Consider the following 144,179-nt stretch of genomic DNA (forward strand, 5'->3'; position numbering starts at 1 on the left):
CAGGGCGCCGCCTGCTCTTGCTCTCGGCTCTCTTGCTCTCTCTGGCCCAGAGCAGACCGCTCTGTCCTGGTTGGCGGCGTTATGGAGCAGCAACGTGTGTCACTCGGAGAGCTGAGCGCCGTGGGCTCTTTTCCTTCGCCGGCAGTTCTCAGCCACCCCTCCCTCACCATCCCCTAGACCCGCGCTTCACCTTCACGGCTTGCGGCTTGTGTTCTGCCCGAGAGGCCGCCATCCCGCCTCCCTTCCCCCTCCCTTCGTCTTTAGTAGACACCCCTGCAGACATGCAACCAGCCCGGGACTGTGTGAGGCGCCAGAAATTAATGAAAGATAGAAGGTAATAATCGAGCACAATCCTTACCTCCAGGAAGCTTCGTGTTCTCACAGAGGGGAAAAAAATTCCCTCAGGGGAAACAAAAATTTGTGGATTTTTCTGGATTGTGTAAGAGGAGAGAAAGAAAAAGGAGACCGAGAGCTGGGCTCTGCAGCCCCCGTGTTCCAGGCAGCTGTGTCTCCAGCTGTTGGTAAAAGCGAATGAGCAAAATACCCTAAAGAACAACACTGGTCTCCCGCCTTAGCCTGGGGAGAAGCTCAAATTCCCAGCAGTAGAGAGAGCCCCGAGGGCAGCGTGGAAGGTGAGGGCACAGGGTTTCTATTTTGTAGTGCAAAGAAATGTTGTGGGACGTGAGTAAATTCCTTTGAACCATTTTTTTAAAGACACACATTACAACCTCAGTGTTTCTCTCTCGCTCTCTCCCTGCAGGAGTAATGATTTTAAAATATTAATAGCACTTGTGCCAAAATGTCTCCCATCTGAATTCCAGGTATACCTAGAATTCGATCTCCTGGGTATTTGCTCCTGAAAGCCTGCAGATCCCAGGAGAAGCTGGAGGCTCGCAAACGGGGCATTGCCTGCATCGCCCACAGCCTGGGGCCGAGAGGAAAGGGTAGAACATTGGCAGGAAGGTCCCATGAGGAGAGTCTGCGCGGGGGGAATGTCATCACCACAGCGTGCTGACATGAGGGAATAACAGTTTGCTGTGTGATGACGCAAGGGCGATAGTTCAGTGTTCACCTAGGCCGGGGCTTCTCGAACCCGAGTGACCGTGTCCCCGGGGGGATGTTAGGCAGCCCAGCAGCATGTTTGGCTGCCCCAGTTGTGTTCTTGCAACAGGTCTCGAGTGGGTAGAGGCCAGAACAACCGTCGGCAACAAGGAATTGTCCCGTGCCAAATGGCCAAAGTACCCAGGCGCTGAGGTGGGCACAGTCGGAGAAAAGACTGGGAAAATGGGCTTCAGAAGCTCTGTCCACAGAACACGCGAAGTTGGGGGAGTGTTTCTGGGAAATGTATTCGCCAGGTACCGGCTTTCCTGTCCTGAGGGCTCGGGAGGGCGCTGGACTGTACGCGGCCATCTCATTAGACCCCCAAATACATCAGCAGAGCCTTCCTGTCCTTCCTGCGTTGAAAGGGAAAACGTGACACCCCGCCGGTCATTAGCAAGGATGGACAACTTCCTGCCTGTCGCCCAGCCCGGGCCAGGGGGACGGCGGGCGCGCGCCTCGCCCGGGTGTCGTGACAGCGGCCCCCCTGCAGGGGGCGCCTCCTGCCCCCCGCGGCTGGCCGGGCCCCCGGGGACGTGTCTGACGGCATTGAGGGAACCGGTTTACTTTGCGTCTGCGCCGCTGTCCCGAGTGTGTGGGTTTCCGTCCAGCCGGAGCGGGCCCGGAGGGGCCCCCGACTTTAAGGGCACAAGCTCAGGAGAAGGCGCAGCCTCCGCGCGTCGCCACAACGCCCTCCGTGCCGGGGCTGCCCGCGTGCACATCGGTGTGCACACTTGTGCTCTCCCCCCTTCCTCACCCAGCGTGCGTCTCTCGAACAGTCCCTCCGAGGGAGGCTGGACGGACTTGGCAGTTCATTAAAAACACCTGTCGGGGCCTGGCAACGGAGCCCGGGACGGGCAGGCGGCCTGACGCGTTCTCTGCGGCCCAGCCGCCGCCCGATGAGAACCGGCTGTCCCGCGGGAGCAAGGGCTGGGCCCCGCGGGCCGTGGGCCCTGTGAACTCTGGGGTTGAGGGTTCACGCCCTGGCTCCTCGGCTGGCTCGCAGTCAGTCATTCACAGGTTTCAAAACACACCCCCAACCGCAGCCGTCTCCATTTCAGGACGTCCCGAGTGCCAGGTCTGCGGAGCGGGAGGGAGCGCGAGGCTACCGGTAACCCAGGCGGCCCCGGCCCCGGCCCCCCCCCGCCCCCCCCGCCCCCCCCGCCCCCCCCGCCCCCCCCTCGCCCCCCGCCCCCCCCCCCCGTGGCCAGCCTCCCACCCCACCCCACCCCCACCCCCGGGGCCGGAGGTCAGGCGCCTTGATTGGGCTCCTTGTTCCACTGACACTGGACATTTATTCTTGTCTGTGTGTCTTTGCTGCTTCTGAACCTGGCCTCACTCACACGGACTCACCCCAAGGCCTGACACGGGGATTTAAACCAAGACTGTTCATCTCTGTCATCATCCGCTGTAGCTTGTTTATTGGGTGCTGACAATAGACTCCAAAAAGCAGAAAACCCCACCGAAAGGCTGCGTGGCCAAGTCCACTGGCTAGGCCGGGCCCATGTTTTCCAACTCCAGCCCTGTTGTCCTTAGTGGACCCTGTCTTAGCTCGCATGCTCGTTCTTTTGGGGGTGAAAGAAAATGGGAAGAGGAGGAAATTGTGCTTCATCTGCAGTGTGAATGGAGTGCTCCTTATTTGGAAGCCTGCTTTGCCTACTGTTCCTCAAACTGCTCCAGCTTTCTTTGGATTAGCGCGTCAGGCAGTAGCTGCTGCCCTCCTGTCACATTGCCCCCCTCGACGTCTTTATTAGCGGAAGTGATTTTCTTAGAGAGTGAACATGTCCGCTGTAGAGCGAGGGATGTGGAAGCTTGGCCCTGGAAGCTGTGTGCAGAGATGGATAGGAGAAGGTCAAGTAAAGAAATATTGCAAAGAGAAAATCAACAGGATTTGTTGATGAATTGATTGGACACGGCAGGTAAGGGAGACACCAAACACGAACCTTTGGTTTTTGATTCATGAGACTGGCTGGGCAGGGCAAGATCTGGGGAGAGACCACGAGTACGACCCTGGACATGTTGAAATGCAGTGGCCTTTAGGCGTTCAAAGAGATTACAAAGTAGGCGGGTCCGTCTGCGAGGCTGGACTTAGCAGAGGAATCGGATGTAGAGATTTAAATTTGGGAGGTATTTGCACAAAATAGTGAAGGAGGTGATACTGTGGTTGGCATTGCCTCGGGCGCGATTAAAAAAGAACAGAAGTGGTCAACCTCTCGTACATGACAACATGTAGGCCAAGGCGAAGTCAACCAACGTCTGCAGGAATATGCTTTGGGGGGACGCCATGGTGGACGCCAGGGAGGCTGCTCAGGGGCGCGAAGGCGCTGAATGTGTAATGGAGCTTAAGGAGGTGCAAGGAGAGGGGAGGAAGCAGAAGCAGAACGTCTGAATGGCCTTCTGAGAAGATTAACAGAAAAGAGGAGGCAAGAAAGGGCAGAAGCAGAAGGCAGGAGAGACAGGGCAAGGGGTGAGGTGAGCTTTATTATCTGAGATACTTGACTGACATTGAACAGGTTTTAATGACCGTAATCAAAAATTGAGCTTTGAGAATTGACTGTGCAAAAGAACCAGTGTTCATTAAATCATCTCTCTCTCCCCCTCCTAGTTGGTAATTGGTTTTTGGCCATGACATATTTGCTTGTTAATTGCTATACTTCCTACTTAATCATGCTTTTATAATTCTCTTAGGAGAACATGGCTGGAAAAGACCCAAAGGGGACCTGAATTCCTTTCCATAAATCGCCCACATTAAGACAGGGCCACTGCAAGAAAGGTTTCTCCAGATGTCCTTGACCCCGTTTTTATTTTACATTCTTGACTGTGCATCCCACACTGAAAATGATACTCGAGGGAAAAGGGCTTTGCAAATTCCACGTCTCCCTTCTTATGCTCACTTTACAATCTCTAGCTAACCTTCTCCAGCACATTTCACTTGTATGTTTTTAAAAATAATTATAAAAAAGAGGGGGTTGTGGACTATTACTCAGAGTCTATGAGACATGCCCTTCAGGTTGATTTAGAAAGGCGATTAATTAGAGCAGTGTCTGGTCAGTTTCAAAAGTTGAACTTAAACGTATTTCAAAACTTGTATCAAAGGGGATATATTTTACACACCTGCCACTTGTGAGAAGGGCTGCGTTAGGTCAAAATGATGAAGGAGGTAGAGCTAATCATTAGAATTGGCATATCCTACTCTGTGGAATGAAAGAAACTTCTAGTAGCCCTTGAGTGCTCCCATCTTAAGCACTCCATGACTAAATCTCCTTGGTTTCTGTGATTTCACACAGGTGATGTCATTCAAAGTTGGAAAGGACTTGAGAGCTCAGTGATGTCCAGAGTCCTGAGGGGACACGGCTGAATCCTCAGCAAGTGAGGGTAGTTGGAGAATGCCCCGGGGTGTCAGCCACCAGGCCAGCACTGTATCCACTGAGCAGGAAATTACAGTACCGAGCAAATTACAGTACAGGCTGACTGCAGCCCTTTCATGTTTGTAAATAAAGTTTTATTGGCACACAACCTCACCCACACACATCTCCTCCATGATTGCTTCCACCCCATAGCCACAGGGTGGCGCTAGCAGTTGCCTCAGAGGCCATTTGGCCTGCAAGCCCCCAAATAGTCACTTTTATAGAAAAGGTGTGTAGCCCTGTGACTATAGCCTTGCCTGTCAATCCCGGCTGCCTTAGAATCACTTCTCCAAAAAGTCTAGGATGCTGCGCCACCCTCTAGACCTTCTGATCCCCAATCTTTCAGGTTGATTTTCATGCTCAGACAAGTCAAGAATCACTGCATCACATCCTACTGCCTTTAAAGCCCGTTGCCTTGAAAACACATTTCAGGCTGTGCTTGCATTTCTGTATGGGCTGTGAGACTGGATAAAGCCCCCCTCCTGCCGCCCCCCCCCCCCCCAGCGCGGGACTTCACAGGCTTTCACTACTATCAGAATCCCCTGGAGGGCTTGTTTGAACTCTGCCAGGGGGGTCTGACCCCTGAGGTCCTGACAAGCAGGCCGGGCGTGGGGCTGGTGAGCTGGCATGTCTAACAAGTGCAGGTGCTGTTGACGTTGCCTCTCTGCGAGCTTACTAGGCAGGGCGCTGTCCTGCACGGAAAGGGCTTGTGTCTCCAACGAGAGAAAGTCAAGGCCTGGGAGTCATGGGATGGGCTTGGGGACAGATTTATGGTCCGACTGCTGGGATTGTTCCAGACCACACTGTAAAATCTCACCCTTCTGCTCACCCACCTGCGTCCCCCCCTCCTTGCACCCCATCTGTAAGACTCGTCACCAAGCCATTCTTGTTCCCCATCGCCACTCCTGTGCAGGCTTTCTTTGATGGTGTTTTTTAAATCCCCTGGGGAATATTTTGAGGCCATAAAATTACTATGAGGAACGGGAGGGGCGGGAAGGTGGATGGGAGAGCATTTCGGGGATAAAGGGAAATTCTGTCGCTTAATAGTCTGCAAAGCAAGCTCAACACACAGTCCTTGGAATCGTGGATGCAGAATCACAAAATGATGAAGAGGCAACAGAGACAGGCAGAGACCGAGGGTCTTGGAACCACAAAAAATGATTTTATTTAGAACCAGAAAGTAACAGCAATCGAGAGACTAGTCTGGGCCGAGGGCTGGGCAGTGTGACTCAAGTACCAGCAATTGAATTTGTTCAGGTGGAAGGAGAGGCAGAAAGAGAACCAACTTTTCATTTCCGACTAAGCCGATCACGCCCAAAGCTTCCTGACAATTACCAGTGGCTTCCCATTCACACAGGCCTGGATGCTTTTCAGACTTTTATAACAATGTTGCCAAGATATCTAAAAGCGGAGATTTTGAATTGGTGTCCCCCCTTTTAAAATACCAGACATGAAATCAGCCACAAGAAAGTAAAAGCCATTTGTGAGAGCTTTGCTTTCAAAACAAAACAAAACAAAACAAAACACCAAAGAACAAGAGTTAGTTTCTTCACTGCGGCACTATTGATGTTTTGGGCCAGATTGTTCTTTGCTTGGGGGCGGGGCTGTGCTGTGAGCTGGAGGGTGCCAGCAGCACCCTCGGCCTCGGCCCACTACATGCCAGCAGCGCACCCGCCCCCACAGTCGGGACAATCAAACATGACTCCAGAAGTTACCAAATCGCTCCCCGGTTGGAAGCCTGGTCTAAGAGACATCCTCCCGACCCCCACTGTTGTCTTGGCGCCCTTTCTGACAGAAGGGCAGACCAGCTAGTCGACTTCCCAATGCCAAAAGCACATGTATGTGAACATACATGCGCGCGCCTCTTCAGACATCACATCTGGGCCTGGAGGCGAAACAAAATGCCACACTCCCCGGAGGGCGCTGGTTGCGTTTCTCAGGAAGTTTATGGTCAGTCTCTCAGTATCGCAATCAAACGCCTGTTTGTCACTCAGGCCGCGCCTCATCTCCAGCCGAAACGATCATCAGTATTCGTGGTCAGTTTTTGAAGTCATTTTCTTTGAAAGCTGGAAAGAAAATCACCCGGGCCCACTCTCGTCTTAGTCCATTTGGATTCCTACTTGCATGACGTGGCCACACTGGATCCGGGTTTCCTCATCTGTGTCCCCTGGCACGAGAGGGGCCGTGTTTGTGAGTCCTGTTACGAGGACTGGTTACACAATTGGCGCGGCCCAGTGCAGAACGAAAATGCAGGCCCCTCGTTCCAAAGCGATTAAGAATTTCAAGATGGCGACAGCAGAGCATCCACGTGAGTGGGGGGGGGCCCTCGGAGCCCCGGGGCCCCGGCACAGTGCACACACCCACGACGTCGCGCCCGCGGCCTGGCTGGCGCTGCATCCGTGCTGTTGGCTTCATCTCCTCGACACTGCCATCTCTTTCTTCCCCGAATCACAGTGTTTCCATGAAGTAAGGACCTCGAAAACAAAAGACTGTGACCCCCGTCGTGGAAAGAATGGTACGGCAGCAAATGTTTACAGCATGTATTTCTCAAACTTTCCAAACAAATCCACACAGAAATCTTTTCCACATCATTACAGCAAGAAAGTGAACACGGCGGCCCCTCCCCACACACGCGCGTGCCCGCAAACAGGACGACATGGAATTAGTAACGCCACGCCACGATCCACACTATTTTTAAGTTATTAACAAAGAGTGAGAGTGAGTCTTCCACAACAAAATTATAACATAACAGTCCCTCTTGTCCTTATAAAAATAGCCCAAACATAACCGAAATGGCTTGCAGTGAGAACCGGACCAGTCACTTCTTTATACTGAAAAACTATTTACGGAAACAGCGTCATCATAAATGCGCTCATTAACGTCATAAGGCAAACTGTAGCATTTATTGGTACCTGGAGACTGTGATTTTAAAACTCAGGAGCTGAGTTTTAGATCCTATTTAAAACCTGTTAGTGTACAAAGTGCATTAAAATATCTGTTATCCAGCTACCAAAACCATCTGTAAAAATTACTGAGACACCCTTGCAGTTTATCCAAGGCAGGCAAAATGCACATTGTTTCCATAGTGTTAAAAAAAATCCCATCACGTTTCCAGAGAATGATTCCTTTTTTTCCCATTGAGGTGTCCATCTTTTCCATGTGAAACTGTCCTAAGTAGCTATCAAAATATTCCTCTGGGTATAAATAATATAGTAAATATATAGAATCTATCTGTTAAGAAAAAGCAGAGCACCTGCTGTGAAGAGGATGGAGCCGCCCATGAAGTCCAGACTCGCCCTCACTCGGGTTGAGGCTGAAACCAGGGGTCGGCGGGCGGGTTTCGGGGAGACGGCTGATTTGGTTAAAAACGAAACAACTAGAAAGATGCTGGAGTCCAGCGGTCCATAGCCCCGATCCTGTTTGAGCCAATGAGACAGTGACAGCCGCCACGCCTCCCGTCCAGGTGGAACCGAGGCCAGATTCCAGGCCAGGCCCAGTAGAGAAAGCCTCTGTCCAGGCACCACCCAACGCACAGGGTCATTGGGCCGCGGATCCCACCAGACACTCCATGGGCAGGTTCTAGTAGCAGGTTCCAGTGTAGGAAGAAGAAGCTTGATTTTTTTTTTTTGTCTTACAACTCTATGATAGACTATACTAGAATAAAAGGGACTTCTACGTCTTTCAAGATGTGCTTAATAAAGGTCTGTGTATGACTTTCGAGGCATGAACATGAGTGGGTAGTACTCAGGCAACGTCCCTTCATTACCGACTCATAAATATTAAATAGTGTGGGGTGAATTACATTTGGATGTGGTGTTTGTGGTCGGGCCACGTGCTGATATCCTGGGGCGCAGAATCAATTAAAGTGGTGCTGCCCGTAGTGACAGAAAACACTTACTTCCTCATCTCCAGAGACACAAGAAAAGTGATTCGGGGGGAGGGGCACTAGGACAACTAGCAAATGCAATGAAGAAATTTCACAGGCCTAAAGAAACTATTAAAAGGGAGAACGAAATAGACTTTGTTTGGGGGCAGAACCCTACCTCTGGGAAAACGCAAATCAGTCTGAATTTTTGAAGAATCAGTAGGATCCGGTGACCATTTCAATTGCAATCTCCTTCTTCCTGTTCTCGCGCTATCCTTAATCCTGGGAAAAGCAGGGCAAAAGATGGCCGGAGGCCTCAGACCTTTCTCTCCTGCGGCACCCACAGTCGGCAGGGCGGCCCGAGACTCAGCCGTGGCCGGCTGCAAGCGCCGGAGTCCATTCTTTCCATTTTTCTCTCTTGCTTTCCATCCTGGGTGACCCAATACACGTTTCTGACATCACAGTTAAAATACTTCAGAGTAGGAGAGCCTGTTTGCCTCCCCAGGAGGGTGGAAACTAGTTTTCATTTTAAAAATAGTTGCGAATGCTGCTGTGCGTCGCCGAGGCAGCAGGCCCCGCGGAGGGCTCGGGGTGGAACAGCACGAAGTGAGAAGGTGGAACAGCCTGAAGTGAGAAGGTGGACAGGCGGAAGAAAACCACGAGAGAGTCGTCTTCTCGCCCGTAGACTGTGATGAAATAAAGGCTGTAGAGGGCTGGGAAGTTCGCGGGCCTCTAGAGGTGCAAAAGCAATGAATTCCCAAGACTGAGGATGCTGGTTATGTTTCTTTTATAAATAATCTATAACTTTTCCTGTAAATACAAACAAATTTAAAGAAATGATTAAAGCCTGCACTTCATACAAAACACAGGTGGGGGGATGGCCAGATCTGAGTCCTATCTTAGCCTATTTCTGGACACTTTTTGGCGAGATTTCATCACACTCTGGAAGCTTGTGCTTTCTCTGTCCCCCAAATGGTGGCCACAACCTCCTCTATTCCCCAGAAAGCAGCGCCCCTGGGCCGGGCGCTCAGGGCAGCTGCTCCGTGCAGTCCAGGTGGTCCGGGATCGGAAGGCCAGTTATAATGGTCAGACATTTGTTCCACACGGTGAAGGTGGGGCACACGGGCTGCGAGAAGGCGATGTCGAAGGTGTAGAGGTGGATGGAGTTTAAAGCGTCGTAGAAGGCGATGGAGCCGTTATCATAGTCCAGCAGGATGCCGACACGCCGGAGGTGCGGGGCCGGCTCGATGGGGATCTCCTTGCTGTTGTGTCTCACCACCCAGTTATTGTGGCAGCGGCAGAGCGCCCAGGAAGCAGAGTTCTTCCCGATCCACTCATGCTTCGGGGCGGATTTGTAGGCCAGGCCGATGGCATACCTGCAGGGAGAGAGCAGCAGCAACACCTATGAGCCACGTGGCCCTTGGGGTCATGGAAACTGGTCCTCTGGGATCCCTGCTCACTGCCCTTAAGTGGGACCTCGGCAAGGACCCCGACACCTTCCAAACTCAGAGCCCGGGCACGGCCCTGCTGCTTTACCGCATTGCTGGTTGCAGTTCACATTTTACAAGAGAATTTGAACTCTGAGTTTTGTTGCCTTTTTTTCCTTTACCTCCACGAAGATCTACATAATGAATTCTCTAGACCTCTAGACCAGTCATCCAACAGAACTTTCTGCAATGGTTGAAATGTTCCACTCTGTTCAATACGGTAGCCACGAGCCACATGTGGCCACTGGGCCCTTGAGCTGTGACTGGTGGGACGGAGGAGTGTGGCTACCATATTGGACAGCACAACCCCAGATCTTTCTTTTCGACCTTCTTCGAAAATTTTCAGTGGACTCTATGTCAGTTTCACGACTTGGCATGCACTTTGCAAAAAACAAGGATGGAGGTAAATTCATGGGGGTAAATTGTTGTCATCGCCCAGCCTGAATTTCCTCAGGGATAACAACAGTGTCCATCTCTAAGGGTCGTTTGAGCAGTAAAACATGTAAAATTTGGGGCACAAGGCCTGGATAGGATATTCAGGAGCTTTTATGTTAATATTTCTGCCTGATGACGCATTCTAGTAAGTACCAAGGTCAGAATTTGAATCTAGGATGACTCAGAGGCCACGATCTTAAGCGACACTCTCTAAAGCCATCTTTCCTCCCAACAAATCATAGACTTTATCAGGGCTAAGAGCCTGCCTGATTCTATTTCCCACCTCATTTTTAAGAAAAATTCTGAATCCTTTGTGCAGACGGAGATCTTAGTTATTCTAAATGTTCTCTCACCGATCAAAAATGAAATGTTATGAATTCTTTCTACAGTGTTCTAAGCTGCTTAATGTCTTTTTTCCCTGCTGAGGCATGCCTCTGTAATACTGGTAGCATTTCACAGTTACTAAGAGAAACAAGACCCATCACTCCTACTAAAGAGTGAATGACTCAGCGTTCAACTTTTAACACTGAGGAAAAACTTTATTGGTCTTTGATAAAATGAAAATAGTTTTTGAAAAATCAAGTGTTGGATTTAAAATCACTTTGAAAGTGATGTGTTCCAACAGTAAATGAGCCTGATGTGAATCGCTGAATTGAAGGAGGATGGAATCAATAACCCCTTAAACCCAGCGTTCGCCCACCCTCTGGTCAGTCCTGCCCCGCGTTCCAGGAGCATGCTGGGTAGCATGTTCCAGTGCCCTTTCCCGGGGCAGTGGGGGCCAGGTTCTGCCACCATGACCCCCGGCACAAGAGTCCTAGTTCTACATGGAGGAGTAGGCTCTTTTCTGGACAACAGGAAGCACAGGGGAGGTTCTGTGAGCTTCTGGGCCAGCTCCTGGCCTGCCTCCGGGCTGTGACCTCTCGGGCACCCACAGGCCTTCGTGGCTCCCTGACTGGCAGTCACCCCCTCCCAGGGCTCCCCGGGAGCCTCTGCTTCCCTTCCTCTAGGTAGTACACCTAGAGTGGCTTCTGGGCCTCCGCCAAACCCTAACCGAGACTCTTTGGAAAGGTTTAGTTTTGCAGGTTTCGGTCAAGAGAAAGGCCTTCTCTTTGTCCCCTGGCAGACACCACTGCCATTTTTCAGAGAATTTGGAAGCAGCATTTGCATCCCAAAATCGCCATATGTCTGCATTGTTTCCTTCTTGTGGCTGCACACCATCCTTCTTCTTTATTAAAGAACTTTGACATTTATTTCCCATCTGAACCTTAGCTGAACCCCCTCGGAAGTAGCTGCAGCAGGTACAACTGACTTCATTTAGTCAATGGGAAAACACAGAGAAGGTTAAAATTCGGGGCAAAATCCAGAATCTCGTCCCCTCCCCCTTGACTTCTGGCCTAGTAATCTTCGCGTGAACCCACGTTTCGTTAACACCATTTCATAAAACACCAAGTGCACATTAACAGCATTAAAGAGTAAGAAAATAAGTACGTGTCTAGTCCATTAAGCAAAGGAAAACACCATTATATTATCATTAATCTGGAAAAGTATGTACATATTTCCACTGAACTTGAAAGAGGTAATGTTCCATTAAGCGGCGCAGCGAGACTCGGAGAATTCAAACAGGGTAAAAATCATGTTTCTCAGAGCAATGTTAACATGCCCCATTGCACGGATCATAACATACATGTTAATTGAAAGTCAGGACTGTATTTCACCAGAAAATATATGTGTCCTGCGCTGCCACAAATCAACGTGTCGCCGGCATTTCATCGCAGGGTCACCTCCCAGCGCTGTTAACGACTTTCTACGTGAGATTTGTCCACAATGGACAAAATCAGGTCTATAAAGAGGCGAAGCGTGGCAGTTAATTTGAGAACCTGCCCCCATCAGTAAGTCCTGACATCTGGAGGGCGCCGTGGAGGCGGTGCTGCTCCGTGTTGATGTAACTGACCGTGGTCTGCAGTTGCCCGCACTACTCATCTGTGGGAAGGAGTCACAGCGACCGGGTATCATTTATCACGAGTGGTTAGTAGCAGGGTCGGCGCGGGGCTCCGCCCAGAGTATCGCTGCGTGTTCATCAACGAGCGATGTTTGCTCTTTTGCACCTGCGGAGACGCAGTGCTCTTTCTTTTGGGCTTTTGAACCAGTGCAGCTAAAAACTGAATTTGGGGGCTAAAAATGGGTTGAAGGGCCTCCCCGGTGGCGCAGTGGTTGAGCGCTGGGCTGCGAAGCTGCCCGCAGCCCCTGCAGCACCTGTTCGATTCCTGGCCTCCGGGCAAGGGTCCCACATGGCGCGCAGACCTCTCCTGCCGTGCCCGCTGCTCCCCTCAGCAGTGTCCTTCGTCAGTCTGCCTGTTCTGTTCCCCGCTCTGGCTCTGGTGAATTCTCTCACCCTCCCGCGCTTCTGACTGTACCCAGTGCTTGTATAAATAAATAAATAAATAAATAAATAAATAAATAAATCTTTAACCAAAAAAAAAAAAAAAAGGGTTGAAAATGCCAGTCTGACCCCAGGCCGAGTGGGCAGAAGGATGTGTCCTCCATCCTCTGGCTGCTGGAACAGAGCATACCCTGGGCAGCAAGGCTAACCACACACTGACTTGATGGGGGCATGTGGGTGCTCGTCCTGGGAGCAAGGGGAACCCCTGGCTTCTGATGTCGCTTCCTAGATTTCCACTGTCTAAAGACTCAGCCCCAATAAATGCATTGTGTACAGAGATTTGAAGTGAAAGGATTTATTTAAAACACATACGTGTAAGTAAGAAGACAAAAATAGCACTGTCATCACACCCAGCACTTACAGGGTGCATAGTTTTGAGTCTTGGTTTTCTTTTTAAAGCCAGGAGTAAGCGATCCCTCATTAAACTGCTACTGTCAACCCTGAAGATAAATTCTAATCTTAGTTCTAGAAGAGATAGTGTGGTGGTTAAGAACAGGCATCAACAACCACAACCCGGGGGGCAAACCCGGCCCGCTGCCTGTTCTTTTTTTTTTTTAAGATTTATTTTTATTTATGTAAGAGCTGGGGTACAGGCCAGAGGCGCGAGAGGGTGAGAGGATTCACCAGAGACAGAGCGGGGAACAGAACAGGCAGATGGACAGAAGATACTGCTGAGGGGAGCAGCGGGCAAGCAGGAGAGGTCTGCCGTGCCACGTGGGAATCTCCCTGGCCGGTCAGAAACAGAACCAGTGCTGTGGAGGCTGCAGACACCTTCACAGCGCTGCGCTCAACCCGCTGCACCACCGGGGAGGCCCACTGCTGCTTGTTCTTATAAATGAACTTTTCTCTGGGCGCAGCAGCCCCATTGCTGGGCTTGTGGGCTGAGGCTGCTTTCCCAAGACAATAGTGACTGTGACAAAAATCATCCAGCGTGCAAATCCCGCAACCTTGGCCCTCTGGCCCTTCACACATAGTGTCTGTGGACCCTGGTTAACAAGAACAAGTCTCCTCATTGCTGACTTCCTAACTCTGCCGCCTGTGTGCTCCGTGACCCTGGGCACGCGCCTCAGTCACCTCACCTATTAAATGGGTTGCTGGTTCCTACCTCTTCAGGGTTCTGATGAGTATGTGAGTTACCATTTACAAAATGCTTGGGCCAGTGCCTGGAATACAGCTGTGCCCGATGAGGTTACAGAGAAGTAAAATGCTTCTTCCTTGACACTAGCAAGCAGGCACTGGTGAGACAGAGTGAAGGGTGCAGCGTGTGACTATGGAACAGGCAAGGTCAACTCTGTGCGGCCCACGTGGTAAGGTTAACTGATTCCAGTGTCCACTGCACCCTGACCTTTGCCCTTAGGCTTAGTCAACTCAGTGGGCTAAAGTGACTGTCCAGGACTAACAGACCTTTTGAAATGACTCCCAGCCTATGATCACTGTCTCCCCCACTCTCCAGCTCTCGGCTATTTTCAGTAATTGGCCCAGTCTGGATTCACAACATGCACAAAGCAACAGAAAGGAGCTTCTGGTAATACCAAAGTGTAATGTTTTAGAGTAGGAATCGGTCCAGAGAGTTAATATTTTCGCACTCACGGACTATAGGATTCTGTTTTGACTCAACTCTGCTGCATGACTCCAAGGCAGCCACAGACAGCACGGAAAACAATGGGCGCGCCCTGTGTTCTCAGCAAGTTATATTTACAGCAGCAGGCAGGGGGCAGGTTTGACCCAAGGGCTGTTGCCCGCTGACACGTGTTTTAAAGCATGAAAGAGCCCGACCAGTTCAAAAAGGATGAAGAGACACACAGAACAGACCTGGCTCCAACCTACATCTTAAAGCAAAGCCCAGCTGAGATTGTTTGATCAGCGCACCCACCGATGCAGGTGTTAGTCATGACAAATGATTGCTCTTTGAAGCCAATGATTTCAGGGGGGGTGGTTACGCAGCACTACTGTAGCAGTAGTTGATTAATAAAACTTTTCTGCATATTATTTTCAAGATAGACCCTAGAACGGGCTGATGCTCTGACAAAGTACCGAGTGAGGTGTGCTGGTTTATGATAGATGATATATTACAGAACGGCCTACCAGGTGCTTCCACTTATGACCACTTCCCAGTAGTGCCGGCCACTATCAATAAACACGTTTCCAGCTACTCCGTAGCTCCCTTGGCTGGTGAAGCGTTCAGGGGTGTGACTCTTCTTGGACGATGACTCATCACGCTCTACTGTCAAGTTATCATGGGACACTTTCAGCTTTCGATGTGCGGATTTGGGGTCCAGTTTAAATGGTTGGCCTGGAAACAAATTTACGAAACACAAAAAAGGAGAGGCACGAGTTTGTTAATTGTAACATGACCAATAACATATTTTCAGAATCAGAGTTAAAAAGCACAGTAATACAGTGTATGAACACGTCCTGGACGCGATAGGCTCCCCGCCTGTCTGTTCTAAGATAGGGGTCCAGAGGAGCTATGCTGATTATTCAATGATAGTATGGGCGAGGGTTAGCCGGATCATGTGGTTTAAGTTGCCCTCATGGATCCCGGCGGTGCACAAGTAGCACAGGTACATGCTGGCTGAAGAGCATCCCAAAAGGGAGGGGGAAATAAGGGCTTAATTGTCAACCATTTTCATGTTCAATCCAACTTCAAATGTGTTCATACTCAATAGATTTCAGACCAGAACGCAAACAAATCAAGCTCGTGGATTTTAATATACTCAAGAGTCTAAGGCTTACATTATTCTGATATTGTTCAAAAGTAAGCATACTCTCATGAGTGCAGTGTCCATAAAATTGTGTATTTTGAGCCCCCAAGATCGGGGGGGGGGAATGTGATCATAATGCCTGGATTTTCAACTCCCGGGCTTGTTTATATATGTAGAATAGGGTCCTCTCTTTCATTATTCACATGTGTATCTTGAAGATTTAACCGGCATAAAGTCTGGGCAGAGACACCTGAATGTCTTGTCGTGGCTGTGACGTCTTGAGGACTTGGTCTCGAGGACTGTCTATCACTCAGCACAGCATCGCACCCAGGGCATTTAGAGGCAGGCAATGAGTTGCCAGCTGACGCCAGCACCGTGGTCTCCAAACTCCCCGGCCACTGGTGTGCTTCTGCCCACTATCCAGCTCCCAGACCATCACAGGAAAAAGCGGGTATGTTCCACTGTGGCAACGCACAACCTGGTTGAGAAGCCCACACAGCCAGCTCTGCTGTGGGTACTAAGTCACATGCACGCAGACCAAGGGATTGCCAGTTGCCTCTTGGATACAGACATGACCCCAGCACCTCTGAAATCCTTTCTCTTAGATGACAGGCCGGCACGCCTTTCCGGCAAGGGGCCGGAGGCAAATATTCTCAGCGAGGCTGGCCATGTGGTCCCTTCTGTGCCTGCTGAGCTGCTTTTGTCACTCGGAACCAGCCGCAGACAAGAGCTAAAGGAATGGGCGTGGCTCTGTGCCAATAAAACTTCATTTGCAAAAAACGGGCAGATGTAATTTGCTGTGGACAAATCTTACGTGGACAGGTTTCTGACCACATTCTGTCCACATCAAAGCAAAGCAGGGAACGGAAAAAATCCCCAAGTGCTGAGCAGGGAGTGACTTTTCTTTGAGACACTTGGATGATAAAGTGTAGTTTAATTTTGGCTTGTTATTTAAACCTCTGAGGTTGCAACACATATAAATTGCATTTTCCAAAGGAGATTTATAAGAATTAAACTATATTTAATGAGCAAGCATTCTTAAGACTTCTGCTGTATTGTTTCAAATGTAATAAACTTTACTTCTCTATAAATTTTGGCTTGTCTTGTAAAATAATGTCCTCAGGAATGATCATGCCAGCAACTGTGAGGGTTAGAGTGTGAACTAAGGTAAGAAGCATATAAAGCCAGTTTTGCTTATACTATTTAAATTTTCAAAGGTGGGAGAGAGAATGTGTGTAAAAATAATTGCATACTAATGGGAAGACTAGGAAGAAATTCTACAAGGGCATCCAGTGTTGAAGCTGAAGGCTGGGCTCTGCTTGCTATCCTTCCCATGAAGATGATCAGCTTATTAGAGCCCCCCGAAAGCTTGGCCTTGTCACGGAGGGCTACATCCAGCTTGCCTCACTGCAGACTCTCACCCAAACATGCACAGAGTCAGCCCAAGCTCCTGCATCCTCAGTAAGCAAATCCACCAGTGCCCCAGAACCATTTCTCAAATAAATTACCACCCACTCTGTCCATGTCCAAGGCTTTTGCTTCAACAAGGACAAATTAGTTCAAGGGACACAATTGTTGTTTGCAAAAGTAAATGGATTCACTGTAACATCTGTATGCGTGAGGGGTTGTCGAATTACAGCCTGCAAATCAAATCCAGTCTACTGCCTGTCTGTTAATAAAGCTTTATTAAAACGCCATCACACCCACTAGTTTCTGTGTCATCTATGGCCGGCTGTGCACTAAAGTGAGGGAGCTGAGTAACTGTGACCAGGACTGTATGACCTACACAGCCCCAAATATTTACTATTTGGCTCGTTACAGAAAAAGCTTGCCAACACTTGTATATAACTTGATAACATAAATATTCGTATTCCCACCAGGACCCCGCTGGGATTATTTGTTTTAAAAATGAAGTCTGAAATGCAGAGAGGTTAATGGCCTCATAGCCCCCAGGGGACCAAGTGAAATCCAGGGGCCCAAGCTCTTGAATTGCTTTTTGAGGCCCTCAGCGAGGCTTGAGACAGAGGCAAGGAGGAGAAAAGGGCACGGGGCAGCGGGAAGGCCAGCAGACACCTACTGTTTGTCTTCAACTTCCCAGGCTCGCTGCTGCGGCTGCCCGCCTGGTTGATGGCCTTGACGATGAAGATGTACTTGGTGCCGCTCTGCAGACCGTGCACCGTGTAGTGGTTCTGCTTGATGTTGGGCACAATCATCCAGCTATCAGCCGAGTTGCACAGACCTGCAAAGCCAAGCAGAAGTGGTGCAGTTCTTTGGTATAAGCCAAAGCAACACGCGTCTAACGTGGGCTCGTTTGCACCGTGAGCGCCTGTCACTCCTGCGGGCGACCACCAGGAACCTTGCATACTCGGGGCTTGGGCGGCCTGCAGTAGGAGGCCAGCCTGTGTTTATTATTATATATTCCAATTGTGTGCCTTGATGGAAAAACCACTTAAAATGATTGCACTGCAACTTCTGTTCAGGAATAAGAGCAGCCGAGGCCTTTCTCACAGGGATCTTACCTACTGAAGACGTGTAGGGCGTGTGATAAGGTGCTGCGGGGCATGAAAAGGAAGGGGCAGGTAATGCCGATACCTCTGCCTCACCCCCGTCTGCACGGTGAGGGTCATGCATGTAGCATAGTATCTATTTTGAGACTCACAGAAGGTAAGAAGAGACCGGAGGCCTATGCAAGAGGTGGACTTCACTAATGTAGAAGGAATAGGTTCCATTTCTGCCTCAAACCCCTCGCCCTGCCCTAGATCCAGGCCTCAGTGACTTTGCAACTGTCCCCTCTAAAGAGGTGGGCAGAGTTCCTTGTCACCTGGCTCTGGGTGTGGCCACGGGACTTGCTTTGGCCAACAGGAAAAGCCACGGGACAACGAGCCAGATGCAAGAATGGGCGTGACAAGGTCTGAGAGTTTCTATGACCCTATGACCCTCTTGTGCCGCGGCTGTTGCCACGCCGAGAACATGCCACAGAGAGTTTGCTGGTCCTAAGAGGACAAGAGACATGGAATAGCTCTACTGCCCGGCCAAGGCCAAGGCCAAGGCCCAGCCGAGAGGAGCGGGAGGTCAGCAGAGGTCGGTGACTCCAACCAACTTCCAACAGGGGAGCTAAGAAAATGCTCCCAGGGGTGCCAGCCCACAGGTGACCCAGCACTCCCGTGCCTCAGTGGCCAGACTCGGAGCCGGTTCCTGAGAGAACCCGGGGCAGCAGCGCCTCCGGCCACACGAGCTCCATGTGGGGCTTGGGGAAGCATCCCCAGGGCGCTGAGCAGCTGCATCCCTGCACGGCTGGGTTCGGAGCAGAGCGGGCTGCTGCTCGGGCGGCCTTCTGCAGGATGTGGGTTAGGGGGCAGGCTGCGGATTTACGATGCTTGGAAGAACATGTAGGAAAAAGGAAGCCTGTTTTGCTCTGCAGCTGGCTGATGCTGAAAACATCTCCTTGGTACTGGGCCCAGCTCTCCTCTCTCCCCTCCGCAGCCATCAATCTCCACTCTCACGGAACCTTTTCCCAGCCCCTGGCGGCGGTGCTGTCAGGGCATTTCCTGCCTCTGGTGAGTTTCCTTCACCCTTCACCGGTTCTTGGTAGAGGGCTGGGCCCCTGCACTTCCTGAGGGCTCCAGACTCATCTCCCCTCCTTTCCTCAGGGTGGATTTGCAAGTCAAAGGGTGAGTCCTTTTGATCTCCAGGAACATATGACGGAACCACACTCCCTAGAAGCAAGCCCTTCATCCCGTTTTGTTCTCACCTATTCGAGAAGCAAATAAAACCTTTCCACAGAAAGAAACTCACATCGAAGACCCCCAGCAACCCACACATATTTGCATAGCATTTCAAGCTCTTCACACTACCAGATAAGTCTGGAATCCTACTAAATACTTTCTCCAACTTCGTGTCGCCTCGCTCCTGGTCTCCTTTCGGTCCAGAGGAACGTAAGCGTGTCCTGTCGGTGGTAAACATTTCTCTCACTCGATTTGTATTTGGGGCACCTAGTCGTTCCAGGCACACTTTCATTTCCTCCTGTGGACATTTTCACAGAGGACAAAGCCAGCACAAAGCAAGGAAACAAGGTGAGACTCGCGGAAGGTCTGAGTGTTTGAAGATGTTGGGGCTACAGGGGGGTGCCCCACCCCACCCTCTTTTCCGCATTCTTACTTGGATATGATCCAGGAAAACCTCCACAGTAACACGGGACTCTCCCACTGCATATTCCTTTTGGTATTTTCTCGCCTCACCTTTTCCTTGCACACAGCTGGAATCAATGCCATATTTCCGGACAGTGCCCGGCCACGTAGCAGGTTTTGATGCAACCCAAGAAGGGTCACTTTGAACCCTGAGCTCTGGACCCCAAGAAGCCTATAACTCACTCTAGATATTTGATGATAGCATCGCAATAGTAATTACACAAGCACAGCTCCCTGTTCTGTTGCCTCGGGTAATCGCTCAAACTCAGCGAGGCGCACGGCCGCATCAGAGAGATCTATCAGAGCCGCTGCTTTACACTGTTCCTGCTTAATTGCATATGTTGCAATAAAACGACTACTGTGGTCAAAGAAAGCAAATGTAAAAATGTTTCAATAAACTTTACATCACTGTACAACCCCAAAGCAGGGTTTAATGTGGTGGGGGAATGCGCTCAGCGACATCACAGAGCAGATGTCTGAAATTGCTGCAAACTGCCACTTGGCCTACAACCCAGCCTTAACCCAACAAAAATGATTTAATGTTTCAGAAACCCTTTCCAACCAAAAAAGGGACTCTGACTACCCTGGTTATTTTGAAGAGGCCCCTCATGTTTTCCTTGAATATTAAAAGAACAAAAGTGCTTGTGGGGTAGTGAAATGTGATCGGATGGCTTTACACTGGCACAAGCTACTTTCCTGAGTGCTAGCAACCATTTAGGCTCACATTTATGCTATTATTACTGCCAGGGTCATAATTGAGAAGCTGATTAAAAATGCCAAGAAAGCAACATCGACCGTTTTCTTTTGGGGGCTGGAGTAAGTGGGGTACCCCAGAGTACACCATTATTGCATTGCTAGTGTTGGTCGTGGGCCAGCGCCACTTAACTTTTTGCATATGGCGCCAAGCGCCAGACTCTGCCCTGAGACCCCACTGAGTCGGGACTGTTGACCAGGTTTTATTCATCTCTTTATGAAACACCCACATAACCATCCTGACCGAAACTTTACTTTTCTTCAAATTTGTTTTCAATCATCTTTGAGGGTGTTCCAATATTCACCTTTTCCAGCGCAGCTTGAAGTATTAAAACAACGATGGAACGTGGAAGATAATTGGCTCATAACAAAACTGAATTGAGGTTTTCAATTTTGTGCATTCCTTTCCTCCTTCCTAATGGCTCAGAAGCATGACGCTACATCACGCTGCTCATCACCAGATCCTAATGACATGTGGGCTGTGAGCCCTGCGTGGCAACGTCATCTTGCAGGAAAACATTACCCAACACGGATGCCCTTTGGAGACTCTGCACACGGACTTCCAGCATCTCTTGTATCTTTGAACAGATTGGACAGCAGTGAACATTCTTTTCGTTCTTTGCCATAAAAATAGTGTACGCTTAAGAACTTCCACGAATGTTTTTAAAATGACTAGAATAAATATAGAGAACTACTTCGCCACGAAGGCTTGAAGAAATGCATCTTTTGACTTTGGCTAATAAAAACAGGCTGCTGGGAAAAGGCCCCAATTTAAGATTTTAAATGATGTCTTAAAAGTAGTTTTGGAAAAAAACATGGAAAGCATTGTAAGATTAAATACGTATCCACATATTAGGAAGCAATTCATTAACATCTGCAGTCATAAGCCTGCTGATAAAAATGAAAAATGAATTAGGTCATGAATTTTGCATTTCAATGTATGATTTTGATTAGTGAGAGCCATTTTATAAGATTCAAAAGCTCCCGAGGTCTTATCTAATTCTCCCTCACTAAAATCAGTTGAAAGCAACGAACTAGAATTTATTATGAAGAATGAAAGAATCGCAAGCTTGAGACTGTAAAAGATTTCCTAGTGGCACACAGAGCAAGAGCCAGCTTTTAAGCATTATGTGTTCTAATTTCCATTTTAGTTTTATCATTAGATCTTGTCATTCGCTATAACATCTGCAAAGAATGTTCTTCCAAATGATAGGAGAGGCGGACAAGCAACATTCAAGGAAGGCCTTTCACGTGATGAGTGTGTAAAATGCTATCATGTAGATGATCCTGGTAAATTGCACAATTGATCTGTATCACCTGACCAAAAAGATCAGCCTGTGAAAACGCAGCGATGTGCGACTATCATTTACCTTTTTGTAGGAATGATGTTTGTGTGTTACTGCTGTGGCAAGCACAGGTCTGAGGCCTTTAGTGTAATTATCTCAAGCATGTGAGGTTAAAACATTATCTCTTTGGGCCTCCCCGGTGGCGCAGCAGGTGGAGTGCAGTGCCGTGAAGCTGTCCGCAGCCTCTGCAGTGCGGGTTCGATCCCAGCTGGCCAGGGAGCTGACCTACATGGCGCGGCAGACCTCTCCTGTCTCACCTGCTGCTTCCCTCAGCAGTGTTTTTGGTCTGTCTGCCTGTTCTGCTCCCCACTCTGTCTCTGGTGAATTCTCTCACCCTCCTGTGTCTCTGGCCTACACCCCAGTTCTTGTATGCATAAATAAATAAAATAAAATCTTAAAAAAAAAGAGAGAGAACTAGTCTTCATATGAGCCACCTGACGAGTGCACCCCAGGTGCTCTATTTCCATCTGTCCTGGGACAATGGGCCTTTCTGGCATCTATGCTTTGAAGAAGGCAGGTCTCTAATCTCCATGAAGCCATTTGCATTTATTTTCTTGTGGCAACTGGCTTCCGGAAACGCGCCTTCTCTGGAATTGCCCAGCAGAAAACTTTTAAGCCATTATGCTCAGCAACGTAGCCGTCATTGGTAGCCTTTTTCCTGAACCACGTGAAAATCATTTTAGAGAAATAGACCATTCCTCGCATGGGCCACGAACCATCCTCCAGTTATAAACAACTCTAAATGTTCTCTTTTTCTCTTTACACGTGGCGCCAAGAGACCCCATTTTGTTGGGATTGCTGACCGGGGTTTTTTAATGCATCTCTTAATGAAACACCCACATAACCAACCACACTCTTCACTTCTCAGGAGACATTCCTTCTATCAGTCCTCCGTGTGTTTTCAGAGAGCCTTCTCGAAGTGTTTTTTGAGTCTGCCACCATGCTGATCAATCCCAGTTCACCTTCTGTGGTGAATCGTGCCTCTAATGTCCACCTGCTCTCATCACACTCCACGCTTTCCTTTGCTCTGACTGCCTGGGGGTTTCTGAACACCCATTCAATGTCACATTCTTCCAGCGAGTGTGTGATCCCATCTCTAGTTCGGTTTCCCCAACATGCAGTAACATTCAGCCCGTAATGCGAAGGAAGTGATTCCTTAAGTGAAGTCAGAATAAGTGGCTTTGTTGGGTTTTCTCTTCCCAGCTGTAAGCATCGCGGTGTGTCGGTTAGTTCGTTCAGTGAGTCTCAGGATCGATAATGCAAATAGGAGCCATGTAGATTTGTTTTGCGTTGAACTGGCATCGGGGGCAGTTTCAGCCTCTCAAGCAGCAGCAGCTGCTGGCCAGAAGGAGCTCCTGGAGGAGGCTGTTTGCTCTGCTTCCTCTAAAAGGGATACTTAGGTACGACCACTATTTGTTTAGATGCTACTTGTTAGCCTTGCTTTAAAGCCAGGCTCCTCCACCTCAGCGCTGCTAACGTTTTGGACTGGATCTGTCTTTACTGGGGGTGGGGTGGGGGTCGTCCTATGATCTGGGCCACATTTCCCATCAGCCCTGGCCTGCCCGCTAGATCCCAGGAGCATCCCTTCCATGTTTTGAGAGCCAAATATATCTCTAGACATTGCCAAATGTTCCCTGAGGGGGAAATTGCCCCTGGTTGAGAACCTGCTTCGAATGAAGTGACTAGTGTGATATTAGTGATCACAGAATAATCTATTTTTCAGGTTTATGGTAGAGCATAATCAAGGTTTGAAAATCTTACCAGGCTTTAGTTCATGTTAATATATATATATATATATATATATATATATATATATATCTCCTAGATCAGTGAAATCTTAGCTCACACAGCTGGAAAAATGCATTTAATGTCACCTCTCTGAAGGGCAAAGTGGCAACGTCAACCAAAATTCAAATGCAAACAATCCTTGTCCCAGCAATTGCATCACAAGAGAACATTTTGCGGATACAATCCCCCTAAGTGGGAGGCAAGAATTCAAGGATACCCATGGAGGCATTGTCTGTAAAGACCAAGATTGGAAACAGTAAATACACATCAATAGCAGATGAGGTCAAGGAGTTGGGGGGCATCCTTACTGTGCCGCGAGCCTCCACGAGGAATGAAGCAGCTCTGTGCTGCAATAGAAGAGTCTTTCAGATACAAGACCTGGAGAAAACAGCAGGGTGGAGACCTATGTATGGTATATTATTTTTTGTGTCTCTGAAAAATCTGTGTGTGCATGAGTGTGTCTATAAATAGACTAAGGAGAGAGGCGGGAGGCATGGAACCAGGGTGGAGGCTCATTCCGGAGGCTGGCGGCGGGCACCCCGAAAACACCCAATTTTCGCTGCACACATTTTGTGCATTTTATGTATTGTTTCACAGTGTTCTTGCAAAACCAAACAGCAAGATGTTAGAGGATGGGTATTTCTTCATGATTTGCAGGGGGACAAGAAGAACGAGGGATGGTGCATGATGCCAAATCCCACAGCTTGGAGGGAGAGGCGGGAGGCCTAGGCCTTGCCCTGCCAGCACTCTCAGACTTGCTCCCGAGAGCACTTCACATATCTAGGGACGGTAACGGTGTTTCCGGGGGGTGAACCAGAAGTAAAGAAGTCTTTGTGGAATTATCTTTCCTGCTGCTCGCACCCTTTGTAGGTCCTGGCTATTCTGCCTCTGCGGGCTACTAGAAAGTTCCTGGTTCACGGGTCTTCTAGTCGTGCCGCCCCTCGGCCCTCCCCAGTGCGGCCCGAGCCGGCATCCAAAGGAGCGTCTGGGACGCCGCGCTCTGCACGACCCTGGCCCGCAGGCCGCAGTCCAGACGCTGTGGCCCGGCGCCCTCGGGCGGCTAACTCCTGCTACATGACTCAGAACACTGCTTTCTGGAAGCAGCCCTACATGGGCCGGAGTCGGGTTCTCTTTCTCTATCTTCATTTCTCATTGTCTCCTCTTCTCACTCATCTCTCTAGCCACGTCGAATTAGCTGAGCTCTCCCAGCATGCCCTGCTTCTTAGCGCTCTACACGTTCCCGTGTGGAGACGCAGTTCTCTGGGCTACCCTTGCCAATAAGCACCTGCTCTTTCAAGACCTAGTTCCATCGTGTCCCCCAAAGCCTGCTGCCCCCTCCACTGCTGCCCTCTCTGTCTCCTACCCCCGCAGCAGCCTAGGCTGCTCTCAGCATGTCATGGCTTACCCCTTCGCACTGCAAAGTGACACGTTCCCCGGGAATGGTAAGATTTTAACAGACGCTCTCAAGGGAGGCTGATCAGGGAGTGGGGTGAGAGGATGAGGAGGGGAAGCTGGCAGAGGGGCTACGAGGGGCCACTTGTGAGTGTGAGCCATGGACACCTGAGTACTTCCCAGGGGCCTTCCTGCATCACTCTTAACACCACATCGAATTTCTACTTTAAGCATCACATGCCTCAGAATTCCTTGCACTAGCAAAGAGCAGAGTAGTTCGGAGAGAAAAGGCTTATATAATAAAAGCACATTAAGTTGCTGTGGAGTTATCCAAAACATTTCTCTGTTCAAAAGCGGCTGCCATCCTGCTCCGTTCTACTGTGCCAGCTTCTATTTTCCTTTGTTAAGGAAGTCCCAAACTTACTCTCCCAAAAAGCCAATTTTTCTGGTCCTTTGCCATTTTACTCGACTGAACTGAAACAACTGTGGGGCCCTCTGGGAGCTCCTTCGGGCCAGCTGCTGGAGAAGTTCAAATTATCCCAGACGCCAAGTATCTCACAGGGCTCAGTAAGGGGGGGCCCCATCGCAGGGGGGCCTGCTTCAAGTCCAGTCTGAGATTCTCCCCAGTTGGGAGACAATCAATGCCCTTGCACGTCACAGTGCTGCTGTCCTCCGAATTGGACCAGCAGTCGACGTTCTTTGGTTGTTCTCCTGAGTCTGTTTCTTATTTAAAAATCATGAAATAGCCCCCAGAAAAGTAGTAAAACTGAATGTGTGACACAACGCCCAAGCCATGTCACTCCCGCCCGGAGAGTGCTGTCAACCCCGCGAACCCCCATGGTGCCACCCCGCTCCCCATGGTGCTGCTCCCCTCCCGTTCTGTAGGTCACCATCATCCTGCCTATGAGTTAGGGTTTGTACACCTCTGCGCGGCTCCAAACAGAATGGCTCGTTTTTACCTTTAAGCCACGCACGTATCGATGCATGCGGAGCGCCCGTAGCCTTTCGGTTCCTGCTTCTTTCTCGACAATATGCTTGTCAGGGGCCCCTGGAGGATGACTAGGGCTTGGGTGGCAGGTGTGGTGAGAGAACACCATACACGTGTGCGTGTAAACCTGTCCCCCGAGACATACACTGTGATGTACATCAACGTTGCCTCGATGACTATAACAACGACAACAGCAACAAAACAACATGCCCGTCAGGCTCCCCCGTGTGGTCTGGGTAAAGGTTATTCACTTTCACGACTAACTGGCTATTTGGCCCGTTATTTTTGCTAACAGGCGCAAGCAATTGCCAGCGTCTTCTTGGTTAGGAAGACAAATCAATAATAGCGGCTTTTCATTCCTTGCGGTCTCCCCCTTGACGTTTACACCCAGAAATGCGACCCCCTGAGGCAGCCACCACAGACAGAGGCCCGGGCCGCGGTACTCACTGACGACGTTGGCCTGCCCGGTGAAGATGGTGTACTGCAGCTCGTAGGAGAGCACGCTGAACTCGTCGTCCGACGTCCAGTGGACGGTGATGGTGTCGTAGGAGGCCGTGCAGAGCTCCTCTCTGATCGTGGGCGGGTTGGGAGCTGTGGGGTTCAAGAAGCTCATTAGAGGAGGCGACACCTCCCTGCTTGTCGGGAAAGTGAGGAGGCTAAGCAGGCGCTACCCTCTCTCGCGTGGAGGAAAACAAGTCAGACAAAAAGTAAAGATTTTTTTGGTAAAGATGAACTTTTGAAGTTTCATCCTCATCAGGGGGATGGCAAACATTTTCGGGGAACGGGCTAGAAGGTAAGTGTTTCAGGCTCCGGGGACAGGCGGTCTCTTGCGTGTCCTCAGCTCTGCCTCTGCGCTCTGACAGCGGCTCTGGACACTTCGTCCTCACACGCTCATGGCCAGGTTCCAGCAAAACTCTTTATAAAAACAGGTGGAGGTCTAGGTTTGGCCTGTGCGCCAAAGTTGGCCAACCTCTGAGCTGCACGATGCCGCGTGTTTTTATACTTAGACACCTGACTGGAAAAATGCCGGTATTGTGAGCCCATCACAAACCAGCCAAGTACGGCTTGACAATTTTCTTTCACTGCATATTTTGATGCCTGATTAAAAAAAAAAAAGGTTCAGTGTGGCCCTGCTTTCTTCTCGCTGTTCAATATGGAAGGGACACTTCTAAGCAGAACATGCTCACCCAGCAATCGCAGGTGAGAGGACATTCTCCTTCCCCGAGGAAAACACAGGATGCCTTTTGACATTTGCTTCAATTTATGGCTGGAGAAGGCGGCTGTTTCATGTCTTTAACACATTCTGGAGAAAAGAGTCTAAATCCTACTAAAATAATGATTTGACTTCTACTGAATGACTTCTACTGGATTGATTTCAGTGACTGGTTTTATGAGAAGTGTGTGAGCAAGAAAAAGGCAGGGATTTTGCGGCGGCAACGATGCTTTAGAGCAGGGGTTGGCAATCGCTGGCTCGGAGCCAAATGGGGTCGACTGCCTGTTTTTGTAAATAAAGTTTTATTGGAACCCAGCCAGGCTCATTCGTTTATGTATTTTCTGTGGCCACTTTTATACAACAGCAGAATGGAGAAGCTGTGACCACATGCGCTGCAAAACCGCAACTATTTGCTGTCTGGCTCTTACAGTACGTTTGCCGACCGCTGGTTTGGAGAGTTGATCCAGGCCCATGTTCCACTCTTCTCTACCCCAGAACCTAACTTCAAAAGGAGAAATATATCCTCACTCTACAGATTAGTAGCGGCCCTTGCTTTCTTTCCTGCTGTAAACTTTGATTAGGAATGATGACTCCTACACACAACCAAAGAAGGAGAAATGTTCACCATGAAATTGACCGTGAACACGGTCAGTTTAAAACCGATCATTTTAGTTCTTTGCTTTACCACCTGAAGATATGAACCCCAAGAACATTCCTGGGCATGTGCAGCATGGCGGGCACTGCAGGAAGGTTGTGCAGTGAGATAGAAGGGCTCACATAGCCCTTACAGCATTCTTTCTTGATAGGTATTTACACATCTGTCTCCTGGCGTATCCACATGCAAGATTTAACGTGGGGTGCTGTGACTTGGATGCGCATGAATCCGCAACACCCGTCTGGAGCTGCATTCTGTGGGGAAGGCCCAGCTGCATTGTAAAACATGCTTATTAGTCTGTGTGGTTCCTGTTGGTGCGGGACCTCCCTGTTGGTGTGGGACCCCCCTCTCAGTGGAGAAACACTTTTCCTCCTAGAATCGCAACAGTTCTTTGAATTATTCCGCCATCAACCACTGTACGAAGATTTTGTCTTTTCTGCACTGCAATATATGAATAAACATAAAGAAAACTTATGTTCCGAGCAGGTAAAGAGCTGAGACACACGGCAGTAGTTGCCATCAGGAAGGAAATGTCACCTCTCTGGGTAATTAACTTGACATGCCACTTAGAGGCATGTCATTGGGAAAAAATCTTGTTTTCGCAGTCAGGCAGGCCAACCCTGCTCCGACTGTAAACTCAATGGGTTTGTCCTGAAAAGTCAATGTCTCATTTATTGTAAATGAGAAGAGCAGTCTGCCGCCCATTTCCATATTCACAGAATTGGTACCAGAGCTGTTATGTTCTTGCCTCTATCATAAACAGGATGCAAGAAATGGTGGGCTAAACTCCACAAACACTGCGCTTCCTGATTATAAACGTCTGATAAACTATTTGGACTTGGCGATATCAGCCAAGCATCGTATGTTATGGCCAGGGTGGATGTTATGTCTAGAAATGGGCCAGATTTGTATTTGAGGTTGTCAGTTAAGAAGGCATGATAGCAGGTACCGCATATGGCCCTCCTTTGGGTGCACACATCCCCATTCCCCCAAACCACTCTCACGATTCCCCTCTGCTCAGCACCCTGGCAATCCACTGACACTGAAGTGCCCACACGCTACTGAACTGCCATTCAATGACTCTGGGGAAACGGGAGGACACATTCTTGTCCCCAAGACCCTGCCTTAGTGCAGAAGAGCCACGTGCCCAGCCAAACATTTTCCAGTCTTCGCTGCCCTTGGGCATGCCCTTGTGATAGGGATCTGGCCCACAACACACAGTGTTAGTTTGGTGGCTGGGTCTTCTGAGCAAAGACAAACTGGCTGACAGAGCTTTCAGCATCACACCCTGCCCAGCACCCTCTCGCTTGGCCTAGAACTTGAGCGCGTGGAGGGAGAGCACAGTCATATTGTGAGCACGTGGCACGGAGATGGCAGAGCAGGAAAAGAGGAAAGCCTGAGGCCCCAGGGCATCCGGACCCACTGCCCCACCAGGACCACGCCCCTCTGTTCTCGCGTCCACACTCCCCGGTGGCTCGGGCTCGACTTGCTGCTGACGGGATTCTTTCCTCGTAGCAACCATCCTCACCACCAACCATCCTCACCATCCCATCCGAGCTGTGTGAAAACAGCTCGGCCGACAAAGCCGGGAACTGCGCTATCTGGTACAGCAGCCACGAGTTACATGTGGCTCTTTAGATTTCAGTTGAATTTAAAGTTAAATGAAAGTGAAAACTCACTTGCCACCCTTCACGTTTTCAATAGTCCCGTGTAGCTGGCAGCTGCCATCTTGGAGAGTGCACATACAGAATGTTCTAGCATCGTGGGAAATTTCACTGGATGGTGTCAGCATAGATAAGTCTCAGAGGTAAAAGCTTAAACAAGGAGGACTGTTCTATTCATAAATATTTGAAACCAAATTTGGTTCCTTACTGTTAATGCTTTCTGAGTTGATTTCTTTCTTCCTTAATAGGAGCAGTGTAGTTAAAAGAGAAAATTACATAAGATAAGAAATTTGCAGGATGACTCTCCTCCTTGCAAGTGCTAAAAACAGCAGCTGGGGTTCTTGCAGAGAAAAAAAATGATCTTCCGAGTACAATGCTCTTTGAATACAGAACTCCTTGCTGTCTCTCCACGGACTGTAAAAATAAACATTACACAACGTTCCCTCTCTCTTGCTTCACCTTTCCCGACTACTCTCCCACAAAGAGAAGTAAAGTTGAGAAGCCGAGGCTGCACGAAGTCGGGGGCGTGTGTTCTTGAAGGCTGTGTGGCCTGAAGCCAGTGCACATCTGGCTGTGTTGAGGTCACAGCACTGGGGGCTTAGGCTAACACAAATAAGTTCATCTAAACAAAGACAAAGAGGAGAAGTCTGCGGTTTTCTTTTATTATTGCTGCTTTTGGTTTTAAAGTTTGCCCCCTCCCCGCCCCACAGATGCCTATCAGAAAGCACAGGACCGGAACGCGGTACCAGGATTTCTGATATGACGGTTGGGACACTTGCCATGGTGACCTTTGCCAAGACGAAATTCGGTGTTTTACTAGAAAGAGCAGGGGTCGCTGGAGTCTGCACAGACCCAGCCAAATCCTAATTCTGGCCCTCCCTGGCTATCTGGCCTCCAGTAAGATGGATGACCGCCGTCATCTGCAAACTGGGGATTATAACACTTGACCGCAATCGATGCTGTGAAGATTAAACAAGGTTGCAAATACAAAGAGCTGGTGCAGGGGAGACACCCACTCAGCGTTAGCGGCCATCTTGTCTCTGCCCGGGCACTCTGAGAGCAGATGTCTTGCTGACGTGAAATGGGAATGAGCCAGGCTCCCTTCCCCAGCTCTCTCTTGGCCAACAGTGCTATTGTTTGTGGTGCCCATGTTCTGAGAGTCAAGGAAATAGTGCAAATGGTTCTGAGTGTGCATCTAACGATCGAGATTCTCTTTTGAAATCTGTCCCCAATTTATGTTGGGCTGTGTTGCTTTGGTGGAGCATCAACAATAAACAAGAGCGCTGGGCCTCCCCGGTGGTGCAGCGGTTGAGCGCTGGGTTGCGAAACTGCCCGCAGCCTCTGCGGCACCGGTTCGATCCCTGGCCGCTGGCGAGGGTCCCACATGGCGGGCAGACCTCTCCTGCTGCCCTCTGCTCCCCTCAGCAGTGTACCTCATCATTCTGCCTGCTCTACTCTCCCCTCTGGCTCTGGTGAATTCTCTCACCCTCTCGCGCTTCTGACTGTACCCAGTGCTTGTATAAATAAATAAATAAATAAATCTTTAAAAAAAAAAAAAGAAAGAAAGAAAAGAAATCTTCCCAAATGAAAAACAAAACAAAACAAAACAAAACAAAACAAAAAACAAAAAAAACCCCAAGAGTGCTAAGTCAGAAACCCACACCTCTGGTTTTTAGGGAATTGGTCTGGTGGCATTGAATGCACACAACATTATAGAAAACACAAAAGACAATACCTGTAAGGTAATCCAGGCATTCTAGCAGTTTCTTCTCTCTGGAAAAATCTAAGGCAAAGGTATCAAATGTGTCGTTGAGGTTGATTTCAGGAATTAAGACCTGGGAGGATGCAGTCGCCATGGAGACCCTGCAATTTAAAACAAATTTGTCCAGATGAACTTTATCTTATGAGAAATGTCAAGATGACTTCCACCATCACCACTCAGGAATGAATAAACTAAGAGGAAGAGCAGGGTCGTTAACAAATAGCACTGGTTTTATGGGAGCGTTAAAAAGCACCTCAGAAGGGGGCCACATGACAACACAATGCCAATGGTCAGGGCTGGAGGAAAAGCTACCCCGGTCAGGGCTGGAGGAACAACGGAGCTACCCCGATCCTTTTTACTATCGGAAAAAGTGCCCTTGGAGGCAAAAGAATATTCATATTTCATGGTGCTGTGTATTTAACAGCCCGGCCCCGCCATCTAACCCCAGCGAGAAGCACGTAGCCGCAGGCTTTTCTTCACACATCTGTCTGGGAAACTGTTTGTTCCTTTCTGACTCGACCCTTCTCCACTTCAAAGAGGAGTCTCCAAAATTTCAAACTGCATAAAAGGCAAAGCGAAGATTAAAAAAGAATGTTTCCAGATATTGGATTAGTTTAATCAATTACTAGCCTCTCTCTAAAATAAACATTAAAAAAGGAGTTTTTGCCTGGCTCGTTCCATGCTCCTTGTATTCATTTTCTTGCACCATATTCCCAGCAGATGCCATGGAAAGCGTTCATGAGTTCCCTCACAAATTCCTCCAATGGACACATGGTTTCTCCTCTTCGCGTAGAAGAGGCAGACCAGAGTCGAACCACACTGCACTCGGATCTTGAGGATTCTGGTACTGTCAGGTCCGCCAAGGACCTTCTAAGTGTAGGGTTCTGTGTAGGGTGCTGGAAATTTTTGAGTGAAGACACACTTTGAAATGACTTAGCTTTAAATCTAGCTACTATTTTCTTTTTTTTTTTTTAAAGATTTATTTATTTATTTATTTATTTATTTATTTATTTATTTATTTATTTATTTATTCATTCATTCATTCATACAAGCACCGGGTACAGTCAGAAGCGCGGGAAGGTGAGAGAATTCACCAGAGCCAGAGCGGGGAGCAGAGCAGGCAGAAGGACCGAAGGACACTGCTGAGGGGAGCAGCGGGCGGCAGGAGAGGTCTGCGCGCCATGGGGGACCCTCCTCCGGTGGCCGGGGAGCAGCCAGGAATTGAACCGGCCCTGCAGAGGCTGCGGGCAGCTTCGCAACCCAGCGCTCAACCTCTGCACCACCGGGGAGGCCCCTAGCTACTATTTTCTAATTAAGGGCCCTGACGCTCATTTATACAGCTGGCTGTAGCCAGGAGGCGAATTCCAGGTCTGTGCTCTTCCGTTTAATCTAGAAAATTTTCAGTCTGGTTGCCCCAAGAGATTTATCTCCTCTTGCATCTTTTAGTAGTTCTTAAAGCTTTGGAGTTTACAAATATTAGATCTTGGCCATGCAGGCATGTGATGATTAACGAGGAGGATGTACACTGTGAAATCCATGGTTCGGCAACCTTGTCACTGTGCAAACACCACAGGATGTCCTTCTGCACACTCGCACCCAGGTGTCGCCGCCCGCACACCAGCATCTATGATCGCCACCACCCCGTATGCAGTCTGTTGGCTGACACGTTCTCGCACAGTTGGTGATTGTAAACACGGTAGCCCTGGCACATCCATACGGTGAGCGACATAATTCACCATAAAAGGTGACACCTGCCACCATGGGGCTGGACCCCCAAGGCAGTGTGCTGAGCAGAAGGAGGCAGGCCCACAGGGCCGCGTGTTGTATGATCCATGGGCATGAAATGCCCAGGATAGGCAGATTCGTAGAGACAGAAAGCAGGCTGGGGGAAGGCCCTGGGAAAGTGTGTGAATTATGGGTAGGGGGCCTTCTTCAGGGGCGATGGAACGAGCTCAGAACTTGGTAGAGGTGCTGGTAGTGGCACAACTTTTGTGAAGGTACTAAATGCCACCGACTCAAATACACATTAGACAGCTAATTTATGTCATACAAATTTCACCTCAAGAAAAAAATTCTACCTGCCAAATGCTCAACACCCTCACAGATAACATTTCTATAATTGTCTTTCCGGTGCATTTTCAGTGTCGGACAGGGAGAGAAGCAGGGGGGATGACCACCAAGGCAATCCCTGGAATGATCCTGGGACCCACAGGTGAAAGCCTGCAGGGGCGCACACTCTGGAAAGAAAAGTTCAAGTATTTGCATGAGGGCGGAGAATCTAAATGCAGCACCTGACTGGCTCACCAAGAAGCTGTGAAGAGCAGCGGTTGTGATTTCGGTTGTGATTTCTGGGGCTGAATGTCACAGCAGGGGGGCTGGAGCTAACTATTGTCACTAACAATTGCTAGTTTAGACAGGTGGGTAAGGGGTGGCTGCTGGGCAGTTTTCATAAATGGGAAACTGGTATTTAAAACACACTTTGCTTAGAACTGTAAATACAGAAACTACAACATTCAGAGCGCGCGTATGGTTATTCAACAAATGTCTACAAAGCCCTTAAAGTATGCCTGGGGCGCCCCAAATACTGTCATCAATGCAGATAAGAGAAATGCCATAGGGCCCTTTGGATTCCTCAACTGAAAATTTCCAAGTGAAAACCCCAATTCATTCTCCCTTAAGATGCCGCACACCACAGGTCTGGTAGGGAAAACAGGAGCGGAGCTCAACTGTTCTGAAAAGAGGGTCTTGCTCTGACACGTGTCTGTCCAGTAGCAGAAGCCTCCTCACAGGCTCATCCAACAAGGCTCATACCCACGTTTCCCCGGGTACCACGTTCCACAATGAGCTAAAGGCCCCGTTAGCCCAGCGCCACCCTTAGGAGCCGGCGACCTGACGGTGGGGACTTGGTGCAGTGGGAAGGGAAGAAGGAAGGTCCCTCGCCTGGCAGGCAGAGCCTGACAGCCAGAATCTTCGGAGATTACTGCAGCTATTAACACCTACGCATTTTTTTGATGGAAAGGAAAGATATTTATCTTTGGCTACAATTTCAAACTCTTAATTGAAGTGACAGGCCAGGGGAGACCTGCCAAATTCAGCATTTTAGGCCAAGTTTTAGTCTCCAAATCCTTGTTGCCCATCTTCAAGCCTGTCAAGTAAGCTGTCCAAATCCACCGGGGCCCTGAGTACTATGCCACTTTCTCAACTTTTTTCAGAGAGAGAGAGAGAGAGAGAGAGAGAGAGAGAGAGAGAGAGAGAGAGAATGCGTACATGTGTGGGCATGCTTGTGCGTGAGTGAGTGTGTGCGTGCTAAGCTCTTAGTATATTCAGGCACATAAGGACAATCAATGTGTCCCACTGATGCCTAAGAGGGAGGGTCACACATTACTACCTGTTCCTGCTTCTATTTTGTGTCCCCAGTCTCTATGACACTCAGTCGCTACCCATACATGGCTAGTTTCCAGAAGAAGGACAGGTCTAGAGCCTCACTGCTCACAGGATTTCTGTCAAAGAGTGGAAGAGGCTGGACTGCAGCCCGCCCAGCACCCCCCACCCCGGGCCAACCACCTAACAGGGCTCTCTGGGGCAGGCAGTCACCAAGGCACATCCCCACGGCACACCCCAGGGAGCTTTCACAGTAACAAAATGTGCTTCATGTTGGTCTGCTCGAGATTTGCCAAATGCACTACTACACCCTGGCTCTGGTAAGAGAGAAAGGCGCAGGGATCAACCAAGAAGACTCACAGAGTTGGACAGAGGGGCCACAGAAACAAGGGACAAAGGCTCGTGGCCAATGCTTACAGACACTATGTATTCAAACCTGATGGAATAGGTAGGCAACAAGCAGCAGGCCAACCTACTTTTGCTTATTTAACATCATTTTATAAAGCTACACATACAATCACACCAAAGAACTATATAATTATGAGGCTTAGACTATATAGTGATTACACGATTCATTTGGAGAAAGAGAGCTCAGATTTCCATTCTTGATGAGATGGGCCTGTAGCAGGTCGAGCTGAATGGGGCCAGATATGATCTGCTGGGTCCGAGGGAGATCACATGTGGGCACCAACCTGCTTGGGTTATACAGCATATGCGGGACTTCTTCCAGAATTTTCTATTTTAACTTTAGGGGCAACACTCTTTCTCCTCTGTAGGTGAGCATTTATTCATGTTATACTTGATGGAATTTTTAGGGATTGCTGAGAAACACAGCACGCAGTAGTCACTTCATCTGGACATCTTGCTCTTTAGAGGAAGTGTTCTTGGATCCCAGCTGGAAATCAGGACCTAAGTGTAGACACTGTCTAGTCAAGAGTGTCCTAGATACACTGACTATTCGTGCTGTTTGCAGTTTTTAACTTTAAATGAATATAAAGCAATTGGCTGGAGTCCAGATGAGAGCAGTGAAGACAATGAAGCACTTGGAGCCTCAGAGTCATGAGGAAAGAAACTGGCTTCTCTTTGAGCAGGGAGGAGATCGTTTGAAGGATATAAAAGGGATGATAACCAGCTGTTATCCTCATTCTTTGGAAGAGATAAGTATCTAACCAGTCGCAGAAGGAAATTTTCTCAAATCCAAGAAATAGCCCACTGAAGCTGGTCGGATGCTGGACCAGCCTTATGAAAATACTGTACGTTGCTCTCGTTGCAAGGACAGTGGAAACGGAAGCAGCCATCCCACTTCCACGTGACCGTCTGAGAATGAGTACAGTGTCCGACACAAGCCAGCACTCACTAAATGCTAGTTTTCTTTCTCCTTCCTCGAAGAAATTCAAGTGGTAAGATAGTGTTTGTTTCCCTAGGCTGGGGGTTAGCAAGGTACAGCCGGCAGACCAAGACCAAGTCTGGCCTGTCGCCTGTTTCGGTAAATCGTCTTGTTGGAGCCCAGTCCCGCCCGTTCGTTTCTGTGTTCTCCACGAGAGCCCGCCACAGAGCTGCGACAGCAGCGTTAGGCGATTGTAGCCCCAAACTCATAACCTGCAAAGGTGAAAATATTAACGTCTCTGGCCCTTCACGGGAAAAGTGTGCAGACCTCTACTCTAGGATAAAGACCAGCTGGAATGGGCTGAGTGGGGTCTTCGGCGATAGGATTCTAGCATTGCTTTGGATGAATGGGCAATTGACGCTGGAAATTCGAAGGAATGAATCCAGACCACTGGCATCCACTGGAGATGTCCATTTAGGCAGTATCGGCTGCCCTGGCTCCACTGGCATTGCCATAGGCACTTGCATCAGGGCAGGGGGATACTTTTCGTGCCCATCAAGTGCATATACTGAGGGGCCACTTGTGCCCGGCAGTGTTACCACCAAGCCGACCGTTCAAAGAACATCATTCTCGTCCTCCCCACCCTAGAATAAGGGGATTTTAAAAGAAGGGGTTCTGAGGTTGACAGTTTGGTCCTCTCTCTCCTGTTTGAGTCAGCCTTGACCTTTTATAGGAGGCGCCGAGCTTCTCAACGGAATAAAAGCAGGCCTCGCAGAGAACAACACCTGGTGATTTTTTAAAAATAGATTAGCCGGTGATGGAAGAAAAGATTCCCTTTTATGTTTTTGTCTTCATTTTGATTCTTTGTTATTAAGTGCAAGATAAGATCAAGTCTGAGAGTCACAATAAATACTGTTTTTGTGCCATCATAAGCTTTTCACCCCCTAAAAACAGATTGATTTTATTCTTTCTAACTGGCGGACTCTTGTTTCAAAGGCCTTGAACTCCAGGCTGCGGCGAAAAGGGCTTTGATGGTCAAAGGGAAGCATCTCTAGCTGGAACAAAGCAACTCAAAGCCTCCATTCACTCTGGTGCTCAGCCTTGAAAACGAAAACAAAAGCCAGGCAAGGGCCAGGCCAACCAATCACACCCCAGACAGACGAGCCCAGGACCGAGAGTTTCCCAGCAGCCCCCACACTCACCTCTCGGTGATATTCTTAGCGGTCTGCAGGAACCGTGCGTGGTCATTCTCCTTCAGAGAGTGTTCTGCTTGGGAGATGAGCGACGCCGACCGCTCAATGCACTGTTTGCAGTTTGCGATCTGCTGAGCCAGTTTGCGAAGCCTCATCACCTTGGACAAAAGAAGCCAAGAGGGTTAACGTGGGTAGGCAGGCTTCACGGAGACGCACCGGCTGCGTCCTCCTGACATGAGCCCTTCGTTAGCATTTTTCAAGGAGAGTTCAAAGAGCAGGTATGGAGAGATACCGAAATATGGAAATCCCAGCTAGGGGACCCTTGTCTTAACTATCCTTTATCTTCTTGGAGGAGTGCTGCTAATTTGTTTTAGAAGGAAATGCTGAATTGTGAATTGCTTCCCTGTTGATGGGAACAAATGGTGTGGCCAGCGGTGAGCTAGAGAGGGTCAGCAGACCTCTTCCCTGGAGGATTCCACACAATTACTGTGAGACTGAAGGGAAACCCGATCTCTATCTCAGGTTCTCAGCCGGGCCGCCAAGAAAATAGGGCATCTCTGTAACGCAAGTGTGCAGCTTAAGTGAAACACGTTTTCTAAAATGTTCTTTGCAATCCATGTAACAAAATGGGGATGCGAAACCATCAGGCATTACTGTTTCCCACACTATCTAAAACTCATGTGTTAAATGAACAGAAAGGGAGCATTTATTCCATCGATTAATATTTTTCCTGTTGAGCAGATGAGAGAAAGCCAAAGAAAGCACAGCTGGGCCATTCCCCTCACCGGGAACGCCATTTCCAGGCACTTTGTGCTTACTTGATAACTAAGAACTATTTTGATAAGCGTTTCCCAGTAGGGATAAAAATGCATGTTTGCTTCCAACCTCCATTCCAGTTCCTGATTCTGTCTTGCTTGAAAACGACCCTGAAACGTAATTGACCATAACCTCTGGGGCAGACCCAGATAAGTCCAGGGGAGCCACTTGACCGATGGCTCTGGTGTTTGAAGTGTGCCATGAGATGCAGCCCTCTGGCCAGAAGCCAAGTTAAAATTAGATCGCTAATTGGACCTGCCGTGTGCCTGGTGCCCCATGCACACAGCCTGCGCCTGGTCTTGGCCCGCTTCACTATCATTCCGGAATGGAAAACAGCCCTGGGCGAAAGGGTAGGGAGGAGGCCAGCTAATCTGTCTTACAGACAAGGCTGGCTGAGGCTCCCTCCAGAATTCCTGCTAACTCTGAGAAATTCCTTCTTTCTCCACGTCATTATCTTCCCTGTGCAACTCTAATCGAAGAAAAGGAAGGAAGGAGATGTCAGAACTTGAGGCCTCTGAGGAACGTCCGATTCCAGCCATGTCAAACTATAGCAAACAAAGGAAAGCAGGGCTGGATGGAGCGGCGGCAGCCACGCGATTTCAGGCAAGAGGGAGACAAAGTTTTGCAAGTAGAGAGTTACAGGATGAAGTGTTGAAACTTTGGGGCAAACAGTATGTGATCCTGAGCCTGGTAAAAGACTTAACTCGTTATAATGTCAGTGCTCATCACAGCAGGTTAACTGTGTTCGTTAGTTGAATAACGTAACACTTATTTTATATCAAACAGAATTTGGCTTCTAACATCAATATATAAAGAGGCACAGAGCCCAATTCAAGATATCAGAACCACCATGAGAAATCGGCAGAGGAAGGAAAACTAACTTATGGTCCCCACAGTAAATCAAAAGAACGGAATATTTAATCACACAACATAGAGAATGCTTTAAATTACAGGGCAAAAGTGAAGCTGTCTGACACAATTCTAACCAAAGAAAAAAAGGTCAAGCTATCCCGTTAGAATAATTTCAGTCAATCACTATCCTTTTGGTAAGCCTGATAATGATCACACAGATACTAATGTAACTGGGCCTGAAATTCATTTTCTTCTTTCTCCTCTTCTACCATGACACTGGAAATTCAAAGTGACATAAGAGGAAAAGGAAAAAAAAAGCTCTAAGTCATGCCTCCATTCGAGCAAACCAAAAAAGAGTCTTCTGTGAAAATATAGGAATAATTGCACAAAGCAATTGTTGGACATGTTTCATTTTAGTTCAGGGTACAATTCCACTGACAAGGGAGATTGGAGGTTTCCAAAGCTGGTGTGCACAAGAGTCAGCCAGGGACCTTATTTAAAGAAAACCTGTAGATGCTTGTGTCCACTCTCCAATATCCTAGGCAAGAAGCTGTCATTGACTGAACTGCAAGAATCTGCATTGTAATAAGCAAGGATGTTTTTTGATCTGCAGGTGACAGGTGAGTCATCTGTATGGTCAGGATGAACTTTAAAGAACTAAATAGGAGAGGAGAAAAGTTGCAGAATGCATTCTTGAAAGAAAGGACAAGTTGGGCTTTGTACTAAAAAATTCGTATACATTTTTTGTTGCGTGTGTGGGGTGTGTGTCTGTGCTGGATTTGATATCATACATATTTCTTACTGTAGGGTACAGTAAAAGAAAAGAAAGAGAAAAAACACTTTTCAATTAGGAGTTCACAAACTACGTTCTGTGGGTCACATCTCACACACAACCTGTTTGCGTTAATAAAGTTTTATTGGCACACAGCTACATTGACTTGTTTATGAATCACCTACGGCTGCTTTCTCCCATGTTGGGCAGAGAGGAGCTGTTGCAACAGGCTACACGACAAAGCCTTAGGTACTTACTATCTGGCCCTTTAGAGGAAAAGTCTGCCGACTTAAATGACCCTGATAAGATGACCCTCATTTACAACACATCCTGACACCAAACATTTAGCACAATACTAATTTTTTCATTAGGAAACACTGTTTAGATATTATTTTAAAATGCTGATCACTTGAAATGTGACTAGTCCAAATTGCATAAAAAATAATTGATTTCAAAGACCTAGTACCACCCCCCCAATGTTAACTAGCTCTTTAATGTTTACACTAATTAGATTTTGAAATAATAATAGTTTGATATCCTGGGTTAAACAAGAGATTATTTCAATTTTAAAAATAAATACCGCACAACAAAAAAATCTGACAAGATGAATAAAATGTAGTATTTTAAAAGACGTACTAGATACTGACACGTAAGATTATCTGCACGTTACTGCTGCAGGGAAATATTTCCATGGACGCTGTTCTCTTTTTCCTTTGGGAAGTGTGATTGCACGTTGTAACCTTTGGAGTTCACTCCACACACATTATAGAAATATTCTGTGTGTTGGGATCTCCTTTGAGTGGGGACATAGGCCTCTGATATCAGCTTATTTGCTGTTTATTAAGGTGCCTTACACATGCTTTTAAACATAGCTCTTTATTTTTCTTTAAATGCATTTTAAATGCTTCTATATATGTGCTTTTATATAAGTAGGATTCCCATCCCCAAATTGCTGTGTCCAAACAAATGATCAGCCATTAACACAAGTGTCTGAAGGGACAATGAGGCCTGTACCCAGCATGTCTATCAAGCTATGGAAAAACAGGAACATTAAGTCCAAGTTAATTGTCTTAAATTTCAGAGAGTTAGAGAACACAAAAGCAGTGGAGAGAAGGGACCCTTTTCGCTTTGGCTTCGGCCTTCCACCGCGGATCTGTGTCTGAACAGTAAACACGTAATTTGCTTAATCTGGAGTTTGCCGTCAGCTTCTCATGTGTTGACATGAAACTTATCTCCTGCTACTGAAAACAGAAGACAATGCTTTCCTGGGCAGTCTCATGGCTTGAGACTCTTCAGTTGGTTCAAGTATAAAGGCTGCCAAGCTGTTTATTTCAAAGAATGCACAATGGTCTGAGAGCAGGAATTACCAGTATGTACTCATGTGTGCCAACATCGCCTGCTTGGCAACCTCCCCAGATGGAGGATTTGGGTGTTTGTTTCCACCAAGTCTAACGGCCATGTGATTGGCACCAGAGACAGATGGAGACAAAGTCAGGAGGTTGCTGTAATTTACTCTCGCAGTCTCCTTGCTTCTGCCTGTTCTTCCTCCACCCCTCACGTCCAAGTGCAATCAGAAGACCCCACTGTCCCTTCTCTGGATTCAGTATCCTCAGACTGTCACAGCTGCAAGGGATGCAAGTCCCTTACCGGGCCCCAAGTTAACAGCTGCCCTCCCCGGCCAGCTTCTCCGACTTCTACCGTGTTGGCACCCATGCTCTTTGCGTAGAAATTTAGCTGACGGGCCTCCCCGGTGGCGCAGCAGGTAGAGCACAGCGCTGTGAAGCTGTCCACAGCCTCTGCAGCGTGGGTTCAATTCCCGGTCGGCCAGGGAGATACCCACATGGTGCGGCAGACCTCTCCTGCCTTGCCTGCTGCTCCCCTCAGCAGTGTCTTCGGTCAATCTGCCTGTTCTGCTTCCCCCTCTTTCTGGTGAATTCTCTCACCCTCCCGCGCCTCTGGCCTGTACCCCAGCTCTTGTATAAATAAATAAATCTTTTTAAAAATTTTTTAAAAAGAAATGTAGCTGACACCGTGCCCTGACCAGGAACTCAGTCATTTGGATTTCGGGGCTTGGGATCAACTAGTCCTTGGCCATATGCCAAAGCACGAACTCAAAAGAAGCCGGGCTGGGCCCTCATCTTCCCCAAGTCACCCTTGCTTTCTAATCTTGTCTTCTGAGATAGTGTCATAAGCAAATACACACTCTTTAAAGTGATCAATTTCAAAATACACTTTGAAAGGTAACATGAAGAACTTTCTGTACCCAGCGCCGGCCTTCCAAATCTCAAAATTTCCATCATGTCACTGCCTGAGTTTCCAAAGGAAGTAAAACATCACGGATGCGTTGAAGCCCTGTGTGTTCCTCCCTAATTTCATCCACGTCCCTCTCCCGAGGAAAACACCCTCTTGAATTCAGGGTCAGTCACTTCTAAGCGAGTTTATGTATACATGTCTAAAGAGCAGACAGGGTTTTTAGTAGTTTATCATATTTTATATAACACTTCTCATTCCATACCAATCATTTTAAAACTTGCTTATATTTTTGTGACGAGTTGGTCTGAGTACATATCACCCTAGGTCATTAATTTTCATTTCTAAAGACTGTGTCATTACATAAATATGCAATTTGCTTGTCTTATAAACAATTCTACTGAAATGAAGTGAACAAACCGCACATATTTAAAGTGCAAATTTGGTAAGTTTTCAAGTATGTGGAAACCCATGAAATAGTCACGGCGGTCAAGACAATGAATATACACAGATTATGTCCTCGATGTGCCTCCTGCCCACGCCTCCCTGTCCCTCACCCCTAAGCAACCGCTGATTTATTTTCTGTCACTTCAGACTATTAGCAAGTGTCATTTCTAGAATTCCATATGAACAGATTCATGCAGTATATACTATTTTACGTCTGGCTTTTGTCGGTCACCACAATTATATTGAGACTCATCCACGTTGTTGTGCATGTCATTCTTTTTTTTTCCCCCCATTCTTTTTATTTATTTATTTATTTATTATTTTTTATTTTAAAAGATTTATTTATTTATTTATACAAGCACTGGATACAGTCAGAGGCGCGGGAGGGTGAGAGGATTCACCAGAGCCAGAGGGGAGAGCAGAGCAGGCAGGCTGATGAAATACACTGCTGAGGGGAGTAGCGGGTGCGGCAGGAGAGGTCTGTCGCGCCATGTGGGACCCTCGTCTGACGGCTGGGGATTGAACCGGTGCTGCAGAGGCTGCAGGCAGCTTCGCAGCCCAGCGCTCAACCGCTGCGCCACCAGGGGGGAGGCCCGCACATGTCATTCTTTTTCATTGCAGAGTGAAATATAGTCCACGGCACAGTTATGCCACAAATTGTTTACCTATTTGTCTGCTGATGGAAATTTGGGTCATTTCTGGTTTGGGGTTATTACAAGTAACGCTACTGTGAAAATTCATGTGTGAGTCTTGTAAGGACAGCTGCTTTCATTTCTCTTGGTAGACAAGAGAATGGCTGAATCATGTGGGAAGTGTATGAAGGAAGTGTCAGTTTTCCCAAATGCACTGTTTTCACTCCCATGAGCAAGGTGTGAGAGTCCAGAGCCACCGCGTTCTGGTCCACACTGGTATGGTCCATCTTTGCCCTTGTAGCAATCTAGTAGTAGGTAAGTGATGGTGCCTCATTGAGGTTTTTTAGTATGCATGTCCTTAATGATTAATGTTTTTGAACATGTTTTCATGCACTTATTTGCCATCCAAATGCCTTTTCTTGGTAAAATATCTATTCAAATCTCCAGTTGGGCAAAGGGCTTATTTCCTTATTAATAAGCTTTGAGAATTTATTGTATATTCTAGATACAAGCACTTTAGTAGGTAAATAATTTATAAATATTTCCTCCCCATGTGTGGCTTGTCTTTATAGTCTCTTAAAAGTGCATTTAGAAGAGAAGTTTTTACTACTGATGAGATACATTCTGTACTTACCTGTATCATTTGTAAATATTTCTTTCATATTTTCATCATTGTATGTAAATAACCTTTTCCAACCCAAGGTCACCAGTATTTCCTCCCATCTTTTCTTTTCGAAATTTCATAGTTCTTACCTTTTACATTTAGGTATGTGCGCCATTGGACGGAATTTCATATTCTCGCATCTAGCCACCCTGCCTTACGTGGGGGCCCAAACTTGGTTTCCAGATTTCCCTTGCAGTTAGTTGGATTTCCTTGTAATTTCCCTGTCTACATTTTTACCTCCCAAACGGCTAATTTGTCATTTTCAAATCTATTTTTTTTCTTATTTCATACCCTTCTTTGGTAGTTTTGCTATTTTAAAATAGAAGTCATTCCTTCATTTATCCTCTTGAACATATTTTTCATATTTTCCCATAAAATTAATTTCATCTGGGGTGAGATACTGTGTTCATTGGTTTTGTTGGCTGTGTTTTTAGAAATTCAAGATTTCTTCATGTTTTGGGGTTGTGGTTTGAGTTTCAATTTTATAGGAAAGGAGTCATTCATGATTTCCCTCTCACCTCCTTACTTAGCCTCCCTTAGCTAATGGTTTTACAGTTGCCATCAAATGTCCCTGGGGGTCCTCATTCAGGAATCCTCTATTATCTTTGCATTTCTGAGGCTCCTGCTTTGTAGGGGAATCAGGAATAGTGCAGCACCAGGCTCGAAGCCAGCAACTGATTGGATCCTGGCTCCCCAGCCCGAGTTGACTAAAAGCCATGACCCCTAGGTAGAGAGTGCCCATAACATTTTTCAGTCCCTCTCAATGAGCTGAGAAGCCCTATTCAGCACAGGGCGTTAACCAGTGGGCCTGCCTTCAGCTTCCCACCATCGGGACTGTCCAGTCCCGTCCTGCAATACTTCGAGAGCGAGCTATGCACAGGAGTGGAAGATGTGGCTGCTTTGGTCTCTTCAAGACCAAATCCTAATAGTCTGTGTCTTTAGCTGCAATCACAGCTTTACAGCAACATGGGTGGAGCTGGAGGGGCTGATGCTAGGTGAAATAGTCAGAGGAGAAAGACAAGCACTGGCCGGTGTCCCTTGCATATGGAATGCAGAGAAATTCTGCTCCATGCGGGACCCATGGAGATGCTGTTCTTGTTTGGAGTCAGCTGTGTCTCTTTGCTTCTCTATTTCACTAAGTTGTTTATCACCAAATATAGGGTGGATGGTTTTTCAGGCTTTTCTGCCCTCCCACCACTAGGAGTGCCCTGCCTGATGGGGCACCTGCAGTTGGTACATTGTTATAAACTGTCTTGCTTACTTCTGTGGGCCGTGGGAGGAGTATTGAGATAGTCCCCAAGAGAAGCAGAGGCAGGAGAGAGGCAGGAGAGAGAAGGGGCGAAAGAAGCTAGAGACGCCCAGAGTGAAGACTTGCCGGGGGCTTGGAGGCCTGCCTGCCTCCTGGCCCCCTGGCACCCCTGCCTTCCCTGTACCTGGTTGCTGCCCTATATGTAACAGCTCAATAAAAGCCTGAGAAAGCCACTGAGGGCTCCAGGACTCTCCTTCACCCGTCTGCTGGATCATAGATAACCTGCGCTATGGCCATCCTGCCCCTACATCAAAACAAGAACTCCAGGCATCCACTTGGCTAGAACCTGGGGACACCCCTTTGCTGCTTTGCTCAGGTTCCTAAGAGGAACCCTCACCCCGCAAGTCCACGCTAAGCCAGGGTGAAGAAGGCAGGCTAGCCAGGAAGCCGTGGAATGTCACTGCAGGCTGATTAAGGGATCCCAAAGAAGCCCACACCCTAATCCCCGGACTTAATGAGGAAAGAGATTTTACCAGTCTAAGGACCTCCAGATGGGGGAGGGTACCCGGGTTAGCTGGGTAACCCCGATATAATTAGAAGGGCCTCAGAAGGGAGAGCCGGGAGAGCCCAGGTCAGAGAATGAGATCTGAAGCTGGAGGCAGAGGTCAAAGTGAGGTGTTGGAGAAACCATGAGTCGAGCAATGAGGGCAGCCTGGAAAAGCTAGGAAAGGCAAAATGGTATTGTAATACAAACACGGCTATTTAAACTAGAATAAGCAAACACTGGAGAAGAGAAACTCTGGATCTGTCCACCGTGGAGGAGATGCTGTAGTGAAGCGCTAAGTCTTGCCGCCGTGAAATAATACCTGTCTCCATTCCCTGGGGGTGGGAGCGCACTGCAGGATTCTATATAAAAGTCTGATTCATGTCAACATTTATGTCATATTGGGTTCATCGCTAGGATATGGCAATAAATATGAAACGAACTCTTCCTCCACGGAACCCACTTTTTCATAAAGAAGAAAAAAAGAAAACAGTGGCTGACCGAGGCCAGGGCTCCGTGCTGGCCCTGCAGCTGGGTAAGGGAACAGCCACTGTACGGCAGGTGCGCACGGGCGGCCACAAGCATATGAAGAAAGGGGAGAGAAAAAAATGGCCAACCAACGGTCGGTCTTTAAACCACATCTTAAAGACATAAGAGGAGATTATAGAAAATATAGAAAAGGGTATTCAGTATTTCCTAAGCTACTGACGTGAATGGGAATGTGATGTTTTTCCTAGAGAGCATGAAATCTTCTTACAATCTTACCTTCCCTTCTTTGATCTTGGTTCCAATAATTTGTCTTCTTTGTTGAATGATCTCAATGAGAAGATCACATTCCTCCATCAGTTTGGCTTCTTGACGGGATGCATTGACCTACCGGACAGATAGAAGGGTAAGCATTCATTTGGCCTCTGTGTTCAGATAAATCCTCTCTTTACTGGAGACTAGTATGCCTCAGCGGTTGCTGACAAAGTATTTCAAGGTTAATTCTTCTTCCAGGGTGCAGGGATGGCAAATACAGGACCGGCAGGTCTACTCCTTATCTCGCATCTCTGAAAACCATCATTAGCCAGCGATAGCAGCCTTTTCTGCTAAGCAGACAACGACTCAGAATCACAACATGTATGAAATTCTGACCGATTAGTTGATGATTGACACTAGAAATGAAATGTATTTGTAACTCCTGCTTTTATAATTAGAAGGGAACTGCAATTTTGGCCCAGTAAGCATAAAAAGTAAGTTAAAATAGTAATATTATTTTTTTATGGAGTAGAGGTTGCCATCGATGTCTTCTGGACAAAACTTCTAAAAACAAGATAGAAAGGTTACAGCCTCTCTAACTTTTCTTTTAAATACAGGAGTCAACTTTGTATTGGATCACTATAAAAACACAAAGAAGAAGGGGCCTCCCTGGTGGCACATGCGCAGCGCTCTGAAGCTGTCTGCAGCCTCAGCAGTGCAGGTTTGATCCCTGCCAGCCTCAGAGCCACCCACATGGCGAGCAGACCTCTCCTGTCTCGCCCACTGCTCCCCTCAGCAGTGTATTTTTTCAGTCTGCCTGTTCTGTTCCCCACTCTATCTGTGGTTCTCTCACCCTCCCGCACATCTGGCCTGTACCCCAGTTCTTGTATAAATAAATCTTTAAAAAAAAATCAAAGAAGAAAAAGGAAGGTTGAATATTCCAATAATCATATGGCATAATTTAATGAATTAATTACTTAATTTTGATTGCGGTAGAGGTTTACAACACTGCATAAAGTTTTAGGACTACCACTTAGCACCTCTTTAAACATATGGCACTACACCATGCCCACCCCCAATTTCTAATAACGTTCCACCAACTTCCAGTCAAGCCCATGCAATCTGCTCCTCCTACCTCACTCCCTCCTTTCTTTCTGGTAGCCATCATTTTGTTAAGACATAATTTAAAATTTGCTTTTTGTAGGGCCTCCCCTGGTGGCGCAGCAGTTGAGTGCTGGGCGGCAAAGCTGCCCGCAGCCTCTGCAGGGCAGGTTCGATCCCCCGCCGCCGGTGAGGGTCCCACATGGCGCGCAGACCTCTCCTGCCACCCGCTGCTCCCCTCAGCAGTGTCCTTCGGTCCTTCTGCCTGCTCTGCTCCCCGCTCTGGCTCTGGTGAATTCTCTCACCCTCCTGTGCTTCTGACTGTACCCAGTGCTTGTATAAATAAATAAATAAATCTTTTTTAAAAAGTGCCATAATTAGTGAAATGATATTATTAAAAAAATTGCTTCTTGTATACATCTGAAAGATCAAGATTTTACAGTGAAAACACGCCATTCTCCTGGAAAGGTGGATCATTATCAAATGGCTCGTTTTTAAGACTCGCTGTATGCAAGGAAGGGTTACAATTAGCTCATTCTTGGCAACTGGGCTTGGGAAATACTCTGCACATGCTATTTCCTCCATCTAATGACGGTTCTGAAGTGCTTATTCACAAACAGAGACCCCGAAATCACAGCTGTGGGACATGGAGGACGCATACATGTGTTTACGATCCTAACGCCGTGCCAGAGAAGCGGCAGTGTTATGCAGGGTGACAACAGCATGGATCACTCTGTCATCTCTCAGGGAGGAGACACGGCCCAGTGAGCAAGCCCTTTTGACGTGGGATGCTGATTTAACTGTAGTAATTTCATTCACTGGGAATAATATAAACTGGAAGTAGGGTCAGGAGTTCAGGAGGAGAATCCAGTGATGGCTGTTCAGAGAGATCACGTCCTATTTTCAGAGGCCAGGATTCCTTGAGTTTTACTCCTGATCCTTACAAGACGCAGCAGAGGACCACTCAAGATATCTGCATGAGAAGATGATGGCCGCTGGCCATTTGCACCAAATCACTAGGTCACGTCCTATGTCGGATTAGCACACACACACATCTGCCAAGTGTTTAATGAACAAAGAAAAATTTAACAACGCATCGATGGGCAGGTAGAGAATGTGGACCTCAGCCTGATATTTAAGGAAGTTTGTCCCTGAGCTCAATTTTTCTTACCATTACTCTCACATCACCAGTTCTAGTTTCCCTGATAAATTTGGCTCTCTATGGAAATATTTACTTGGATATTACTCCACTACTCTTAGTCAATTTCTTGTCTTTCCTTTTGACCTCAAACTGTATTTAATCATTGACTAACAGAGCTGTTAAAAGACTGGGTTCCTATTGAAAAACACAGACATATTCTGATGGAGAAAATGGAAGTTCCGGAAAGTAGCACTCGACTCGAAAAGTAACTCCCAGAACCCTAAGCACGAAGTTGCAGGTGGGAATGCAATCAAGGTACATTAACAGCATGCAAGCCCCATGAGGCGGGCATCTCTGCCTGCTGTATTAAAGGAGGGCCTCTCGCAGGCCCCGGCATTCAGAAACTATTTGTTGAATGAGTAGACAGTGAAAACGACCTTCCAGGAAGAGACGAAAGTAATGGCGTCAGTAGCTGTCAGGATAAACTGGAAGCACTCAATCTACAGATATTATTGGGCTTACTGATTTTCTAGGACTCTGTAGACACAAAATTATGTCCTAAGGATTATTTTTTAGGGGAGGAGGACACTGAATTTTATAGCCTTATTGAAATATATTTCACACATCATAAAATTCACCCTTGCAAAGCGTACAGTCTGTGGGTTTAGTGTCATCAGAATTGTGCGATCGCGTCACAATCTAATTTTAGAACATTTTCCACATCCCCCAAAGAAGTCCCACACCTATCTGCGGTTACTCCACATTCTCACTTCCCACCCCCCTTCAGGCTTTGGGAACCACTAATCTCCACTCTGTCTCTCTATGGCTTTGCCTTTTCTGGATACTTCATAAAAAGGGAATCAACCAGTATGGGAGCCTTTTGTCTGGCTAATTTCACTTAGCATAATGTTTTCAAGATTCCTCCATGTGTCAGATAATATTTTTTTATGCCAGATAATACTCCATTTTAGAACTATACCAAACTGTTTTTTTAGTAGATGGACAATGGGGTTGCGTCTAGTTTTTGTTACTACAAATAAGTCTGCTATGAATGTTCGTGTATAAATATTTTGTGTACATATGCATTCATTCTTCTTGAGGACAGGCGTGGGATTGCTGGCTCACATGTAAATTCTATGTTTAACTTTTTGCGGAGCTACCAAACTTTTACCAAAGCGTTTGCATCAGTTTAAATTCCAGTGAGTAGTCTATGAGGCTTCCAATTTCTCCACGTCCTGTTAACACGTGGTATCATCTGTCCTTTTTGTTTTATTCATCACAGTGGTGTGGAATGGGAGCTCATGGTGGGTTTTTAAAAAGTTTTTCTTGAAGGAGCATTGGTTTGTAACATTATACAAGTTTCAGGTGGGGGTTGCAAAGGTGAAAGAGATAAAGGGATTGGGTCATGGAGGCTTTGATTTCCACTTCTTTGATGGCCAATGTTGTTGAACATCTTTCATTCACTTATTGGTCATTTGCATTTCTAATTTGGAGCTATGACTACTCAGATCCTTTGCTCATTTGTCTTCTAACATATGGTTTCTTTATATATTCTGAATACAAATCCCCTGTCAGATATGTGATCTGCAAATAGTCCCTCCCATTCTGTGGGTTGTCTTTTCATTTTCTCAATGGTGCCCTTTAAATCATGAAAGTTTTTAACTTTAATAAAGTCCAATTTATGTAATTTTCTACTGTCACTTGTGCTTTTGGTGTCTTAGCTAAGAAACTGAATCAAAATCGTAACGATTTATGCCTCTGTTCTCCTTTAAAAGTTTCATTTCTTACATTTAGGTCTGTGAGCCATTTTGAGTTAGCTTTATGTGTGTGTGAGCAGGGGTCCAATTTCATTTCTTGCTCATGGCTATCTGCTTGTCTGCGCGCCATATTGAAAAGACTAGTCTTTCCCCCACTGAAGTATCGTAGCACTTTTGTCAAGCCAGTGAACGCATTGTGTAGTCCTCAGGCTCTGATGCTGTCACTAACCTGTTCTTGCTTAAAGTTATTCTGGCTTTTAAATCTGATGAGACGCACTAGCGATTCTAGAGCAGGTGCTATGAAGCGTGGTGGGAGAACCAGCTCTACCCACACATGATACCAGGGAAGCCAAGGAAGAGCTCCATTTGAAGTTTTCCTATTTTGTAAAATGAAGTGAATAATATCTGCTTTTTCAACCACATGGGATTATTTTGAGAAATATATAAAATAATAAACGAGGACATAACTAAAATCATGAAGCCACTGATAAATCTGTGCGAGGATTATTAGCCCTGAGAAGTAGTTTTATTAGTAGACTATGATTTAGTTTGGGATCCATTTCACTCTCACAATCGTTGGCATTTGGGTGACTCTAGGGGAGGTGTGACCTAGTTGTCATCGTGACATGGAGTCTGCTTTGATCCAAATTCTGACTATTCAATATTTACGACTGACAGGTTTCTTTCACCAAGAAAATGTGGACTGAAATCTACTTTGTTGAGCCAAATATGTTTTGAGAAAGTTGATACCACAACCACCACTGCCTCAAAATATAAATTCCCAGAAATTTGGGAACATGATCTGTTCATTTTAGGCCAAGTATTTTCCTTAGATCTTTCACAGAATATGGAGTTGACTTTCCTTTGAAACCAGAAAAGTTGAATCTCTTTTTATACTTTGATGAAGCTTCCAAATTTTTGTAACTCTAGTATTCTTATATTCCAAAAGGTACAATAAAATAAGTTGAGTGCTATCCTATATTTCTAAAACTCTTCCACTACAAAGAAGTTTTCCACAGTTTTGCTGTTTCATATGTCAAATAAAAAAAAAAGTTAATGATTCGATTGGACTCTGTTTCTCATGAGCTATTAATTCAAACACAGCAGGTATGTGTACCGGTATGGGTAGTGTATTCAGGTGTTTCTAGTTCCCAGGTTTGGTTTGGAAAGTCGCGGCTCCTGGCTATGATCTTAGCTTTCATTTCTGAGTCACGGCACTTGATACAGAAATCACTGAGGCTGAGAGAAGTTCTCTGACTATGGCCAATCTAAGGGCGCAGGAAACAACCCCCAAACCTTCTTTCACGTGTTGATACTTCCACGCTCCTTCTTTGCCCCTCCCTTAAAAACAAGAGTGGGATGGAGACAATCAGGAAGGATGTCCGGGGAAGGTGGCTACTGTCTCCTACTCCTACCTCTTTGCCACACAGGGCAGAAAGGAGCTTAAAATCAGGCCCGATTCCCATTCCAGGCTCCCCTCTGCTCCTTTTTCCCCCTCATCTTAATGACAATCATGACAATCACATCAGCACCGAGTGAAGAGAAACTCTGTCATGTTGCCTCATCACTGTTTTGGCCTCACCCATGAGTTCCGCGTGTTCCCTCTCTATGCTGGAGGTACAGCTTTGCTTCTCATCTTGAAATGCTTCCCCCTCCTCTACCCAGCCCTTCCATCATCGTCTTCTATTTGACTGGACACCTTTACCTCTTTGGAAAATATTTGAAATTCATTCCTTTCCAGTTAGATGTTCCAACCTCAATTCTTTCCTCCAAATTTCTTTCTTTCAGACGTCGTTGTCATATCTGAGGTTGCCAGTGCCGTAGCCAATGTCATGCATGCTGAAGTCTGATTACTCTTAAAACACTTTCTCCTCCCTTGAAAGAGCTACACACAGCTATTGATCCATTCATCTATCTATGCACGCATTCATTTCAATAGTAGCAACTGCGTTCCCATAGTGCCTCAGACATGCAGTGGGGAGAAAGAGAGCAAGTTCCCATTATCACGGGGCTCACACAGAAACTCAGGGGAACAGGCCGAGCAAGTTAATAAATATACCAGATCGTGACAAGTATAGAAAGGAAATTAAAGAGGGTGATGTGATTGAACATTGTCTGGCAAGGATTCTCTGACATGTCTCTGGAGGGATGAAAAGGAAGCGGCCAAAAGGTGTGGAAAGGATGTCTGCAGGCCCCTGATGGCTCTCAACAGGCTCCGCCTCACAGCCCAAGCTCTGGCTCATGACTCGTGGACTCTATTGGTGAATCTGCTCACCTGCTAAGGTTGAAAAATTAATTTTTAACCCTCAAATCCATACTCGTGGCCCTTTCACAGACACGTTCAGAGCATGGAAAAATTCGAGTCCCCTACCAGCCCCCAGCTGCAGCTGACAAGGGTACACTCTCCAGTGCCAGAGGCCGGAGACAGAAAGGGGCAGCGCCATTCAGTTGGGGCCAGCTAGGGGGGGCAGCCTCAGGCGAGGGGAAAAGGAGGAGCGTCTCCTTTTCTCTTCTGTCAAATAGAGAGTCCAGCAGGATGATTGTGGGATTTAAGGCACTAATCTGTGTGAGGAGGCGCGTGCGTTTGTGCGCGCCTCTTTCCCAGGAGCCATGGTTCGGGACTGGCCAACTCAGTGTTCCTGGTAATCGTGTAGTCTCCCTGCCACAAGCAAAGAGAAGGGATTGTGTTTATCTACTATCTGGTGTGTCCACGACTGTCGTGTTTTGGAGGCAGGAAGAGTAGAATGAACGGGAAGGGACATTACATCATAGCTTCAATGTAGACCCTCGCCTATAGAGACAGCTGCTAACCCACTTTCTCCTGCTCTGACAGAAGTTCTGCTGCTTCTCTTGAACAGGCCATGACTTTTGGATCCCTTGTAGACGCATGAAAGCGAAACCAGACAGTCGAATAATGCAGGGAATGCAGAGAGTCACCTCTTGGGCCTGGTCTCCTAGCCCTGCAAGCTAACTCGGCACAGAGGGCCACCAGGCCCCATGAACGCTCCTATGAGACACACCCAGCTACAAGTTGCCATTGGTGCCCAGGATATTTGCCTTTTCTGGCAGAGCCGGCACACAGGAGTTAACGCCAGCTTGGTGATAACATTAACGGGTTAGCTAGTTTTTCCAGAGCAGCAGGTCAGCAGTGTCCAGGAAGAAGGCCCCCTGGCGGGTTTTAGGGTATAAGAGTGTGACAGTGCTTCACAGAAGGGGTGGGGTAAGGCAGAAAATTTATTATCTTGTTCTTGTCAAATCTGTGTAAACATTAAAGGGATTTAATTACATATACACACTAAAAATTGGACACTATGTCTGTGGAAGGTTCTTGAGTAGCCTGTAAACAGCTTCTAAGTGTTTCTTAAAACTTGCTATTTTAATTTGACTTGTATTTAACAGCAAAATGAGATATTCAGCACAGGGTATAAACATCTTTAGATTTCAGATACATGTGGCCTTCGTATCTTTAGCAATATTTTATGGGGCTCTTTGAAGGAGACAACAGTGGGGGTGCAGACCTGGTCCTGAGCTGTAGAAACCTGCCTTTTCTCATTTTGTGGTGGTCCCTTGAGATGACGTAGCCACCGCCAGGCTTCCAGAATAAAACCTGTCAATTCTTCTTGCGAAAAGAATACGCTGACTCCATACCTCATTTCCTGATCAAACACACGCACAAACTGGCATGCCAAGCACCCCCACCCTGTGTTGGAGAAAGATTTACTTCAGTGTTTTGAGGGAAAGAAAGGGGGCGCTGTTACTGCCCAATTCCAGAGGCTGCATCCCACAAGAATGGTGCCCCCACCCCCTGCCCCCAAGCTGCGCAACCAGGAGCCCCGATGACACTTCCCACCACCAGTGAGCTCTTGAATTTGTACCATCAACTGTGACCCCCCTCGGTTTAAGACTAAACCTTGCTATCCTCGAAATCAACACCAATGAAATTGGTGCTTTAAAAGTCAGCTTTACAGGGCCTCCCCGGTGGCGCAGCGGTTGGGCGCTGGGTTGCGAAGCTGCCCGCAGCCTCTGCAGAGCCGGTTCCATCCCCAGCTGCTCCCCGGCCACTGGAGGAGGGTCCCACATGGCGCGCAGACCTCTCCTGCCGCCCGCTGCTCCCCTCAGCAGTGTCCTTCGGTCCTTCTGCCTGCTCTGCTCCCCGCTCTGGCTCTGGTGAATTCTCTCAGCCTCCCACGCTTCTGACTGTACCCAGTGCTTGTGTGTATAAATAAATAAATAAATCTTAAAAAAAAATTAAAAAAAAAAAAGCACCAGCCCAGACAGACAATATTTAAAAAAAAATAAATAAATAAAATAAAAGTCAGCTTTACAGATCTGCCTAGACTGGGGCATCAGGCAAAGGCAAAGCTGTACTGTGGTTCAAATTACGGTGAGCTGGAGAAAGGTTAAAACGCCTTCCTATTTGATGCTGTTGTCGTTTAAACGATGCAACCTGTACTTTTCCGCATTACTGAGAGTATGTGATTTTGAGTCTGCATCCAAATGCAAAAAGGTTAGTATCACTGTTTTCAGAGCATTCCTACTTTTTATCACACGTTATAACAACCCCATCTCCCTCAAAAAGCAAAGCAAGCACTGGAGGAGTTAATGCCAATCCTGCCAGGGCTGGAGCAGCCGAAACGCAACTGAGCTGCAGAGAAGCTGATAATCTGACCGGGAGGACGAGGGCACGAGGGAAACCTGTGGGCAAGTTTTCTCCCATGCCCTGCCGGGAACCGCTGACCAGGTGCAAAGAGAAATATGAGGATCTGAGGGTGCTTTGGGTTTTACTGCCACAGGCAGCTGTGATGAACATTCCAGACCTGGGGCAGAAGTTAGAGCTGCCAGAAGGAACAATGAAAGGACTCTAATACTTGAGTTTGTATATAAAACTGAGCCAAGGAGAACTGAGTAAGCGCAGACTGTATTACTGTAATTCATCTAGTATGTTTATATGTAATCTTCGCCCTGAAACGCTCTCACACCAAAGTCAAATATTTGCAGACCAAGCTCAAGAGGATGAGTCTGAGAAGAGCAGCCAAGTTCTCAGGGTCCCTGTCTTTGGAGGAGAAACAGGAGAACAGGTTATTTTTTAATGTTAAATAATGTTAATTTAATAGTCAACAGTTTTGATGGAAACTTCTTACACCAACTCCAAGTAAAGTTTTTTAGAAAACCTGAAAAATGGAATCCGTTCATAAAGCGCATCTGGTGAGAAGTGACAGGCGCGATGGCGCGGGTGGGCTAAATGTCATCCGGCCTTTCGCACGGCGCGAAGGTGGTGGAAAACGATTTGGCCTAAAGGAGACCAATTCTGCATGCTGATTAGTTATCCAGGTGAATTTTTGCTATATGCCTATTATGGGATTAAACAAAAATAGCTCCCAGGAACCTCATGATAAATCCTTCCCACCTGAGGTTTCTAAGATTATGAAGCTTGAACGTTGGATAAGGTAGCACGATGCCATTAAAAATGGCAACACACTGTGGTGAGCTGGGCAATAAAAGTCTTCTTATAAATGAAATGCAACTAGAACAGCACAGTAAAACCGTCCAGCAAAAATGCCACTGCTTAAAATGCTGAAACTCTGCACGAAGGAATTTTACTCCCAAGATTAGCACCCACAATCAAGACTCGGTCCATTTTATAGTCCATTGTTCAGTGAAGCAAAAGTGTCAAACCAGGTAAAATAATTTAGAGGGCATAAGGAAGGGCTCAAGTTCAGCACTCAGGGTCCCAAGGAGTCCTCCTGGGGTGGACTGCCAGGTCTTTCCTACTTACTGGCCATACATTCTTGGGCGTTTACTCCAACTATCCTTTTCTCAACATCCTCATCTGCAAAATGAAGAAAATATCCATTCTTACCTGGCAGACCAGGTGTTGCCGCAGGAGATATTGGCAATGTCTGGAGACATTTTGGGTGGCCATAACTGGGGGTGGAGGAGGTGCTACTGGCATCGAGTGGGCAGAGGCCAGAGGATGCTGCTAAACATCCTACAATGCACAGGACGGCTCCCACCACGACTGACACTACGTCACGAATGTCCCTAGTGCTGAGGTAGAGCAACCCCGGTGAGGACAACGAATGAATCTGTGTGTGAAGTCATCGGAAAATGCTGGGCACAGAGGAATGACACAATAAATGGCAACTATCACGACTGCTCTAAACAGAAATGGTCGTACAGAATCAAAACTACCAGGGCTAGAGTGGCTCAGTCCCTACTGATGACCTGGGAACTTTCTAGCACAAATCATCTGCATCTTTTATGGATACAATGGCTGTGGGAGCTAGACGATGAGGACGAATGCCAGGGTTTTGGCAGTTATTTTTCAACGTCAGATGCTTTCCTTAAAGGCCCTTCCTGATGCAGTGGGTGGAGGGGGAGAGGGTCAGAGGAAAGTCCTCCATGGTGTGGGGGGGGGGGTGGAAAAGTTTACTGTAAAGGGCTAAACGGTAAATATTTCAGCTGTGTGAGCCAGAAGGTCTCTTTTGCAACGACTCAGTTCCACTCCTGCAGTCTGTAAGCAGCGTCAACCAAATGGGCGTGGCTGTGTGCCAATGAAAGCTATTTACCAAAACAGGTGACGAGTGAGATTTGGGCGTAGGGTCCTGGTTAGTTTGCCAAGCTCTAGCATAGAAGAAAAGCTCATGGACTTTGGCATCATCAAGCTGCAGGTATAAAAAAAGTGTTAGGTCTGTAGGACAACGTTTCCTCATTTGCATACCTTTCAAGAAAATACCTGGGTACTCCATACACACTGGTTTTCCTTCTTCGAAGGAGAAATACTCGCAAAGACTGAATTCATAGGATGTCAGCTGGAAAATGCTATCTGCTATTATATGGCTTTTCTTTTCCCTGTGATGTCCGGCTGACTCCTGTCCAGTTATAATAAATGTGGCTCCTCCCCTGATGTTTTTCTCCGAGTACGTTCAGCTGACTTCCAGCTGACATTCTTGGCATTAATGCCACCGACTTTTCTTCGTGTGTTTAATGGTAACTGTTCAAAGCAGTTCCAACACCAAGAATGGAAGTAGAATGGAAGGTGTTGCTCATAATTCATTCAAAAACAATAAACTCCTCCCTTCCTTTCCCTTATTAATTACATACTTTATAAAACAAATGCTCCACACCCTTCCGTTTGGGCTGGGCACACAGAATGAAAAGAAAAAAAATCTCTTAACCTGTCACGGCCTTGTCTCCATCAAGTCTTTTTCAAAAAGTTTCTGACAAGTGGTGCTTTCTGTGAAGTAATTTTTACCCAATGTATTTGGCAAAAATCAGCGTTCAGACTTGGTGGGCAGAAGTGGAAAGGCGCTTAGAGAAGAAGATAATGAACGAGTGCTGGGGAGGGTGGCGGTGATGGAGTTCAGGGAAGGGAAGTCATTGCTAATGGAAAGAGGAAGCTTCTCTCCCACGACCTGACATTACCCGTTTTCAACCGTACATGTCATTTCTCATGAAGTGGCATTCTTGTCAGTTGTCGTGCCAGGACTCCTGAATGGTGATGTCCTGGAAAAATACAAAGTTGGACTCCTACTCAGGCTTGAGTTGCTCGAGTGTAGATGCCACCTGTTGTCCGGCAGAGTTAGGGAGAACAAGGAATGGGTCCCTGCTCTTTGGTGCTCCCGAGTGACTGAAATACACTCGGTTGTGGCAAGTCACTTCCAAGACTTGAACTTGGAAGGACAACTGGAAAATGTTCACTTTGGTCTGTCCTTCTGATGCGTCCACTGGTGATAAAAACTCTACCCTGGCTGCTGTCACTTGAGAATGCCAGCAGAAGGTTCTCGATTGATCGTAAAGTACTGTTGGCGCCCAGCATTCACTGTATTCACATACAGCCAATGAGAGGAGAGTTTAGAGCAATGGAACAAGCGAGCTGTGCTCACGGTGGGGATGCTATCGGTCCATTTTGGAGGAGGCCTGGGCCTTGCTGCTCCTCACGGCCAGACACGTGGCATGGGTGGAAGGACATGGCGCCATGAAAGGGTACAGATCCCAATGGGCAACTTTGGGAAACAGTGAAGTGTACCCCAGCTAAAGGGGAGGAAGATGGGTATTCAGCTAGCGCCTCTCATCGGTGGCTGGATGAAGGCTGTTGGGGTGGGGGGACATTAACTGCCTTCTGGGATTAACGGGGGGGGGCAGAAAAGGCCCCTCAGCTCAGCAACTTGCAGCTGGAAACGCTCAGACCAGGGGACACAGGACGGATGAGCGTCCCATGGGCATGGCACTGGCAGTCAGGGATAGGAGCGCTCCCATTAAAGGGGACTGCAGTTTGGAGATTTCTTAAGAGGGAGTGGAGGTAAGTGGGGCTTGTGACCCTGTCGTCGCTGTCCCTGTGCTGCAGCTCTGATGACTCGAGACTGACAGTGGGGTGCAACAGAGCATGTTTCTAGCCTGACCTTGGTCATTCTTGACTTCAGGGCCATATCCTACCTATAAACATTCATTTGTAATTGATCATAAATGGGTCCAAATTTGAGCAATGGCAGGCAAAGCTTCTGGGAAAAGAAGACACAAGAAATCTAGTGAGTCATGCGTTATTCATCTAGCCATCCATCCATCCATCCATCCATCCATCCATCCATCATCTAGCTATCATCTACCTATCCATCTATCATCTATCTAATCTCCCTTTACCTTGGGACCCCATCATGTCAACTCATTGTGAAATTACTAGTCTTTCTAAAAGAATGACACTATAGCTTTAAACCTCAATCTATACATTTCTCTGTAGTAAAATTGATTCTGAAAAAACAAAAAAAAAAACAAAAAAAACCCTGAGTTAGAGATTACTCAGAAGTCTGTCTGTTTCTCTCCATCATGAGGAAGGTCAACTGTGTTTCCATATTCAGCCCCGACAGATGTCACCTTCTCACCTTCCCACCTGGGAGACAGAATGCTCTGTTGAACGTTGTCAGGATGGGTGGGGTGGGGGTGGGCAGGGAGGCGGCATCCTGTCAGGTAGTGGAAACATTGCTTGCTTTAATTTTACTACCAAGAACAAAGGTTTCTTATTATTTAATAGAACCCTTAAAGGCGGGCCTCATGGGCATACTTCTAATTTTTTCGAGACCGCAAACAAGAGGAATTCTTTAAGGCCATCTCATGAAAAACAGAAGGAAAAATACTTTATTCTGCAAACATTAAAGCAGTGCTTTGTTTAAGTAGCCAGAGCCCGAGTCCAGGTTACTATTTCCACGTGTTCCTTTTACATGGCTGCTTGCTGGCCCCGTGTCCCCGGGCTCCTTCCTTCCCTTCAGGCTAGACGGCGCTACATCGTCAGCAAGGTATTGAAGAAGCCACCTTCCTGGGGGCTAGCACCTCTCTGGGGTGGTTATGTTCAGATAACAAGCTCAAAGAAGAAACATTTCACACCCAAACAAACAAAGCAATACCGTCTATTTTACACAGAGCTCTTAATTCAGCGCTGACTGTAGTAATGACACCAGCACACGAGCTCTCGACGCAGACCTTGCTTCTCAGCACCAAGTTTAGTTCTTTCTCCACTTCAAAGCATAGGTGGCTGAAGTGGCGGCTCTCCAGAGGCCTTTGCAAACATCCTAGCAGCTAAGGAATGAGAGTGCCAGGAAAGGAGACTCATTTGCCCATGAATGAGGAAGAAGCTTCCCATGTGCCAGCTGATCACGCATGGAGCCACCGCATGGACTTGAGTGCTCAGTGTGAGCAAAGCGCCAAGCTTGGTAGAAACAGAAATAGAACTTGGTCCACCGGAGAGAATGACTTCACTGGAGACAATTAGCAAACGTGCAACCGCACACATCATTAACTGCTAACCCGAGGCCTACAGAAGTTCGAGACTGTGTGGTCTAACGCGGCAGCTGTTAGCCGCTTGTGGTTTTGGGGCACTTGAAATGTGGCGAATCCAAACTGAGATGTGCTATGAATAGGAAATGCACACATTAATCATTTTTTATATTAATGACATGTTGAAATGATAATGCTTTGAGTACCTTGGGTCAAATAAAACGTGCCAGTAAAATTAATTTTACCTATAGGCAAAAAAACCTTTCGTGTTTACTTTTGGAAAATGTGGTTACTTGGAAATTTTAAACCACCTATGTGGCTCCTAATATATTTTCATTGGACAGTGTGGTTCTAGAGGGTTTCAAAATTACGGCAATTGGTGTGTGTGCAGAACGGGGGCGGTCTGCCCCGAGCGTGGAACGGGACTGCTCTTTGATGATCAGTGAGGCAAAATGGGAGTCGGAAAACCAGGGCTGAAGACGACGAGAAGGCACAGGGCAGAGGGAAAAAGAGTCTGCCTCGAGGATGACTGGGAGATGGGGGTTGATTTCAACAGTGTGCAGGGTGCGGTGGGGCTGAGTCTTGCCCTGGCTGTCTGGGAGTGGAGAGAAGCGCCAGCGTGGGCCCAGTGCACGGCCCCCGTGAGCAGCCCTGCTGGGTCAGCTGCAGGAGCTGGCTCTGGCCGAGCTCACACAGAGGTGGAAGGAGAGAAACAAGGTGAATTGGGAAAATTAACTTATGGGGGTGTCCTTCCTTGATCTCCCCTCTTCTCACTGACTCCCTTTGCACCTCTGGCCTAGGGGCTGTGCCATCTCTCTGAAGCTGCTCGCGCTGACTTAATCTCGTAGGGTTTTCTGTGGGCGTGGCAGGGATGCTGGTGAAGGTCACTAGGGCAGATGAAGGGAAAGGTGCGAGGGGAGGTGGGAGGCGAGTGGAGCGTGCTGTTGCCGTGCAAGTGGCCCCTGAGAGGACAGTGAACATCACATCTCACCTGGTCTGCAAGAGGAAAGGGAAGACCACGGAAGTCAGATGTCTGTCAGCTGCTGATGCTGAGACCGTGTGTGTGTGTGTGCGCGCGCGCGCGCGCGCTGGGGGGAGATCAAGAGAATCTGATATTGCAGACGTTACCCTATAAACCATCTTCAGATCTATGTTGACTACTCACCCTGCAAGTTCATGTTTATTCTTTTTTCAAGTATTTCCCTTAACCTGATTCGAAGTGGCTATCTGCTCGTTTTCTCTTTTACAACCCAGAAGGGACCGAGAGGGTATCCAAGAAAATGAAAGGGGTGGGCTTATCAAAGGGGGATGGGGAAGAGCCACTGGGCCCCACGTGCTATTGGACAGCCCTCTCATCCTTGACACCCCTGCTAGCCCCGTGCCCTTCGACCCCATCCAGGGCGGAGCCCTGTGCTGGCTGCAGCCCTCTGCATATCGCCCCGCCACTTCTGCCTCTAGGAACTTGTGGCCGCAGGCTCTGCCATCCAAGAAACACTGTCCTGTATACCTGCTTCTCGGGAGGGGTCCTGTCTACCCTTCGGGATGGGAACTGCCTGACGCCTATCCGGGCAAATCTGCTGCTGACAGAGGGAGGGCAGGAGGAGGCCGCTGGTCTCTCTGGAAAGCTCCAGTCCCAGCACGATGTGCTGTGTGCTAAATGCAGAAGATACTAAGACAAGAAAGACACTGGCCTGCTTTCCAAGGTGTCCGACCAAGCACGAGAGGGAACAGACACTGACAGACCATGAGGATTTGGGTCTGAGGATTTTCTCTATACCAACAAATCGCTGTGTAGTTTTCCTTAAGCTTTTAAATTCAAATAATGCATCTGATTATCCTACTCAAAAATCCAAGAATTTTGCAAAACCCAGAATAGTCACTCTCAGGGGTGCGCGAATCATTGCTTGTCTCAAGTTGAACAGACTCAACTCCACTGAATAATCCATTCCATCTATAAATTAGTTAAGTTCTTGCACCTATTTTTTAAATTGATATGAAATTTACATACAGGGAAATGCATAGATCTTGAGGGACTATTCAATGGGTTTTGATAACCAATATAACTTACAGCTAAATCAAGGTATAAAACATTTCTGTCACCCCAGACAGTACCCTCTTCCAGTCGATTCTCACCATTGCTCCGACTTTTATCACCAAGTTGCTGTAACATTTAAAACTGCATTTACAAATGTAACATATTCAACTTACTTTATAAGCACTTTAAATGTTGAACAGGGTAAAATTAAAACCCTAACAAGTCAAACCTTCCCAAGTATTTAAGTAGCTCTTAGAAATCTAATAAATTAAACTTACAAACACAGTGAAAATCAAGTTCTTGTGAACATTGCAATATTGGTATAAAACTTAAACTATCTTAACACTTTCGACTTAAAATCACGGTTCTAAAATAAAACACATCTTTCATATTGGACTCTCAAGCAAACCTGTCAAACTGCTAATACTCTGCCACATGCTCTTAAGTGCCACAAACCCAGAAAGTACAAACATCTATGTTTCAGCCCTAACTTTAAACACGAAATATTGATTCCAGGGATATTATTAAGGTCTGTCTTTAGAGATCATTTTCAAACTTCTTGGAGAGGAAGGACAAAAAGAACCTTATTTACTCAAGGAAGCAAATGGATCATCATCTCCAAGGAGAGGTTACCAGGCCAAGTTCACGGTCAAAACCCTGACAGCAGTTCACAGCCTGAAGAGGCGCCGGCACAGATGTGTGCTCCCAGAGGCCTCGTGACGGTGGGTGGGTAGGCTTTCTGGTTCCCCAGCAAATGGAATTGTTTATGGCCAGGAATCTAACCCCCCCCCCCACTTTTTTTCCTATTTATTTATTTATTTATTTATTTGTTATTTTATATATTTTTTGCATCATTTTTCATTTTTGCACAATGTATGCATTTTCATCATGGCTATAGTCCCCATACAATTCCCACCCCCCTTGTTTTCATCCTACTCTCTCCTCTCCCCCTGTATTGTGTCTCTGGTTTATAGTTGCTTGTTCATTTTTAGACACATCACCCAAAGCAGTGATAGTGAAGGCAAAGAGAAACAGCTGGGACTACATCAAATTAAAGCGCTTCTGCACGGCAAGAGACAGTAACCAAAACAAAGAGACACCCCACCGACTGCGAGAACATTTTTGCACACAACACTAAAGATAAAGGACTGATCACAAAAATCTACAAAGAGCTGATGAGACTCAACAAAAACAAAGTAAATAATCCAGTCAAAAAATGGGCAGAAGAGCTAAAAAGAAACTTCTCCAAAGAGGAAATGCAAATGGCCAATAGGCACAGGACTCTAACTTTCAAATCATCTTTCTCAACTCTACCACCAGGGTTTGGTAGTTGAAGTACAGGAACCACCCCAGTTGCTACTCAATTTGATTCCATCCCTCCCCGTACTGGCTGCTTCTGGGTTTGCCTGGCTCCCCGGCACACTTCTACGGTCATCGGAACCCCACTGTCCTCAGAAGGCTGGAGGGGTAATTAAATCAGAAGGTGAGCGGGGGAGCCTCATGAGCGTCCCTTGGGCACACGGGCGTAAGTCCTACCGCGTGGCTTTCCCTGCATGACAGGGCCCACTCCCACCTTCTGGAAACACTCACTACGCTCTCGGGACACTCTCCCTCTGGCATCCGCAGGACGGACGGGGCGCAAACATGGGGGTCACCTAGCTTGCCGAGTCAGGGAATTAGGCTACGGCGATAGCTTTCATCGCCTCCCGTGTACACGAGCCCGCTGTTCTATCTAGTGAAAATTCTTTTCAAAGCATAGTAAAAGCTCTACCATAAATTCCTAGGCTGCGAGGTTACCTCACTCAGTTGTAAAATTCTTTATTTGCGTTGCCCCTCACTAAGAGCCTTTTACATTAAGTGGTAGCCTCGGGCTTTTTAAATAGCTGAATTTAAAATTTCATATTTCTGCTTCAAACAAAAACAACCAGGGCCACAATTGCGCTCTTGTTAACGGACATTTTATATGCATGACTCAATTATTTTGCTGGGGGACTTCAAAATTAGAACAAAGCTCTTCAGTTTTCCCTACAACATTCAGCAATTAAAAATAGAAGTCAATCGAATGAAGGTAAAAGAGGATGCATCCTGTTTCTCTCATAATCCGTAATTATCTTCCATGGAGATCATTTCTGCCTGATTGTCATAAAAAGCAATTTTATATTCATCTAGTGAGGCAAAAAATTAAACCAGATATTAAAGCCCAGAAACAAAAGAGGTTGGTTCAGAAACAAAAGGGTGGCTTGATGGTTGGGATGATGCTTGTCGCTGAGTGACAAGGACAGGAGCGATACCGGGAGCTGAGCTTCCACCTGGCAGTCACCTTGTCCCCGGGATCGTTCCTCTTGCACCCCTGACTCCCGCATCTGACATGGAAGCGGTCTTAGAACTAACTACTGTGGCTATTTAAAACATTTGTCCCAACCCGTTCTTATTATTCTTTAAATCATGCCAGGAACTTCCCTGCTGCTCTAGGCAAGCATCTAAAGATCTCAAGCCAAGGAGGTTGTCTATGGGATAGTGTAGGGAGACGTGATCAAGGACTCCTGTGTTGTGGGGGAACCACGCTAAGATACAATAGAAAGACCCAGCTTCGTTCTTCATTCCCACCGTTCATTCATGGGCTCCCAATTAAGGCTGATTATTTCCCATCTGAGCACTGGCGTGGGAAACCTGCATGACCAAGTTCAAACATGGCCCAGGGACCGTCTTCAGAGCTCTGTAATGTGAGCATGTGCCCACCCGAGCCGCCGGGTGGGGTTCTGAGCAGATGTCATAGCTCACTCCCACCCGGCTGGAAAGGGTGGCGGATCATGCAAGGTTTGGATCCCACTTTTTTAAAAAAAAGTTTTAAAGCTGAAACTTTGGAATGTGATCCTAAAAGTAATCCCAAACTAAGCTTTATCCTCATTCCTTCATAAGACGAACCCCTTATTCCAAAATGCTAAAGAAAATACTAAGAGACTTGCACTAATTCCCATTATTCCTCGTGACTAGAGCCAAGAAGGTGACAGGATGTGACGGCCTTTATGAGCCAATATTTTTTAAGGCAAGAGCATTGAACTAAGAAGAGCTATGCAAACCTGTGCCACACACTACTTTCAGAAACATTTAAACGTAAGCTCCACTGAGAAAAGTTAATGCTCAGGGAATCCTGAGACTTGAACTTGGGAGATCAGCCTTTACCACAGGGGCTCGCCCCACCCAGTTTCTGAACGCTTCTGAAGCTGCCTTACCCCCCTACCATCATTCTGAGCCCCTGACAGCGATCCACAGGTGACTGTGGCTGCCTGATGCAGCCCCACGGGGCCTGGGAGCTGACTCGCTACACCTGACAGCTCGCTCGCGGGCCCCCGGGGCGTCGGGCTCTAACCCTCGTCTGCCTGGGACCTGGGCATTCAAGTTGGTCCCCAGCCTGGACACCCGTCATCCAAGATGACAAACTAACTGGCCACCAACAGCGACGCTCCGGTGCTGGTCTTCATGGTGTGGCTCCAGACGAAGCACTGGCCAAGGCTTCCCTATGCAGAGAGTGTTTGGACATAAGAGCGCACGGCAAATTAATATAAACCGGATGGCTTGTCTCTCTCTGGAGCTCCGCAATTTTTTCTCGTTTCCGCGTTTACAATCACATGCCCGCAGGGCTTGCTGAAGGACTGCAGAGTCCCTTTCAGACCCTGCCTGTTGTGCTCAATTTCTTATGCCGCGTCGCCACAACGCTCCGCCGGCTTCTCTCAGCTCACAGAGCCTGGCACCTGAACGGAAATGGAATCAGATGGCACTTAATTCACCCACAGGTGTGTCTTTCCACGTATCACCCAGCACTGGGAAAGCCCAGAGAAAAACTGCCAGTAAGAGAGCCAACTTTCCACGAGAATCAAAAAAAAAAAAAAAAAAGTCTAAAAAGCATGAGAAATGGAGGCAAAAGGGATTTCTAAAGTATGGTTTTAAAGAAGACAAGATGACGCGGGAGCTGGTGCCAAGGGTCTGACGGCCGCCGGGTCGAGCAGGCCCCTGCAGACTGGCCGCGCAGAGTGGGGAGGCCGCTGAGCCCTCCTCCTGGCTGAGCCCCCCCGGGCATCACTGACCCTTGCCCAGGCGTCCTCTGCTGCCTCACCATGGCTTCGGGGCACCTGTAATTCCCAGGATGAAGGTCGTGCCCCTGCCCGAGAGCGCGACCCTCAGAGGGTGTGGAGAATGTGCCAGGCAGCAGTGATTCTCCGGGCTTGGCTAGTAAACTCGGGGCTCTGATTTTTCCAAGAAACAGGGGGAGGACTAGGCGGTGCAGAGGAAGGGTTTGTGCGGACTGCGAAGGGCTGAGGGCGCCCCTGGTCCACACTGTCACTTCCCACAGACCTGCCCTCCCTGGCGCTGCGAGCTCGGCCAAGGCCCTTCTCTGCGTACACCTCCTCCAGCAAGCAGAACACGGCGCTGCGAGCCCACTTGTCCCAGGAGCCTGGCCTGCCCGTCACACACCCCTTCTCTCCGGGCCGCCCGTAGCGGGCCTGGGGATGCCGCCTCCGCGGCCGCGTGGTCTCGGCCTTCGCCCTCCATTCTCCGGGTCTCTAGTTTGGAAACAATTCAGCACTTGCGATCAAAAAGCCATTTCATCTGCTTACCCCCATCTTGAAAACAAGCCGCGAGAACAATGGGCAGGGGGCGGGGAGAGACCTTCAAACTCTTTTCATTGTAAAGAATCGCGGGGGTGAATCCCAGGAAGGAGGCGTGCGCTGCCAAGGATGTGGCGCTTCCTCAGTGCTCGGTGGGAATGCGCTGAGCTAATTTCTAACAATTGAGCGCGGCCTCTGTGCGCCCAGAGTTGTTGTTGCTGTTGTTCCAGCCCCAGCTGGCCTGGGGGTCGTTCCCCCGAGGACTGCCGCGCCCCACTTCCAAGGACGCCTTCGGGAAGGGGGAGGGGAAGGGACACTGTCTAGGAACCCGGGCTGCCCACCGGGAAATTCTTCTCCCTGCCCTGAGGGAAAAGCCCACTGTGCCCTGTGTGGCACCCTGAAACCCCACCGCCCGGCGGAGGCCCCAGCTCTGCGGCCTTTTCCCCCCGGACCTGCGACCACTTGGCGCCAACACTCCAGACCACTTTCTCAACCACAAGTACCGTTTGCGGAACAGAGTTAGAGGTGGAACAGGTGTAAGTGTGAAAGTTACCCGGATCTTTGTGTTTCCAGAACATAGAAAGTTCAAATTCGGGTGCGAGATGAAAGCCGCCCAGCTCCCGTCTCTCCAAGGCCAGTTTTGCTACTTCCCCCCTCATGGACCTTCAGTTCCCACGCAGCCACTCCTTGCCTGGAGTACTGAAGAGCTTCAGTTTCCATCCCCAGTGCCTTGGCCTGTCCCGCAAACAGGGCCTTTCCTGTCCCTCCATGTGCCCAAATGTCACCTACCCTTCAAGGCAGGCTCAAATCTGAGCTTCCTCCCCCTCTTCCCAGCTGGAAGAAAATTCTTGCTTCTCTGCAATCCCAAATTATCCAACCCTCTCTAACCATAATGACCATTTACTACATAAGAACAAAGTTGCTTTTGTTCCAGTCAAGATAATAAGCTCCCTGTGGGCAGGGCCCTGAGCACTTAGCACAGAGCAATACACACACACGTGCACACACACACAGCGGATGCGCCATCCATTCTAATGCAATGAACAAACCAGAGTGACCGTCACACACAAATAATGCTTAGTGAACACAGTTCGGACGTCAACAGCATCCAGATAGGAAAATCATCCAAAGCTTGGAAGTAAGGCAAAAAGAAGACCGAGTGCCCTCTTGGTGCTGTGCTAGAACAAACTCCATCAAGCCAGCCGCAGGAAGGGCCAGCGGCCTCTCCAGGCCAGGAGTTAACTGTTTGTTAACTTTCTGTTTACTATTGGTTAGGGCTCAGCCGCTGCAAAGTTAAACATTAACTTAGAGAAAATGGAGACTTTATTTGCCCACATGTTATGGTTTATTACCCTGTGAGTCACTAACCAGCTTCACATCTAATTTAGCTACTTTATTCTAGCTTTCCTTCCCCTGCCTCAGGCATCCATTTCTGTATGTATCCGTTCCTGATACGTCCTTTAAGCCGCCTTTACCATCTTCCTTGCTCCTTTACTAATGAGCTAAAGAAACCTTCAGTGTGGACTCATTTGATTACTAGGTGAGTCAGAAGGTCAACTGTTAAAGAATTACACTTTGAGAGTATTAACAAAAGTGAGTGAGGGGACATATGTAAAAAGAGGCACTGACATACTATTTGTCTAGTCAGAATTAAGTTTCTTGAATTTTACCTAGAATCATTTTCCAACTACCAAAGTTACTCACCCACCAACATTTCTTTCCATTGCAAAGAACTTATTAGTTGCAACCACAGTGAAAGGAATGGATATTCGGTACATGTTTCTAGAATAATTTCTACTGGCATGAATGTGTCTATTTGCCAGTCTGCTATTCTCAGTCAGTGGTTTTATTTGAGAGTCTGTATCTCAACTAAAACAGTAGCTAATCTTTTGAAATAAAATCTGCTTGTAAGTTTCTTGAATGACATATCTAACGTTTGAAATTACCGGCTACAGAATGCAACTTTACCTCATGTTAGGTCAAATAGCATTTTGTAAACTTAAGCCATACTAATATTGCATCAGAAATGAGAGAGTTGTTTGGAAATTACTTCAGGTCATAATGGAAACCAGATACGAATGCTTTAACAAGTGACTAACTGGAATTGAATGAAATAATCACCTAATCCATAAAGCATTTGTAAGATTTTCCCATAAAACACAGGTCATTTTATTTTTAACTGAAGAGAAATAATTCTTTCATATTGCCCTAAACATCAAATGCCATCACATCATAAAAATAAAATACGGCTCCTGGATTGTTCCATTTTGTTCATCCACTTATTCCTATGACACATATTGACTTTGCCCTAGAAGAACAAAAACATTGCACTTACTCACTCTCATTTACAATGTTTTTTCATCAGCAAGACTCAAAAAATAATCCCTGGAGAGTTCATTACCAAAAGTGAATCCTTCATTGTGGTCCTCTAGCCCCCAGAACGGTGAGAGAAAAAATTTCTGTTGTTTTATGTCATCCCCGTTTGTGGTTTGTTACAGCAGCTCCAGGAAACTACCGCCACCCTTTAAATAGTGCTGTTTGTTTTTCTGGCTGTTCCTTGTAAGGGTGATCAGAATCTCTACTATTCAGAGTGCTCGGGGAAGCTGCACGGGGGCTGTGACAGGAGTGGGGTAGGACAAGACCGCGGGTGGGGAAAGATTCTCTGAGGTTCTAGTTCCTTCCAGTTTCACCCACCTTATACATTTGACTTCTACAAAAATCTAATTAATTTTAGGAAGATTCCTATTTTAAACATGTAAAGGGTGAGGGTATAAAGATCCCCACTTAGCAGTGTTCATGTGAATACAGCACACGGAGATACTCACCTCGACATGTTGACAGGTTTGGATGAGTTTGGCCAAAAGGGTCTCCAGTTCTGTGTTCCTCTTAATAAGGTTGGTGAGGTTACTCTCTAAGTTTTGCTGTTCAAAAGAGAGAGGAAAAATATTATTCTGCATACTTTAATACTTTAATACACACAAAATTATTTAAAACTGGGAAAAACTGACATTTTCCAGAAACAGCAATGAAATCTATGCAGTTTCAAGTATTTATACATTTAAACTTTTGAGAAGTTGCATTTAAAAGAACCTTTCAAAAATATTCCAATTTCATTCTTTTTATTCCTGCTTCTTACTTGAACTCAGGTATATATAACTAGATCATTACTTATAGGTTACTTCTAGGTCATGAAGTAGGGAGAAAGAAAGGATTTCTATTCCTTTCCCTGCATCAGAAATGGCAATACTGTAAGGACTATATTCGCACACCAAGTAAACTGCTATTGGACTTTTGGGATTGGCCATCTCGTGGGCAGGCTGAGGTCGGTCCCTCAGAGGAAGGTTTGCGTCATCCAGCCACTGCTGACAATATGGTCATTTATGGACATTAAAAAGAAGTCCTTTATTTGCTCAGTCCATTTTATTGTACACACTTCTACACTTTGCCGATCAAACTATCAATGCCAGATCCAATTTCCTTGAATGCTACATTTACTTGATCATTATCCTGCTTAAGAATCTAGAGCACACAATTTAAAGTCCCCTGCAGTGCTTAAATCTTACTTCCAGCCATAATAACCCTCTGTTATTAGTAAGAGACTTTAAGCATTGCCCACTGCTTCTCATTCTGCTCACTCTTCATTTACACCATTCATTCATTCATTCATTCATTCATTCAAGTATTTACTGAGCTTCTACTATATGTCAGACTCTGAGATAGACACCGGGGAAATAAAAATAAAAATACAGAGCTGGCTATACCACTGGGAGAGAGACACTAGCAAGAGAAGGGGGAGAGGTAGGGCTGCCTGGAGAGATTCCCAGAGGACAGTCATTTAGCTGAGGCTGGAAGGGGGAGTGGGGAGTTTTTGGTGGACAAGACGGGAAATGTCTTGGGGAGAGGGACTGGATGTGGAGGTGAGCCTGGAGGAGTGCAGTCCGCGGCAGGGACCAGAACCACGACACACCCCCAAGATCAGGGAGGGCTGAAAGGGCAAAGGATTTGGGGCCGCTGTGTATTTTAACACAGAGACAGTTCAAGAAACACAATGAAGCCAGAACAAAAGCGAATTTCAGGAAGAAGAAGCGGTCCGGGATTTGTAATGCCCGCTGAGAAAAAAGATTAGGAATGAGCATGAGGGGCTTTAAAAATGACAGTTTCATAAAGGTGATCATTCATTCTGCTGTGAAAATTATTTCCTAAAATATTGACCCTTTCTGCTTTTGAAATTCTGGATTTAGAAAGGTCTATTCAAAAAAGAATCACTTTCATGGAAAGCACAAAACACGTAAGTCATGCGCGGGCAGCTCCCGGGTCCTCCCGCAGAGGACACGCATCAGCCTGCGGCCCGCCCGCCCGGCGCGCCGCCGTGTTGTGATTTCATTTCAATGATCTCATGTGCCATTTTCAGTAAGTTCTTCATCACGTCTCCCTCTTCATGTTGAGTTCCTTTCTGTTCTTGTTCTCGGGATACAATTCCTTCCTTCGCAATTTCAGGAGACCTAAACATGCTTACTTTAAAATTCTTTTGAGAAGAGGAAATTCCATTATTTCCTGGTGTTTGTATCACATTTATCTGTGTCTTGGGAATTCTGTCTGGAGCGCGTCTGCTGTGAGCTCTGCTCGCCGCCGGGCTGGGGGTTGGCACGGCCAGCCAGCTTGGGCGGGTTCTGGGGCTTCGGGGTGTCTCCTGAGGGGGCTCTCTCAAATGCGGGCTTTTGCTCTGACGCAGCCCCTGTGCTGCCGCCCAGCCTCTTGGTTCTATCTGGCTTCAGTTCCAGAGAAGGTGGGGGGTACCTCAGAGCCCAGCACGTACCTGGGGGTTCTGGCCTACAGGTGCATGGGGCGCTCTGAGGTTCCTGCCTTGTGCAGTGCACCCCTCGGGCCCCACGGCCTAGATCGTCTCTGCTTGTCACAGAGCCCAGCCTCAGCCTCCCTCACCATCCCGGAGCGTGTCCTGTCCTAGGAGACTGCGTGGCGTTTGAGCTTGGGTATCGTGCTTGCAACACGGGTTAAAGTGTTCTGTCCACGCCTCATGCGGCCAGGACGCGAGGCAGACCTGCGTATTTCACCTAGACTGGAGGACCAGCCAAACAAATCTCCAGTTCGGGGTCTGAAACCCTCCAAATGTCTCAAATAGGAATGATTTAGAGGAGCAAAATGACTGTTTCTCACTCAAAGGAAGGAGGACAATGAAGAAAACAAGCCAGGCAGACTGATTTAGATGCGACGTACACATGAGGACGTTTGCGTCAAAGAGAAACTTGCTTTCAAAGCTGTTAAGAACCACAACGCCAGGCCTTTTCCTACTCTTTGGACTAAAGGAATTGCCAGGGCTGGTCACTTTATGGTCACAGCCTGGAGACTGACTTCGAGGCGGTCCATCGTTCCGTGTCCTTGGTTTAGATATGACCGCCATAAGGCATGTGTGTTGGCTTCTTTGGGCACCTTACTCTCAGGGAAGCCTTTTACTTTCGCTTTTGGCCGGCCTTCCGGAGCGGGAAACTTCTAGGGAAACACTTCATCCAACTGCTTACAGTTCTAAAGCTAGTCAGCAAAAGCGAGCCAAATAAATATAATCCAACACATTTCGACTTGACAAACATCGGCTTGCTTCTCCCTCCACTTATGAAGCATACATCATGGGTGAAACCTGTTTTTAATCAACTAATATGTAGACTAAACCCTGTGGTTTAAACACAGCGCCCTGTCTAGATCCTCTGGGGTGACTCAAACTTAAATAGTACAAGTGGCGCTGGAGCTGGAGTCTGCAGACAATGCCTGAGCCGTCAGCAGCACAATCAAGGGAATGAAACTGGGAGAGACAGACCCGTTTGCAGGGGGTGCCAAAGGGCCCGGCAACACGTGTGAAGGGAGCCCCGGGAACCGGCAGGCAACAAAAGCCAGTCCTGCGTGAGCCGCCGGCCGCAGCCCCAGCCCGGGACTTGTGCGGAGGCTGGAGAGACCTCGCCGCATGGCGAACACCGCGGCCGCGCCCCGGGCCCTGCAGCTCCTCACGTTGACTGTGCTTCGGACAGACGAGAGAGAATGCTTTCTGGCATCCGTGTCTCGGGACTAAGTAGCTGTAAGTATCCACTTCCCTGCGGGCACAAGGCATCCTGCAGAGTGTCAAACAGTGTTCGTTTCCTGTTCTCCCTGGACAGTGTCCATGTTTCTATTTCCTCATGAAGCCGGACTCGGCAGGCACCCAGGCGGCAGGCCTGGGGAGCCCTGTGGCTGGGGAGTGAGGAGACAGGGGCTCCCCTGGACGCAATCTGCCACCCACCGCGTGCGGACTGATAACTCTACCCACCCGTGCCAGTTCCGGGCCGACGCGAAGGTGAACACACCAGGCGCTCACGAACGCCTGCTGAAAGCATGAATGGCGGGATCAAGCGTCCAGTTTGGTGTCCATGTACCAAGCCCCATGCGGGCCCTACCCCACGCCCTGGGCACTCACTATTCTCAAGCTTGCTCCTGACTTTGCGTGCTGGGGAGGAGAGGGGAGGCCGAGGCCTCTAGAAGCAGCCTCAACCAGCAATCACTGGCATTTGGTGGGTGAACAGCCCCACTTCCTCGGGCGGGTTGGGTGGGGCCACTGGGGCCTGTTCCATAAAATCTCTCAGAGTCCCCCCACTGGGAGATGCCTGGCGCCCAGAGCAGGCGCCCACAGCAGCAACCTGTTGGCGGCGAGCACAGCCTCCTGCCACTTCCTTCCCACCTTCAGGCTCTGCTCCCTCAGAGATGCTTCCTGATCTCCTCCCTATTCCAGTTTTTAGGGTCAGCTCCTGGGAGAAGGAAACTAAAACCTTTTCCACAGACACCCAAGTCCTTTCTTTCTGATTGCTCCTTCTTCCAAGAAATAGGCAGATTAATGAAAGGTTGTGCTGCTTTTGAACGATATTTGCAAACACAAGAGATAGTTTTCTCTCCCCTCATTCTAACTTTTTCTAGAGCTCACAGATCCTCCAAATTCCAGGCTCTCAACCAGCACTGTCACTAGAAAATCATGTGAGCCACATTTTCAATCTAAAATTTCTAGTAGCCATAGTAACAAAAGTCAAAAGAAATCGGTAAAATTAGGCTTAATTATATATTTTACTCAGTTTCACATCTAAAATATTGTCATTTTCAACATGCAATCAATATTTTCAATAATTTAAAATGGATGAGCTATTTTCCTGTTTTTCTTCCTTTCACTGGGTCTTTGGCATCTGGTGGTGTTTTACACATCTACACCTCTCAATCCACACCCACCACATTTTACACTCTCAGCTGCTACATGTAGCTAGTGGCTACATTGCTGGGCAGTACAGCACTAAAGCCGAGAAGAGAGGACAGCAAACTTTGCCTGGAAAGGGCTGGGTAGTAAATATTTTAGACTTAGTCAGTCACATGCTCTCTGTTGCATCTTCCCCATTCTGTGGCTCCTTCTGCATGAGAGCAGTCTTAAGCAATATGCACATGAGCAGGTAAGGCTGTGTTCCAATAAAACTTTATTTACAAAAACAGGTGGTGAGTGAGATTTGGCCCCCAGGGCAAGTGCCTTCCTGGGCCTGGGCACAAGTTTTTCCTTCTGTCTAGGCTGCATCTGCAGAGCAGAACGTTATTCTACTACCAAGGAGAAAGATGGCAGCCCTGGTATGTATTGAGTACCTGCTGGATCTCCACCATTGCTTGGTGACAAACTCATTATAAACTCCCAAATAGTCATTGTGGGAGCAAATGGCATGCAAAAGTAAATACTCATTGACTCCTTCTGAACTCTAATGCAGTCCATCAACTATCTAGTTAGTTCTGCTAATGATGACTCCACGTTGTTAAAGCAACACTTGTGCCCTTCTGGGCTTTCTCATTGGTGACAGTGAATTGGAACGAAGAGGAGTCTGACAATCGAGAAGTGTTCTAAAGGAATGCATATGGCTCTTCCAGACCACAAGATTTCTGGGAAGGCAAATGCAACATCATTGAACTAATCTTTATCAACACAAATTTATTTAAATGGACTAGCAGTTATCATGGACAGATCGACTTCAAATTTTATCTAAAACCAAAGTCACATTGCTCCAAGCCCTAACACATAACCTCTTCCCCCGATGATTTTTTCCATAGGACTCTTACCCAGTGATAGGAAAGGATGTGCTAAGGGTCTCTGTGGGAAGGATAGCTTTTGTAAGTGTGCTGCTATTTGATGGAATTCAGCATGGTGCTCCCACCACCAGCACCACAAGAGGAAAAGGAATAGAAATGATTCAAGATAGTCCTTCTAAAGGCAAGCGTGGAAGGATGCACATTTAGTTTCTTAAGATTCAGCAAAAGATTGGGTCAACAACAAAACAAAAACAAGCAATGATAAATCAGAGACATCCTGTATGGAGGAGGAGGGAGAGGGATCAGAAGGAGGGAGGGAGGAGCACAGGGGACTGAGGTGATGGTGCACGGTGCATTGGGGAAGGAAACTCTATGGGGACTCCACCTGAGGCTGGGGGGAAACAAATATTGTTTAAAAATGAACAACGATGTAAAAAATAAATTTAAAAAAATGTTGACTACAACAAAAAAAAAGAAACATTGGGTCAAGTCAAACTTGTGAAAGACAAAGTTGTAAAACACATGTTGCTCCCCTGCATATTTTATGCCAAATGCCAAGATTAATTTTTCCTACGATTGCTTTTGTTTTGGGCAGACATTTTCATGTGCCATACACAATCGCCTTCATACTGGGTAGTTTTTAGAGTGGCCTCTGAGTTGATAAATGAACACTCCATGGCAGGTGAGCCGATTTTCCACCAGCCTCAATATGAGCCTTTAGGCAGGGATATGGACACCAACTGAGCAGAGCAAAACCGGCTCAACAGACGAGCTTTGTGCGTTACATGCGCTGCCACCCAACCCAACAGCAAGGTAAGCAGATACAAATACCCCTAATTTTAGCCTTTGGAGACCTGCACCTAAGAGTCAGGTTGCAGGCAATTAACGGCCGGCCATTGAGCGCTACTATTAAAATGTATGCCTGAAACAGGAGATCGCAGTAATTTCTTTCGGGTTAGTCCAGGCCTTCAGGAATGTTTGCTCTTATTCCGAAGTCAGTGCTTCAGAATGTCTTTAAAGTGTAATATTAAGTCTGGATTCCTTTCAAGGCAAACACAGATCGGGCTTGTTTCAGGCCATAATATTCAGAGCGACATTCGGGAACCACGTTTGTTGCCCTGACACCCAACACCGCCGCTCCCGCACCATCAGGACGTGGCCACGTCGAGGGCCACGATCTGTATATTTTTTTTTCTTCTAGGAAACTTTAATCATGATCCTTAATATGAAAACACACCTTATTAACAATGCCACCTGCATCAAAGCATAAATTCTTTATATGTAACGAAACTCTTCAGATGTTTTAATTACATTGCAGGGATTTAAGGCTATCTTCAGGTTCAACTCCTAACACACCGCAAATATGTGTGATTTATGCAGGTTTTCTTATTTAATGCCTTTTTTCATTGGTTATGATAGTTAACATTTCCAAATGGCCTGGCAAGACAGGTCGCCCAGGGAACTTCAAAAATATAATAAAACCTGATCTACAAGCAAATTTAAGTCTAGTGTTCCATGGACTACAATTTAAGTCATTTTGATATGCAATACAGTATTTACCTTGTCAGGTTTTATGTGGTATTTCTGTAGTAATGCCACAGAATCTGCTTCAGATATTTATAAATTCCATCGCCAGGAGTTCAGTATTTATTATTCTAATCTGGTAGTCAATAATATACAGAGAACGATTTTTAAATATTGTTTATGGTATAGAAGATCTTTCCCATTTTAATAGTGATAAATAGTATAGTTACATTCATTTAGTTATGATTTTAGCAGGCCCACGATGACTACTATTTCCAGGTATTGGAGGTGTGAACAGACTTTCCTGTTCATTCCTCATCCTCTCGCCCTAGCTCTGCCTATAATAACAGAGCTGACCCCTAAATACATTTGTCAGTTTTGAGAATCAATATTGAATGAAGAAAGCTAGACGATTAGGACCTGTTGAAAAATCTCTGACTTTTAAGTTATTTTCCAATAACGATCTCCACTGCAAAATTTATGCCTGGAGAGAAATGTTTCAGAGAAAATGACTACAGAGAGCATTTTGTAAGATTATATTGCATAGGTATAAGAGGCATGGATGGTCCAATTCAGCTGTTGCCTTTTTCCTGCCCATTTGCCCCTATTCAGCTTCTGATTTCTTCTCAGCAGAGCACTGGACTGCCAAGCATACCCATGGGGTTGACTCAAGAGAGGCAACCAATGCATCAGTCAAGACTCATGTGGTCAAGAAGTCCTGGCTGTCCACCCGGTTCACCATTAGTAGCCATGATGAGATCAGACAAGTCACTAAACTGCTGTCAAAGGCGAGCAATTGGCCTCCCTGGTGGCACAAGGAGGGGCTAAGATGCAACCTATGAAGCTATCGGCAACTCCTGTAGCACGAGTTCGATCGCCAGCCAAGGAGCTACCCACATGGCGCAGCAGACCTCTCCTGACTCACCCGCTGCTACCCTCAGCAGTGTATTTCAGTCAGTCTGCCTGTTCTGCTCCCCACTCTGTCTCTGGTGAGTCCTCTCACCCCCCCCCCACCTCTGTCCTGGACCCCAGTTCTTGTATGCATAAATAAATCTTTTTTTAAAAATGCGAGCAATTTCCTTATCTCTATAATGGGAGTATTTTCTGTTGACCTTACATAAGAGGACTGGCTGGAGAGTGACGGGCTGGCTTGCAACACTGGCGCTCTCCCCTGGCTCCTGTTAATTACAGATGGAGACATGTTCTGTAACCAAGAGCAAGATGAGAACAGAAAGCTATCAGCATTAGTATTGTTCTGTGAGCTTGGTTATCTACCTATACTTCCAGAAAATAAACAGTAACCATCCTAATCTATGGTTACTAGAACTAAATGAAGTGGTTAATTAACTGAAGCAAAGCAATAAATAGGAGGGGGAATAGGAATTAGATGGAGACAGGATACAGGATATTGGAAAACAGACCAGTAGAGTTAATTATTTGTGCTCAAATGAAAGCTTCAAGTTGACCTCAACCAGGGGTCAGCAAAGCAGAGTCCACAGTCAAGCCCTGTGTAGCCTGCCAGCTAATAATGTTTTTTTGTTTTAAGACGATTTTAAAATACCAAATGTAAAATTTGGTGACATGTGAAAAGTACAAATATTCCACTTTCTGGGTTGAATGAGAACAAATGGACCCTCCCATTCGTTTCTGTGTTATCTGTTGCTGCTTCTGAGTCACCAAGGCCGAGTTGAGTACTTGTACTTACAAGCACTAAAATATTTACTATCCGGCTCTTAACAGAAAACTGCTGTGTCCTTAAAAAAAATCTCTTAAAAAAAGAATCCAAACACTTTTTTATTAACTAATATAGAGTGTTTTCTCTATTGATCCAAACCACTTTCAAATTTAAATATAATTCAATATGCTTAACATTTTTAGCCGCTGCTGTGAGAGGGTAGGCGTGTGCCTAAAATTTCAATCATCCTGGTGCACAAAATTCTAAAGGAGAAGACTCTTTCTTGGCTCTTTTTCTAAGCTACCAAAATTGTTTTTAACTCATAAAAAATAGCTTTCAATTATGGGTAGAATGCAACGAATAAATTCTTTTGTTCAGAGAAGCAGAAGGCAGACTGGGGAAGAGGAAGTCTGGGTCAGACATCGGTTCCAGGCTGCAAGAGCACGCTCAAGAGCAGGTGAGGAAGGCCTTCCACGAGGATGAGTCGGTTGCCCGTCCTGCGAACAAGCGTAGGGCTGTATGTGCGCCAAATGTGCAATTACTCAATTGATTGCTGTTTCCATCAATTCCATTTTCCTCGGTCTCTTTTTTCTTAATCATAAAATACACCTCAAAGGAGGGCTTAGAGCCCTGGATAATTAATGTCTATAAAATCCCCTGATATTGATGGATGTCATACACGTTGTTTGTATATGTCACTTCAAGCTTTACTTCCTCCATCACTCAGAGATTGAATAATTTTGATCTTATCCCCTCTCTTCCGTCTTAAGTAGATGATGACATTGCCAGATACTCATTAACAAACATGTCCTGGCCTTTCTGCTTAAATAGGGTTTTAACTGATACCATCAAACATTTTTACCAGACCTGAATGTTGAATTAGTCTCACGGTGAATGCTTAGCCTTAGACGTATGGAAAATGCATTTTTTTTTTTTTTTTGGTTTTAAGGTACTGTGGGAAGAGCAAATCTTTTCTGAAACCAGTAACTCAAACTGCAGCTATTTCATGTTAGTTGAAGTCAATATATTTCAAGCTAAACTATTTGAGTCTTTGATCTCATAATTTTGCATAGGTAATTACAATTTACTTTGTTTCTATTTTTATCTCCTCAAATTTGTAGACTTTAGAAGAATATGCCTTTTCTGGACCAGCTGCTGAAAATGATTATCAAAATTCAATACAAGAGCAGCTTTGCTCTTGAATGTGTGGCATTCCCAGAGAGGGTTCACATTGTCGGCAAATTCATCTCCCCACTGGGTGGTGTAAAATGTATTAAAACCAAGGGAGGTTGCACTCTTCAGCTCAAAGAAAAAAGTAGATTAAAATTCCATTCTACCCAAAGTGGGTCTGGTCTGCTAAGAATTAACAAAATCAGAGTTCAGGGAGAGCATTCCTTTTTTGGGACAGTCTAGAAAATCAGAGAATAGGAAAACATGCCATTGTTTCTCAGCCCCAAGTAACCTTCAAAGAGAGACTCTTCCCTGAGTTTCAGATGGGCTGGAATCTCACATTCCACGAATTCACTGCATCCTTCGTCCCTGACTTCACCGCCTTTATGCAGCCATTTCCTCCATGTTCAGTAGGACTGATGCGGTCTTTGTCTAATCAAGTTGATTTTAATTGAGTTGAAGTGAAAGAACCAGGGAGGTTTGGAAGGAATTAAGAGGGTGATTGACTCTTACTCTGAGCGAGAAACTCCCATCTCTTGGGGGAAATGTATGACTATGAAACTCAGCTGACACCCTCTTCTAAGTAATCAGAGTCTGAATTACAGAGTCTGAATTTAGTGTAGGGGGAGATCCAGGAGATGGGATCTTCAAAACTCAAGAGACACAATATGCAGCCACCAAGTGTAAGACTGTAGCTCAAAATTGAGAAATCAGGTGACTAAGTCATTCATTGGATTGTGAGAGTGTGAACAAAAATAATCTATTCAATTTATTGGTTTTCCATAGGAAGATTTTTATTCAAAATAAAAGGAATATTTTTGTAATAAAATATATGTCTAGAATAAATACAGGAATACAATTATAGATAGGTATAACTAGAAGTGTGAATTCATGTGAATTTATCACAGGCAATGCCTGTGATTATTACTGTTGAAAAACTTAGACAGCTTTTTTTGGCTTGCAAATATAAGGGAAAGCTTTGCTAGAGCATTCAAATATTCCTAAGGTCTAAAAGAACTCCTGGAGGGTCATCCTCAATTTATACTTTGCCACAGATTTAGTATCATAAAAATTTGGCTTGTTGATTTTAACAGAAATGATCTCACCAGAAATGTAACGGAGGTATACATTATACATACCACAAATGTTTCTCATTCAACAAGATTTTTTATATGTCAAATCAAAGATTTCAAGGGAAAATTAAGAACTTTGATGATGAAAGAATAGCTTCCCTGCCCTGTCCAGATTCTTTCAAAGGTCAGCTCAGACAGCAGAATGGCCCTGAAGACTACAAACTCCTCTACAGGCTTAAAGGTAAAACGCAGATATTTGCAGTGATGGAGACCGCAGTGAGAGCACAAATTCCTTGCATCTCTGCCCACAGTATTCTCTCCCTTTTAGTTATGGCCACCTGTCTGCTAGCAAAGCAAACAAGCAAACAAACAAAAACCCCTGGAGAGTTATTTAATTTGCAGAGCTTTAAAAGAAAATATTAAGCCATTTTCCCAGAGTTGGTTTGTGTATACACGACTAAAGACAATTTAAGGGTCAACGTATTTCGGAAATGAACTAATTTTCCTGGAACATATTTTAGTTTACATATACACTGTTTTGCTAAAGAGGAAGTCAAAGAATAAATGTCGCTTCAAAAAAAAAAAAAACCTTTAAAGCTATTTGCTTTTAACCCAGCAAGAGAAAACTGTCTCATATTCAGACAACTGGGAAGAGGCTTGCTGGTTAGAACAATCATGGATGGCCAAGTCTCGTCCTAACCCCTACAGTCCAGGACAGGGCCCAGGCGTCCTCAAAACAATACAAGGAGCAACTAGCAGCAGCAACCTCACCAGGGAGCTGGTTGGAAAGGCAAATTCTTGGACTTGCCCCAGACCTGCTGAATCAGACCCTAGAGGTGGGGCCTAGTAGGCTGCTTTAATAAGCCCTCCAGGGGATGCTGATGAGTGCTAGAGCTTGAGAACCACTTGAATGTCATAACATTCCTCTTTGGGGGAAGGGGTGTTAAAATTGATAAAGGGGTGAGACGCTAAGGGGTGGGGGTGACTCCTCGGCTGGCTGCATGTCCCTCGCGGCCACCTTTTGATCCTGTTATGCAACCTTTACCATCAGGCCCTGTTCTTGGGTCTTGCCCCAGCTCCCCCAGTCTGTGCTGGGGGACAGTGAGCATAACAGAAGAGGGCACTGCACAAGCATCGTGGGATATCAGGCAGGACTAGAGAATTCGGGAGGAGGCCGGCTACGACCAACTTCATGGCACACGGAAGGTTCAGGAATGGTTGTGTGCCTCGGTCAAGCAAGCTTTTTATCCCATCACCACTGGCAATTCTGAATTGTTTTTTGTAATAAAAACATAGAACTCAGATGTTCCAAAAGTGCCGGGGGAAAAAAAAATCAGTCTTGATGAAGTTGCCCCAGTGATACTTATAATTGTTCTTTAAAAAATTAAGTGGTGGGCCTCCCTGGGTGCAAGGGGTTAAGATGCAACCGATGAAGCTGTCCGCAGCCTCTGCAGCACGAGTTCAATCCCCAGCCAGGGAGCTACCCACATGGCACAGCAGACCTCTCCTGTCTCCCAGCTGCTCCCCTCAGGAGTGTATTTCAGTCAATCTGCCTGTTCTGCTCCCCATTCTCTCTGGTGAATCCTCTCACCCTCCGCACCTCTGGCCTGTACCCCAGCTCTTGTATGCATAAATCAATAAATCTTTAAAAAAATTAAGTGGTGCTGAAAGGGGGCGAGGGCAGTCAGCCAGTAGAGGACCCAAAGTCATCTGTTTATGATGAAAAAATAATGCCCCCACCCCCCGCCTGGAGTCAGCGCCTCCTTGCCACAAAATGCATGAAACTGAAAGCAAACACGATAAACTTTGCTCTCAGGACTTTTTAGTGTGACTTCTGTCACTTGATTTTCAAATGCCTGTGACGTTGGCCAACCACAGTGACAGGACACTCCAGGGGGGCAGAATGTTAACAATATGACATCAGAGACAGCTGGACAATGAAATGGCAGGAGCAAATTGTCCAGTGGAGGCCCGGCCTCCCACTGACCACTGTCTTTTTCCAGTGTGTTACTTTTGATTAGAATAAAGTGTCACTTATACAGCTAATGAATAAATTTCAAATCAAACGCGTTTGCTACAGTTCAAGTCAGATGTCAGCACCACCTAATTTTGCCTGCAAGCAGGTTCTCATGAGAAGGTGTCCTTTCCTTCGCCAGATAATTATGACAAAACAGTGACTTCAGCAAGCACGTTCTCTTTTACAGCCTCAACTCTCTGCTCTGTCCTAATAATATTCAAATTTTGATCTCAGATCTCAGGTCTCACCTAGGCTTTGCTCTCTCATTCCCACCTCACCACCAAGGCCTAGCTTTGACAATCCCCTGTTACTTGAAACCCAGCTTCTTAACATCATCTGCCCCTTTGAAATTTCTTTCCACTTTGTAATCTTTGCAGAGGATATTACCATTCTCCGGGCTAGAGTGCAACATAACTTGGCTTTTGACCTCTCCTTCCTGCCTCTGTTAATTAGTCTCTAAGGTTTTTTGGTTGTTCATTAAAAGACCCCTTGGCTTTGGCCTTCCCTTCTCTGCCTGCAGCTACAATCTCCTGTCTAACCATCTACTGTCATGAATTGCTGTTTTCCTTTGGCTATTTTTTGGCCCAGTCAAGGGGTCCATGTGTGGTCAAAGAACCTTGCCAGTAAGCTTGTATTAGACACTCTCACATTCTCAAAGGTCCAAGCTCAAACTCCTAGGTTGATATGCAAAGTCCTCAAACCAACAGTAGGTTCAGAATTTCCCCAGCAGAAAAAGCTATGATCACGCAACAGCTACGATGAACACCCAACTTCATTTAAACTGATTCCTTACTGGCCAATAACTGCCATGTTTATTGCTGCTTCTGAGCTGGTTATATCTTTCGCTACCCCAGAATTTATTTCATCCCCCCACAGAAGCTCAGAATCTAGCAGAGGGGCTAGTCGTGCTCACTCGATTTAAAAAAAAAATACATGAATAATATTAATGCAACTGAAGATTTCCTGTCTATAGCAGAAGTCACATAAAGCCAAATCTTAATTCTACTTAGACACTGGATACGAATATATGATACATTTCTGAAGACTTCAATACCTATTTGAGACATCAAGCCAGAGTTCACTATATTATAAAAACACTCTGATTAAATTAGTTTCATAAATTGCTCCCTGGCCAAGGAACTATCTACTACTCAATGGACCAGACAATAAATCTTAGACTATAGGTGCTGACAGGTATAAGATGATTTATTGAACTGCAGGACAAGGCATTGTGAAACACTACTAAGAAAATATACATTCTCTTCCAATGCAACATTATTTTACTTAATGAAAGCAATTTAGGAGGAAACTGGGCTATTAAAATAATAGCAAACACTTCCCATACATCTCTAATTCTATATATTAAAAATAATCCAGGAATGAAATCATTAGATAGTGTTTCTGGCTGTAGATCAGACGGCTGACTTACTAATGAGCCATCTTCCTAAAATAAAGCTCATCTTGGTCTGGTAATAATCAGGGAATTTACACTAGCCATGACCTCCAGTATTGCTTCAACCACGTGTTCGCACTGTGACTTTTACTTTTATCTGATTTTGCTTTGCAAATGCTAGTTCATTTTACATAATGATAATGAGAGAAAAGGCCCCCTATTTAACATTCTCTCCAAGATTGAACTCATTGAGCACGGCTTCCTCAATGTTACCCCTTAACCAGCTTCTTGAAAATGAAAGCCAACACTCTGCAGCTACAGTTTCTTCAATAGCCAAACTGTCAAAAACTTAAATTAAAAATGTATCTAAGGGGACCTTTATGTCAGCTTAATGAAAAATGGCATCCTTGGTGCTCAGGATACAAAGGTAACATGGCGTGCCCTTGGAGAGGTTGGTGGGATCATGGTATAACGCACAGGTGCAGCACAGGTGCAGCAGCGTGGCGGCGTACCCAGAGGAAAGGCACATTTTGTTTTGTCAAGATGGACTTCTAAGATAGATCAGTCATGGAGTGTGATGCATTGATTCCAAGTATGAGAGTCAGTTTGTCCTTGGATGTCTGAGATCCACTATCTCATCCTTGGGGTCCTAGATCATGATCTATTATTTCAATTTAGATGGTTCCCTTCAAGCTGAATACATGCTGTGGGCAATGAGGATCCCGCCCAATCCATTTGATGGGCGTTATATCTCCCCGTGCTGGTGTCCTCCGGTAACTCGTTCCAAGACTCCCCCTGCTTCTTCTAACTCGAGGACTGCCGGTAGCCAGTCTCATGAACTCCCTGAGGAGGGGTATCCTAAGGACATTAGAGCACGACTCCTGTCTCTCTTTTCCCATTGGATTCAAAGTGCCCAGCGCCAAGCTTCTGACAGATTCTCAACAAATATTTGCTAAGGGAGTGGCCGGATGGGTGGGTGAGTGGGTGAGTGGGCGGATGTGTGGGGGAGGGCAGGTGAGTGAGGGCAGAGTTTGATACTTTAGTCCCAAATCCTGAGAATGCATGTAGGGGTGCAGTGTTCTCAGCTTAGAGAGCTATGCTGGTGTGGTCTGGGAGGAGTTGGAAGACTTTCCAGTTCTCTTAGATGGACACTTCTCATTCTATTGAGAGCTTTCTGGAAGGATGGCATTCTGACATCCTGTGGAACGTACCAAAGGCAATAGGCCTCTTTTTCTGTCAAAGCCCGCCTCATCTCCTGGCCGTGTGCTGAAAGGGAGTCACTGCGGGGCCACATTTTCTCGCTGCCAGGAAAGCTGCTACCCGTGTTAGCAAATGAAATGAGTAATCACTTGTTTTTGAACAGACACAGAAAACACTGAGTTCAGGAGACAGTAAAAGGCTTGCCTGCAGTAATTTACAACTGGTTATTACAACTTCTCAATATCTGCAATCACTAGCCCTAAATCTTGAATCTGAAGAAAGCATTATTCCCAGTGTATCGAAGCAGGCGGTACGCACGCCAGCCCTTACGTCCATCAACATTGAAAAACAGGAAGTTGTCACTTGACTGGCATCTTCTTTCCTTTAGCCCAAAAGTACAATAAAGTTTTTAAAAGGAGGACGATGAAGTAGTTTTCCATCACCTGCAATTTGCAGCATAGCAAAGCTCTGAAATCCATAAGCCCGGGCACTACTAGCTTAGTGCCCATCTCAAGAAGCATCTTCGAAATGTAAAATGAAATTGCAAAATGAGTTAAAATCACAAAATAAAAAACAAAAATCCCAAGCATGGATTTTTGGAGCACATAAATGAAAAGTAGAATAAAGGAACAAATGTGGCGTGTGGGAGGATGAGCATTGTAAGGGAGAAAGACTATTTCAAAGATTTTGGGGATGCTCCTTTGCTAGGCATTTCCACCAGACTTTTCAGACCTAAGCAGGGGCCCCAGGACTGTGGTTCATTTATTTCCAAGAGCTATTTGACCATTGGTCGTGAGAGTCAAATCTATCAGAGGAATTTTATCGCCACTGATAGAACCTAGTATGGACAGTGTTCTTACCGCCTAGAATGGAATTTGGCAAAATCATTGGCCATTGAAAATGGTTAACAAACTTCTGGATCCTATCAGTTAAATTCTTCATACAATTTTCACCTAAATCAAACATTACAAATGTATAGCTAGAAGGCATGTTAAAAAAAAAAAAAAAACACAACCCTCAACTGTATATATTATAACAGTTAATGTGTTTTGCAGATTTTTTTTAAGGCTGGGACGAATCCAAATTGACCATGTGTATGCTGTCTTTGGCAATCACATAGTTTTCTAAAACAATTATAAAAATAAAAGAAACATTTGCTCATTGCTACTAGTGTACACAATGTCTCCAAAGGGTACTTTGTGCTGTTGGAATAGATGTTCAAGACCTTCAAAAATGTGTAGCATATTATTTACCAATGTCTACAAGTTGTAAGACATGAAAAGTCAGGGGCAGGACTGGGTGGGGAACTTGGACTTCATGTGGTAATTAACAGCAGAAATAGTGTCTAAACAAAAAGCTGAAGAATAAAAGGGTTGGACTTGAAACTGTTGCTCTTAATGCATTCTTCCTCTCAACTACTATATATTGATAGTTTAGAAAGAAGACTGAAACCAAAAAATAGGATCACAGATTCAACCTAGCAGCCAGGTTACTGGGTAGTAACCTCCTTAATAATGGAGGGATCTTGGTGCTAATCTATTTGTGTTCCCATCTGGCCACTGAGTACGATCAATAACATTGTGGAACATCCTGGAACACTACTTCAGACTCAACAAATTTCCAAGATACTCCAAACAGGTCACACTGGAAGGCACCATCATACTGACATTTGAATTTGCTTTTTTTGGATTAAAAAAATTTTTTAGCGCAATTCTTTTCCAGTTCATTAAGTGGAAGGATTAGTTCTACTACCACGCACCAACCAATCATCTTTCCCACACACTCGCTGGTACATAAATCTTCCTGATAATATCCTGGCAACAAAGTCTACTGACTTCTCATCCAATTAGGAGTGTGTTAAGCATTTGTCAGCTTCACAGATTAACTATTGACCACGAGATAAATCTCAACACCTTTGACAATATTCGATTTAAAAAAAACAAATTTCATCACCCCACAAGCAGTATTGAGAACACACCCAGGTTCTCATTCTTCTTTATAGCACCATCATTTTCCATAAATTGATCCTGAGTTTATCTGATTTTAAAGCACTTGGTTGTTCTAGCCTGGCTAGAGAGGTGGGCTAGAATAAGGTAACAGCCTATTTATTTAGAACTGGAGGTGGTGGGGCCTTCCCGGTGGCGCAGCGGTTGAACGCTGGGTTGCGAAGCTGCCTGCAGCCTCTGCAGCACCGATTCGATCCCCGGCTGCTCCCCGGCCACTGGAGGAGGGTCCCACATGGCGCGCAGACCTCTCCTGCCGCCCGCTGCTCCCCTCAGCAGTGTCCTTCGGTCCTTCTGCCTGCTCTGCTCCCCGCTCTGGCTCTGGTGGATTCTCTCACCCTCCCGCGCTTCTGACTGTACCCAGTGCTTGTATAAATTAATTAATTAATATAAATCTTAAAAAAAAAAAAAAAAGAACTGGAGGTGGTGACCGTTGTCTCCACGCAGCCCTCCTCACACAACAGGAGTCAGAAAAGAAACTAGAAGTTGGGTTACTAGTTGGGTTACTAGTCTCGCAGTCACAACAGTGGCTGCCATTTGTTGGCCATATCCTGCATGCCAACTATTTTGCATATTTTGATCTCATCCTCTTAATGATGCTATAAGGAATGAATTGATACCCTAAGCTTTAGTAATGGAGAAACAGACTGAGGTAAGTTCCCAAGTGCACACAGCTCGCGAAGGCAGGAGTTGGGCCTCCAAAGCCAGTTCCATTTGATTCCAAAGTCTGTTCCCCTCCCGTGACACCATTCGACTTCTGGACTTGATGTGTACCCACATGGTTCTGGTGGCTGTGGCATCCTTCTCTAAAAGTCAACTCTTTTCATTCACTTTTGGTTTTTCGTTGCCTTGCAACATCTCCAGAGAAAGCCGGTTACGAGGACCGTGTGTTGCGCTTGTTTCCGCAACAGCACTGGGAACATGACTCTCCCCGAGTCTCAAGAATCGAAGGTGAAGGCAGCAGTGGTGTTTCCCCAGGATGGCGTGAGCTAAGTGGGGAAAGCAAATGCCGACATAGCTGCCTTCACATCTGGGGGGACAAAATTGTTCTCCAGTGTCTTCCTCCCTCATGAATTTCTCCTACCCATAGACGCTCTGTGACAACACCCCAACACGATATCAAGGGTAGAATAATAATTGATGACTGTTGGAGGTTTCTGGAGCACCAGGTATTATTCTACTCAGTGCACTGGAGATGCAGTCTCACGTAATCCTCACACAGCTCAGGAGAGGCAGTTATTCATGGAGCAGCTTTATAATTTGGAAACTTAGCTTTGGAGATGTTCTAAAGCCATCACAGCAGAGACACACTCCAATTCAGGTTGGTGGGAATACACACCTCCTCCAACAAAACAGGATCACAGAAAAGTTTTGACAATAAATAAAGGCAAGGAAGAAGGGAGTGTTCATCAGGAAAAGGGGACAGTGGTATGGTGAGGAACAGTTTTGGATTTTTTTTAAAAGATTTGGATTTTTAATGGTGAACTTAATGTTGATTCTCCGTGATGAATATCGAAAACTTAAACAGTGCAATGTTACTTCAGTAAAAAATAAAACTTATTAATACCAGGAAGATTATGGCAGAAAAACTCAGAGAGGAAAACAGATCATCTCAACCACTTTCCAGTACCTTCTGAATATCACATAACTGGACGAGAGGAGAAAAAAATAACATAACTTAAGCATAAAATGCTGAAAGTAACCTATTGTTATGATGCATATTATAATTAGTATAGGTAGGCCTCACCAGTTTTATATAAACGCTATTATTTACGTGGTCAGATGGAGTATTGGATTACTTTCATCTCCCATGTCTTCTCTAGAAGGTTCCTTTCTATGCTGCACCTCTTTATGCTGCTGTTCTCTATGTTGGCTATCTCTGTATTATTATTTTGTCTCTGTTATCGATAATGTCCTCCCATGAGGCCCCAGTTCTTGTTGGCATTATAGAGAAGGACATCGTGGAAGGCAGGTATCAGAGTGAGGAGGGTCATAGAGATGGTTGAGGCGACTTCCGGTGTGAAAAAAATTGATTTTGTTTCACCATTTCTAATATTTCTCTATTCAGAGAAGTCACTGACGGGAAGTTAGCTTATCCTGGCAAATATGTCAGTGATTTTTCCAGAACAGGAAGCAGTTTTATGGGATGCACTATTTTGACACAACATGGAAAAAATAGAGATATCTTTTCTCAAAAATATAGTAACTGCCGCGTGTAGGTAAGTCAATCTGCAAGGAAAATGACCAGATTCAATGTTTTTTCTTAAGCTCCCAAGAAACCTACTTTTAGGCACATATGCAGGAGGCGAGGCAAATGGTCCCAGGAACCAACATATCAGTCCCCACAGGAAGTGCCATGGCATCATTTCCACCATCTCGGCCTAACTCCATGGCCACTGCCAAGGGCTCCTAGAGGTCTCTCTATTTGATATAAAATTCAAATTTGTTCAGATTTATTCAGAAGAAACCTGAATAAAATATTCCCTCATGTCGTCAGCACAAAGACAAAGAATCAGAGATTTACCATTGATTTCTTCATTGGTTGAAAAGAAAATCAGATCCATTTTCTCCAGTAAATTTTTTGTCCTCATAGCTTTGGTAATCTGATCACATCCTCTTATTGTCTGAACTTCCAGTTGAAAAAAAAAAATCTCTTGAACAGAAATATCACTGACTGTATGACTTTAGTAGAAGAGAGAATTGTGATTATTATTTTAAATTTGATAGGTACCTTCAAAATGCAGACCTATCCTAAGAACTCAGAAAATGAAAATTACTGTGCATTAGAGTAAGTGTATCTACACTGAGAGACTTATTTTAATGTCCATCAAGGTACTTATTTCTACAGAAACTGGGGATGTTACAGACAAAGACTCAAATAGGAAGATTGTACCAAATGGAAGAGCATTTGTTGAAGTTTGTACTCTAATATATGGTTTCCCACTGAACTTTGAGACCTGAATCAGAGGTTGGCAAACCACGGCCCACGGGCCAGATCGGCAGGCCACCTGCATTTAGATGGTTTCATGCGACCAAACCCATTGCAGTTCCAGGACTGTCTCTGGCCGCCCGTGTCAGGGCGGAGTTGGGCAGTTTCGGTGGAAGTCACGTGGCCTGCAGAGCCGACCATGCTTAGGAGCTGGCTCTTTAGTAGGTGACTCTTGCCTTTCTGAATTCACACCAGACTCAGTTTCCCCACTTGTAAATGGTTGGTCGGACCAGACTGAAGTGTTTTTTTTTTTTTTTTTTTTAAACCAAGTTTGCACATCTGAGTGACCTGGGGAGTTTTGGGAAAATCCCAGGGCCTGAGCTACAGCCCCAGAGGATCTCGTTACAGGGGCTGGGCCTCTGCTCAAGGTGACCCACATGTCATCAAGGAAGATCCTGCAGACCAGACAGTGGCGATGGCCCTGCCAGCGCAGGCTCCCACCACCTGATCGCTTGTGAAATAAGCGATTTGTGCCTGCAGGAACACACACTCAGAAATCACGCCTAAGAAACTTCGGCCTGAGCACTAAAGACTCACACTTGATTTATGCCATTCCAAATCTCTGATTTAAGGCGTTTTGCCTCTACAGTTCTGCACGAATAAAAATGCAGAGCTATATAAATAGAAGGGTTCCCTTGGAAGACAGATTTAAAATAGACTAACCGATTTAATGAGTAACTTTTGATCTAGTGAAATAACTCCCTTTAAATATATCACAATTAAAACTATTATACATCAAATATAAGCCAAGTGGGTGAAAATCTCCATTGCCAGCCGGCTCGCTACAGACTCCCCACACCTGGGATGGGGTCCTGAACACGAGCTGCAATCACTAGGAAATCTGGGGGATAGCAGATAATATCAAGTGCACCTCAGTCATGTTTTGGGAAGGGATTAAAGCATATTAAATAAGCCTTTGGGGGGTTTGAATATTGCTGCAAAAGCTCGAAGGATGGCATGTGCAGGCCCAGACTGCTCAAGATGGGCTGGGGGCCTGTGGTAGAAGGAGCCTGCTGTGCGCCGTGCCTTGGGGGGCTGCCAGACTGCCACTCAGGGTATCCGCAGAAGGCAACAGGGGGATTCTGCGAGGGTGGAGCTTTCTACATCGCAAAATACATCTGGATTTGGAGGTTACGCAAGTAAGGAAGTGCCTCTGAGAGTGAAGCTGAGCGTTTCTCTTTGTGTTGCTGGCAAAGATGCTTGGATCAATTCAGGGTGTCTCAGCCCTGACGCCCTTGACACCAGGGCCCTTGCCGTCCTGCACATTCAGGAGGCTGAGTGCCATCCCTGTCCTTGAGCCACTCGATGCCAGCACCAGCCCCCTGTTGTGATAATCAGATGATTGTATATTGACTTAATTTAACCTAAGGTTTTCGTGATGTTTTTATCATCTTGTCCCAAAGTGGAATTAAATATAACTCCATCCTGAGGCAGCAGAGAACAAAATGTGTACATGAAAAGTGAGCAGAGACAAATATATATGTAAACAGTATTATCTTATCCAATCCCTTGTGAGTTACAAATATCTCATCACCTCTGCCTGAACTAGTTTTAAATCAAATGACGTCTTTACGGCACTTTCTTGGAAGAAGTCATTGGGGAGCAATTTGTAGATTCAAAAATGAACACCGCACCTGAAAGGCAATACTTCCCTTGCTTACATATTCGACCTTCAAAAGAATGGCTGGTGGGCTCTGCTTTTCCTTTTTTATCTGATGGGGGAAATTCTACCGACATGGTAGAGACCATAAACTGATGAAATGATTATGGTGCTTCCATTTGTTTCAACGAGTACTGACTACTGATATAATGCTTTGCAGCTTTTTAAAATGCTCTAGTGTCTGCGTAACCAGACACAAAAGAAGAATAAGGTAGAGCCACTGGGCTTCAGACAGGAACAAATAATCGGGGTAGAAAGGCCTGTGTCTAAAGAAGGTTTATGACATAATTTGGGGTGCTGGGTTATGATGAAGGGGCGGTGAAGGCGATGTGGAATGTCTGCGGTTAGAGAGTTTATGAAAAGGTAGACTAGAGGGCCTCCCCGGTGGCGCAGCGGTTGAGCTCTGGGTTGCGAAACTGCGCGCGGCCTCTGCGGCGCCGGTTCGATCCCCGGCTGCTCCCCGGCCACCAGAGGAGGGTCCCACATGGCGTGCAGACCTCTCCTGCCGCCCGCTGCTCCCCTCAGCAGTGTACTTCGGTCCTTCTGCCTGCTCTGCTCCCTGCTCTGGCTCTGGTGAATTCTCTCACCCTCCCGCGCTTCTGACTGTACCCAGTGCATGTATAAACAAAAACAAACAAACAAACCAGCAAACAAATAAATAAAGCATGCCTCTATAAAAAAAATAAAAAAAAAAAAAGGTAGACTAGAGAAGTTCTCAGGGGGCCGAGAGCTGGTCCTTTAAAGCTCATCTGGATGTTAGCAGAGGCAGGGATGGGCGAGTTGAAGATGATTCACTTTTATTTACAGAAACTTTATGTCGTCTGACTTCCAGAAGAACATGTATTGTCTTTAAACGACAGAAAAGGCTTCACATCTGGAACAAAGGAAGGAAGATGGAAGCCTGCAGGGAATAACAATAGCAACGGAGAGAGCACCCTTTGTCCAGCACATCCCAAGGGCCACGCCGTACCTTCGCGCGGTTGCAGCAATATTCAAGGGCACTTCCTCAGGCTTCATCCTGAATTAACTGAGGAATGAGGATGAGGTAGAGAGGACACGAGACTTAGAGGAGCTGGTTTTGTATTTTTCCTTAACCAACACCGCTCTAAAATGGCGAGGACACACACAAGTCGAAATCAGACTCCAAGCCCGACTCAGACTCGCTGAACCAGAACCTGCACCTTAACAAGACTCCCGAGCAGTTCCTGTGGACATTTATGGTTGCGGTGTGCTGGTCTAAGAAAGTCATTTATGACTGGATCAAGAAGATGTGCTGCATATACACCATGGAATATTACTCAGCATTCAAAAAAGATAAACACATGCAGTTTGCAGCAACATGGATGGCGCTGGAAGGGATCATGCTCAGCGAAATAAGCCAGAAAGAAAAAGAAAAATACCGGATGGTCTCACTCCTAGCAGGAATCTAGAAAACCTAAATAAGGGACCAGGAAAATGAATAACTATAAGAAAGAAAATATCAAAATCAACAAACAACTATGAACCAGAGACACTCTATGGAGGGTGGGGGGCGGGAAGGGGAGGGATTGGGGTCAAAATAAGGGGGTTGCAATTGTATGGGGAATATAAAAATAAAATTTAAATAAAAAAAGAAAGTCATTTAAATCTCCAATTCCAGCTGAGAAGCATCCTAGAAAGAGGACAGGTTAACAGACCCAAAATCTTCGCCACCAACTAACCTTTCATTTGTATCTCTGCTTTGCCAAAAATAACTAAATATGAATAAGAGCTCATCTAGGTCTCTTAAGATGTTCAAAATGTCAAACTCAAAGGCCAAGACCCTGAATTTGCATTTTAACCAGGGCAAATAAATAACGACATTTGCAGCGATAAAATGAGCTAGGGGATCATCAGTGGGACATGTGCTTCATGCGACACGTACAGAGAATGGCGCTAAAGAACAGAGAGTAATTCAGCGTCACTGCAACAAAACAAAAATTATTCCACGAGGGTTTCCACATTTACCTTTCGTGTTTTTACTTCTTTATTGTATTTGTATCAGAATATAGATCATTTTCAACCATGGCGTCACCACTCAAGGGGAAACATTTTGGTTCAGTCAAAAGTTAGGCAAAAACACTTTGTCTCTCCATCATCCAAGTTTTTTTTTCCTTCTTGCTAATTTTTGGAAGTGGGGCATGTCTTGAGTTCTAGTTCTTTCTGCCTTTATCAAAGGTGATGATTAGTCAGGGGCAATGTGGGGCCCCTGGATCTGAGCCCAGAATTTTAATTTCTCTAACCATAATTAGGCTATTTAATTCTCCATGGCCCTGTGTCCAGCATCATTAAAGAGGCTCCGATGTACTGAGCTTCTCCCACCCACTAGGCACTGGGCTAGACACCTGGGCCTATATTATCTCATTTAATCCTCCCAAGATTGCTAATGAGCAGGTATTAGCAGTCCCATATTTTTGCAGGAGATTCACGGCCGTCCCAAGGATCAAATAATACTTGAAAGTGCTTTGCAAACTGTCAATCTGGAGATTTACAAATACTAGTTATTATTCTTGGTAATAGCTGGTTCTCGGTGTTGAATCAACAAATACCCTCGAACCGCATCTCAAAACAACTTAGAGCAGCATCTTGAAAGATAAGCCCCCCTCCTTCTACAACCCCCCAGCCCTGGTCGGCAAGAATTTTTTCAAGAGGTATGGAGGTAACATGATGGTCTCGTCTAATATGCTTTCAGATGAATGTTTAGAATAGAAGAGAGGCTAGACCCACGTCACATGAGCTGAACAATATAAGTGGGCACGACCCCTTGTTTGCTGGGACCTTCTAGAGCTTGGTTCAGCAATCCAGGGGCAAGGAAAGCATCTCCAAGCGACTTGGGTGGGGTTCATATGGGTGCCCCAGGTCTCCCAGATCTTTCAGAAGCAACAGGCCACACTGAGCATGATCCTGAAAGCCCATCTCACTCCTTTTGGCCTTGAATCCGATGACCCTAATCAAGAGCAGCTCAGGACCGGACAGCCAAGTCAAGGGTCACAGGGGGGCGGGGGGGGGGTGTGGAAAGCAACCTCTCTACAAGGCCAGGATATTCATCCCCATTTAAGTCTGTAAAAATTCCACAACAGATAAAGCAAGCCCACCAGGTGGTCGCTGACACAATGGCACTTCCTCAGTGGCCTCTCATAAAGTCTTTCTAGCGATGGGCCCTTTCGGAGTGGAAATGACATAAACTGCTTCTGGGCCTGGATATTTACCTGACCTATTAGCCCTGTTTAGGAAGGAAACGGCGTCTGAGGAAGGCACGTGAGGAGAGCCAAGAGCCAGCCCGCGAGTGGCAGACCGGCAGTAAGACAGGGTCTGGCCCGGAGGTTTTCAGGACCGGAGCCCTCCTGTTCTGCCCGCCAAAGGAACGCAGGGCCTGCAGGCGCTGCTGGTCCTCTCTCAACATGGCTTGTCACTGAAATGGATTTTTATATCAGTTTTGCGAATGATGCAATTTCCAGAGCAACACGCAAGTCAGTGCTTTGGGACTATTATTCACATTACAAACTACCTCCCGGCCCGCGCCACACCTCTCCCAGGCCTTTTGTCACACACTGTGATGCTATCTAGACCCCAGGAGCAACAGCTGATCTGTGCTATTCATGTCTGCATCCCCGGAGTTTCCCCAGAGCTGGCCTCACTGGCTACGTACAAATACTCCTTGGGTGAATACACCAAGGTTCATGTTTCTGGAAGCTGATGGAGAAGGAGATCGTTACAAGGTCTCAGAGGACGTAGAAGCTCTCCCTGATTTCCATATTGGTGCAGGCATAAGAGTCTCATCTACCCTAATGGGGGTCAAGCCATCGCTTTCCTGATTCGCCCCCACGAGCTCACGGAACCCCTACGGGAGGAGCAGGGGAAGCAGTCCCCTCCGTGCATTCTGCCCCATGAGCGCTGAATGGGCCCCCCAGGGCAGCATCGCCATAGGGCGCCAACCCCTTTGCTTCAGAGCTTTCCTCCCCACCCCCAGGCCCAGCCACTCCCGTCCCTGCCTTCCCACGCTGAGGGAGACCACGGCTGGCGCCCCACCCTCCGAGGCAACCTACGACAACAAAGAGAGTTGGCCAACTGAGGCGGTGACTGGGCCGGCAGCCGGCGTGCCACGCACCTGTGTCTGCCTCGTGTGTCTGTATGAGTCCAGATGTGGCAGCCGTGGCGTGAGCCCGAGTGCCAGCTTCCCTTTCCTAGGAAACAGCCAGCGTCCTCCATCACACCCCGACTCGAGTCTGCCAGATAAGCCAGGAACATGCAAGACCAGTTCACCCTCCATGGACGTGAAAATGGTGCTTGTTTTTAAAGCCGTTTTGTTCAGGGCACCACTCGCGGCTCCTCAGAAGCCCACTTTACCACTGAACTTGGTTTAGGGAGAAGGGCAAATCAAAGTTTCCACCCAATTATAATTCTCCCGAGGGTTGTTCTAGTTTCCCATGTCAGCCAGAAACACAACTCGACCCTGCAACCACTGAGTTATTTATGATACTGTCAGGAAATCCACGATCGGATTACACCCCCGCAGCCTTTATTGTAACAGTAAATGCTCAGATGCAATAATGCCTCGTGTTCACGGAACGCTTGCCATGTGCCAGTCGCTGTGTTAGGCATTTTATAGATTTGTTCTTTTTGATAGGAAATAGAAAATGTGTTTTCCTCTGTCTGCTTTAATGCTCTCCTCATGGGTACGCAAAGACCTCAAGTATCACGTCCAAAAGTCCAACAAATAAAGTGAATAAATTTCCAGTGCATTTGCAAAGTGCAGTCCGGTCAGGCGTTCTCCAGAACACTCACAGCACACGCCCGGAGGAAAAGCGCGGTCACTTTCTCTGTCCACAGTCACTTTCTCACACTCTCGTGTTCTCTTTATTATCTACCTAGCAGGGCCTTAAAAAAACTCCCCAGTCTTTCAAAGAATAATCTAATTTACAATTTGTCAATGACACAGCAGGAAAGAGACTTTTGAATATCACAGCTTTTAATAAATGGACTATACTTCCTCTTCCCGTAGCGGCCTCAGCTGACTCTGGAAACGGTTCGCCACTCACTTGACCCGGAAGACCCTACAAGGTCGTGCCAGTCAAGAGGTTCAAGTCCTCGGGTTCACTTCAAGAACACCCGTGAACCGCCCAGGCCACCGAGGATGTGCGTAACTTACAAGCCACCCCGGACCCAGAGGAGGCCACCCTACTGCAGCGGTGCCATCCTGGCATCAGCAGGTGCAGTCGGTAGGGTGCCCGGGCCAGCGGTGGCTGGAGCGGGGTGGGTGGCCCAGAGTGCTCAACTTTTACTGCACGTGCTTAAATGTGGCGTACGTGACGCCGACTCCAGGGCCTGGATGGTGCTTCTCTGGTCAGGAGCTCCCTCAGGTGAACAGAGGCTGGAGCTGGGGCCCGGCATCCACAGGGCCCCGTCAGGTGACCCCACCCCCACCCCGGGCGCCCTCCCTGCAGCGGAGAGATGGGTCCGACAGAGAAAGAGCAGGTTGCCCGGCCCTAAGCCAGAAGAGGAGGTGGCCCAGAAGAAAATGCCATCCCAGAAGAGACCGAAGAAACAAAAACTTTTGGTCCAGGAGCGAGTTCAGCATAAAATAAATGCAAATGAAAGTGAAAGGAAAAAGAACTACAGGAACAGAGCTCATACAATTTCAGCCAATTATACTGGTTGCAGCTCTGAAGCTGGTCAACACGGACTATGTTCTTTTAAAACTTTTCAGCTTAAATTCAAATTCCACGCACAACTAGCTCCTCCTTACTTATGCTGACTGACTTAACGTGTTTCAAGTTGGTTATCAGTCTGTTAAGACATCCAGGAAAATTTTAGCTTCAGAGGGAAATTAGGGAGCCCTGCAGTTGTAATTATGAAGCACTGGTTCCCACAAGAACATCTCCTTTCCTCTGTGGTGTCCCCAAGGTCACCTGGGCCGTTCAGCATGAACCCAGCCCCCAGCATGAGGTCTGCTGACCCTTCAAGAACCCCCCAATCCACACTCTCTTAACTGTTCAAGGCGGCGTTCCCGAGTCGTCTCCCCAGTGATTTTCAGCACCTGTGGTCAGACCACATCCCACCCTCACGACGGTGGCCTGTGGCCAGGCCAGGAGTGTGTGAAGAATCATGGTAAAATCCCTGGGTTCAGCCTCAAGCCTCCAAAGAGACTCACGAGCAACTGACCCACGCTCTGTGGCCCTCAGCTGCAGCAGCAAGTGGGAGAGGGACGCAGAACCAAGGGGCTCTGGACAACCCCCCTTTACCCCAATGTCCTCATCTGCAGAATGGGGAAGGAATGTCGTGAGTGCCAAGGGTGCTCTGGGCTCGAAACGGTGCTTGGGTTTGCAGTTTGAAGGCACCCTCCCAAAAGCATGTGGAGATGCTGGAAGAAACAAGGACGGGCCATGGCCGTGTCGCTGCCCTGGGAAAGCAGGGACAGAAGCACCTCCATGCCTGGCTCCAAGGACCAACCAGCCACGATTCCTCTTAGTTCCTCTAATCTTCAGGGGCAAGAGTCTTACACCTTTGCATGTGCCTGTTGATGGTGGGGGGAGTTTTAACCCATGATACAATTCGCCTCGCCGATGGGAAAAGAGACCACAAAATTTAAAGTCATGTGTCTCTCCCCCATAAAATAACGTCCCTCTCCCTTCTGCTGACACAGTGATGCGAATCCTTTCTGAGATCTCACTGCATCCTCCCTTCAGAAAATAGACATCAGGGCCTCCCAGGTGGCGCAGCGGTTGAGCGCTGGGTTGCGAAGCTGCCCGCAGCCTCTGCAGCGCCAGTTCGATCCCCGGCTGCTCCCCGGCCACCGGAGAAGGGTCCCACATGGCGCGCAGACCTCTCCTGCCGCCTGCTGCTCCCCTCAGCAGTGTACTTCGTCAGTCTGCCTGCTCTGCTCTCCCCTCTGGCTCTGGTGAATTCTCTCACCCTTAAAAGATTATTTAAAAATAAATCTTTAAAAAAAAAAAAGAAAATAGACATCAGCCTCTCTCTCAGAACAAAACGACTCCTGTGTTACCCTGCAGAGAAGAGGCAAGAGGCCCCAGACCCTCACTCTGGCACTGAGACTCTCAGGAACTTCCCTCGACATGACTTCTCCGACATGGCCCCTGGCTCTGCAGTCAGCGGCCCGCTCCAGCCAGCTTTGTCTAGAAGCCCGAAGCGCTCTTGTCAATCCCTGCCAACAGGTCTCTGCTGGCCTCCCTCCCGGGCCACGCCTCACTCTTCATCTTCGATGCATAATCCACCTATCTGTCAAGGCGGCTTAAGTCCCACCACCCTGAAGCCAGTTTCTTGACTACTCAAGACCAGTCCTCTCGTCCTCCGAATCGTGACACGCTTCTCTAGCCCGTCAATCCTGAACATGTCCCTCAACAGTGTTTCTTCATTGTTGGGCCTCTTCCCATCGCCAAGTGCTTCAGAAGGAAAACTCCAGGGCACATGAAAGCAACAGCATGGACCCTCGTCCCGCAAACAAGTAACACAAGCCCTGGTGACACTCCCCGGCCGGCGGTCCACCCCGAGCCTACACCTTCACCGTCATGCCAGGCCAGCCCCCGCCCCCTCCCGGGTCCTCACGTCTATCCGCGTGGTCTAAACTTGCAGGCTTCCTCTGGCCGAGCACCAGGCTGAGGGGTTGCAGGACAGATCTTATTTTGTTCTCCCAAGTGTCTCTACAAGTGACTCCATTGCCAGGCCTGTTTTACAGAAGAGTAAAAACCGCCGCCAGGAAAGTCAAGCAACGTGCCCAAGAGCTGCAGCTGTTTACCCGGCCACAGGACTGAGAGGGGCCTGGGTTCCTGTCTGTGCATTTTCCAGAACTCTCTGAGCTTATCAAAAGTGATTCCAATAACAATAAATCATCAAACAATAATACATGCCTCTGCGCAGGTGATGGAGGGGAGAGAGGACCAGCAGGGGCAGGCAGGGAATGAAGACAGAGGAGAAGGATGAGGCCTTGAGTTCTTTGTGAAAAACACCCCCTGGAGAGGTCTCCTTCACTGTCTCCCGAGGGGACTTCTGTATCACCCTGAGAAATGAAAATGCAGGCTTAACAATATTTTGCAAATATTTGGAAACTGTATTTTCATCACTTGGAGACTTGAAGTAAGCAAGTAAATATTACGTGTGTGTACATGTTTCAGTGAAATAAAAACAAGCAGAATTGCATGCTGAAGGGACCCCACATAACCAAAACATTTCAGGAGACAGACATCTGACTTATTCTCATACCCCAGTGAAATGTCGTGAGGTATATCTATATTTTAGATTAAAATCTACCCTGAGATTATTGTGAACTTGTTTGAAAAAACCATACAGGGTTGCACAAGGGATATCCTAGGTGGTAAAAATAAGAAAGATGATTTGTTATCAGGGAATTTCTAAGCATCTAGTAAATTCAATCGTGATTTCAAATAAAAAGCTGGGCAAGGTAGGTGCACTGGTTCGTTTGAGGGGAGACTTTCTCCATCTCTCGGGTCTGGGGCTGGGGTCCCTGCTTTGGATGTGGGGTGCCTCTCTCCACTCCCAACAGAGGAACTACTTCCCTGCTGGAATTCTCCACTAGGCTAGAAGCTCCAAAGAGGGCGACAGCGTTTGCTCACGGTACCTTTTTTGACGAGGCAATATGTTAACTGCTTACTTTCAGGATCTCTCAGAAAAATGTCTACGTCACATACGGTAGATGGGAGGATAAACAAAATAGTAGGTGTGATGGGTCTATGCAGCGTCCTTCACAACATAGCGTGAAACGAAGGTGAATTATTCCACAACTTGCAATCTAGTGGATCAAAATTCATACCATGAAATTTAAAACCACAAAGCCCAATATAGATCAAAGTCATGGTTCCCGTGCGTCTGGATTATATCGAAGGTGCTATCTGGCTCTGCTCTTACTTAGAAATGATCTCACAGAATGCTTTGTCTCATGTAAGAATGAAGACCTGTGATACTATCATGAATTTAAATTTTGACCTCGGGCTAGTAGTTGATCATGACCGAAGCAGCTGACAAGTATTCATGGAGAATTAATTACCTGTGAGACTCTGGGGTCAGTCTTAGGTGAGAACGGGAGCAGTGGGAGGCAAAGGTCTCTACCTAATTGGAGTCAGTGATTCTTAGGGGTTGAATGACGGTCCCTCGAAATTCCGAACTAACCACCCCCCCCCAGTACTTTGGAATGTGACCTTATTGGGGAATAGGGGTACTGCAGATATAACTAGCCATGATGACATCACACTGGAGGTGAAGGGGCCCTTCGTCCAACACGACCACAGTCCTTATCCAAAGAGGAAATCGGGAGACAAAGGTCCAGGGAGAGCACCTCCTTCCCTCACCGCCCCCAGAAGGAAGCAGCCCCTGACACCTGGATGTTGGGATTCTAGTCTCTAAGACTGTGGGACAACACATTTCTGTCATTCAGGCCACCCAGCTTGTGGTCCCTTGGTGTGGCAGCCAAAGCAAATCAAGACAGTGATAAATACTAAATTCTTGTCACACATAGGGGCTTCTCAGCATGGGTAGTACTGACGTGCCGCCAGAGAGCTCCGTGGCTGAGGGCCCAGCCTGGCGATGGTAGGCTGTGGCAGCATAGCTGGCTTCCACCCACTACATGCATCTCTCTCTCTCTCTCTCTCTCTCTCTTTCTCTCTCATTCAGTCACACACACACACACCCCTTTCTCAGGAATCTGTGCCACACCCGCTATTATTTTCAAAGAAGAAACAAGTTACAGACATTCTGAAGAACACTCGTAAAGAAATACCTCAGCAGCCACTACAACTTTCTCAATTGCAAACACAGTACAAGACTTTCAAAAATATAGAGTCTAGAAATGAAACGGAAGAGTGAAATCCCATGGCCTCACCTCCAGATGAGAAGGGCTACAGAGGAAGCCGGAGTTTTCATTGGAACCTTCATCAAACAAGCACAAAATTACAACGGGATGATCCATGGAGACGGGTTTAGACAAATAAATGTCCTCAGCCAACCTTTAGAGTCAGACTAGCAAAACAATGGCACCTCGACTTCAGTTAGCATGAAGTGGGGGCCAGGCTGCAACTGAAGGGCAAGGAAAGGTCAATTTTTCTCAATTTGTATATTTTTATAAGTGTAACAAGAGAAACAAAACAAGAGTGCCAACACTGTATGTAGAAACAGAAGAAGAAGGAATTACTGCATTGTAATTCCTTGAAAACTCTGGAATGCATTACATTAAATTCTCTTATATGTCACGTGGTTCAAACCAAACTTGTAATCCAAGTTTGGAGGCCTGAAAGGTTTCTTAAAATTCAATTAAAATGATACAAAAAGGCCCACATTAGGATACGCTCCATTTAGAGACTTATGCATTTGGCAGGAAGACTTTCTTTTTTAATCTTAAAATAGAGTTCAGGAAATGCTGGCTTCATTTTCTCTCTGCTTCAGTATTTTATGAGAGCTTTCCAGCGCAGTTGCTAGAAGCCTCTGATTATTGACAATGTCAGATGATGTGGATGATTTTATTTGCATGAATTCTACATGTTGGAATTTTTTCCTTGTATGCCTAGAAAAAACTTATAGTGTAGAAAAGCAGAGTCCATTTCTTTCTAAAAACAAATGTACACTGAGACCCTAATATGGGTAAAAATGTCCCCCAACATTTAATGTTGCTGTAAGGAATATTCCTCATAATCACTGCAGAACTCCCCATTCACAGGATGGACTTTTACTAACAGAACGACAGAAACATTTTCAAACAGAAGATACCCAAGTGCTTACAGAGCCTAGGAAGTAAAGCAAATCTATTGCCTTATTAATGAAAGCAACCTCAAATTTCTTTAGACTTTACTTGTGTCTCCATATCATTACAAGCCTACTTCTATGAGTTGCTGATGCCTCAGAAAAATACACGGGCCAAACACATGTACTTTTTCAGGCCCAAGTAACATGAACAAAAATATGCCGCCTTGGTGTTAGTCCTTCCAGGATGCTATCACTTCCAAAACCAATGTCTAGGGCCTCCCTGGTGGTATAGGGTATAAGTCTCAGCACTATCACCGCTGTGGCCTAAGTTTGAATCCCAGCCTGGGAGCTGACCCACAGGGTGCAGCAGACCTCTCCTGTCTTGCCCGCTGCTCCCCTCAGCAGTGTATTTCAGTAGATCCGCCTGTTCTGCTTCCCACTCTGTCTCACCGCCCCCCATACCTCGGGCCTACATCCCAGTTCTTGTATGCCTAAATAAAAAAATAAATCTTAAAAAAAAAATCAATGTCAATGGACCTCCCCTGGTGGCGCAGTGGTTGAGCGCTGGGCTGCGAAGCTGCCCGCAGCCTCTGCAGTACCGGTTCGATCCCCGGCCACTGGAGAGGGTCCCACATGGCGCGCAGACCTCTCCTGCCGCCCGCTGCTCCCCTCAGCAGTGTACTTCGTCAGTCTGCCTGTTCTGTTCCCTGCTCTGGCTCTGGTGAATTCTCTCACCCTCCCGCGCTTCTGACTGTACCCAGTGCATGTGTGTATAAATAAATAAATAAATCTTTTTTTAAAAATCAATGTCTATATTATACTTAGGTTAAAAAAACCAAGGATGTACATATGTTAATAAATATTCAATAACGGAAATATCACCACCACACAGACGCCACATACTGTTATGAGCTTCTTTTCACTCTAACGAAAGTGGCATGTTTTAGACCAAACTGCTATGTCAGTATGTTACTTACTTAAACGCTTATAAGCACATTTTGTGGAATGGCTGTAAATAAATGTGCTCCGGTGAGCTGGGTGTCGTTTATATGCTTGTATTTCCATAACTAGATGTAAAACACATGACATCGTTCATGCTCAGGCCCTCCTAGGGACAGTGTGGACCACAGACCACTGGCTTGATTAGACAAGGGTGCGGAGCTCATAATTGAAGCGATTCACTTTCGTCACAGAAAGGACTAGAGCATGACAACATGTGCCCCCAGCGCGGAGACAGTGTGTGAGTAATGAAGAGCTCCTCTGTGACGCTGCCCAAGCCATCCCAGAACCCGACCACCGGGGTTAAACATCAAGTCAGGAGAAGCTGAACATGCAACATTACAGTGTTTTAACAAGCCACATGCACGTGGCCTGTTCATTCATTAACAGAACATTTTTGATGAAGGGAAAAACACCACCCGACATGTTTACATTTGGGAAAACACCCCCATGCCCTCCCCCTATTCCAATCATCCCAAAAATTCTATCCCCAACCAAAATAGGGGCTGGGGAATGGTCTTGGTTTCTAAAATTTGATAGCCACATCAATTTCTGAAGAATTTGTTCTAGAAGCGTGATGCATCCGCGCATCATCGCCTGTGCGGCCCCTCATGGGGGTGTTTTTGGCGACTGCCGCACAAACCTGTCGGCATCTGTCTGCCCTGGTCACTGCCTCTACACCCTTGGCCTTGACGTGCTCCCGTGCTTACAGATGCATGGGCCGTCGCGCTGCACACCTGCAGGGAGGCGCATGCCCCGGCGCTGCCTCTGGTCCCCAGGTGACATCTGGAAGCAGGGACTCACTTGGGGACATCAACTGCTCTCACAATGTCACGAAATAGCAAAGCCAAATCCCAGATGCGGCCTGTGAACCCCCGTCACACAGTCAACCACAAGGCCTGCACACACACCCGCTCATCAGCGCTGCGGGGAGGGGATGGGGCCCTTTGGTCAAGGGGAGGGGTGCGCTGGGGGTGATTCGTTTTGTTTGCTCCACAACCCCAGGTGTTTTCTCCGAGAGGAAGGACTCAATATATATTTACCAAAAGCCCTTAATTTATACTTCCTTGTCTTTTAATTGGCATCTCGTGAGCTAAAATGAGTGGGCGAGCAAAGCGTCTCACTGCCGTAGCAAACTTTCTCAGCTGGGTTTTCAGTCACCAGCCCCAGCATCGCCTGAAGTGCGATAGACGTCTGGAGACGTGGCTTATTTCTGCTCTGGCCGCTACCCGCATTTAGAGAGAGACTTTTTAATTTGATGAAGAGTTACTTGAGTCATCACTCCTCGAGCCCCAGGGACGGCAACAACTGTTTCATGCGGAAAGTGCAGTTCAAACGGCCCTGCCTGCAGGAGCCCCCACGGGCAGGAATCCCCGCAAAGCCAAGACGCGCCGCTCACCTGCGAGCTGGGGTTCACTTCCACAGGGAATAAAGGGTCACAGGTCCTCGCGAACCCCACACTGGCTACAGGCCTTCCTCCTTCTCGCCTTTTGTTTGTGCAGTGACTGAACTCAGGGACGGCGGCAGGGGGATCGCTTCTCCCCGAGGACTAGGAAAATAAATGCCCCCCACCTGCCCAGAGCCTGATTTTATCAGTCATTCCTTCTTGTTCTCGCTCTCTCTCAACTGCAAGGACTGAACATGATCCAGATTTTTCAAATTCGCTCTCACCTTGACAACGCTAACGTTACAAGCAGCGCTCAGCTTTTACAAGATACCCTTGTTGTGTAACGTATAGAGGCTGCCAAAGAACGTGCTACAACTAATCAGATAACAAAGGTGAAGAGAAAACCTTCACCTGCCATGCAGCTAGCTGCAAATACACGTTTCATTCTTTTATTTCCATGACATTTGCTGGCAGAAAGGGGTTGGCTTGAGGCGGATCGGACTAACCTTCAATTTGTCATAGCGCTCACTCAAAGCCGCCACCTGGTGGTCTCGGTGCCGCCCAACCAGCTTACACAAGGCACAGATTAACTGGTCATCGGTCACGCAGTACATATTCACCTTCTCGTCTTCATGCTCCAGGCACATCAGCCCCCGGATGTGCGAGTCGGGAATGGGCTCGATCAGACGATGACCCGTGAAGGGCTTCTTGTTCGGGTGAGTGGCTTTCAGGCACTCATCACAGTAGGACACCTCGCAGGTGACACAGGTCTTCACCGCGTCCTGGGCCGGGTCCTGGTCACAGAACTGGCAGAGAACTTTCTCGGCGGAGGTCATGGTGTTGGCGTCGAACGCCCGCTCTCTGCGGGTCTCGCTGGGGGAATTGGGCCCGCTCACGGAGGCTTTCTGGAACCTGTCGATGATGTTCTGCAGGGTGACGTTGCGCTTGAGCCCGTCTAGACCGCGCTGGCTGAGCGTGATGACATGGCGGCAGGTGGGGCACTGGAAGGCGGTGATGGACTCTACGGACTCGTTGGTGGCGCAGTGCGAGACCAGGATGCGGTGGGCGCAGTTGAAGCAGAGGCTGTGCGCACAGGGCAGCAGGAGAGGGTCTTCAAAGAGCTCCAGACAAATAGGGCAGGTCAGCTCCGACTCCAGTGTTTCCATCTTCAGGCAAAGCTCTCCTGTGTCATCAGCAAAATCCAAGGAAGCTGATCAGCTATCTGGAGAGAGAACAAAAGACCTGGTTAGGCACGAGGGCTCCGCCACGGGGGGCTGCCAGTCGGGCAGCATCTCAGAACACTTCCCGACACAGGGCACGGACGGGCACACGTGTGTAAACTGCAAGTAATTCTTTTTCTATTCTCTGCAGAAAGAAGGAGGGGAGAGACACCAAGAGCACCTTCTCAAAGTTCCAGGCCCGAAAAGCTGCCATTCTGGTTTGGGGCCATGTTGCTGTTTACAAGGTCTTCCTCCGAACCAGCAAGTTCTGAAACAGTCATTTCTGTAATTTGTTCCTCATCACAATAATCTCATTGTGTCCCAGCCAAGTCCTACCTTGCGTTGAAAATTAAAAAGTAGAAACATTAATTAATGAACGGTAGAGTCTTTCGTGACTTGGAGTTACGAAGTTCCATGTGAATGGAGGTGAACGTGTTTTAGGGACTTTTTACTCTGCTGTCCCAAACCAGGCTCGGGAGGAGAAGAGAGGCACTTGCTGTAGACACGGGCAAGAGGGGCGTGTGACATGGAGCTCGTGATCTCGGGAAGTGGGAAGGCTCATATATGGGACGGCAGCTTCCAAAACATCTCTCTGAGACAAAAGCACTGACTTCTGCAAAGATGCGTGTGATCGAGGTGACGTGGCAGGGCCGGGTGTGTGGCTCTTCTAAACCCACGCTATTGCTGAACCTGGCAGTGGGGCATGGACGGGCAGAGGGAAGCAGACAAAAACAATCTGGGGGCCGCTGCACCAATGGCTAGCAGTGGCTTGCTTCCTTAGAACGAGGACTTCAGGGACCACAGTGTCCGGTGCATAAGCCGTAGCAGTGGTACCGATTACACTTCAGAAAGCACTTTAAAGTAGTTGCTGAGGGTCCCCGCACGGTCCTTCTGGCCTAGAAACTCCCACCAAAGGGCCGTCTCGGTCGCCAGCTCTGGCCGGGCTGGCAGGTGGTCCAGCCTTACACTCAGCGAGGGCACGACCCCCTGCCAGCTTTGTTGCTCCCCTGCAGGCTGCCTTCGGGTGGCCCAGCTGCACCCCCCCTTGTCCTGAACACTGGCTGCTTTTGTGAAAGGCCTGCCCTTGGTGGGGGAGGGGAAGGAGGCCGTGCAAACCCGGTTTGTTAAGGGAGAAGAGACCTGCTCATTAGCAGGCCTGGGAACCGGGCGCCTTTGAACGTCCTCCTTTTCAGGCCATTAGAAGAGGCTTGCGAACAGCCCTCTGCGGGCTGGGGAGGACTGAGCTGTCCGCCAGCGGACTTGACGTTCATATTGCCCTCCGGGGCGTTTTCCCAGCCGGGTTTACGGCTGGCTTCAGAGCCAAAGCTATGGCGAGTGATCCTGAAAACCTGCCGTTTTGTAGTCACGCCTCCATTTATCCATTTGTTTCCCAAATTCAATTCTAGAAGCCCCCGGCCCTTTCTGAAATAGCATCCCGCAGCAACACCTCGTAGGACTCTGGTTAAAGCAATGCTCATCTGGTTATCAACGGAACGGCAACTGATCATTACAAGTATAAAGTATATGCCGAGCTTGTTAAAAATTAAAGAGCTACTAGCTTCACAGAAGCCCGATAGCTTACAAAAATCTTTAGCCGATCGGTAACTACAAAAGGAAGGCTAAACAGTGGCTGAGATCCAGAATATTCCGCCTTACTCGTCTCTCCAACACGAACCCCAGAAATTTACTGTCCCCACTTGGTCCCAGCCAACCTCTTGGTACAGAATGGAAAGGTTAATCATTATTTCAGCTAATCATGGAAAAAATAGAAATTATCTCTAAATCAGATGTCTTCTCTTCCCATTAGAAGAATGCCAATTACAGAAAAAATGTGGCCCTTTCGGTCCGCTTTGTTCTCAGTAAAGCAAGGAGGCCATTGAGCGGGGAGCTCAGCAGAGCGAGGAGCACTGCTGATGTCTGGATTTAATGCGGGTGCCGGGCGTCCACCCCAGAGTGGCACAGTGGAATTTCTGGAGGTGATCCCATGGCCGACCCCAATGGAAATGCTGGCGTTTTATGCCAGAGACATCTGCAGAATACCAGGCACAGAGCTGGCTCGACCAGCTGGGCTCGGCAGCCTCAAACCCTCCGCCCATCAGGGCGGGGCCGGTGCCACCTTTCACCTGGGTGATCACAGCTGCTTCTAAACAATCGCCTGGCTTCTGCTCCCTTCACCCTGCCCCCCATAATCTTTCCTGCACTCAGAAGCTGGGGATCCAGTGGGAGCCTGACAGAGCTTGCCGCTCCTCTGCTCTACCCTCCAGGGGCTTCCCATCTCCCTCAGACAGACGCGCCAGAATAGAGCCAGCCCCAGACGCAGCCTCAGGCAGTGACGTCAGTTCCGCCCACACCAACTCTCCTTCTGCTCTGGGCCCACGCCTCCTTGGGATTCCTCAAGCCCACTGCACCCTCGAGAGATCCAGCACCAACATGTCCTGCTTGGACGTTCACTGCCACCTCTCCCCACTGCCCGGCACCAAAATACAAGCTCTATGAGAGCGGACACGGCCCAGCTCTTTGAGGGGCGGGCCCCCGCCCCGGCCCAGTCCCTGCACAGCGGGCCCCAAACGTTCCTTGATTAGAATTAATAAGGGTACCAAAGTGGGGTTGAAACCAAAGTGGATAAAACAGACCCACTGCCTCCAAGGGTTTCTCAACCCATTAGACAGAGACCATCAAGTGTTTACTATAAAAGGCAAGAGGGGGCCTCCCCGGTGGCCCAGGGGTTAGGCTCAGCACTATGAAGCTGTCTGCAGCCGCTGTGGCCTGAGTTTGATCCCCAGCCAGGGAGGTGACCACATGGCGCAGCAGACCTCTCCTGCCTCCCCGCTGCTCCCCTCAGCAGTGGATTTCAGTAGATCTGCCTGTTCTGCTCCCCACTCTGTCTCTGGGGAGTCCTCGCACCTCTGGCCTGCACCCCAGCTCTTATATGCATAGATAAATAAAATAAATATTCCCCCAAAAGGGCAAGAGAGACATTTGGCATTGCAGCCACAAGGCCTCTGCTGCAGCCGCACCCCGAGGTTGTAGGCACAGGCACGAATGAGCGCGGTGTCCATTCCCACCGCCACCGCGGGGGCGAAGCAGGCAGAGGCGGGGGCTGGGCTGCGGCTCTTCCTTTGTGCAAAGGCAGAGACACGGAGTGCTGGCCAGAGTCGGGATGGAAATCAGCCTCCGAGGCTGAGTGCAAGGATGCGCAGGCAGCAACGATGGTGGGAGAGGCCTGGGCAAGCACCAACAAGCTCGGGGTGCGAAGGGGAAGTGCCACGCGTGGGATTTCACCCTGACATCAATGGGTGTCACGTCCCAGCGCTCGGGGCGGCTTGTGTAAGAGGGACATCACGGCAGCTGCTCAGAACTGGCTCTTCCACTGCCACAGCGCCCGCGTGCAGCTCTGCCCAGTGTCTGCGCTGCAAAGGTTGGGCCATCCTATAAGCGATGGTAAAATACCCAGATGCAAAGCGGGGTTCAGCCAACTTACTGAATCTTTGGCCTGTAAATGGCCAAACAGGTAGGGAGGCTGATATGATAAAGTGGGCCCCGCTTTTTCCTACTTTATCCAGGTTTTGCCCTGCTAGAGATACCATATTTTGTTAAATCACTCAACAATATCTTCCTAGCCAGCACGCATACCATTTCCCTGCCAACAAAAATTAGCATAGTGCATTTTCTAGACTTCTTTAAATATTTTTGGAGAAACGAAAATGCCATTCATTCTTTCACCAAATATTGGCGACCCCCTAGATGCTTTGTCCTGGGAGGAGTAAGAAAAACACCTGGTCCCTGCCTTGTGGTCCATCAGGAGAGAGAAAATATCAGCAAATTGTTATGTAACATGACAAAAGACAAGTGCCAAAGACTGAGAGAACTTTCTGGAAGGAGGCAGTGTGTGAAGTGGGTTCTAGAAGATGAACAAAGATTCACCTAGCCGACAGATGGGAGTGGGATTCTCTGCAAAATGTTATCTTTCTCTTCTTTCTTTACCCCTCCCCTGCTATCTTTTTCATTTCTTAATTAATGCCCATAATTTAATTTCCAAGTCTCAAAAAAAAAAAAAAACCAAAAATAAAAGAGAGAGTCTTAGGCCTCACTACAATGGAAGGAAGTCACACGTGTATCATTGTCAGGAAATTCTATAGCTCAACATTTTTCTGAATGGGCTGATTGGTCCTCATTCACAGGAGGATGTGGCTAACCATGGGAACTTCTTGCAACACTGAGAATGGGGGATGGTGACAATTCACAGCTCACACCTCTGAGTAGCCACTTCTGTGGCCTAGGATGGGGTACGAAAGAGTGAGGGAGAGGACGTTAGACGGGCGGTCGCGAGATGTAGGTGACCCCCAGCTCGGCTGCTTATTAGCGGCAGCCCCTGGGTGCACATCCATCCACGTGCCCTCTAACACCTGCTGGCACTCACGCTCCATATGCCTGGGTAGGACGGTCTTTTGCCACAGGCCGCAGTTAGGCCCCGCATCCTGGGATGCACTGGGTTCTGGACATCTTCTCAGGACTACTGAGGAAAGCATGTCCTTAAAATGGAAAATTCAGGGCCTCCCTGGTGGTGCAAGGGGTTGAGCACAGCACTGTGAGGCTACCCACAGCCACTGCAGCACAAGTTCGATCCCCAGCCAGGGAGCTACCCACAGGGCACAGCAGACCTCTCCTATCTCACCCGCTGCTCCCCTCAGCAGTGGATTTCAGTGGATCTGCCTGTTCTGCTCCCCACTCTGTCTCTGGTGAATCCTCTCACCCCCCACACCTCTGGCCTGTACCCCAGCTCTTGTATGCAGAAATAAATAAATCTTTTTAAAAAAATAAAATGGAAAGTTCATATACGGGCATTTTGGTGGAAACTGATGATGGGAACACTGTCACACCTCTCCCTTTTTCCTTTCCCGCCCTCTCTCACTCCGAGTATCATTGAAATTGCACTTTCCTGCCACCGCTGACTTCTCCCAGCTCGTCAAGGCCTAGGTGTTTTCCACACCTTCCATCAAAGGCATCGACGTGTTCGCTGACTCACGTGCGGCCACAGGGAGAAGGGCTCTGGGCTGGTGTCTTGCAGTGCCATCCCCTTGCAGGACCCCGGGTCAGCCCTGACCGTCGTGTCACTTACTCCACTCAGTGTGTATCTCAGGGACTCGTCCGCTACCAGGTGAAGCGGCCTGCCCTGAAGACCCTGGTATCCCTCATGCGCTTCCATTCTCTCCCGATCACCACAGACCACCTTCTCTGCTCCTCTAGGGAACACAGAACAATGAACCCCCCAAGATGCACACATCCTAAGCCCCAGGGCCTGTGAGCACACATGTCAAATGGAGGTGACATTCATAGTCCAAACTTGAGGCCAATTCTGAACGGGTGGCCTGAAGCAAATGACCACCTCCCCCTTGGATCCTCCCATGATGAAAGCGCGGTGCGAGAGCCTCTTGCTTTTTGGGGTTAAGGAAAATGAATAAACTGAGAGAGGAAGAGTTAGTGGTGAGAGCTGCAGAGATGACATGATCTTGGCACCCGGGTGGTGGCCCAGGTGAGCGGGCTGAGGCAGTTACGTGACAGATGGCTCCGCGCTCCCTCTGGGACCCAGGGATCATCATCCTGAGGCAGCATTCAACCCAGCAGGCCTTTCTTCTGCCCGAGGCACAGAACATGAAAGGAAACGGCTTGAAGGAGGAAGTTCCCAGGGGAAGAGGAAAAGCACTGGGCCTTACGAGACCAGGTGCAGGGTTTGGGCTTGGGAAGCGAGAGGGGGCACTCGGGACCGTGTCCTTGTGGATTCATGTCCTAAGCCGGGAGATGGAAGTTAAGGAGTTCCCGTCTGTGGGATTCACCTTTTTGCCTCCTCCTTGGAAGTAACAGGCAAACTACTGACCTGGCAGAGAAACATTTAACCCCTACTTGTACTGCCACAGCATTTGACGCCACCCTGCTCCGTTGCTCATTTTAGAATTTCACAGCTTTATTCCTGGTAGTCCCTGTTGACCTTGCCAAAACACCAGGAAACTACCCTGCACCTTGAAGAGGCACCGAGGCCCCGGGAAGGTGACAAGCACTGCGTGGTTTAATTCACGGTCAAAGTCAATGAGTAGGCTTCCTGCTCAAAACCCCGAGTATGGAAGTTTCACCCCTGCATTTAAGAGGTGACCGAGATTTTGGACTCTCTAGACCAAGTGCATTCTATGAGTTTAATCACATCAAATAAGGCAATAGTCAGCAAGTCGCTCTGGAGTGTCTAAATTCCAAATTTCTCTTATGGAGGTGTTACCATTTTAATCATAAGGTAGATCCATCTCAACCCTTCCCTCCATGGACTCTATGTCACGTCTGCAAGCGACACGCCTCTACCTCTTCCACTCCATGAAAAAGAATCAGCTGTCTAATTTGGAGTGTCTGAAAAAGAGCATGCATTCTAGCCACCGACAGTTTTACTTTCAGTCCCTTGCTTTGTCCACCTCTGAAAGCCATGGCTATGAGGGAAATTAATGAGTCACTAGACCAAGCAATGAACTTGGATCCCAGCACTGGGTGGTCTGTGGTCAATGGTTAATAACAGGTGGCTCTTGGCCACTGCCCCGATGATTCCCAAGGGGCTTCCTCCAATTTCCCCCCAAATGCCCGCTGCGGTATGGAAACTAAGCTCAATGTTAAATTTACCAAAACAAATCTGAGTTGACAAACACACTGTCAAAACCGAGCCACATAAAAACGGGTTGGAAAAGGAAACTCCTAAAAGTGTTGTGAAAAACAGACATCAGAAATGCTCTGAAGAAATTTAATTCCTTAAGAGTCTTAAATTTCAGAAACATGATCAAGTCAATTTCCGATCCCCTGTCTTCACATGGGTAATTAAGATTTAGTTGACTTAATGCCGTCTGGGTTTCTGCTCTGAGATTATCCCTATTACAGAGCCATGGTGGAGGGCTTTTTTCAGGACTGTGGAATGATGTTTCTATCTCAGATCAGCGGGAATACAGACTTTCAGATGATTCAAAACTTCAGAACGGTACAGCACTGGAAATCAACCTCGTTTGTGAGGCCGGGTTCACAGCTGGGACGAAACTCCAACAGACTGGCTGTCTGCTCAGAGAATCATCATCTCTCAACTCAAAAAATTATCTAACGGAAACTCAATCAAAACCGGGTGCAACATCCAAGATGAATTCACCCCCTAAGTATGTTAAATAACAATGTACATACTCCACGTCTGCATCTGCAGTCAGGGTTTAGTATTTCACTTGGAGTTAGAAAAACCACAGCACAGACACACTCCCCAAGTGCTCCTGCAGCCTGGTTAGTACCCTGATTTGAGATCAGGTGAGTCAGTCAACATACACTAAGGCAGGGCTGACAGGCTTGAGGAGCCAGCAAGAGGGCAATGGGTGAGTCAATGCAATGGCATTCGGCAAGGCTGGAAATTGATAGCACAACACAGGCTACTTCCCACCGCCAAATTATGGCAGAGAGCAGTCAAAATGCAAATTAGCTCTTAAAGAGACAGGATGAACAATATGTAGAGTAGGAGCAGGTAGGGGAGAAAGTGCTCCCCTAACTCTGTTGGTCATGCCTCTCCACCATCGCTGCAGTTAACCCCCCATGTCACACACTTCAATTCATTCACTTGATCAGTGACAGCCAGCCAAGAATTCCTTCCAAGCACATTTTAGGGGATCGGAGGGACTGATTAAAAAAAAAAAGTGACAAGCAGGTAAGCACTGAGCCACTAGCCTCAAGTTGTAAAATAACTACTTAATACAATAGATATTTTGAAGAACTTGCCATTTCATCTTACTTAAAGGCGCGCTGAAGTTAACATGCTATCTGACACTTAAGCGGGAGCCAGAGAACTGGATTTCAGCAAACACCCACCTGGTGGAGTTCGTGCAAATTGAATGAAACTGTTCATAAAACCTTTTCTGTACTTCCCATCTGTCTGTAACATGCTCATTTTTTAGTAATTGGATCTCTTGGACATTCTTTAAAATAATCACAGACTCCCTTGACCGTGCAACCTGATTAATAATGAATGAACATTCCTGAAAAGAAGCGCTTGGAAGCAGGGCAGATGTCTTCAGGGATACGAAGGTTTTAATGATAAAAATTAAGGAGAAATGGAGGCTAGGTCACACAGTCTGGTTATTTTCACTGAAACCTACTCTTGCAAACGTACTCAACAGAAAGCTGAAATGCACCTTCTGGAGTTCAAGTCCACAAGCACACAAGCAAAAAGACACACAAATCACAAGCATAAAAGCGGTCCTGATTTCTCCAGAACAACGGCCCGATTCCCTTCTGTCTGAACAGTGCAAAACACCCTCAACAGTCTCAGAAACACAATCTGTTCTACCGAAAGACGGAGAAAGAGGTTAAAAGCAGGAAACAGCACCCTTGTCCTTAATAGCTTCCAGCATCTCTGCAGATTCTTACAAATAGATTGCCTTGCATACCCACCAACGGACTGCACCCTAGTTCTTTTTGAAGAAACATCGCCGTAGGCAGAGGATGGGGACCCACGAAATGACAGGCGGGCCACCGAGACCAGATGGCGGGTGGCGGCAGTGCCGGAGCGCTCCTGTGTGTCTGAGAGCGTCAACAGTGAAACACAACAGGAAAATCGACGCGACAATTCCAGGAAGGCCAGCTCCACCTCATCCACCCCGCCAGGCTGCTGAGTTGAAGAATCAAAACTCCCTCTTGCTGTGCAACTGCCTTGGCCACAGACCTGCCGTGACTTTCCCGTGTCCTCGCCCACACAGTGTTCAACTGAACACAAATGGGAAGGCAGGTTGGGGCAGGTCAGCGCCCAGCCACCTAGCCCCCCAGTGCTGGCTCGGTGCCGGGATCGGTCCCCTCGTTTCTCGCAGGCACCAGCAGCAGGGCAGCGTCCTTCAGCTGAGTGCTGACTGCCAGCTGGCCAGGCTGTCAACAGGAGCCGCCAGGCCAGCTCCGGGTCACCAAGGGGCACTCGACTCCCTCACACTCTGGCCCCTGTGGCGTCCTGAACATGTTACCCCGTCACGCTGGGTGTTCCACATACGATACACTGATCACTTTGTGTCGATGTTAGCACTAAACATTGTATCTGGGAGAAGTTTTTTTCTTAATGTTACATCAGGAAGATGGATTCTTGTACAGACACGATAAAGCGGGTGATTTTCCTTCCAAAAACAGAGCTCTGAGTGGCAATCTATCCTCTTGTGTATGAACGATGTGCATCTGCCTGCACACACCACACACACAGTTACGCTGATGTGTATATGGTGCACATGCATCAGCTATGCCTGGCACCGACACAGCGCCCGCCCGGCAAGTCTGTGCCTACAGCACACACGTGGACACCCACAGCCAACCTATGACGGGGGCCCCGAACTGCAGAATCCAGGATGGCAAAGAAAACGTGACTTGAGAATGGAAAGTAATCTTTTAGCAACTGATTGTCGAAAGGAAGACGGGGAAGTGGTCGGACCAGGAGCACAAAGAAGTTGCCCAGCACTGCACTTCTTTCAAGGACGCTTCTTATCACCATGAAGACAAGAAACAAGACCCAAGTCAGTCAGCAGGAAAAGGAGAGAAGAAAGCGAAGTCCATGCTGAGGGCACCATCCAGCCCAGGAACCACGCAGTCACCCGGGGAAGGTGTCTGAGAACACTCTGGACCACGAGGTGGGAGCTGTCCTGGGGGAGGGGGGCTTGCCCATCACCAGGCCTACTTTCAAGCCACCGCTGTGCCGTGAACCAAAGAGTTTCACATGTTTGGACATAAAAATGCAAACATATATTTTCTTGGCTTATGTGTCTACACATCATAATTTCATTTTCCTTTTTTTTTCATTTTCCTTTTAACAATAAACAAAGGGGCTCTCGATTTCACAAACAGATGACTTCCCCACCAGGTCCTCACCGTCCACAGAAGAGGCATGCTTACACCATCAAACGGAATGTGAAAGAAAGTTTCCCCGAGAGAGGGGAGAGCCTTGCTTAAAACAACGCTCAGCACGCCCGGCTGGGCCGCGTTTGGGTGGCAGTGGAAAATGAGCCGCACATCTCGAGCTGAAATGTCAGGAAACAAATATTGACTCCACCCTTCAAAAAAAACAAAAGAAAATGATAAACAACAACAAATTTTAGAATCTTCAAAAAAGAGCATGACCTGACGGCCGCCGCAAGAAATCTCCCGCTGCCAGAGGGTCTCAGACATTTCCTAGCTTTCACGGTTTCTGTTTTTTAAAAAGCATCCAGTTTTAAAGGCAGAAGGACCCCATTTTTATGTTATATTGAAAATGACATGTTTTCCAGATCTGTGCTGTCCTGGGTATCAGGAAAGAATTTGGATCTCAACAGATAGCACACTGGAAAGAGAAGAGAGCGAGAACTTGTGAAGTCTAGTTTCCCTACGGAAGTCTAAATCGGCCCTTCTGGAGAGCGGACCAAAGGCTTGGTGGTGGTGGTGGTGATGGTGGTGATGGTGCTGGTGCTGGTGCTGGTGGTGGTGGTGGTAGTGATGGTGGTGATGGTGTTGGTGCTGGTGCTGGTGCTGGTGGTGGTGGTGGTGGTGATGTGATGATAGTGGTGGCGGTGCTGGTGCTGGTGATGGTGGTCGTGGTGGTGGTGATAGTGATGGTGATGGTGGTGGTGGTGGTGGTGGTGGTGGTGGTGGTGATGCTGGTGGCAGAAATAAAAGCTGCTGATTCCTGTGAAATCAGCCACAGATGAAAAGCACTTAGTCGCCTTCCTGGAATGTTTTCCCAAGTGTATTTATAGTTCGATAAGCATTTCTAGAGACAGTCACATAACTCTATGCCCATATAAAACCCTATCTATGTCCACCATGGAATGAGATTCTGGAGCCACATATAAACATGTGTGCGTGTATATGCATGCACACATGTACTCAAAAGTGCTTTTGTGAAATTGCTTGGGACTTGATGAAATGGGCTCTTCATAAAGCCCTCAGTCACAGCCTTCCTCCCGTGTCACTGCACAGCCCTTCCTCTGGGCAAAATCAGAAACTTGTGTATAACACGCATTTCTAAAAAACAGCCACTAAAATCTGAAAAAGGTTACGTGGAAATTAGCAAATCGACAAGGGAGGTCCAGTGTCTGGAGGTCAGAGACGGTTTGGGGAGCAAGCCGAGTCCACCTGGAAAGCGCTGCCCGCTCCTCTCCACCTACTGTCCACCCGGGACAAGTGCATCAATAAATCGCCACTGATGGTGGCCAGTGGGGCGTTTAGGGTCGCTCTCTGAACACTGGAAAGCTCAAGTTCAACCACACAAACGACTCCGCGGAGCCATGACTTGCGGCCAAGAGACAGTGTTACACCGTCTGAGGGGGGCGGGAAATTCTCTCAAGTGCGATCTTTTTCTTAAAGAAAATTGCTTTTGCTCTCAACTTCAAAGTTCCCCCGCACAAAGACCTTGTGCTCACAATACCCTGAAGCGACTCTGCGATCTCAGAACAGGAAAGAAAAGCAACACTTGTTCTCGACTCCTGGCTGACGGCTCCCATCACGCCCGTGATGGACCCCGGTGGGGTCCCGTGCGCACTGGAGCCCGGCCGCCAGGGGCCGGAGCCTTTTTTTTTTAAGGCCACAGAAAGAGGAGCGACTCTTTTGTTCAGAATTGTTCTTGTAAAGCACCCCAGGAGAGGGGGAGCGATGCGGACGTGGCAATGAAAAGGACAACGGGCAGCGCCGACAAACGCAAGCAGGATATTAAGAACAGCGTCGGAACCGAGCGTCTGTGCGGAACAAAAGGCGGGAGGCTTCTTGGGAGAAATTCAAGCAAAAATACTTTGACCAGACTGAAGTCTTCACGGACCAACTCGTTTTCCAGGCAGCAAGAGAGCTTTGGGCCTGTGGCTACACGGGGCGAGCGTGGAGGCGCCCCCACACCATTTAAAGTATCCTAAAATGAAAGCCATTTCCAAATCACTCCCTCCCACCCCGGATCCACTTCTTGAAATGTCCAGATCTACGTTTTGCTCTGTCAAAAACAGGTACTGTTTGTCCTTTCCCTTTGGACTGACCTAGCATCGGTGTGTGGCCGATGTGGGTTTCAGGCTTGGGCTTCCAGCTCCAAAGCCCCTGTGGTCGCCCCTGAGGCTAAGTCCATCCTTCACCAAGGAAACTGGTTTACAAAAGAGCTGAGCTTGGCCTCTAGTTCGAAGGAAATGGATTCTGTACCAATAGAAAGGTCTCTCTCCACGTAAACCCACTTTAACTTAACATTTTAAATACAACCTTCACAAAGAGCTTTCAAGAGCCCCCGGGGGAGCGAAGGAGGGTGTCCCAGCCACCAGCCAGCGTAGGCTAACACGTCACTTTTGTCCTCTTGCTTGTATCACCTGCTACTGTTCTTCTGAGCCAAATTCTGCTAACGCCAATAGTAGCATGATCCACCTCACAAAACATCATCTGACTTCGTGGAGTTTGGCGGAGCTTCGCGTAGTAAGAATTACAACCGTTACTCTTGCAGTCGAAGCGAAAGGGGTTCAGAAAAGGAAATAATCTACCCTAGCTCGGAGACACCCTTTCCTCCTCTCCATGTCCTGCTACGATCCGTCCTCCCTTCCCCGACCCCTCCTTCGTCCAGCTGTCTCTGGCGTGTGCTGTCGGGAAGCTTGGGGTTAAGCCTTGAGCTCAGTTGGCCCGACTGTCCTTGGTCTAGTTTGGGGGTGAGGCGACCGGTGTGATGTCGTGCAATGACATCTGTACCTTGAATCTGTACCTTGAAACCAGATAAACCAGAGTTCAACCCCGGGCTCTGCCATTTCCTAGCAAGGCGGACAGGAGGCCGCTTCCCACGTAGATTGTGCCCCCAGAGTCCTCATATCGCAAACAGCTTCCTTATCTGCACAATGTGGACAATGAGTGCAGTCTCGGAGGGTCCCCTGCGGGTTAAGTGAGGCAACGTCTCTAACTGCCTGCCCAAACTGTCACTTCCCTGTCCTTCTGCTCTGGTCCCGAGTCCCCTCTTCCTGCTCTTCTTTGAATCAATTCGCTATCTGTATTTTTTATTGGAGATCTCTTCAAACCACTTTTGGGAGCAGGCAGGCTGTAAATCCGTTTATTCAGACATGTCTGTGGAGTGGCTCTTAGGGGAAGGAACAGTATCTGAATAATAAATAAACCGGCTTTCCTTTGCTCTTCAAGAAACTCATCGACTCCCGAGGCTTTGGCAGGCCTCCGTTCATTACCACTGGGTCCCCCACCGTGATCGTGGGCTTTAGCTCCATGCTCCCCACCGAAGGTCTCCCTGTCTCATATGAATCCCATGAAAGGATTTTTTGATCTTGCAGGAAATACGGGAGTGTGGCCTGAGAGGGGAAGTGAGACTATCAAGAGCAGTGAGGGTTTCAGATTTTTCCTGCTTGCAAGCTAAGCAGTTAGTCCACCAGCTTCACGGGTGCTGGCAGAGACACGGGGCCCTTAAATCAAAGACAGGATGTTTGTGCGTCGTGAGACACAGCTCCAGTTGCCTCCTGGACGTCCGACCATAGGGGTCGCTAGAAATCAGATCCCTCCTGGGCTTTCCAGCAGTTCTGGCAGAGACTCCACTTGACACGGAATGACCCTCGAGTCACGGAAGATCAGGCGTGAAAGGAGCAGGCTGGCGTGGACACACCCCTTCCCACCAGCTTCCCTCTCCGCATCCCTGCCACCCTCCAAGGTCAGGTGATGCGCCAGGGCGACTGGCAGAGAGCAGGTTGGCATCACCTTTAGATTTCTGCCCAAATATTCAGAGTCTGTAATAATTTCCTTGTCTGTCCCAAATCTGCTCTGCCACTTCAACTCCTCTTTGACCTTGACCTAAACTCATTTTTAAGAGTTTGGAAGAATAAGCTAATTTTAATATTCTGAAGGCATTAGAAATCCTATACACATGTCAATTTGGCTTTCTTTAAATTTAAAAAAATTTTATTAGTTGAAATAACATTGTGCTATAACTTAAAAAAAATCTTAAAATGGGGCCTTCCTGGTGGCACAAGGGGCTAAGATGCAATCTATGAAGCTGTCCGCAGTTTCTGCAGCACAAGTTCCATCCCTGGCAGGCCAGGGAGCTACCCACATGGCCCAGCAGACCTCTCCTGACTCGCCCGCTGCTCCCCTCAGCAGTGTTTTCAGTCCATCTGCCTGTTCTGCTCCCCGCTCTGCCTTTGGTGAATTCTGTCACCTTCCCGTGCCTCTGGCCTGTACCCCAGTTCTTGTATAAATAAATCTTTTCTTAAAAATTCTTAAAATGACTTTTAGCAGTAAAACCAGAGAGCATCTTCTTTGATTATTCTTTCCCTCAATGAGTAGTTTTGAGTTCTTTCTGGGTGCCAGGGCTGTGCTGGGTGCTGGGAAAGCACTGGCGTATTTCAAAGAGCCATACATAAAGAGAAAAAAAAATGAAAAGAATGAGGTGATAAGCGATGGCTAAGAAGAGATTTCCACCCTTATCTGTGCTGACTTGCTTGATATTTTGGCCCTTTCCTCTGCCAATAATCAAGCCCAGAACATCTTAATTTCAGCATAACACTTTGCAGCCTTTGGGCAGTTGTGATGTCATTTCTCAAGTTGTTAAATGTTTACTTTCAGATTTCCTTAAGGAGTGGTTTCTTTTCCAAAGTCATTAAAATCCAACTTTTGCTATTTCTTAATGAAAAGGCAAAGCGATGAACTATAGAAAGGGAATGACCCCCTGTATTTTAGCAGTGAAATCCGAGGGCGGGGGGGAGTCACCATCACAGGATGGATGAAAAAAGCAGGACTACTTAGACTCCCTGGCTGAGTGTGTGAAGGCAGGATGCCAGCCCCGCGTTGGAAGTAACCATGGACATGCGGTTGAGGGCATCGTCAGGGTGGGAAGGAAATGAAGAGCCATTTCAAGAGTGGCTTTTATCTGTGTGTATCTGCTTTTAGCTTTCTAGGAGAGGGGATTTCAGGAAAGAAAAGGAAAGTTGTGGGGGGCAGAGTGGGGGGAAATAGTGGGTGGGCAGGGCTTCATGACTGGAGAATCAAAGAGAAGTTAAACCGGACGGGTCCTCTGTCTTGTGAAGAATGACAATAGCAAAAGGTAGCTCAGAATAAGTAAGTTCACTGGCAGATAAATTGCAACAGCGGCCAGATCAGGGTCTTCAGAGCCCGTCTCCGGAAGGCGGGGCAGAGGGGGCCCACCTCCTAGGCGATTGCTATGGGAGGGTCCAGCGTGGCTACTGCAGGACAGCAGAGGTGGATGCCAGCCACCCCAGGGTGATAGAAATCCTCAGTGGCAGCCTAAGGGCTGCCTGACTATCCCCCACCCTGTGAGTTTTTAAGCTAAAAAAAAGGACATTTGAACGGTTTCTTTGGGGGCTTGACAATTCTACTCCCAAAACGTAAAAAATGTATGTTTGTGATCTACAGGAAGGCAGATGGCATGCATACTACAAGGCTTCTGCAGACTTCTAAAAGATGCCCCCAAGGCAGGCTAAACTCAGAGAGATTTTTTTTTTATTATCCAAATATGTTTCCTTGTACCTTTGAGAGAAATCTGAAACATAATTTATAAAACGGAAACTCAAGACATTTCCTTGGAATTAATAGGAAAAGGTGTGATTTTAGGGACGAGACTCAAAGGGTTTTCTGTTGTTTTGTTTGCTTAGGGTTACGTGAAACTTAAAGGGAAAAAGTTTCATTTTATGCGAATAGGTGCACATTGCATCCTGTACATTTCTTCCTGTCATTGAATAAATTTATGTAAGAATCTGGCATTTGGGATACACGAAAAAATGACCTTGAAAGGACTCGGTACTCGAGCCAGCCTAGGGCTTAAATCCACGAATGAAAAGATGTCCAGCTTTGAGAACAGTGGACTTTCAAGGCGGCTGAACGATCTTCAGGTAGAGATATTTATCTTGATAATAATCAGGAATGCTACCTGGACAGATGTTCGCAATCACATGAGAAAACAGTGTCTTTTTGAAAACACCATTTTGAAAGTCTGACTGATGACGCTTGCGGTGAATGTTGGGTCCTCGCTTGTTGGGGCAGCGTCTTCAGCTGGTCCCTGTTTAAATCAAGAGACACTTGGTCGAGGGCACAGTTCCAAACAGTTCTGCCAGTTGTGGAGATCTATCCTTCCCATTCCACATTCCTTCAAGTGACTCTCGTAAGCGGATGCAAATACTCGTTTCACAGCGCTGTTCTGTTTCTCCCTTAGCTCCGGCTTGGGAAATCGCTGGCTCCCGGGGCTCTGGGCAAAGTGTGCAAAATGCTGGCCGGGTGACTTCCCAAAAGGGAGCTTTGCTGTGCCTGAGCCATGGCCAGGCGGCCGCCCCCGAACATCAGTGCCAAAACATCCCGGGCCAGGTGGTCCAGCGGGAGCGCCCCGTCTCCGCCCAGCCAGCAGCATCCAGAAGCAATTCTTTGCCCGGGTGCTTCTGCCTCGTGATCCTGACTGGCAGCTCCAAGGATTAAGCTCAGGGCCTTTATGCACGTTAGCCCCTGGGAGCTGAACTCCAAACCCTCTATTTTCTTCCCCCGTATCTCACAAGACCCCAGCTAGCCACGGTGGTCCGCAGCCTTTCTTCCGTTCTGGGTAAGCAAAAGGAAAGAAAACAAAATCCAGACCCCACCACGACATGAGGGAGATGGTGATGGTCGCCTTGGGGGGTGGCGGGCACATTCCCAGGTCCTTCCCAGCGGCGACTCGGGAACCGTTTGCTGTTTTACCCGCCGCGCGCCCGCGTCTTGCTCAGCACCCACCGCGGCACACATGATGAGCGGCTGATGGGAACCGGGTGTAGGGGTGTCTCTGTGCCCATGGGAAAAACAGCGGTCTTCAAAAGTGCTGAATGAAAATCCAGAGAGGCGTCGTCTTAATCAAACAAAATTTCCTGCTTAGTAACTGAGTTAAAAATGAAACAAAAACCAGGCCATGCGGCCGCCCTGCTACTTGGAGGCTTTGCTCCTCGGGGCCGGTGCTCCTGGGCACGCTGTGATGCCCCCTCCCGGCGGGCTCTACCACATGTGTGTCCTTCTGTGCACGACTTCAAGACACAGGGTAGAAAGCCTTGCTCTATTTCTAGGAGAACAGTTCTCAGACCTAAATGACAGTTTGGAAAGGGAAGCGCGAGCTTGAAAGAGGAGGACGGACGTCCCAGGTAGTGAGCGCACTGGCTACGCACGTCTCTTCAAGCATGAACACCTCCCTCTGCCGGGAGCCAGCGGTGCCCCTGCACCTCCGCGTGTGCGTGCGTGCGGGCGTGCGGGCGTGTGTGTGTGTGTGTGTGTGATGGGGGGTGGTGATAATTAAAATCCAAACCTAAAAAAATCACCACGGTCCTTATTCCAGGTGTCCCCCGGGCTTATTCAACTGCAGTGAACTGAAGTTCTGGGGAAAGGGAGAGTTCTGGTTAACTGCATTTTCTGGTTAGCTGAACCCCAAATGGAAATTTTTTTGAAGTCTTCTTTGAAATGTTTCTAAAATGCTTGAATCCACCTCACCTGTCTGGTTACAGACACGTACTGGATCCAGCGGAAGGTTCTTAGGTAATTCCAAACGTTGTTGTTTCTTGAGCGCATCATTAAAAAGATCTTTTTTGTTTTGATCACAGAGGACATTTACAAGATCAAGTTGAACAGACATTTGTATCCATGACCGTGAATTTTCACATGACTCCATAACATCACCTTCCCCCTTGAATTTCACGAATCTCTTGGAAAATTATAGTGTGGAAAACCGTGGTTAAGAGAGAAGTTTGATTCTCTTGGCAAAATTCGGGGAAGTGGAGGGTTTTGTGTGTGTGTTCGAAAGGAAACTGACAAAATCTCCTCCTCTTCTAGCTGGTGTTCAATAAGTGTGAAAAACCAAACATATTTAATATAGTACTTCTGGTCAATTTCATGAACACAAATTAAGGATCATGTAAATTTCTTCAATGTATATATTTAAAGTCACTGAGGAAGTTCCAGGCTGCAGGTTTGGCGAAACATAATGGCATTTCCAAACTGGCTCCAAATGTCTTCCTTCTCCAGTGCAGTGACACCCACGCCAGCCCGGTCTTAGCCTTCATGTTCCAGTTTCCCTCAGAATTGTACACCATGAAACTCTCATGACCAAATAATGCCATATTGCCCAACAGAAAGAGAGCTCTCGTCTCACATGAAGGTTACTGTAGAAGGAATGACTGGGTGCACGAGAGGGAAAATGTTAGCTAAAATTTCTAATTCCAAATATCTTGCATTGTATGTGGGAAGATGGGGAAGTGGGGTTCGTGCATTCTGTCTCTCCCCCCCCTCTCTCCCTCTTCTCTCTCTCTCTCTCTCTCTCTCTCTCACACACACACACACACACACACACACACACACACACACACACCCCTCTGTTCCGGAGGGCATTACCATACACTCATCCTCAAAACAACACTAGACAAAATCTAATGTATATTGAGACCTTATTATTTACCAGTAACTGTTTGCCACTGAGCACACAGTAGGACTTTCATATAGATTTCTATAAAGGACTGAGTGAGACTGAAGGGCTCAGCTCTCTCTCTCTTATGGACCCACAGAAGATCTCCTTCTAGTAGATCATAGATGCCAAATTTAGTGGCAGTGTTAGTGTTTCTGGACAATGACTATTTTGAAGATGGCACAATTATGATGCCTTAAAAATAGGACTTTACTGTATGGTATAAACATACTCATTTATGTATAAATTTTATCAACGAATATGTCTTGAACACATACATGTTAAGTGCATGTGTACTGAATGTATATTTTAGATCTTAATCTACAACTTAAAGTACACTTTGCCTTGCCCACAATCAGTGGGTCTTTCTTGCTCATTTTGTCCTTCTATAGACACTGCCTCTTCTCAGTATCTTTTTGCCACGTCTTGCCCTTAAGAAGGCTAATGACACCCAGAACATAGGCACACATTTTTCTAAGGACTCCTCAGAGAATATTATAGACCTAAAACCCTGCAAAGTTCTGCAGAGATGTTCTAAATCGGGGTACTCAAAAGCTGAACTGTCAGGGACCCAGGGCTGATTTGGCTCCAAAACCTGTCATCAGTGATTTCCAGGTTGATTAGTGGCTAAGCTGTCCTTGGTCGCGAGTCTGGACAAGTAGCCCACCCCATTTAGAATCACCCTTTGCAGAAGCAGCATCAGGGAAAACTGTTGACTGTTTCACCTGCTGACTCTGTGGTGTTGTTCCTCCATTAAGCACTTGAATAGTTTCCTCAGAAAAATGCAAAAGGTCTCAGGACGTGCTACTTAGGTAACTTTGACACCCTGATGGGCTACTGCATTTGTGTTGATCATTCATTACACAGTAGTAAAGATATATGTCTGTGTGTATGTAAGGAATTGTTAACTTAATGAAAATAATATTTATTCAAGAGAGTTGGAGACTTTAAGGCAAGAAAAAGGAATGCGCTCATGCAGCTAACATCCGAATGGTTGATCTTTGAATTTCCTTTTTTGACCATCCTTTCACATACCCAGATCTGAGATTTTTTTTTTCTACCTACTGATTCACCTGTCTCTAATCCCTGCTTAAGCCCTAAGAGCTTATTTTAGGGCTTAAGATACCCTAAGAGCGTATCTTTGCAGATGAGGAAACTGAGGCTCTGCGGTCAGGCATCTTGCCCGGGGCCACACAGTTGGCCTGTGGCCGAGGACAGTTTAGGATCTGGAGTCTCTGCCTCTTGAAGAGCTCGTTCCTCCACGGTGTGGCTGCTACATCTGCAAGGAACTGGGAATTTCTCGTCTGAATGTAAAGACCTGGACACGGCAGATTCCGGTCATGCTTCGCCTATTTCTGAACTTCCAGAAGACTGACAAGCAGTCATGGGCCTTCACCAAGAGCCACTTGGGCATTTTCCAGGCACAGCGCTTCCCAGCTCCCTGGGGGCTGACAGCCGGGCCACGGGAGAGGAGGCACTTTAAACATGGGAGAAAATGAGGAGAAAGACGTGGGACTGGAGTAAGTCCGTGGGCTCACTCCCCAGCATCACCCAAGCACTCTCTTAAAAATGTTCGTACCCTGGCTTCTCATCCGTCCTCTCTGCTCAGGGAGCAGTACTTCTAACCTCCCAGTAAGCAAGTTCACAGGAGAAATATATCAGTTATAATTAATGTTTACTAGAGTGAATGTAAATATTTTAAAACACACAACAGTTCTAAGTACATGTGATTTCCATTTAATTTTATGAAACACTAAAATTCCACTTGTACACCCCATTCATTATAACCTGCTCTCAGCGCTGACCTGTATATAATTCCCTCCGACGTAAATTGGAACAAGGTGCTCTGAATGAAAGCAGCCGACACCCCCACCGGGCTCCACGGACGTCAAGTTCCCAAACCTTTCAAAGGCGGAACCTGACGTTTCTCTAAGATTAGAGGCAGTTTATGATTTTAAAAGGAGGGCTTAAAGACGCACCACAGTTAAATCCTACGTAACACCTGAAATATCCAAAGCAAACAGGACTAAGGGGGCTCTGGGGACACCAAATCCTTGCTAGAAGAAAAGCAACACTCTCTAGAAGGTGGTGTTTCTTTGCAGAAAATAATGTATATATGTCAGGCAGAATTAAGAAGGCGGCAACAATAAGCTTTGGGGCATGAAACCTTCTCGAGCTCTCTAAGAGTGGAATGGCATGCCAAATAGTTCTTCTACATGTGACTGACTGAGCTGACACTGCCCGTGAATCGCACAAGTGGAAGGCAAAAAGAAGGGTTAACTCTTCTAATAGTATTTTTCTTGACACAAACGTAATACGTATTCATTTATAACATTCCCCCACAGCCAAGCGACTACGGAAGACTCTGACCACTAAGAAGCAGTATTCAATAGATTGATCTTTCTCGTTCTTTTTCTTTACATCTTATTCACACAAATGGGATCTGACTTTACATTTTGATTTGTGAGTTGTTATTTTAAATATAACATATTGGGTAATTTTTCATGTTCAAAGACTTCTGATTTCTCGGGATTAACCTTAAGTACCTTTTAGTGCAACTGAAGTATTACTGCCACTTGCCAAATCAAATAGACCATGCAAGCTGGAGATTTAATAGAGATTAAAATGTGAGCAATTTATTTTTTCCCATTACAACACGCATTGTCAATGAGGGTGATATTGGCCCCGAGGGGGAGAAAATGAGCTCTCGGTGGCAAGAAATCTTATTCTTTGATGCACAAAGCACAGAATATACAAAAGTAGATAACCATAGAGTTGTGGCATTAAAATTTCATGGGGAGAGAGATTAGGAGAACGTGTTTCAAAAGGCCCCTCGAGGGGAGCGGACAGCACGACAACTTCAGACTCGTGGAGCGGCCTTCCCCCCTCTGGGACTCAAAAGATGGATTTTCCACTGAAATGCCTCATCCATGAATCCGTTCTAGCCCATTTCTGAGTAAGAGAAAGTGAAGTCCAAGATGCAGATCGTTAGTAAGTTGGTCAGTTGTGATGTGGCTCAGCCGGTACAGATTGCACGTGCCGTGCTCTTACTGAAGTCTCTGAGGGGCTGGAGTCGGGCGACCCATGGTGGGTGACACCATGTTCGAGGGCAGACCCCCTCTGAAAGGGCTCGGAGGGGCGAGTCTGCCATTCAAGAGCCACCAGCTCTTGCTCTGTGCTGCCCTCTTGTGCTGTCTGGGCCTCTTCCCAGCAACCTCAAGTTGCCTCCAACTCGCCGACCATGTGTTCTGCAGTGTTTCTTGGCACCAACACACAGGAGGTGGTCAGAGAGCAATGAGAACACCACAAGACAGATTTCCTCGCAGGAAGAAGCAAGTGTCTGCAAGAAGGAAAAACTGTAGTTTCTCCTCAGCCCAGTAACCCTGCAGAGAGAGGACCGACTGCTCACAAGTTGCTGCTACCACAGGTCACACAGCTCGCACTGGAGGAAGGCACTAGGCTGAAAGTCTTCCTTGCTTTCTGTGGGAGGCAGAATTTCTAAAATGGAAGTTCAAAGATGTTTGCCTTCATCCCCAGAACCTATGAAAGCGAGACATCACTCCTCCGATGGCGTTGCTTTATATGGCCAGTTGATGGTAGGCGAGGGGAGGGCCTGAGTGGACTGACCAGACCACGCAGGCACTTTAAACTGAGAGCTTTTCCTGACTGATGACAGAGAGTAATTCACAGAGATCCCACTTGGGCAAGAGACTCAAATATGCCACTGCTGTTCTGAAGATGGAGATGACCATGTGAGAAGGAATTTGGGGGACACCTAAGAAGAGACCATGGACCCCAGACAACAGCTATCCAGGAAATGGGGTGTTCACTCTTACAATGGTGAGAAAATGAATTCTACCAACAACTAAAGTAAGCTTGGCAACAGATTCTCCCCAGGGCCCCAAGAGCCGAGTCTGGCCAATCCTGACTCAGAGCTACGAGACCCCAAGCAGAGAATGGAGCCACCCAGACCGATGTTCTCCAGAACCAGGAGCTAACAAATGCGTGTGGTTTTAACCTGTATGTTTGTGGTGACATGTGATACAGCAAAGTAAACTAAAACAGCTCCCCTTCTGTTCTACAACTATACCAGTCGTGCCAATGGGTGGCATCCTAGGTCACAGATCCAGGTCAATGACAATCAGTTCAAGTACAGCTTGCAATCCTGGACCTCTCGTTGACCTTTGCAACCCTTCAAGCATCTACAACCAATCCTGCCTATCAAGTCCTAGCTCTTGACTCTGCTCGTATCAAGTGTCCCCGGGGCGTCGGGGGGCCATGGTATGTTCATCACCTTCCACTTAATGACCCAATGATCACATTCTCCTTGCTCTCCACCCTTTCAGCCTCCACCCCCTGCTTTACTTAGTGCTTAGCATCACCGCCGGCTCACGCATCCATCTGATGCATTTCACGTGAATTGTCTTACCTGCTTAGAATTTTTCTTTCTACATCTAGAATGTTTGATCTGCCTCTCCAAGTCCCTAGTGTCTTCATTCTCCCATAATGAGTTGTGCAAAGGCTTGTGTAAAAAGATAAATGGAAGTCTGAATAATCTTCTATGCCTCAATTTTCCTAAATTTTCTGTAGGGAAAATAGAAGCAGTGATTGCTGAGTGACACAATCAAGTGCAGCGAAGTGAGGAAGGGGATTAAGCACGAGTCGTGGCTGAATTTGAAGGTTTTCCAGTATTTTATCACCTCTGGTACCTGCTGCATATATTATATCTTTCTAGGCCTCTCCTCCTCACTTGTAAAAGAGTAATAAAAGTAACATTTAACTCATAGAGCTGCAGAGGAATAAAAATGTTGAAGGCCCATTTAGTAGAAACTGGAATATGCAAACAGTTAACTATCACCGTGAGAATACAGGCAATAGTAGCATAGAACATTTTCAATTTTTCAGGAGGTAGCTTTGTGAATAATCTCTTTATCTCTTCTGCTGTCACAAGAACAAAGACAAAGTTAACCTTTAAGCTAGACTTTAGACTTTGACGGTCAAAATGCTGTACATATGGAAACAATCATTTAACATTAGGATGCTGTATTCATTACTCTGATCAAGAATAGGAAAGTGAGTTTCAGGTTCTGGAAGAAAGTTCTGCAGTTGTCAAATTTGCTAGGCTATTTCTATTGGTTTCTGTAAAGTTCTTGAGTGAACAGTAGCTCCCTGAGGCCTGGGCCCATGTTTAAGTCACCTTGGATATCTACAAGGTCTTGCTGAGAATCAGGCCCTCAGTGAGCGCTTCACTTATTCATGCATCAAAACATCAGTTACAGGGCCTCCCCGGTGGCGCAGCGGTTGAGCGCTGGGTTGCGAAGCTGCCCGCAGCCTCTGCAGCGCCGGTTCGATCCCCAGCTGCTCCCTGGCCACCGGAGGAGGGTCCCACATGGTGCGCAGACCTCTCCTGCTGCCCACTGCTCCCCTCAGCAGTGTCCTTCGGTCCCTCTGCCTGCTCTGCTCCCCGCTCTGGCTCTGGGGAATTCTCTCACCCTCCTGCGCTTCTGACTACCCAGTGCATGTATAAACAAACAAACAAATAAATAATAAAAAAAAAAACATCAGTTACAGAGTAAAGTTTAGGCTGAACCCTCATGAGCTCAACAAGGGAATTTTTCCCCTGAATTTTCTAATTTATGATCCTCATGAATATGTTTCATTTTTCCTGAAATTAATAGATCTAATATTTGGATGACAGTTAGAATCAAGGGGCACATTTCAGGGTTGCAGGGAGTGGGTCAGACCTCCCCCAAATCTCCATGTTCTTCAACATGGAGCCCCCAAATCAGATAAATGTAATATAAAATGACAACATGTAATGTAAAATGGCTAACACATTTTAAACAGCCTTCTTCCTTTTGCATTCTTTTTTTTTTTCATGACCTAGTACCCTAGGGTGGCCTCAGATGCGAGCCATCTAACACTGACTGCTCCTGCATAGCTTGGAACATCAGGGACTTTGCCTTCCAAATGTAATATCTGTGCTTGCTCAAGAGCTTTTCATTCTGTAAATTACTTGTCATTAAAATAACAATGGATGCACTCATTAGTCAAATTAAAGATCATCTTTCTGGAAGTGTATCAAATGCAGATAAAGTGTAAAAAAGCATTGTTGATGGTTTTATTATTTTTTTTAATGTGAACTTAATGAATAACTTTGCTGTTAAAACCCAGCCGCCAGGGGCAATGAAAAATTCCCAGGGCTTTAAAATTCACAGCCTTGGCAGACTTCTTAATGGGCCATGTTCAAAATATTCATAGTTACTCGACTTAAAAATAAAACTCTCCAAACCATACAAGGTACTATTATTATACTCTAAATACTCTAGAAAATTTATTTTATTTTTTTAAAAGATTTATTTATTTATGCATACAAGAGCTGGGGTACAGGCCAGAGATGCGGGGGTGAGAGGACTCCCCAGAGACAGAGTGGGGAACAGAATAGACAGCCTGACTGAAATACACTGCTGAAGAGAGCAGTGGGCAAGACAGAAGAGGTCTGCTGCGCCATGTGGGTCAGCTCCCTGCCCCGGCTGGGGATCGAACTTGTGCTGCAGAGGCTGTGGATTGCTTCACAGTGCAGTGCTTAACCCCTTGCGCCACCAGGGAGGCCCTACTCTAGAAAATTTAGATTCTATTAGCTGATTTTTCGTAATTTGCTAAAAAGTTGACTGCTAAAAGTTGACTGTAATTCGCTCTCTCAATAGCTCAGCTCTTAAACATAATGTCTGCTGCAAGCATTATTTATTGCTTTAACTGGTGCACTGGCTTAGGAGTATAGCATCTTCACAACAACCAGATGACTAGTGGAAAGTACCTTTCTAAGCCTCTCGCCTAAAGCTGAGGGTTTGCAAACTGGTCAGCAGGTCAACTGAGGTCACCTCCAGCGCCTCCGCCTGCTTTGTGTCCCACAAGCTAGAAATGGGTTTTCCATTTTTAAGTAGTTCAAAATAAAATCCAGGGCCTCCCTGGTGGCGCAAGGGGTTAAGCACAGCACTTCATTATGAAGCAATCTGCAGCCACTGCAGCACAAATCTGATCCCCAGCCGGCCAGGGAGCTGACCCACATGGCGCAGCAGACCTCTCCTGTCTCACCCACTGCTCCCCTCAGTAGTGGATTTCAATCAGGCTGCCTGTTCTGCTCCCCACTCTGTCTCTGGTGAATCCTCTCACCCCCCACACCTCTGCCCTGTACCCCCAGTTCTTGTATGCATAAAATAAATCTTAAAAAAAAATAGGAAAGAAAATCCAGAGTAATATTTTGTGACATGTGAAAATTACGTAAAATTCAAATTTCAGTGTCCATCAAGACAGCCTTTTTGGAGGGCAGTCACCTCCAATGGCTACTTGTTGTTTATGACCCAGTGCAGCTGACACACAGTGACCTGAGATAAGCAGCTCGGGGGGGGGGGGGGGGGCTTGAGTAATGAATGACCTTTTGCTAAGTTCCTGATACGAAACTTAGTTCCTGGTATTCCAATGTGAACCATGAAGCAAGATGGGCCTGAATCCCGTGACTGCTGACCCTTTACTCACTCCTTGGTATGCAACCACACAACTCAGACCTTGGTATGTGGCCACGTCATATCTGACCATGTACAGCTGCAAACCCACCCGGAACCTTGTAGAAACTGACAGTGTATAGAAGCCCTTGACTTCCTACAGACCAGGCTCAGCCTTGGGATGCGAATCCACAGAGCCAGCACCGGTGCAATATACCTGCTTCTTGTTAGCCCTGGTGTCCCAGTTTGCTGTGTGCCATACCACAGGGTGGTTTTGACAGACTGGTGGCCCACAGACTATGTGCTATGTATGGTATGGCCTTATCAAAGCACTTTGCTGAGCCCTAGCCTAGAGCTACCTGGTATGAGGACAGCTGGAAACTGCCCCCCAAAAGTGCAGGCTTGTCCACAGATCTGGGGAGTCTCATGTTACACACACACACTCTTTTCCCTAACTACTGGGGAGTGGGGAGAGGAGGGCAGGATCTAAGAGCTGTGCCAATCACCTCCATTTGCCGGGTGCTTGTTCCTTTTAGATGCAGAATAAAAAACTTTTAATCTGGGATAAAAATCTATGTAACTTTTTTTTTTTTAAATGATGGGTACTGTGCTTATCATTTTTAAAAACAGTTATTGAAATGTAATTCCCATATCACTAACTCGCCCATTCAACTGTACAATCCATGGTTTTTAAGTGTATCTACAGAGGTATATGACCAGCATCTCTATTGAATTCCAGAACATTCTCATCACACCAAAAAGAAACACCATGCCAATTAGCATGTGCTCTCAGTCTCCCTTCCAATTCCTCACAACCCCTAATGTACCTTCTGTTTCTCTGAAATTTGCTTATTCTGGACATTTTATATAAACAGATCAGATAATACACGGTCCTTTATGGCTGGCCTCTCTCACTTAGCATATTTTTAAAACCCTCTCACTTTTAGCTGCACAGATCCCCAGGTTTAAAAGTATCTGATCAAAATAACACTGAAAAGCAATGACTATACAATTTCCTTTGAATTTTTTGAAATAATGAAGATACCCACAGTGATCCTTACAGCACTGGCTTCAGGCATTCCTGTCACTGACTCAGCAAATGCTCACAGAGCCTGGTAGGTGCTAGCACTGTGCTGGAGGCCTCACCTTCCGTTTCATCAGAGGCAAGCTTGATCTGTCAACCCCTAACCACATTATTGCCAACACATTGTGTGCCTTTTCCAGACTTTCAGTCTTTCATGTAAAAGTGATGTCATTTCTGAAGACTGCTAAAATAATTTAAGTTGCCTTCAACTCCCTAAATAGCTGAAGAAAGATCCTGATCCTCCTTCCCTTCTTTCCCTACTTATTGTCCCCTATTTCCTTCTCTTCTACCCCAGGGCTCATTTATTTGATTAATATTTTGAGTTCTGTAACATACACTAACGAGATGTTGTCAATACCCATGGAGTATCAGACACGCAAATGGACCGTGTCCATTAACAATTTTGTTCTTAGTACCTACCTGCCTGCCATCATGCCATGGCTCACTCACAGCACAGACTGTTTCCAGCTCCAAGCAAGTTAGGCACAGGCCCTAGAATCTAGGCAGCTAGAGTCTTAAATAGTGGCTTTAAAGTCACTGGGTATTAGAAACTGAATGAGATCTCCTTCCTCCAATCAGGTGAGTCTCTCCCCTGAACAGATCATTTAGCTGTTGGACATTTGTACTTACTTGCATTGCTTGATCCTAAAGAATACAGTCCAAATCAAACACATCTGGGCATATTTAACCTGGAAAAATGCCCCCAGCAGGCACTGTTAGCTTTATCTTTGAAGTGCTGTCAGAGAACAGAGTAACTGCATGTGTTTTGTGCTGTGTAGCGGGGGCCCAATGTAGGTGAAAGCCATAGGGAGACATACAGATTTCACGGAAGGACAAACTCTACCTGCAAACCAATCCTGTCCCAGACTAGAAGGGGCTCGGGAGGTTGGCCTGCTGTGCTGAGGTCCAGGGGCTCCTTAGGGAGGGGTTGCTGGTGACACAAGAGGAATTCAAATAGGACAAGGTTAGAAGAGGCGCCCAAAGACCTTTCACTCCCAGTGGTGTGTATTTTGGGCCTAGGGTGATAAGAAGGAACCCAGTCGGGGAGATTTTTTTGTTTAAAGCAATTATGATGATTCCACCCCAAATAAAGAATGGTGTTTTCAAAAGTGATCAAGAGGATGCCTCAAAGTCTAAGTCTATGATTACATAATTGTAAAGCATTTAGGCAACAATTTAGCAAATGAAAAGGAAAGCATTAATTAACACATAGGTAAAGATACTTAATACTACATTATTCTTCAAAACAAAACAAAACAAAGTAATTGAGACAAAAGGTCAAAACAGGCTTTTGGAATTAAAAATTATATAACCATATATATAAATTGGAATGATACATACTTACTCTTTATACAGAGATTCTTAAAATTATCATTATACAAGAGCCCATGGGAAAACTTGAAAAAACACACAGAGTATTTTAGGAGATCATGAACCACAGGGAGGAATCTACTTTGACATTAAACACGAAGACACAATAACTTCACATCGAGCAGCACTCCACGGCCTTACACGGAAACTCATCAGCAGTGCTTTTCACTTTTTGAAATTACATTTTCTACCTGTGGTTCAAAGTTTGAAGTCTTAAAACTACTGTACAGTTTGAAATGCTTCTAGAAAGCTGTGTTATCAGAAAAAAAAAGTGAATTGCTTCTGTTACATACCTTTTTAAGACTGACAACTCTTTTCTTATGTTGAACACTGCTTTCTTACCACATTACAGCTTGAGGAGCTCTGATGAGATTTAGTATTGGCCAGAGTATTTGAAAGTCCCCAGTTTCAAGGATGATGTTCTATTACTTAGAAGTGAGAGTTTACCCCCAATTGCCAATATGTTACATTAAAAAATTCACTTTCCCTTAATTCTGTAGTCCATACATTCAACAGCCACTGCCTCTGTATACACAAATAGATTTCATTATATAAAGATATTTCATTATCTGTTCAATTTTCATATCTGTTGAAATAATCATGACATTCAGTAAAAGTGATAAAATGTCAACACAAGGTAAGACAAAACCACACTTGTATGAAATGTTTGTAATGATGTACGTTCATTCAATTCATATTTCAAAGCATTGAGTATAAGCTCTTTAAGAAACAAGGTCTGAGCTTTTCCCCATGCATCACTAATCTCCAGCCATATTGTGCAAAAGCAAATGTAAAGAGATCGGTAGTTATCAGAAGTGACCAGGTAGGCAAGCAAGGCTGCCTATCCTGGGAAGATTCTCTGTAAGGCCAGGGAGCTAACTTGAAGCTTGCCTCCACATCAACCAGCAGGGGTGCTTCCTGTCCATGAGGAGAGGTCCCCACCCCCTCGTTCAGAATCCACACTGGTGAGGCAGTCCCACCCACTGTGGAATAGCCACCTGGGCTGCTCCGCACTGCCCGGTGGGACTTGGAGAGCAAGGAGAACCACTGTGACGTGATGCTCAAACCATTTACTGTGCTGTGGTAATAAAGTCTTGCCAGGAGTTGCATGTTTTCTGCCCACACCAAGCAACAGCAGCAGGCTAATTGTTGGCTTGAGGATCGCCACTCTCTAACTTATTTAACGCCCGCTGATACAGAACTCACTCCACACCAGGTGCTATTCTAAGTGGTGGGCAAATACAAACTCACTTAAATTTCATGTCAACCCTATAATATGGGTCCCACGATTATCATTTTCATCTTATGGGGGAGGTAACTGCAGTCACACATAACTAAGTAGTTGGATCAGTCCCTGAAGTCACAAGTACTTGTGCATATTTATAAATACTGAATGATACTCCTTAGTCACAGAAAAAATCGCACACTAACAGCTCAGACACAGGCAATTGGTCTCTAGCAAAAACGCAAAAAAAGCTGGTCTTGATCACAAAGCCCCAGTCTTCAAGAGGATGGACACTGGGCCACCTCCCAGGGCAGAAATCCTAAGATCACTCTTACAAATCACGCCCCCTGCCATTTGGTATGGGAGGGGGAAAGTGGAGACAATTTCCTTGCAGACTTTTCCAGGGTCTTGAGTACTTAGAGAAGATAATGGTCATGATTCCAACAAACTGAGGACAAACAACAGAAACATTCACCTAGAATTAGACCCTCAAGAGCCTGCTTTCAACACTGGAGGTTATTTTTGCTTTATAAGGCTCAATTAGAAAAGTGACACATTGACATTGCTGGCTAGAGAGTGGAAGAAAGTGATAACCAGGCCTAGAAATCTAGACTCTTACACGAATGTTTGCTGTGAGCCAGCTCCACTTCCGTTCATATAAAAATCTGTAGAATTAGCTGTGTGATTACAGGAATCTCTTTGGGTTATTTCCAACATACTTGGAGATAGTCAACTAGATCTGTCACTCTGGTGAATGACTATAAACACAGATATACGAAAAAATTAATACCAAGAACAATCCCAATAGGATGGGAAAAGACAATGAACAAAGAGTGCAAATGGCCCTGAAGTATATACAAAACGTTCAGCATTACGCAGAAAAGAAATGAAAAGTTACCTGGTGATACCGTAACAGGGGGGTCCCCAGGAAAGGGGGAGGTTCCAGGTTCCCTGCCCCACCCAAATGGAGGGTGGAGCTGAGCAGAGAGAGAAGAAGCTGCAGAGACTGAGGAAGGAAGCAGGATGGAGCCAGAAGGAGACCTGGAGGAGGCGCATGGAGCCGAGAGACACACACGTGAAGAAACTGCGCTTGTCTTTTGGTCGTGGACGGGGTGACACAGATGTGGGTGAGACCCGTGGGGAAGGGACCATGGCAGCTTTTATCTTGATGTTGATTTTGCTCTTTTCCTTCCGGGCTTGTCTGGTTGTTTCTGACCCTTTTCTGTGGGTCCCACTGGAAGATGCTTTGGACTTGGGGCAGGCTTGGGTCCTTGCTCTGGGCCAATCCCATTTGGATGGAGTTTTACCCAGGAGGGGTCACTTTGGGTGCTTGATTTAGAAACTAGATTCTTTGCCTTTCCTGTCTTGTTTCCTAGTTGTATTAAAGTTCCTTCCCACTAAAGTCTCCTATGTTTTGTGTTGATGTGGCGGATGGCAGAACCCATTTAGAGCAGGCAGGTTTTGGGGTGATCTGGGGTGCACCTCTCCCTGCCCTGTAACAATACGTCTTTTCTTTTCTTTTCTATTTTTTTTTTTGTGGGACCCTCCCCAGCGGCCGGGGAACGAACCGGCACTGCAGAGGCTGCGGGCAGCCTCGCAGCTCAGTGCTCAACCGCTGCGCCACCAGGGGAGGCCCGATACTTCTTTTCATGTATCAAGCAGGCAAAGATGTAGAAGTTGAATGATTGCACTCTCTTGGGGAGACTCTGGGGAAACCCTCACACACTGGGTAGGCAATTTCACTTACTTGTCAAAATTAGAAACTACATGTACCCCTTGACCCAGCAATCCCATTTCTGGGGATTTCTAATACAGACACCCCTGTCCCACACAATTTGTGATGAAGGCAGGAGACTTGGATGCCATCGCCTTAATGGCAAAAGATTGGCCATAACCCAGGTGACCAGTAGGGGAAGGGTCAAATATGTGGCACATTGTCACAATGGAATACTATGCAGTTGTGGAAATGGGGAGGGGAAAGTTCTCTGCATATCATTGTAGAAAGATCTCCAGGAGATATTGTCAAGCAGGGAAATAAAGGTGTCCACAGTGTATATGGAAGGACACAATGTGAGATGAGGGAACTGCATCTGCATCTGCCTGCAGCAATCAGAAGGACTGAGGGGACTCGGCCATCAACACCGGAAATGGCTGTCACACCGGGAAACACTCAGTGACTCTCACAACTTGGGTGCTTTAAGAGTGACAATGTTTGTATTTCAACCAGGGATCCCAGAAATCCTCTAAAGAAGTTTGTCCTCAGGATGCTCATTTTCATATTAGCATCAAGATCAGACAGAGAACACAATACTCTGAGTTGACTATTTCAACAATGTCCGAAGCCTCCTGGGATCGCGTGGCTAGGACTTGCGCCTGTCCCAATTACTTCCAAACTATTTCTTTAAGGGATGCACAGCTAATCATCAATTTACCTGGTTAAAATTCAGTTGGGTTGAAGTGCTTTGAAGGCTACACTCCTTTCTTAGGTTTTCTGCATTCAGAGATTTGCCAAGGAGCTAACAACAAAGAGATTTAATTACAAAACAAGAGTACATGGTTGATTGTGAAGAGGAACCACCAATGCACATTCTGTGGGCTTTTGCCTGATTACATTTGTTTACGAGGAATGCCAAAACATGTGCACCAAAACCCACTCACAGTCTTGGGGAGCAAATTATACTTGTAAATTTGATGTAAGTTGATCACTGGAAGAACTCACACTCTTTGAAGATTTGAATTCATAAATGTATGAAAGAATTAAACGGTTCTTTCCCCTAGTGATAGAAAGTATTAAATAGCAGGAAAAAAATGTGTTTGAAATCAACTGAGGAAATAATTAATTTTGAAAATTATTCAATAAAAACGTTAAATGGGAAAAATATGTCAGGCCAGTTTCTACTGGCTGAAGAAAGCAGAAATATGCAAGGGCGCACTTAAGGAAGAGGGTCTGGGCCATGTCCCACCCGCCTCTTTGTCCTATTTTATTTTTTGTTATTCTACCAAGGCAGGCATAGCCATCAACTGCCACCCCCACAAGACAAAGAAAGGAAGGCTAATTCTGATCAAGAGAAAACTGGCTGCTGTCGGGAGCCTCTGGGAGGGCGATGGCCCCTCTCTTGGAGGAATGCGTGCCTTTGAAGACAGCATCTTCAGATTGTTTTGTTAATACATTAAATTCTCTCTCTTTATCATTCAGAAGACTCATTTCAAAAGGAAAATGCAAGTCAATGAGGATTAATTTGGCTTCTTGGAGGTCAGAACTAAATACACAAAATAAAATGATGCTGAAATAAATAAGAGTGAAATTGCTTTCCGCGGGAATGATGTAACCACTGTGGACATAATTTCCAAGCAGAAAAGCAAAACTAGGTCAGAGCACGTCGGCCTGACATAATAAGCACTTTTGCTCCCAGAATGTTGCCATGTAGGCCGTGTCTGCAGGCAGTAATGTCTGCTGTTATCAATGCTCAGGCTGTCACAAACAATTCATGTCTCATCACTCTTTGTTAGTTAAACCAAAATAATGTAGTTTACATGTGAACTCTTCAGTTCTGACAGCTGAACTGTTAGAAAGGGAAAATGTTAAAAATATTCAGCAAGTGTCTCCTTCAGGCGGAGAAGCATTAAGCATAAATATTCATTAGTTAATAGTCTACTATCATCTTTTCTCAACTCAGAAAGCCATACTCCTCTCGATCTGGTTACTATGACTTTACTTCCTTCTTCCTCTCACAGCCACCTTAAGGGCAGCAGCATGGATAGCTCTTTAGAAATTCATTTTAAAGATTGACCAATGGAAAAAAAAGACCCTTAATGGAGTCACTCGTCAAATTAGCCAATTTTTCGATTCTGTTTCCTATGTTGACTGAAAGAACTCACACTTTCTTCTCCGTTCTATTTGTTCCATTTCACTCGCCTGTACTATTTCTGCAAAGCACAGCTGATTAATTCATAGATAAAAAGACTCCTCCCACTTCTAAACATAAACCTTAGTTTTCACTCTCCGATATTTTCACCTATTTAAATCAGGCCAAAGATAGACAAAAGTAGCACAAAACCCAAAGATGATTACTTGTATTTTTCGGATAACATTTTCTCCAAAAGATGGTGAGGTCTTTGCTGACTCTTGACTTATTATAAGCCAACACCCTCAAATTATCTTGGAACTTATTGGCACATTAAATTAGCATGTGGCCCAAAATATCCGCATTGCGCCCTTCTAGAAGGTTTGTGGTACAGTCAAAAGAGAATGGGATGGAGGACGTAGAGGACTCACTTTCTCACACCTTGTTCCCTGCAAGAGGTTAAGTCTTTAGCCCACAAATGGCAAACTGTTAGCCGAAAACTGTCTCAATTGCTAGCGCATCACCTACAGACTCGATTCTGTGCAAACACGTAGATTCCTAACATTTTGGTGATGTCTCCCATTGATGCATTGCTTTATCTGGACATTCATCTAGTTATTGGTAACTCGGCAGGACACTCAACGAATTACATTTACCCACAAAGAGTTCCTTTTCTCTTAATCATTTGGGGATGCCCACTTCAAAATGCCCAAACTGAAGCCACACCCCACAACTTGATGTATGACAGAGAACATGGTCGACTGCGAGGACCCTTTGAAAATGTATTGGTCCTGTTGTCTCCATAAACTATTAAATGTCAGAAATTTCTATTTCATCATTTCAACTAAAACTCTCAGATGGTCTGTCACACCCAGAAGCAGTGAAAATGCTTTGTCCAGCATCTGTTTTGAATTTCACTGCAGAAAATGTGGCCGCCATATGCATGGAATAGAATGGAAGACTTCAGTCTTCTGCCAGAAACACCCTCTCAGTTGCTGGTGACCCTGGGCAGGCCACTCACCTGGCAAAATAAACCAAATGCACATGGGGCGACAGGCCTCAAACCTCAGGTCGGGCTCAGTGAGTCTATCAGGCCTCAAACCTCAGGTCGGGCTCAGAGTCTATCTTTGGTTTTCCACCTTGAGCTATTGGCGGGCGTGGCCCACTTCTTAGCCACCTCAGTACCCCCATCAAGGCGAGTGTAAGCCAAGCTGCCTGCCAAGTTCTGACTTGTGTCCTCACTCATGACACAATGCAAGAAGCAATCTGTTAAGCAATCTCAACATTTAAGTTTTCTCTAATGTCAGTGTGTCCAGTCCCCAATCTTCCTGGTACCCTCTCTTCCCCAGGCCCCCTCTGATCTTAAAGCGCAGTTTCCACCTCTTTCCTACTGAAACCCATCTATATGCCTGGAAAATATTTAATGATGCTTATTAGTGTGCCAGGTACTGCTTCTGGCCTAGGGATTTAAAGGTTAATTCAGATGTAACTTTTGCTCTTGAGTAACTCCGTCCCAGAAAAGGGAGACCAAGGATGAGCTGGAAATAGATGTGCTGTTTTGAATGTGGTGGGGGTAAGTGGAAGCTCCAGTTCTCTCCTTTCCATTTGTTCTAATGCAAACAGTGTTCAGCCTACAAAGAGCCTACTTACAAACACCCAGGCCCACAAATGCCCTCGCCCCCCTCACTCGCCCCCCACCCCCGCCCCCGCGGCTCCCTGGCTGTCACTCACAAAGACCCCAGCGAGTCCAGAAGTTCAGGCAGAATGCTGCGAAAAGAACAAATGAAGAGGTCGGATGGGCAGGCCGACGCACCAGCGCGCCCCTGCGACCCTGCCCACAGATCCCGTCCCTCAAGGGGCAACAGGGTTTTCTGCGGCTCCTACTCTGCTGCCTGCTAGCTCCCCAATTAAAGATTCCTCCAGAGGGTGAAAGGGCTAAGAGTCCTGAGCTTAGCTCATCCTTATTGCTTCTCTCCCAACATCTGGTGGAGCCCATTGTCTAGAGGAAATCGGAATGTGGCTCAGAGTTGGGGGAGGGGAGGGGGAAGATGGGTAATTATGGGAACTCCATTCACTGTCTGTTCGGATAGGCTTGGGAGAGACACCCCAGTGAGACCCCCAAGACGTTAAAAGAATGGAGAAAGAAAGGTGAAAATTAGTGCAAACCTGCCCTATTTCGAATATTGCCAAGGCTGGCCAGTTACCAAAAGGGTGGCAATTCTTTCTCCTCCGATGTTCCCGCCTGGCTAACCCGCAGGCATGGCCCTGGCCTCAGAACTTAATCTTACATTAATGAGATTGATTCGCTTTGAAAATAGTGTTTTGAGAGTGTCCCGATCAAGGCCTCACTTCCCACGCAGGAATGCCCTGGGTTTCAGACACAAGCTCCGGGAGCTGCCCCGGAGCCATCCCTTGCCCTAAGAAAGAGGAACTAAGCTGCTAGTTCATAATTATGATAAATTTATTTAAACAAGGACATCATAAGGTTCTGCTATGCACACGTGGCCGGCCATGAGCTAAGTTGCACAATGACCCATCATTTCTGCTAAGGCCAGTCAAGTTTTGGACACCACCACTTTTTCAAGCAGATTCTTATCCAAGCAAATGCAGTTACTAATGAGCAGGCATTTTGCCCACAAATAACTTACATTGTGCTATGGGTGCACTAAACTACATCGGATGGAAATTCCTGTGAGGCCAGGGGCCATATGAAAATCCTGTTTGCAGTCCAAAGTGCCTTGCCATCGAACAGTCTTTTAAAAGCAGCTTTATCGAACAGACTACCGTGTAGATAAATTCTATAAGGACTCAGGAAGTGCTACAGAATGACATAGAAAATGAAAGTCTTTATATATATCAGACTCATCCTAAACATCCTTTTTATTTACTCAGCTTGTATATAAAGCCTTCAAATCCACTTCTTCCAATTTTTTTGCCCCTTTTACCCAGAACCTCTCTTTGGCAGCACAAAGCAGATAAGTTCATAGGTTGTTTCTGTTTTTCTTTCCTCTGGAAGCATAATGTCTGCCATTAACCATTCTGATCCGGGGTCCGTGGAATAGTTTCCTCTGGAGAGAAAAAAAAAAGTCCTGTGGATCTATAAGGGTCCCTAATATTTGTATTCTTTAATTTCAAGGTATCTCTAGAACATGCCACTCCATAAAACTCGGCAAACAACCTTCTAAAACAAAACCCTGGGATGAGTTTCATGGGAAATAAAAGAAGTTGATAATGAGCCAGAAAGAATCTTGTTGATAAACTGTCCCATCTCTAAATGGAGATTAGATTTCTGTTTGACCTGGCTATAGAGTCCTTGCTTTAATCACCGCGCATTTGATATTCTCTTCCTTGAATGCGCTCGTTGTCATCATGCCTTTGGTCCTGAGATTAAAGAATCCCTAACTGTTCCAAATAAGCAGAGCGAAGCTCTGACTCACGTTCCCACCGGCTCCGGCGGAGGCTCGGTCATAGACACTTCAAGTCTGACCTCTGCAGGCGGCGAGCCGCAGTGCACGCGCCGGGCGGGGGGGGGGGGGGGGGGCTTTCCAACCCCACCAAGGTCTCAAAATACAAGCGCACGCTCGTAGTTCAGCAGGGAGCGTCACATCAGCCCCTGGACTTCCCTTGCAGTTTATGAGTCGCATTTTGAAAGTAACAACCACTTGGTGCAAAGGCATGTGAATGGCATCTGCAAAATGCTCCCTGGCCAGGCTTAGCCGTGAATTCTACTTATCCAGAAAAATCCAAATGATTTGGACCAACTGAGATCCTCAAATCACAGGGGTTTCAAAATGTCCTGACTGCCCCTCCACCTTTTCCTAATCAAACAAATTACTCTTTGTCCAGAGACAAGCCCCCTCTTACCAACTCACCCACCAGGTTGCCATAGCTACCTTGGATGTGTATTTACCACAGAAGGGATCAAAGCCAGGAGACATCCACATACACACTTAGCCTTAAAACTTGCTGGAATGTCTACGGATAACGTGCAACTACCAATTAAAGGATTTGCTCGCAGCCTATGCGTTCCACAGCCAGCGAACTACAAATGCAAGTCACAACGAATGGCAAGGAAAAGCTAGCTACAAAAAATATCTCCAACCAGCCAATAAGGATCTTTAACCCACCAGCAAGTCATGGCATTAGATCTTTCTCTGCAAGGAGAGATAACAGGGAAGAAACGAGAAGCGTGTGGAAGACACCGGCTGCCAGACCATGTGCAAAAACTTAAAACATCTGTTGAAAGGAACATGTCTCAGATACATATTTTAAATTCCTGTTACTTACAGTATCTTTCCATGCCATGTCATAAAAGCTCCCTGAGCTCACTGCTGGGACAAATGAGAACAGAAATGCCTTTTAAACTTTGAGAGGCTTGATTTTCAAACACGGGAAAGCACAGAGCACGCTGGAGACACCACATGCTGGCACGGGACTGTCAGAGAGACCCGGGCAGGAGCCAGTCTGGCCTGACCCCTGCCCGCTCTTCTGCGCCTGAGCCTGCACAGGCCGTCTCGCTCTCGGGGTGCCTGGGGTTCATCTTCGGACTCGCCCCTAACTGTGTCTCTCCACGCTTCACCTTTCTCTGCCTTCACCTCACCATTTGTTCGCTAAGGACCACGGGCCTCCTCGCTCTCCCGGGGATGTGGCAGAGAATAAATAAATCATGTTTGTAAAGGACCTTCTAATCCTCACAGGAAAGATTAATACAAAGACATTCATTATTAAACCAGATGTCCTTGGGCCTTTTCATTCCCATCTGAAGAATGTGAACTGGGCGAGGGCCACTGAGGCACGGCTTCCCTGTGGCAGCTCCATCCCGGCCTGGCAAGAATTTGGCGGCTGCTTAGAGCTGGGCCACCGCCTGGTTTCCTCCCTTCGCGCCTCAAGGCCACAGCACTGGGTGCTTTTGTCCACCAGGAGCGGAGCGCACAACTTTTGGGTTGTGTTTTCTAAAGTCATTGGGGCATTAAAAACACCAAATATGCCTGGTAGGCCGTGTTGTCTAGTGAACTGGACTGTCTTCCTCCAGTGCGAGAATGGAGTATTTGTTCTTCTCATGTGGAGGGACAATGGGTGTCATGCTATTTCTGGAGGGTGTCTGCAGTTGTGAGGATGCCACAGGCAA

At 46.9% G+C, this 144,179-nt stretch overlaps 1 protein-coding gene across 4 annotated transcripts; it reads right to left on the reverse strand.

Moving 5' to 3' along the window:
- Positions 1-9,397: 9,397 nt before the first annotated feature.
- Positions 9,398-105,534, reverse strand: MID1 (midline 1; the record flags this gene model as incomplete). 4 transcript variants are annotated; one of them, XM_084258345.1, is made up of 9 exons in its annotated part: positions 9,398-9,746; positions 14,818-15,025; positions 17,515-17,676; positions 26,339-26,482; positions 31,159-31,286; positions 37,096-37,244; positions 46,078-46,185; positions 69,288-69,383; positions 104,989-105,534. In XM_084258345.1, the coding sequence occupies 9 exons, from the start codon at positions 105,532-105,534 to the stop codon at positions 9,398-9,400; spliced, it is 1,890 nt and encodes a 629-aa protein (XP_084114471.1). The 4 variants fall into 4 exon arrangements, with proteins under 4 accessions (XP_084114471.1, XP_084114469.1, XP_084114468.1 ...); XM_084258343.1 differs by having other exon boundaries at positions 104,875-105,534; XM_084258342.1 differs by having other exon boundaries at positions 17,515-17,733; positions 104,875-105,534.
- Positions 105,535-144,179: the final 38,645 nt, after the last annotated feature.

The sequence above is a fragment of the Talpa europaea genome (assembly GCF_964194135.1).
Source record: "Talpa europaea genome assembly, chromosome: X".
Taxonomy (NCBI): domain Eukaryota; kingdom Metazoa; phylum Chordata; class Mammalia; order Eulipotyphla; family Talpidae; genus Talpa; species Talpa europaea.